This window comes from Buteo buteo, chromosome 24 (genome assembly GCF_964188355.1).
Source record: "Buteo buteo chromosome 24, bButBut1.hap1.1, whole genome shotgun sequence".
Classification (NCBI taxonomy): domain Eukaryota; kingdom Metazoa; phylum Chordata; class Aves; order Accipitriformes; family Accipitridae; genus Buteo; species Buteo buteo.
This window is the reverse complement of record NC_134194.1, coordinates 5979341-6122551: the sequence shown is the minus strand read 5'-3', so window position 1 is coordinate 6122551 and position 143211 is coordinate 5979341. Positions and strand designations below refer to the sequence as shown.

The 143211-nt window shown below is 42.3% G+C and overlaps 3 protein-coding genes across 11 annotated transcripts; 2 read left to right on the top strand and 1 right to left on the bottom strand.

The window, feature by feature from the left end:
* The first annotated feature begins 45218 nt into the window (after nt 1–45218).
* Nucleotides 45219–63869, top strand: GFPT2 (glutamine-fructose-6-phosphate transaminase 2). Of its 2 annotated transcripts, none has more exons than XM_075056444.1 (19): nt 45219–45358; nt 50186–50293; nt 50911–51009; nt 51692–51817; nt 52402–52460; nt 52974–53108; nt 54592–54653; nt 56202–56281; nt 56570–56687; nt 57391–57554; nt 58104–58199; nt 58309–58406; nt 58750–58870; nt 59180–59337; nt 59474–59588; nt 60797–60924; nt 61620–61787; nt 62233–62394; nt 63009–63869. In XM_075056444.1, the coding sequence occupies exons 1-19, from the start codon at nt 45352–45354 to the stop codon at nt 63051–63053; spliced, it is 2049 nt and encodes a 682-aa protein (XP_074912545.1). In that variant the 5' UTR covers nt 45219–45351; the 3' UTR covers nt 63054–63869. The 2 variants fall into 2 exon arrangements, with proteins under 2 accessions (XP_074912545.1, XP_074912544.1); XM_075056443.1 differs by lacking the exon at nt 45219–45358 and adding an exon at nt 45939–46246.
* A 1965-nt stretch (nt 63870–65834) lies between these two features.
* MAPK9 (mitogen-activated protein kinase 9) lies at nt 65835–105946 on the top strand. 8 transcript variants are annotated; one of them, XR_012654326.1, is made up of 14 exons: nt 65835–65954; nt 70447–70621; nt 75420–75549; nt 76709–76767; nt 77775–77913; nt 79659–79824; nt 81126–81197; nt 85409–85591; nt 86518–86642; nt 87174–87237; nt 88860–88931; nt 89713–89919; nt 90973–91040; nt 105566–105946. XR_012654326.1 is itself a non-coding variant. In XM_075056891.1 (12 exons), the coding sequence occupies exons 2-12, from the start codon at nt 70500–70502 to the stop codon at nt 89853–89855; spliced, it is 1275 nt and encodes a 424-aa protein (XP_074912992.1). In that variant the 5' UTR covers nt 65835–65954; nt 70447–70499; the 3' UTR covers nt 89856–96859. The 8 variants fall into 8 exon arrangements, 5 of the variants coding, with proteins under 5 accessions (XP_074912992.1, XP_074912994.1, XP_074912993.1 ...); XR_012654325.1 differs by lacking the exon at nt 90973–91040; XR_012654324.1 differs by lacking the exon at nt 105566–105946 and having other exon boundaries at nt 90973–96859.
* Nucleotides 98527–101874, bottom strand: LOC142044209 (rho GTPase-activating protein 24-like). Its single transcript, XM_075056410.1, has 2 exons — nt 100871–101874; nt 98527–99665 (listed from the first exon to the last, which is right to left on the bottom strand). Exons 1-2 carry the CDS (start codon nt 101122–101124, stop codon nt 99458–99460), a joined length of 462 nt encoding a protein of 153 aa, XP_074912511.1. The 5' UTR covers nt 101125–101874; the 3' UTR covers nt 98527–99457.
* Nucleotides 105947–143211: the final 37265 nt, after the last annotated feature.

Below are 143211 nucleotides of genomic sequence, written 5' to 3'. Positions count from 1 at the left end.
AAAAAAAAGGGGGGGTTTAGAACACACGTTATTTTCTTCCTTTGCTCATTTTTATTTCACCGTAAATTGATTCTTTCTTCTCTTCATGGCAGATGGAAAGTAAGAGAAGAGCCCTTGAAACATATATGTAAAGCCTGAATTGCCATTAACTTATTCCCCTTTTTGCTTTTTCTCTGAATACCTTTTACCTTTCTACTTTACACCGATGCTGGATTGGCCTTTTTATTCCTTGGTAGTTACTACTCCTGCAGGTTGGCTGAACAGAAACAGTTTCAAATGAAACTGGGGTAAACGTGCTTATAGAAATGATCACTTCCAAACCACGAAGCGGAGATTTGCTTTCGGAGCAAACTGCAACTGGCTTCGGAAGGCCAGGGAAGTTACTGAAGTAATCGCTGCTGCGATCAAACCTTCTGTTGCAGTTGATCAAAATATTATATCTGAGTAATTTATTAATTAAATTTACCCACGCTTTATTTTCATACGTATTCTTGGAAAAGGTAACATCCTTCCCAATTTCTTGTTCATAAATGTTCAGCCCATGATCTCTGCCAGTGCAGCTGAGCGCATCGGCTGTTCGAGATAAATCTGTAACGTGTTCTGCACTGGAGTTGAAGTTTGCTGCTCAGCTTTATCATGTTGTGTGTGAGGGATTAGTTCATTTAACCTTTCCAAAACGGTGTGCTTGATTAATTAACTGTAGAGGTGTTTTGAGGCTGTTGGATAGGAGGCACTGTGGACCACTGGTACCAGTGACATGTTGCAAAAGAAGCAGATGTAAAGACATTGAGATGTGTAACTTTGATGTCCAGGGCCCTTGCAAACACAAAAGCCTCTGCACAGGCTAAGGATAAAGGTGGATTTTTGATGTGTCCAGAAGTTTTTCCATTCTTTGTCTCCTGTGAGATCTTACATGTAACCAAGAGTTCAGGACATATGTGGTTCTGGTTACAACAACTGGAACCAGATCTTTTTTTCTACTTTAATTCCCTGTCTGTCAAGACTTTGGGAGGGTAACAATTCCTGCAAGTCCTTTGGCTGCAGTGAACAGTGAGTACCCAGATTAACTCCGCTGGTCTCCATTTTATTTTACAAATAATTATGGATAATACGTTAACACAAGAAGAGCCCGGACCTTTGCTGCCTCATGTGCCAGGCACACTCTGTTTGCTCACCACAGCAACAGGAAAAGATTAAATACATTCTTTGTATTTGTGAGCTCTGGGCTGTTATTCGTGCCAGCCTTAGGTGATTTATTGCTTCAGATCTGCGTTGCTAGTTTGGAATCGATGACCTTGTGGGGATGTGTGGAAGTGAAGTGACCTGTACAGAACATCGTCTATTTAAACCCGTGTTTATTCGGTGAATCTTTTGCCGTTGTTTGCCACAACGGCTGGCTGTAACAGCGGCAGCCCACCGGTGATGTCCAGTGGGTGACGACAGACCCCAGGAGAGTGCCCAGGACGTGGGTGTGTGGAGCTGCCGTTGCTGCTTTCTCCATCTTGGCACCTCCACGTTCGTCTGTGGATCTGACATTCGCACGAAACTGCTCCGACCTTCCCGTTAACCTCGTCTCCTAATTCTGTCCTCGCTGCTGCTCTTTATTGAACATATTCACAAATTCGACAAAATCTCAAACCCTTTCTCTTTAGCCTGGCTGTTTCCTGCCCCCGAGGCTGTCCCTGCACAGGCTGAAGCTGCTCCTGATGTGCTGGGGTGGGAGTGGGACATCATCGGGAGTGGGACATCATCAGGAGTGGGACATCAGGAGTGGGACATTAGGAGTGGGACATCATCAGGAGTGGGACATCAGGAGTGGGACATTAGGAGTGGGACATCATCAGGAGTGGGACATTATCAGGAGTGGGATATCAGATGTGGGACATTAGGAGTGGGACATCATCAGGAGTGGGACATTATCAGGAGTGGGACATTATCAGGAGTGGGACGACATCAGGAGTGGGACATCATCAGGAGTGGGACATTATCAGGAGTGGGACGACATCAGGAGTGGGACATCATCAGGAGTGGGACATCAGGTGTGGGACATCATCAGGCCTGGGACATCAGGACTGGGACGACATCAGGAGTGGGACATCAGGAGTGGGACATCAGGAGTGGGTCATCAGGCCTCGACACTGCCCAGGCTGTGGCGAGACCGTCTGGTGCCAGACCGTGCCAAGGAGCCTGCTCTTGCAAATAACGGACAGCAGGTGGTAGCACATGTTCATTTCATTACTTTTTTTTTTTTTTTTTTTTTTTTTAAAGAATTAGGCTTTGCAAAGCTTTATCTTATTTTATAAAAAGGGGTAGGGGGTGGGAAAACTGCTTCCAAAGAGCACGAGCACCTGGCTTGCTTCCAAGTTTTTCTGCTTTTCCACAAAAGCTAAAGCTCCTCCCTTCCCCTCTGACATTTCTAGAGACACTTTTCCTCTGTGAGCTCCTTCGCCGTATTACCAAAAGAGCTTGTCTTGGCTTGACTCTGTAATCCCGTGCGGGATCATTTTGCTGCAGAATCATGCAGGTAGTGCTGAGCAAGCAGAGCACCGGGGCTGGGAAAAGCAGCGAGCTCACACGGACCGTGTGTACCTGCACGGGAAAGCCGAATTAAACTGGTTGCATCAGCTAGCAGTGCTGCTGAAAGGAAACAGTCTCTTCTAGCCCAAAATTCTCCGGAGAGGTGTGATGATAGCCAGGGCAGCGTTTCAAACAGACAGGGTCTGGCCACTTGGTTGAGTCTGCCCTCCAGCTGGCAGATAAAATGTACAGAGCCCTCTTCCCTACAAGCTGTACATCCACAGGAGCAATGTAAGCTATTTTGAACAAATATTCCTGTAAGTTTTGTGATAACATGGTGCTTTGTATTGGCTTGGTGAGAATGTCTGTGTGGGACCAGACAAAGATGCAGATGCGGTTTTGAAGCATTCGGCCCAGTTAATCCGTATGTCAATAATACATTCATCCCGTGATTTATTTAGTACAGACACTTTGTTTACTACTTGCTTTGGAAATATTTCAGCTCCAATAAAGGTGCAAACTTGTTTGGTTTTTTTTAATAACTGGACTTTCATAATTAACTTACAAGTTATGACAATCTGCTGTGGCCCAAAAAGCAGAGCTTCAATGAAACGTCTTAAATGAAATTAAGGCGATCTAACCTCAGGTTTCTCATTTGACTGGGTTTAGAATTGCTTTCAGACTGCCCTTAAAAGCGCCCACATCTGGACAACAACATCTGCAGTTTGGCCGCTGGGATAACGACTGAGTTCTTTCCTCATCAGACCTGGGCCAGAGCACAGCTGACGTGTACCAGGAGGCTTAACCCTCCTGCACAGCATGTATTTCCAGGTGTAGCTGGTCATGTAAAAAATATTATACATCTAATCTATTATATTTGTATATATCTATTTATAGTTGTGAGAGCAGAAACGCCAGCATTTTATGCTATAGGAAATGGATGCTGTCACAAGAATATGTGATCCAGCTTGGCTCTGCTTATTTTGAACCCTTTAGGTTTTTTTCAGGATTGAACTATAAGCCTACTGTAATTAAACTGTGTTTGAGGTTTTACGTCTTGATTCTGACAAGCCAGAACTTTTCTTCTGCAGCAGCAGGCTGGGATCCTGTTCCCAACTTAAATGTATAAAAAGTAACAATTCTCCAAGGGACTGGCCAGACTTCTAAATCTTCCAGAAGTTTGTTAGGTGTAGTTTAAATTAGTTCTTGAAACACTGTAGTCACTGTTTTTCAGTGCAAACCTCTCTCAGGCAGGTGCTTATTACAGTATGCGGCAATATTACCCTTTCTTTCATTAAACTTTTACCAGTAAAGCCATTAATTCCTATCTGGATAATCTAGAGGATGAATTATCACTGCAGTCCTCCTGTTTTCCGGAGTTCTAGTTGAGCCAAACACAAACTTTTCCAGAAAAGTGGATATTGTTTTTGTGTCCCAGTCAGCTGGTAAACCACATGGTAAACGTTAATAGCAGGAATGGTTCCTCAATGGGGTTGCATGTTTCTAAGTTATTTTTTGTAAAGTTTACAGAAAAAAAGTTACTAGCTAGTAAACCATCCTGTGAAAGACACATTTTAAGTGGAGGAGAAGGGGAGTTGCTAGTGATGACTTATTTGTTCTTAAGTGAATGTAGAAGTAGCAACTGATACGAAGTTACTGGTCAAACTTAGCCAGATTCTGACGTGTAATTGCAACACGCTACTTCTGAAGGGTGGTGCTTGCAGAAACGTAAGGGCTTCTAAGTAAAATTCCCTTCAGGACAGGATGATAGGAAAGCTCTGGGAACAAGTCCTAACGTAGACTGGGTGTCCTGCCAGTAACCTTCACTGTGGTGACGTGGGAGGAAGGACCCGTTGCAGGGGTGCAGATGGCTCACACTATTACAGATGTCCCTGACAGGCTGGTCAGCTCTTATTTAATTTCAGTACAATGGGGAACATGCTATTAATTGGGAAAGTGGATGTGCCGGGTGGTGCCCAGCTCTGTAAACAGGAGCTAAAACCTGAATCTCCCCTCCGTCTTCTCCTGCTTGGGGCTGATGGCATTGAGGGCTGGACCGGGGTCTACTAAACAAATTCCTTCCCTTGTAAGGTATCTTTTATGGCTTGCAGCAGACAAACCCAAGTTGTGAATAAACACTAGCAATTAGCAGGGACTGGGGCAATCTTTCTGGTTTTGCTTAGTGGTGTAAATGATCTTAACTTTGTTTCTAAGCTCTGTCTTTTTTAAAAAAAAAAAAGAATTGCTCAGAGGCAAGTCACAGAACCTTAGCACTTCAGTCTGAAAGTCCGACTGAGCTCATACATGTTTTTCTCTGATTTGGGAAGCTCTGCCATTCGACCCCCCCCCCCTCCTTGGTGGTGGTTCATATGGTGCAATACTGAAACATGTCCCTTGACTGCCATTTTACATTGTTTTCTAGCCAAAGTGAGAAAGTGTGCATGCCTAGAGACTAAAGGGATGCTTCACTTAATTTTGGCAAAGAACATGGTGCTCCTGTCGTTACTGATGGGTGGGCAGGTTAAAGGCTGTCTCCTTTGCCAGCTTAGCAAAGCCGTACATCAGCTCCGGCTCCTGCGGCTCCGGCTTTTTGCTGGGGATGTCACAGGTTCCGTTCTCTGGCTGTTGGCCAAGGGACCCACTATCTCACATACAGTGTCCTGCTATTAGATATAGATGAGGGCTAAGGAGAACATTAGTAATCAGAGCAACTCCACCCTACATGATGGAGATACAGTACTCTGCTGGGAGATTCCCATGGAAAACTCTAGTAAACCTGATAAGAACCCATCGACTGACCTTTGATGTCTGCAGGTTACAGCTGAAAAACATTTAACCTAAGGAAACAGTAAATCTGATGTGGTCCCAAGTGGATCTGAACAAGGGCAAGCGGAAAATGTATTTAGAGCTTTTACTATAGATTTGTGGAGTTAGTATGGTCCAGCCAGAAGGAAAAGGTTTTCTTTTCTATGAGAGGATTCTCTCGCCAGTTACCCTGCAGAGGCCAGATCCTCTAAGTCTTGTTTTGTTAGAAAAAAAGCTTCTCAGCTGGAGCTTTGCCTGAAGAGATTCAGGTCATGCCTGTATTTTTTATTTTTTTTTCATATTAAATAGCTTTCATTTAAGTGTTTGTGATGCTTAGGTGATGCTTGTGGCGGTCAGAATGGTTCAGGGGATTTTATTCTGTGCATTTTTCTAGTGCACATCCCTGGAGGCTTGTACAGCCCTAAGGAACACACTGGCCCTGCTGCAAACTATATCTCACCACTGCAGAACTGAACGAAGAAAATCATAACACAATGCAGCAGGTGAAGTAACCTTCTGGCTGAACACCATGAAAGAATTGGAAGCGAAGGAGGAGCAGCCCAGGCTGCAGACGTCAAGGGGGAGCGGAGGCGATTAGCATGCAGGAATGCAGAGGGGAGATCTGCTCCAGACCCCGGCAGTAATAAAGTCAAGCTGCAAAAATAACCTTTTTTTTTTTTTTTTTGATGGGAGATTTCAGGAATTCTGTCAGTTATCGCTGAAAACCAGACTGCAGCCTCAATCTTGCTTTCTCCAAGTGTGAGCATGTGTAGGTTCAGATCAAAGGATCTGGTTCATACTTACTTTGTAGCTGCTCATCATGGCCCTACAAAGCATTTCAGTGCTTATGAAATGAATGTGTAATTTCATTGATCTTATTGAAACTGCTGGTGTATTTAAAATTAGGTGTTGGAGTGCTTTGCGTAGTTATAAAGGTCTCTAGGAAAGAAAAAAGTGATTTAGTAGAAACATTCAAGCGCTTCTAAAAAAGAAAGTCCTCCTTCATGCTGGACTGGGCGAATTCAAATGAGACTTATCAGACCTTCTCTTCAGGTCAGATAAAAAAAGCAGATAATGCAGGGCAAAAGAGCATATTTTTAAAAGAAATTACTTCTTTAAGCATTGCTTCCAGTAACTTTGTTAGTGACGCAGTATTACTTGATGCATCATAGGGTGTGTGTTGGGTGTATTACACTATATTATATGGTGTAAAATTATTCTTATTTGGCAGGAGAAATGTTTGACAGTATTTTGAAGGGCCTGTAGCTGTAGTCCATAGAAGACCTCTAGTTCTCGACTGCTGTACTGCTATGCACAGGAAAAGTGACGTTCCATATAACCAAGCTGTAAAAAAAAAAGGCATTTCTGGTTTTAGCTCTAGCTGATTACCAGTATAGGCAGATGTAAAAGACCTGCTTTTATTTGTTTGGGTTTTTTTCTGAAAGAGTAATAATTAAAAGGATCGCGTCATATTTTTTAATGCACTAAAAGATAAAAAAAGTTGTATAAGATACAACCTATTCCTCAGATTTTTAATGCAAGTTCTACCCACTCTGTAGTGTCTGGCCTACGCTGTTGCACATGGAGGTGACTGAACTGATGCAGAAATTTTCCTTCCTACATCACAAGTAACAGCTGAACACACAAATCCTAGCGTTTCCCAGTCAGAACTGATCGGTTGCCTCATATGTAGCTTAGCAATATATAGAAAGTAGATTTGAAAACGTTCCAGGGAACTAAGCAATTGTCATTTTTGCCTGCTTTGTAAGCCAAACCACAGAATTCCTCAGGAGGTTTCTGTATCAGCCCAGATGCTCTAGTCCAGCTACCAGCTGTGGGGTAAAGATATGTGAGCTTCAGTAGGTGTAACTGCACCCAGAAAATAGGAGGGTTGGGTGCTCCCAGGAGTGGTGGAGGTCTAGTTTGAACACAGACCCACACTGAATGCCAGCTCAAAGTCATCACTGGTTTTGCCTTTGCTCATTTAAACCTGTTTCTTCCTTTGAATCGATAGCTGCCCTTATAGTATCATTTCAATTGATTGAAATGGAGATGACTCTGTTTCAGGTGGTCCTTGTGCACTTAACAGTATTAGAAAGGGCACTATAATGTGCTCTGTCTCTTTGGCACCATTCCCTGAGGTAGATATAGTAACTCCAAGGGACTACTCCTCACTTTGAAGCATCTATGAGAAACTATCCTGGACGCTCGTCTCTGGAAGACAGCAGAGAAGCTGAATCAGGGAACAAGCAATTTAAAAAGAAATGGTATAAAGCTATGTCGTGGTTTTGGCTGGGGTAGGTTAATTTTCTTTCTAGTAGCTGGTATAGTGGATATGTTTTGGATTTAGTATAAGAAGAATGTTGATAACACACTGATGTTTTCAGTTGTTGCTAAGTAGTGCTTAGACTAAGGCAAGGATTTTTCAACTTCTCATGCCCAGCCAGCAAGACAGCTGGAGGGGCACAAGAAGTTGGGAGGGGACACAGCCAGGACAGCTGACCCAAACTGGCCAAAGGGGTATTCCATACCATGGGACGTCACGCCCAGTATATAAACTGGGGGGAGTTGGCCTGGGGGGATCACTGCTTGGGAACTGACTGGGCATTGGTGGGTGAGTGGTGAGCAATTGCATTGTGTATCACTTGCTTTGTATATTCCAATCCCTTTATTATTATTGTCATTTTATTATTGTCATTACTATCATTATTAGTTTCTTCCTTTCTGTTCTATTAAACTGTTCTTATCTCAACCCATGAATTTTACCTTTTTCCTTCCGATTGTCTCCCCCATCCCACTGGGTCGGTGGGGGGAGTGAGCAAGCGACTGCATGGTGCTTAGTTGCTGGTTGGGGTTAAACCACGACAAACTATTTGCACTGTTTGCCTTTTAGAAACCAGGTTGCCTGTGCCTTTTGCAAAGCAGCACAGGATAGATGCCTGGCGTGATATTTCATGCAGTGTCCTGAAGATACTGGAGTCTCATTTCCAATAACCATCGCCAGCAGGAACAAGGCTGGCGTACCCTGCGGTTTGGCTCTACTCGCCGTGAGGCACTGCAGAGCTTCCCCACAGAGGACATTACGCTCCTTAAAAAGTTCAGCTCGACTGTGCCAACCACGAAGCAGAGCATTACACAGATCATTTGATTTTCTACAGTTGTTCAGTCACTTGTAAGAAATGGAAGGGAAAAGCAACTCTGTTATCACAGCTGCCTTTGTAGGGAAACAGGGTGACTTTTATGACCCTCTTACAAGCATTTTATTACTTAATAGCAATTCCTAAATTCTTCTTTTGTTTCCATCTCATTCGAAAGTAAGATGATTTGCGGATAAGTACCTACTTTTCAACCAACAGTCTTTCCTTGGGTTCTTAATAAATCTTTGGAGGTGTTTTGATTCACGCACGTGCAAGCCCACCTGCCAGGGCTTTTGTAAAGCAGCACCTCCTTCTTCTGTCGCCGTCCTCTTGTACCTCCTCCTGCCCTGCACCGTGCCAGCTCCGAAAGCGATATGGCCCTTTCCCGTTGACGTGGCAGCTCCTTCCCCTGCCTCTCTCCTGACTTTAGTATCTTGATTCCCTGCCCTACTTCACTCAGAAGACCAGGACTCCTTACCCTCAGATCCCATTTTGATTTTTATTTTTGCTGCAGTGTCACTTAACTGACTAGCTAGTGGTCATCTAGCAAAAAGCCAGAGAAGGAGAGTTAGTGTTCATTTGGGATTAAAACACCCTGCAAACCTTAGATGTTTTAAAAACATTATTATGTTGCATGCTACCCATCCTCCTGGCTCTCATAATTTACAAATTTTCAGCTTTACAGAAGAACACACTCCTTGGCACGGCGGGATCCTTATTTGATCCTAATTGTGACTGCTGGGCCTGAATACGCTGTTTATAAGCAAACTGTACACGTGCACGCAGCGGCAAGCCTAAGGGAGCCCAAGACGAGTGACCAGATTATCTGGCAGCCGTCACCTCCCTGCCCCACGTCGTGCGAGACCCTCGCTTACCCGCAAAGGGGGGGCAGGGGCACGCAGGCACCAAACCTGCTTGTGCACAAAAATTTGAGAGCCGGGAAGCCCCAATTTTGCTGGGTTAAACTCAGGACTAAGCCAAGCAAAACTCTGCAGGGACCCAGCGATGCCACTAGAGGCTGCCAGGCAGCCTGCAAACCCATTTTTAGAGGAGGCAAAGGCTCACCCAGGTCCCTGTGGACACGAGTGGGTGAAGGGTGCTCAAGTGGCCCTGGAGATGTCCCAGGGTGGCCGGATCCTGCACCGACAGCAGCCTGGCTGGGAGCTGTGTGGGGCCGAGCTGCCCCTCAGCGTCGCCCCTGAGGGCCCGTCTTCTCTTTCTGCTGCTTCTTGGGAATCTTGGAGAGCAAAGCCAAGGCATGAAAACTGTCCACATGTTTGTCTTAAAGGCAAATTACTTGGTGGTCTCCTGCAGCCTCTGCCAGAAGGCTACAAGAATAAAGGCTCAGCTATGTTATAGATAGCTTGAAACCTTGTGTGTGAAGGTACTTCTGGGGTAATTAGGGTATTTCTCTACTTTAAGAATCCCGTTGGGATTGATCTTAATGCTCCCTCACGCATAGACCCCTCAGTTGACTGCAGTCATCTTTTTGTGGCAGGTTACTTGGCATAGCTGCAGACAGGGGCTAAAATCCACATGATGCTTTGCATTGTGGTGGTAACCTGCAGTTGAGGCACAGAGAGGTGGGTTCCAACCCTTTTTAACTGAGTGACCCCCTAAAATTTTTCTAGCCCCTTCTACAAATTTTGCATATGCCGATTGCAAAAGAGAATACGTTTACAACTATGTGTCCCAGACCACTTAGCAGTAGTGTATATAACCTTAAAAATTTGTGAGGTGCTGGTTGAACTCCGCTAGAAAACATTAAGCTGTGTGTTGAAAGTCCTCTAAAACCTTCTTGCTCTCCCTCCCAGAAGAATAGACAAGTTATCTCATAGACTTATGCAATTCTTCTTCTGCATGACCACTGAGGGCCCCAATGAGCTCAGCTGGCAATGCCCCCGCCTCAGCCTGCCAGAGGAAGAGCTAATGCTGTGCAAACCCCACTGCATCTCACTGCGGTTCCCCCAGTGGAAATTGCAGCAAGATAAGTCAACTTCATTTCATACCAGCTGGAATTCCTGCAGTGTGTAGTTTTATTCTGATAATATTAACCAGTCATTTTAGATTTTAACGGTTGCTTTCCCAATGGCGTGAGGGTGTAAGAGAGGGGAGTTCCCTCTCACTCACCAACATATACAGGAAGGGAACACAGCACGAGAAGGTCAAGGCTTGCTAAGATCCTGCAGAAAAATAACCTGAATGAGATTTGAAGTTATTTATTAAAACATTTATTATTCTTTTAGTCTTCTTCCATTAAACAAGTCACTTGTCTATAGGATGACCCATTTTGTGTCCCATAGTACTATAGAATTCAGCAGTGCCAGTGCTTACGGAAGATGTGCTAAATGGTGGATGCACAGAAAAGTAAACATCATCTCCTCCAGATCCAGCAACAGCAACAGCCTCTATTCTCTATCAGGCTGGCTGGATTTAAACAGGTGATAAAATGCAGGATTTTTCTCTAGCCTCTGAGGAACCTTCCGTTTTTTATGTTTGTATTTGTATCTGCAGGTGGCATCTGATCCATAAGACAAGTTAATTGAAAACCTACTTTAATCATAAAATGTGGGAAATAGCTGGAGGGTGAAATATCAGGCTGGGATTATGAGACTAAAGCTATGTTTTATAAAGGAAAACCTTGTGCCTGGCAATTGTCCTTGTAATGTTGCAAGAGCCGGAGGCATTGAATTAATTCCCAATACAGCTGAGTTCTAATTATCCAAATAGATCAGGGGACCCAGCAGCAATATATCCCCCACTAAAGCTCGCAAAACCGCTTCAAAGTGGCATGTTGGTGTTCCTTGAGATGCTGTGGTGTGTGCAGCCATCACTGGTGGTACCTCACTCAACATCATCTCATACCTGAATGACATGGTAAGTGACGCTTGATTTTGTTGCTTTTAAATAAAAATGGGACATCCACTTATTTAGATAATGCAAGTAGGAAAATGTAACTCATGCTGAGATAATGGAGAGTGGTGTACAAAAAGAAACCAGAAAATGGAGGTTTCTGCCGAGGAGCTTGCAATCTCTAGCCAAATTTCCATGTATTCTGAAGGAGCTACATTCCCAAAAGGACAAAGCCATGATCTGAGGGTTTATCTATCACTTGCTGATGGTGTCTCAGTTTTCCTTCTTTCACCTCTTGTGCTCCTATGAGTAGAAGTCCAGGGGAGGAGGCAGACCACACGTGTCAGCAGGGTTTCCAGGCTTATTGGTGTTGGATGCACACACAGGTGTCAGAGGAACTAATATTCCTGCCAGCAGGGCAGAGGGAAAATGCAGAGAGGGGTTGCTGGTAGGTAGATGGAAAAGGAAAGGGAAACCACAGGACGGCAGCGCACGGGCAGGTCTGCGCTGGGGTTGCTCATTGACTGCACTTTGGGGCTAAAATCCCAGGGCCTCTGGTATTTAACATGACATTATTGCTAAAATAATCAGCCGGTGACAGACTTGAAAGATTTAATGCAGGTAGAGCCTAGAGACTGGCTCCTATAACCGCATGTATTTTGTTCCATTAGCAGCTTTCTGGTTGGAGAGCAATCATAACGGTCTCCCTTAAAATGCCTTGTCTCCCGGACAGGTTGTCCAAGAAGAGTCACGATCTGGTGGGTCGCTCTGGCATATTCACCGCAAACAGTCGATATCTGAAATTCAGGCAGAGAAATGCTTTCTGCCAGGATGAGCACTGCTTCTGTAGCCAGGCTGCCCATGCAAATCCTTTCATTACTCGGAGAAAGGCTGTGGCAGCAACAGAGGTCTGAAGGCAAGCTGCCCTGCTGATGTTCTCAGTGCAGGACACGTCCAAATCGAGCTTAAGGTTATCATAGGCATTTATTTTAAATTGACAGAACAGGGTGTGGTATTTTGGGCGATGGGTGGAACATGGATTTTTGGGTGTTTTCCTGGTTTATGATTGGAAATACTTAAAAAGCAATTTCTGTTTTGCAGAAGAATAGCTATGTCATCTTCCTGTGAATAACACAGGGTGTTCACATCTCCATGGCAATTGGATGCGATAAAATAAACAGATGTTCTGAGGTTCTTCTACAAGAAAAGTCCTGTAAAGGTTTGAGGTTTAGTGCTCCTAATGCATATACCTCCCTTTGCCTTCACATTTCTCAAAAATAACAAGGTCCGCCATGAGGCACACTACAACTCATGGGAGAAGCAAATACAGATCTGAAGAGAATTATGGCTGGAAAAATTTTCATTAACTTTATTTTAAAAATATTGGAGAAGATTTTAGGAATAAGGCACTTGACTAAACAGGCCTACCCTTTATTTCCATCTGCCCTAATCCTGTCTTCAGCTTTCATTTTGTATCCTAATTCCTTTCCTTTTTCAGAAATGAATAGAGGTATCTCTTAAATTCCTCAGTCTCAATCCCTCGCTCTCTGCAGGCTGCAGTACAGCAGCCCCTCGAGGAAGAATACTTACGCTAAACACCCTCCTGCCCAACACAAGCACGTTACACGGCTTTTTACCAGTCTGTTTTCGTGGACACGCACGCACACACATATACATACCCCCCCACCCCCACCCCCAATTTCAGGAAGCCGTAAGAGACCACAGCAGTCAAATGAATCTGAGCCTTTATTTGAACAAATGTCAGAATTTGTTGACCTTCTTGGCGCAGCTGCAGAGCCCTTCTGCCCGAGCCAGCTCCCGCGAGGCTCCGGGGGACTTTTGGGTCTGGGAAGGTGCTGCAGAGGTTTTGGGTTGCATTTGCTACACGGCTAGCGGCGATAAAGAAGCAGGGGGGAGTGTTGCTGTCTAAGCCAATTTATTTTTGTTGCTATTTCACTGGTGCCTAAAAGCCTGATATGAGAGCGTAGCCGCTTAGTGCTCTGTCCCGCGTACGGCCTCGCACACACGCTGCTTTCCCAAAAGGCTCCGTGCTCCAAACAGATGAAGCAAAGAGTGGAAGGGGAGCGTGGGGCAGCGGGGAACGTTCCCACCGTGCCTGGCAGGTCTCTGCCTGCGCTGGAGCAGCACCAAAGCCTCCCCGCTGCCAGGCCGACATCTCATCCACAGCATTTCTTATCTTTTTCTTGCATTCTTAAATGCAGTTGATGGACTACAGTTGCTGGAACACCCCAGACCTTGTAAGAGGCTCTCTGATGTGCAGTTGAGGATTGAAGGGTAAAGAGAATATTTTTTTGGAGAGCTAGCCCAGCTCCGGTGGTAAGCCTGGGGGAAGAACGGTTTAGAGTCTGTTCTGCACATCCCAGCCAAAGTGACTGCTGACACAAGGGGCATCCCGTAGTTTTGGGAGTCGTCAGATTTGCTCTCACTTCATGTAAATTGTGGAGAAGTGAGAATTTTATCCTCGAAGAACAATAGAAAGAAGTACTGCAAGTACATTCACCACACTTTCCATCTTTTCAGTACCCTTTAATTTCAGATGCATTGTTCCAAGTTGTTTTTGCTGAAATAATTATAAGGTGTTGGAGTTTATCATCTTCCTGGATGACAGCCGTACCTGGAAAAAAGCAATGAATAAAAGCCACGTTAGCAGTTAGCCGTGGGCTGGTTCCCACTGCGAGCCAAGCCCTCTGCTCTGGCGCTCAGCTGTTTGCAGTTGGCAGTCCATTTATTTAAAACCTGTTAAAATACCCAAATTTTTTTTCCCTAGGAATCTGATGAAATTGAATGTAATTAATTTCCGCATTTCTAGCAAGCAGTTAAATGATTTTTGTTGCACATTAGCTAATAAAGCTCTCAAGATGGAAAGCTGTTTTCCTGCCACAATGAAGCAACAATATTTTCCTCTTAAAACACCAGCGTTCATCTGAGGGTCACAAAATATTTTGCAAAGGTGGACGAATGTAATGGTTGGTATGTATACATACAGATAGATAGATATATATATATGTGGGCCATCTGTCATGGGCATTTCTATCACAATTTGTTGTCTCTAACTACCGTCACAGCTGGTTCCGGCTGGGGTGAAAGCTGACCCTCACCAAGGAAATGTGTTAACTTCCAGACCTCTGAATTCTTTAGAGGTGGTTTAAAAAGCTTGAAAACACCCATTCAGTCTCTTTTCCCCTCTACCTCCATAAAAAGAAAAAAGACTGGGAATTTTTTGTTTATGCTTTTTGCTAAAAAAACCCAAGTGAGCAAACAAAACCCCTCGGCTCAAGTCGGCTGGAAAATTTATTAGAGTGAGTTGGGGGGAGCTAATTTTCTTGAACGGTTTCAATTTCATTTCTAAGCTGAAAGAAAATAAATTCTGAAACCTCCATTTTTTTATTAAACATAATGCTGTTTTCTAGCCAACCCTAAGTCGAAAAAAAACCCCAAACAAAACCTGCCATGATCCAACCTTGGGTGCCAAGGAAAATCCTTTCTGACCTGGGTGAGAGACCAGTGTGCTCCAGGCAAGCGCAGGAGAGCAGGGAAAGGTCGGGGCAGAAGTTCTGGAGAGATTTTTTTCCTCTCCAGGAAAACTCGATGGGAGGTCCATCAGCCCTGGATCTCTTCCCTTTATCCAACCAATATTTCAGGCTCGCAGTCCCCGGCCAAGCGCCTTCGGCAAGCCCTTCGGTCCCTGTCCTCTATGTCAAGGGACCGGTTCCCCCTTGGTTGTCTGAGCAGTTAATGGCCAAGGCTCTTCACCCGGGCTTGGGAGAGTTTTCTTCTCCTGCGTCTACCCTCGTGCTCCTCACCGCTCTCTCCTCTCCCCTCGCACTGGCCGAGCCTGGCTTGGCCTCTCTTTTTTTTCAAACTTCTGAGATGCTCCTTCTGCTCCAGCGGATGAGAACTGTGACCACACACACTGAGAAACGGTCTGCCCCGGCTCCTTCCCGCGGAGGCAGATTTGCCGGGGAAGGGGGCAGTGAATAGAATCTTTCAGTCTGGAGCCAGAAAGCATCGGTCTCATTTGCTGTGTGACGTTTCAAAGGGAAAGTCGCATGATTCTGCCTGATGTCAAATGACAAAGCGTAGCCCTCTGATAGAAAATTGTTTCCAGTTGCTTTCCAGCAAGTGAAACGAATCCGTCCCAAACCAGCCCGTATTACCCATGTTCACCCATCCGTGAGCAGACGAAGCTGCAGAATGGAGCGTTCAACGCTGAGCGATTTCTAGAGTGAGAAGATAAGGGGATGTATCGTATTTAATTACGAAAGCAGCAGAGTCAGTTCAGAGATTTAGACTTATGAGCAGCTGTGAGGGTGGAAAGAAAACAGACCTCTTTCAAAATATACTTTAAGATCCTTTGCCAAACATCTATTCTTATTCACCTTTCAACGAACACTAGTCTTTTTAATTAAAAAGGGAGCAAATTCCATTATTGTGAACTGCTGACTGTCAGTAGGAGAAGAAACATCTGTCCTGTGTTAGCTAAACTTTGAGAAGGATTTTATTTCCCCAAAATGCCTCCTTTTTATAGGCTTTAGCTTTATTAATACTATAAATGCAACAAATTGTATCAATTTAAATATCCACCACATTTTATTCAAAATGAGCAGTACACCTGGCTTTTAATAACCATGGATGTAAGCCACGGAAGAGAAATCTTTATGATATGCAGTGAAATTTTTATGAAATGCAGTGCAGTCACTGGAAGTTTTGCCATTAACTTTGCTGGAGTCAGCTTTTCCCTTCTGTTCACTTCCAACTCTCATTTCTTTCTCCAAACACGGGGACACTATCTGTCCCCCGCTGCCACCTGGACCCAAACCAGGCTGGCCAGGCCATCCCTTCCTTTCCATCCACAGGTTTATCACCTTTCCCAAACCTGCGCCGCCACCACCCGCTTTCCTCCCTGTTGCTTTGCTGAAGGCAAATGCAACCCAACGCAGTCTCCAGGCCACCTGCCTGGGATGCAGCCGGATTAAATGCCGGCAGGTCTCAGGTCTGAGGCTACATCTGCACCCTGCAGAGATCAGCATTGCCATTTCGGTGTCTAAGCAACATAAATTAGGCTGCCTGGAGCTTGGCAGTAACACAGCCACTGATTTACTGAGGTGGGCAGGAGGACCTCAAGCCGTACCGCAGCATCAGCCGGTGCAGGATCCGTTCGCCCATCCCTCGGCAGAATCATGGCCCCCACCTCTCCTTCCCTCCATCCCTCCCTCCCATCCTTCTCTCCTGCAGCCAACTGGTTCCAGTACAAGAGCTGACACACCCCAAGCTGCCTGGACTATCTATGGTGGATGCTGCATGGTATAAGCTTGACAGATATTAATTATCCTTCTTGGACTTACTCACAGCTTCCAGCAATGCTGGTTTTATCAAACTGCAGTAGCTAAAAAGAGCTCTTTTCCCTCTTCAAGAACTCAGCAATCACTACCTTCCAGGGCATGTCCTAAAATGGAGAAAAAGACATGCACCGTCCCTAAGAAAACAGGGGTTATAAATATTGACCAGGTTGGAAAACAAGTGGTTCTTTTGTGTTTGATCCCCATTCTTCAGTGCTGGGTACAGCAACAGAAAATGACCCAAATGACTCCCATCATCAGTAAAGATGCTCGTTACCCAGAGCCTAGGAGAGGCTTCAGACTTTCTGGATAGCAGCTCATGTTGCTACATATGCACAAAATGCCTGGCTTGGACATTTTATTTAGCTTGGTTTGTTTTCCAGTTTCCACTTCAGGCCTTGGAACTGGCCTGTTTTTCACACCTGAGGCTCACAAAAGGTCTGTAGATCGGTGCTAAACACGAGGGAAGGGGGCAGGAGATGGCTGGTAGGGAAAGCGATGCCTCCAGAGTCCAAAGGGTAATTATTTATGTACCCAAAAAGTCACTGGCTGGACCAGTAATTGGAACAACAGACCAGAGCACTGAGAGCTGTTTCATGTTGAGGGAATGGGACTCCTCCAACAAGACTTGTGCTCACGGGTGGAAGTTCTAAAGTAAATGGAGCCACTGCTCTGCCTCTTGTCCCAGGGCCCTGACCCAGAGCCCGCTGCAGCCAACGGGAGTCTTTCCATCAACTTAAACACACTTGGGATGGAATCTGAGGTACAGAAACACTAGATCTTGTGCACAGAAAAAATAATTAGAAAAATTCTGTTGGCTGCAGTTGTTACCATTTTGCATGTTTGTGGATTTGTCTGGCCGGACACATGGTTAGAAGAAAGAATTAGGACTACACACATATCCCCCTAGAGAATTAGCTTCCCTTATTCCCATCTGACCAAACCACCAACCCCAACAAACATCTTGACACCAGACTCTTTTCTAAGATGTTTGCTAATCAGCAATGGAAATGAGACTAAAAGGGCCAGATTCCATTGCTAAACTGGTGAGGGTGGACTGTGCATAAATCAGGGTCAAAAATCTGTTTGAAGAACTCTAGATAAATCCATCTCGCCCACAAAAATCTTTTGGCTGGAGATACACTTAGCTAGCTGGGGCTTAAGGAGGCTGGGATCCTCACTCCAGTTTGGCCATGGGCCCACTGGGTGATCTGGGCAAGTCACCTTTGTTCTCTGTGGCTCATTGGAGGCACTTGAATTACACTGCAGTTATGTTTCTGGTAGTCCAGATGCTTCCCAGCCATTGGGTTTTTTTCCTTCACACTCCTGGGCACTCTATAGAGAAATCTTGCATAACAGAACTCTGGAGGCACAGTCAAGTCAGAAGTAAATCCTGATGTCGGAGTGTCTCCAAGCCTTTCCTACAAATCTGATACTTCTGCTGACAGATCTTTTGCTCATGCCCAGTTTTACGCCCACTTAACCTGCTTTTATACATCTATTGGGAGAAATGGTTTCTTGCTGAAAAAAAAAAAGTTCATATATGATGAAATAATGACGGTGCTGGTGAAGCAGCCCTTAGTCAGAGACCTGAGCTGTGGGAGTTCATTACTCATAGTGAGTACAACCTTACTTTTGTCGGTACACTTCCTTGCTCAGGGTCAAGCTGAACAACTACACAGCCAGCGTATCTTCACTGCGATTAATGGAGGTTCACCTGTTTGTGCTAGACTTGGGTTTGCCCCAGTATTTACGTGTCTGGTCCAGTTGCCTTTTTTTTTCACTTGGGCTTTGGCAAATGACAGTCAGGAGAAATATTAATCTGAAATGTGTGTACTAAACCTTTGATCGTCTTGAGCCAATGAGAAGCTGTGATTAATTTTAATCCTTTAAATGTTCAAATGCAAATCCAGAAATCTAAATTAATATATTTTGCTGGCATCACTAAAGGATTGTGAAACAGGAAATTAAGAGTACAATAACTTAAACAAAAGCTTATGGAGAAATAATGGCAGTGGAATGGGTAATGACTCAGAGTGAAGGCTGGGCTGCTCAGAGAAGCCTGTAAGAGCCGGGTACCAGTTCATCGGGATTTGGGGACCTATTGCCCCTTAAGTTTCTGCAAAATCCCAGCCTAAAGCAGTTGCTAACATTTTATTGCAAGTTTATATCTTCATAGTAAAAATTCTTAATAAAATTAGCTTTCCTCTGACCTTGTGCTGAGCCCCAGCTAGAGCCTTTGCCTGTGGGTATTCCTGGAGCCTATTGTCTGCAGCGGAGGCTCTGATTTGTGTTGCACAGGAGGAGTGGAGACGGTCTCTGTCATCATGCCAGAGAGGTGCTACGGTTTAATTGCTTCTTGTTACTGATACTGGGCAGCAGCCTTACAAAATGCAAGACGTAAAATGTATCTGGGGTTTTGATCCTGTAAATTTTGGTTATGCGTTGTCAATTGATCTCTAGTGTCATTCATCATATTAAAAAGTGACATAAGGATTATTTATACATGACGGTTACCCTACTAAATTACTTACAAAGATTTAATAGGTGATAGATGTTTCCATGAGGAACAGGTGTCATGACTGAGTACAGTCATATGAGCAATAAATAACAAGTCATAAAAGACTAACTCTGTAACAACAGATTAATCATCATTAGCCCTCTCTGGAGTATTTATAATTGGAATCAGAGCATTAATTTTCTGCCTACAACCATCAACAGGTTAACCAGCCACTTTTATCACTGAGTGACACCTCTGGAGGCTTGATCCTGATCCTGTTTGCAATCCCGTGGGGCTAGAAATGACGTTGCTCCAAACTCTGTGAACTGGTGCTCCTGGTGCAATGTGCTGGGCTCCTTCGTGGCTGCCACAGGCAGGGGACATCATTCCTCTAATGCACTCATAAAAATACCCCAAATATTTACTAGCCTGTGCGCTAGTCAGGTCCAGGGGGAATGAGTTTGGGAGTTCGTAATGTCTCTCTTTCTCATGCTGCTGGTCTTTGCCGTCTGTAGTAGTCTGGGATTATGTCTGAGCCTGCGGAGCTGAGGAATTGTGTGTGTGTGTGTGTGTGTGTGTGTGTCAGCCACTGCCGGAAATTCAGCATCTGGAATCGATTGTGCCACAGTCATCCTGAGCTGAGCTGGAAGCCAAAAAGAGCTTCAGACTGCATGGGTGCATTTTTTTCCTCCATGCCTGTGGGATTTTTAAAGCACAGAGCAAATTCAAAAAAATCCAAATCCCAACATCTCTAATCCTCATGAGTTGACTTCACATTCTTTGGTTTTAAGGGTCAAATTGTGACCGTTGTGCAGGAGCCAGGGAAATCTCCCTCCTCCTGCCCTTTCAAACAGCACCCACCATTCCCAGGCACACTGCGCCCACAAAAAGCTGGCATGGGAGAGTGCTGGCCCTACCTCCACACTGCCAGGGAAGGATGTGCAGTTGCATTTCGCCTCTTTGCACCACTCACAGAGGGGTGAAAGGACCACAAAGGAGGCTGAAAACAGCCCCTCCAGAATCCTGCATCCATCTCCATGATAGGCATCTTCCCTGCACTGTCTGCCTTCTCGTCCCCCTGGGTGAGTACTCACCAGAAAGAAAGATGGAGAGCAGAGGGAGGAAGAAGGTAGAAAGGGTGGATGGTGGGCTGCCGTTGTGCAGACCCTCGTGAAGCAGCCATGGGACTGCTCTAGGTTACCCTGGGGACCGTGCCAGCCCTCCGTTGCCTCCGGAGTGCCGGCAGCACAGGAGGATTTTTACCCCTTTGGTATTGCTGAGCTCAGTTTTGCTCTGTTTTAGAGACAAGTTTCTCTCTGAGGTTTTTACAGGCTGCAACAGGATGCTTTTGGGCTGCAGGAGGCAGGAGCCAGAGGGTGGATTCAGTGGCCATGCCTGGAGGCCGGGGCATACAACAGGGCACTGGGAGAGGAGCTGGAGCATCACCCCGCGACGGCTCAGTCTGTGATACCTGTAGGGCTAAAGAACAGCTGGCACCTTTGTGGCACATGCTTCAAGGGTTTACAGCGGCATAAATCTGGGAAGAAATAATTCACCCTATGGCACAGTCCCCTCCTGTGTAATGCCACAATATGTGGTGCGGTTAGTTGGGGTTTTTGTCTGTTAGCGGCTATTCTAGAACCGCACAGCTCAGATGGTGAGAAAGCCCCCGACTGCCAGCCTGAACTGGTCTGTGGTCAGTTAACCTCATCTGTTCCCCTGCCAAAATTGCTCTTAACTAGTCATCTCTCACATGCATTATCTTTCCAAGTCTTTAAAGAAAGCAATTGGTGTCCATTCTCACTTGTGTAGAGTGAAGATGTCATTGCTCAAGACCTGTCTTGAGGAACTCCCCATGTGACGTGAGCAGTCAGTAGTTCCTTTTTCTGCTGCTGATTTGGTATTTCCCTTTTCAATGCAAAATTGGTGTTCTCTCTTTAGCTGGGGAAATTACTTAATCAACAGTTCCTTATTAATATCCATTTCCTCCAATTTATTTGATTTTCCTTGTGATACCTAACCAAAGGCTTTACTGAAGTCTTGGTAGCTGAGACCTACCACATTCCTATCACATATCAAGGGAAGATTCTGTTAGTGTAACTGGTGTTACCTTTGATGACTTGCAATATGGGTTTATCCTGTTTTTCTACATCTGAATATGGAATGAGACTTCAGGCACACTCAGGTGCTATAATGGTTATTCCATGTATGAAATGCAGTGATTAAAGTTAAAGGAGAGATTTGAAAGAGAAATACATGGTCATCATCCAGAAGATAGATAAAACATCAGGAAATTAGGTTTGGAGCACAATGAAAATGCTTTGGGTTGCTAAATTTGAGAAAATCCTCCGTTCTGTTGGATTTGGGACAAGCAAAAAAAAAAAAAAAAAAAAAAAATCTGTGTTTCTCCATTCAAGTTTCTTTTTGATATGTGACACTTGGAAGACTTTGGGCCTTGGGTAAATGAAACTGGAGATCTAGTGAAGGAGACCCTCCCCTAAAATCCATTATTTCTGCCTTTCTCATACTTTCTGGTCACTTTTCTTTCCCCTCTCTCATGAGCTGCCAAGCTGGGGGGGTTGGTACCAGCTGGTGAAGAGCAAGGAAGACTTCTGCAATGAAAACCATGAATGCTCTTATTTCAAAACACTAAAATAAGCAGCAGCAGGCTCTGCCCATGTATGATGAGCCTTTGGGGGTGGGAGGGACTTGATCTGCCCATCCCTGATCAGACCTGCCTTGTGCCAAAGAGATGGGAGAGATTCAGACCCAAGCCCCCAGGAATCACGTTGGGTTTAATGAGGGTCTTCAAGAGCTCAGCACAGTTTTGCCAACGTGGATATCTGAGCTCATAGTGGGTCAAATAGTATAAATTACATGGGAATGTCTTCTGTCTCTCTTGCGTGCTGCTTTCCGTGACAGTGACTTTGGACATCCTCTAAAGCAAGTCACCTGGAGCAGTGTGCTGGCCCCACGCAGGGTGACTCGCAGAGGAAACCCAAACGGCTCTTTCTCTGTCGGTACAAACCACGGTTTGCTCACGTGTGCTCTTGTGTACTGCTCTTATGTACCACCTCATATGACTGATGAACCGCAGGAGCTGCCCAGGCATCGGGCTTGAATGTCACTCTTTTTCAGAGATGTGGGGGAAGGCAGTTCCGAGGTGAGGTCTGAATCTGGCTGGTTGTCCTGTGGCTTTGCTCTATGAGTATAGCCAAACCCCTGTTTTATGGGTAGAACTGTGTTGCAGTTTATCAGGATAGATTAGCTAAGACTGAACATTCTAAGTGTCATAAGGAATTGAATAGCCTGTTACAATTCTTTGCTTTATTGCCTTAAAAAAGCACAAGTTGTAGGAGTAAAATGCCCCCCATCCCCAGCCCCCAAAACTGACTTAGTGATTCAAATATTCCTGAGCTATCAGCTCCCTTGATCCTGCCACAGAATTTCTGCCTAACTCCAGCCAGCAAGTGATTGCTGAGGGCTGTTTAAACCGAGAAAACAAATAAACCTTGGTGCATTCTGAAGGGATGCAGATTTTCACTGCGTGTGAGTCTTGACAACGTACATTATGTCTACATTCAGCAACAAATCTGTTATCTCCTGGCCTCAAAAACATGCCACAGATGCAAGTTACAGAAAACCAGCTGCTACAAAAAGGGGATGTGTAAGTAGTTACCATCAAAAAAAAATCCACAAACCTAAACAAATGTGAACTACTATAGTGTCTCGCTGCTTACCACAACAGAGAGAGCAAATCTGGTTCAGGAAGGAAATGATGCAAAGCACCGATCCCCAAATCAGGAACATCTCAGCAAGACCTACCACAGCAACAAAAGAATCAAAAATTACAGGGAAAAAAGGAGAGGGCAGACAGCATTACCTGGGCTGCACAATGAGATCTAGAATTCCTCACTGTTATGATGAAAACATTTACTGATTAAACCACTTCCACCCCGACGCTGTCGGTAGTGGCACTGCAGTGTGGTACTTCCAGCATCACAACTGTGAGCCTGTGCTTACTGCAGGCTGATTGCACCGTACAATGGGAGGTCTCCTAGATATGGTCTTCAGTGCACTACCCCAATTACTAAAATCCAGATTTCTAATCATATAACTATATGGTTTAGGAGAAGGAGCTAGATCTAGAATTTAAAAGTCCATGGCTTTTAATTTGGCCACGGGGAACATTGCTTGCTGCATATTCGGGCAGGGGTTATTATGTTACATGAACTGCCATGTGAATATGTGACTAGAAATGAAGTGGGTCCTCGAGCTCACAGAAATTGGCCATCTCTCAATTACAGGATTACTCTTTGAGAGGCTTGAGTGGATGTGGTCAGCTGTTGGCCATGAAGTCATGTCAATGGAAAACAAATGCCAGTGAATGAGCTCTTTGACACCGTACCTGGTAAATGATAGCTCTTCAAAGTGGGATAAGAACTGGACTATACAGAAATTCATTATGCAGCATTATACAACAGACGATGTATTCTGAGCCTTGGGTCTTAAAATCTCAAAATGTAGCCAGCTATTTGTACAAGATCTTGGCTTTTATATTTTCCTTAATTACTTCAACCCTTGCCTCTTGATAATTTCTGCTATGAGCTACTACAGCTCCATTCCTGGTGTGACAGTAGAGTCTCAGACTGTCTATGTTTGGATATTGGAGTCTCAGGGTTGGAACTATTCACTAATGATGATTTTGGCTGCTGCAGCGGCATATTGGGCTCTAACATCTTGACCTCTTCCAATTTAGAAATCGGAGGGCATTTGCCTCCCAGCCATCTAATGGTTATGTGCAGAGGAGCTTTCTGCCCAAGTCTTTGCGGGCACATGAAGTTTACAAATATGTGAAAAAGAAAATGCCGTATAGCATTTTCTCCTGCCTAAGTATCTACCACATTATAACTCTGTAATTGCTGAGCTCTTTGCAATATGAAAAGAAGAGCTTATGAAAATGCAGAGGAAAAGCTCCCCAATTCCCCAAAGAACCAAAAATGGGAACAACATATTCTGAAAGTTCATCCTCAGCAGCCAAACCCTGATCCAACACAGATGTAGTTGAATATTGTAGATGGAGAAGATTATCATTTTATATATTTTTTCTCTTGCTTTATCATTCTCTACATTTTTATGGGCTAGCCACATCTTGCTTCATGCATGAATGTAAATACGTATGTAAATGAATACTATTGTGCAAAGTCTTTTTCTGATACCAATAATGGGATGTTTTCATCCCAGGGTTAGATGTACAGCATACTAAACTGCATGCTTTTGACTTTGAGTATTATACTATTTCCTGATAATAAAAGTATGCAACCCCAGTTTATTGCTCTCCGTTTAACAAAGGAAATCAATGTTTATTTTGTATGTCTGAAAAGTACAAACTCAATTAAAGGAATGACCGATGAAATACTGACTCAGGAGCTTGTACACAGACTTAATCACACATGTGGGAGAAACCCCCCAGGAAGATTGATTATGCTGCCCATCGAGAATGATGCCAAAATCTATTAGTTTCAACAGGAACAAGAACTGGCCAAATCTCCAAGTGCTCAGCCGGCCTCTCCAGGCTAAAGGTTGGCAAGAAACTTCCAGCATCTGCTGCAGGATCCTGTCTTCTGCTGTATATACAGAATTACTCCTTCCACAATAGCCCACATCTACAAAGACCCCCTGCTGCAAAGGGCAGCCAGCTGGACCCGGGTACCCAGTGGTGCATAGCTTGGATCCCTCAAAGAATTCATCCATTCTTTTGGTATTAATTTTACTGTACTTGAGCAATACACAGGAGTGGGCAAAGGTCACAATGGAAAATGGCCAGTCTTGCCTTGTAATGCTGAAAGGTGATGGCAATTTGCAGAGCGTTGGTTACGTATTTCCCATTCACTAATACGGCAAGTTTCAAAAATCCCGAATATCAGTTATTTAAAATATCACTGACAAATTTTAACAGGCCTCACTCTAGCAGTTCTATGTCTGATTTTTAACACATGAAAAATAGAAATCTTTTTACTGGGACAGACTGCATATTCAACATCATCATTGGTAAAGCTGAAGTCAAAGACACAATTTTTCAGTCGTGCCATTTTCAGTGTGATTTAGACACAGCCACTTTCAGATGAAAAAGAATTGCATAGGACAAAAAAAACGCACTGAGCATTATAACCCATGAGGGTGGTATGTTCCACTCCCCTACTACTGATGACTTGCGTAATTTGATGGTCAAACCAATTGAAACTACACAACATACTCTGTTTTTCAATTTCATAGACAGTGATGTAACTCCAAAACAAGCAATGATTAATGAAATAGCATTCGTCCCACCCAATGCAAGAAATGTCACAGTGCTCCAAGCTTTGCTATTAGACTGAAAATGTGTCTTTAGAAGAGCTTCTGCAGTGGTGTTTCTGTCAGAGACAGGGCAGCTGGTATTCTCTGCCCCAGAAAATTTCACATAACGTGGTACGGGTGGTCTAGGTACATCTGGAGAATGATTCAGGTGGTTACAATTGGGTAAATAGTTCCTTGCTCAATATCCTAAGTCATTATATATGCTAGTTCTTGTGTTTTCTTTAAAAACCAACAGAATTGGATTATCTCATGCAAAGCCACAGCTGAAGAGGAAGTATCAGAAGAAAAAATACATTAATTCGGGAATGTCTCTTTTTCTGGAAAGGTGACTCTGTCATGTCTCATGCATCAAAGACTACCTCATGCCTGACCGCTGAGGGAGAGGTGCGTGAACCCTGGACCGGGAATTCCCATGGAAACCTCAAAAATTCAGATAGACTTGTTCACTGCTCAGCTTCATCATCTCTCATCTTCATTAAAGTAAAGATATCATATAAGCCAGGATATCACTCAGTAAAGCTTCGTCTGAATTAACTCATACTGAAGGAGTGGGAGATGAAAAAGAAAAGGAGAAAGCTGAAGAAAGGCACAAGCAAATACACAAGCAAAGTTGCTCTGTGAAACTTGTCCGCTTCCAGGGTCACAGAAATCAACAGCGGATATTTTAGATAACCTCTTGTGGCTGTAAGTTGACATGTCAAAGAGCAGCTCTGTCCTACAGCCCTTCACTTTTTCTCCCGTTAAGAGGGTAACAGGAGATCTTTCTGTCATCCAGTAAAATTTCTCTTCTACTATGCTGGTAGAACACTAGTAATTCGATATATATCAGCCTCTGAAACTGATATATATTGAGGGGCTGTGGAGGTAGAAATCCCTCCAACCTCTGATACTGTTTTGGGGATTTATTAGGACACTTCCATGGGGCAAAAGACAGTTCTGAAATGCTCATAGCAGCCCACAGCCCCTGGGGTCTGCAGCAAGCAGTCTCCTTTGGATGGCTGCTGTTGTACCAACCACAGGTGGGAATTGGGGTGAACAGGGCTGACATGCATGAGATCGATCTCCCTGTTGGTGTCACGGCTTTTTTTGCAGGTAATATAACTACAAGAATGGTTTGCTGAGGAGGCAGTTGAGCTCTAATCCCTCATGGCAGAGCAAATGTGACATGAATGAAGCTGGCAAAAAGCTTTGCAAAAGCACAGTCACTCGGCATGTTACTGAGATGAATATTTTTGTCACCAAAAAGTGGCAATTATTTCTTCACCCGTGGGATCTCTGTCTTCTCCTCCTCCAGGCAATAGAGTAACGTTTACATTCTGGTATTCCTCCAGAGTGCCTTATAGTGACATGACAGAAACAATAGAGATATCTCGGATTTGATTAACCCTCATGTACTGAAGGCATGCAAAAATAAAGCCCAAGGAAAGCTGAAACTGAAAAGAAATTTCTTCAACATCTTCATCTTTCTTGAAGCAGTTTATCATTTTCACTCAGCTGGCCTGGCATGGGGCAGCACCGAGGTGGTGAGCTGGCAAGCAGAAGCGTTCCTTGGTAGGATTACCACCAAAGTAACCAAACCGAATAAATATGCCTGAACTGCAGGCAATAAACTGAGCACACCAAAGACCCAAACTGAATCTTGAGGTCCATTCTCAATAAATCCTTATTATATCACATTGCTGCACTACAGACACAGGATGAGGCTCCACTCACCCTCCATCATCACATCTTTAACACAACTACACATATATAAGTCTAAAAGCTTTTGTCCCCCAATAGGTTGAATCAATCCTTTCCTTAACAGAGGTTGATTTTCCTAGTTGTTCTCCTGCCTGCATAATGAAAAATACTGTAGTAAGAAGAAAATGCTGCAGCAGCTCCTGCTTATAATGAAAACCACATTGTGGCAGAACCCTGAGGACTGGCTGGGGGAGGTGGAGGCAAGGGGGCTCCCTGGCTCTGCTCACAAGTATGATTCAATAAGTCATTTCCAGGGTAAACATATAAATCTGTCCTTCTTGAACAGAATCCAAACATTCAGAAGTATCCCTCTTGCTTTATTCAAAACGTCTCTGCTGCTACTGAGGAAATAAAAGGAGTGGATAAAAACAAACACCCTTTGGTGGAAGTCGAAAAAGAAAAACATTCAGTGTAAATGTTCTGATGGCCACTGTGTAACTTTGCTCAGAGGCTAAAGTTCTGGCTGCTGCTTATGTTCCTGATAAGTACCCTACCTGACTAGTGGCATCACGCATGCACTGATGTTGTTGTTCGGAGTGTTAGGATTAGATGTTAGGATGGATGCCCCGGAGAAAAGAAAAAACATATGGGAAAGAAGAAAAAAATCAACAATTCTTCCCCTGCAGCAAATATGGTTTAGCTAATGTGCAAGTTTGGATTTGTACAGAAAGCAGAACCTACTATTGCTTCCTGTTTTCATCAGTGTGCCCTGCTGCGAAAGTTTAAGACTGGCTCAGTCGAATGGTGAAGATCAAGAAGAAAATTATTTTTATGAGGGTCAAAACTGCTGTGTAATCTGCAGTGTCAGATTAAAAAAACAATTCTGATAGATTTTGCATTGCAAATGAAGGCTATTGAGCTGTCATAATGCAAGCTCTCCCCCTGCTCAGAATCTAGCTCTGTGTATAATGTCATTGAAGAAGTCATTATCTGCTACAATTAGTGTCTGGTATGGCTCACCCTGCTGTAAACCTCGTGTCTGTATGAGAGGCTTTTCAGACCTAGTGCTGTTGCCTGCTATCTTGTTTTAAAAGTTGATCCTCATTGTTATCTTAAAGACCTTTTTCTGCAAAGGCAGTGATGATCTTAGAAAGTTGGAGTTACAATGAAACACCAGATGTTACAGGGGTGTTTTCCTCTGGACAGTGATTCAAACTAAGCATTTAAAAATGGTGATACTTGAAATCACCTCTGTAGCTATGTTCAAGGATCCATTTCTGCTGCAGAATCCTAAAACTTCCCATCATTCCCTACTGAGATGATACAAACACTTTTAAGTCTTCTACTATTGGTCTTCATTGGGAACACCAAGAACGAAACACAGTGTTTAGCTTTAGCTCTTTCCCAAATTGTGCTATTCAATGCTTTTCCTCGCAGGCCCTTCCTTTAAATACAAGGTTCATCCTATGCTGCTAGTTTAGCCCAGCTACACTAACAGTTTGTCTCTTTAAACAGCTTTATGACCTGGTAAAAGGAGCACTCAGAAGATGAGCCAGGTTGCTCGAATTATGGTTGTAGATAGCACAAAGTCAGTCCAGTCATGGCCAGTAGAAGTCAGGAAGATGCCACGAGACAGTTCATCCTCTCTGTAATCAGCTGGATTTTGCCCTGAGGATCTACAGGCAATTCAGCCACACAACTACAGGTAATCTTCCAGAAAACACACATAGAAGACTGCATATTTCTGTGGTTCTTTTAAAACTTTTTGGTAGCTGCATTCTTACCTTTCCATCTGGTCAATCCTACTCATCAGTTCAAATCTGCCAAATTTAATGTAAATCAGTTAGCTAGAAGATGGTTTGGACTTTCTGTAGGTCATCTTTTCCCTACCCCTTGCTTGGCTGACTCCACTCTTGAGCTTATATTTATTGCAGAAGATTATGAGATGCAATTCCCAGTGGTACAAGACCTGACGCTACAACTTCAACAGGTCATCTCTGTCTTGAATACAACCTCTTCCTGCATTAGCTCAGCCGTATGTGTCACCAAGACGTACATGATCGCATCACTTGACTGTGTTTCCACGCACAAGGGGAGAGGCAGACAGCGGAGTGAGTAGTTGGGAAGGAATTAATTTTTTTCTGTCAGTCCTTTCACTAGAGAGAACATTTAGAGACATTATTGGCATAGTCATGTGAAGTGTTTTCCAGACTATATTTCATCAAAAGACTTCAAAAGGAGTTTAGGGACATAAATTTAATACTTAGATGATTTTCTGAGGAATAGATTAATCCAACCTTGCTTTAGAGCTGAAGTAACTCCTAGCAAGAGTAGAATACTCTTCCGAACACATTTTGTACAGACGGATCCTCACTATCTGAACTCATCTGGCAGGGACCAGAAAGTTGAATCTGTTCTCCTGCATCGAGAAGGGATAACACAGAGCACCCACACAAGGAAGAGCTGGAGGCACACTGGGGGCACTGCAGGAGGGCATGAGGGTGAGATGGGTTTGGCTGGTAGGGGACGGATTACGGTACATACAGGCAGGCATCGGGGAGAGGGTTCACAGCTATTCTGGAAGGGGGAACTGCCTCTTCCTTGTGTCAGATACACACACAAGGTCAGACAGATGTATTGGGCATCTGCTTGATCGTCTGCACATCTTTCATATCAGGTCATTCGTGGGTAGCTTTGATGTTTCAGTGGGGTTTATTTCCCAGTTTCCCAAGGAAATCCTTCCCTCCTTAACTGCTCTCTTCCCATGCGTAATTTGAAAGCATGGCTACTGAGGGCTGAGAGTGCTGCCAAATCACTTTTAGAGGTTCAGGACTTAAATTCCCAAGTTGTGTAGGCACAAGGCATTATGATCCCAAGCAAAGTGGTACCGAGGAATTTTAATGATCTGGATTTAAATGACTTACCCACATTTATATAAAAAAATCAGTGGTGGAGCATGATATTGAAATAGGATCTGCTAAAGCCCGTTTAACCCCTGAACCATCTTCCCCTGGTCTAACTGGTGCTTTAGTGCTAATGGAAAATGCCACAAGCTTAGTTCTAGGGTTCACCTTGAAGACTCCCTAAGCAGAAAGCAGACTTGATAGGTATTTCATGTCCCTTAAGGGGTACATTCTGCTTTTATAGCACTTTCTAAAGGTCAGGAAATCAGCGGCTCAGAGCTTGTTCTGAACAATTTGCAGACTGGGAGATTCAGCATCTTGGCTAGTGGGATTGTTCTTCAAAGGAAAGTCGGGGCGGGGGGGGGGGGGTTATACTGTAAAATTAGGCTCCTAGTCTACATCCATGGATACTTATTGTCTTTTATTGCAAATTGCTGTTTTATTTCCTGCAAGAGTGACTGCTGAAACACTGCATCCAGCTGCTAACAGCTGGGGTGCTGGGGAATATAATGCATGTGCTAAACCATTTTCTTGGAAGATTTTAGAAATCTAAGTGCAGTCTGAGGAAGGAATTAATTTTCACTGAAGATACCTTCCTTTTGTTAGCTTCCTCTCCCAACTGCGTTCTTCTGATGTCTCACTTTGTGGAAGGAAACAGAAAGGGTTGTTGCAAACAGTGAGGATACTGCTTTACCACAAAATATCTGGCAAAACATTCTGCGGGTTTAGTTTCATCTTGAGCAGTACAGGATCAAAAGACCACCTTCTTTCTTTTCCTGAATCAAAATATGGAAAGCAGAGGAACCTAACTATTTCCATACACATGAGGCTAGAGCTGAATGAACACAATAAAATCTTATCAAACAGAAATGATTAATTCACTTGGTTGCTATTAGCACAAGAAAGACCATTAATTGGCTGAGTACTGGAATGGCTGAACATTGATTTCTGGAAAAGTTTATATCTCCTCAAAGAGGTACAAACAATATATCATCAGAAAATTCACATAGGGAAAAAGGATATTCTAATTCACTGTTTCTGTATTCTAACACTTTGAAATTTATTCCATAGAATCCATTTGCCCCAAATATTGTACTGCAAATAGTGGAAATTAACATTTTCAGAAACTCATAGGCTGAACTTTGCCTTATAGTATTATTACTCAAACAATTATGTCCATATAAAACACAACCAACTGGCAAGCAACATATCAACAGAAAAGGGAAACTATAACTGATATTGGCAGATAGTTTATTTTTTATCTTACTGTCCTACCGACACCATTAAAGCTTGGTTAGCTTAGGATGGCTACTTTGTTTTTGAAAGAATCTCCATCTGTGTAACATGTTTTGTTAAATCTAAGCCAAATTTGGTAGAAAGGAATTGTATTTTTGCATGCCAGAAAAGGATGTATTTCCTGTTAATTTTGCAGACATGCCTTTTAATTTTCTGCCCAGTGAACTGAGCTCAGATCCGTTAAAAGACAGTTATTACTGAAACCTCCTCTAAGTTGTCATTAAAAGCTATTTATTAGAGGTGACCCTTTAATAAAAGGGGAACAAGAACTGGATGTAGCTTACTCAGGGAATACTTCTTAGTTCTTTCTGTTGCCAAGAAGGAAAGATTTTTACTGCATTTTGGTACTGTTTCACTAGCAATGCATATCACAGGACAGTAAGAACAGGTAAAGAGGAGAATAGTACTGGAATTGCTCCTTTATTTTTGTTGGCTGCAACAAAAGCATTCAATCTCCTCTTGGATATGTTTTCTCAAGTGCCGAGTAACACACCAATAAGTAAGAATTGCAAGGTAACATGGGTTAGAGTCTTCAGAAGCTAAATTTGTAAAGGGCAGGTCCTGCATGCCTAGATCATCTGGGAGAGTTCTTGTATGGAGAAGTGAAATACTTCATCACCTTTTAACTGTGAGCTGAGAGATGAGCTTGTGGTTGGGACAGAGACACTACAGAGGCTCCATCCTCAGCATCACGCACTGCCTCTGGCTTTCTTTGGGACCTTTAGCAAGTCCTTTACCCTACGAGCAGGAATAAGAATATTTATTTATGACTTTATTTCCTCTGCAGATGCTTTGCCCTGTTAAAACCCAATACAAATGTTGAATTGTGGGTGCTGTGAATAATCCATCCCACATACATCTCTGCTCATTAAAAGCCACGTGCACAGATCTGAGATCACAGCCTATGCAAGACAGCCCTTGTCCCAACCTACAAAGTGTACACACTGCCCCCAGCATTATACTTCTGTGCTTTGAAACTTCTGGCAATAAGAACTTGCTTTCTTAGGAATTTTCCTAGCAGCTGATTGCCTATCTAAGGAAAACAGACAGATAGGAGTGTAAGCAGACACAGAGGTACCGGATGCAAATTATCAGAGGGAAGGGACTCCCGGAGGCCAGCAGTTAGACTTGGGTAAACTTAAGTGACCACCTGGCCCAGAGCTGATAAGAAGCAATAAAACCCAAGAAACCACCAGTCTGAACAAAAAAGGAAGAAATAGGCTCCAGCTTCTTTCTCACCTATTTTAACTCAAGGGATGATACACAAGATAACCCTGGGGGCCAGGTCCTGCTAGCTGCAAGGCAAAATCAGGTAGTTGGTGCTGGCGTACATCATATGCCACTGCTTGTCTTGAACATTTCCATGAGAGCTGCTCAAGTTGGAGCCAGTTTACAGAAGAGTGGTTTTTGGAAGAGCCTGACGGATGCAACATTCACAAATGTAACTCATGTTTCCAAAAGCTCACATCTCATCCTAACTCCTTAAGCCATCTCTATGGAAAATGGAACTAAGGTTCCTAAAGCCACTCTGTATTTGGGATTTTTCCTTGAAGACCTTATAGTCTCCATCTGTGAATTAACTCAGCTGCTCTCAGCTGGTGTAGATCAGGTAAATTACTCTGTCATGGGGCTGAATTTCTCTAACTTGTGAGTGACCCTTGGCTGTATTTAAGGGCTGTAGTCTTTACCCCTTCTCCTGTACCTCCCAGTTGTATCTGACTGGTTATGCCTATGAAGGAGAAGTGGTGTTGTTGTTCATTTAGATCCATCAGCTTAAAGGATAAGGCGGAAGCTTAAGTTGGTTCAGTATTAGCAGCTAAATGGGGACATACCAAGTCCAAGGCAATGAATAAGCTGTGGCTTACTTCATTAACAGAGTAGGGAGAGGAGGACTAGGATTGGGTTTTCAATTTTGTTAGTCTGTTAAATAACTGAAATAGTATTTATGCCTGTTCATGGAAATTTATAGGAGCTCTGTCCTTAGGAGGAAAGATGTGCTCTGTTCTGAGTTGTGCTTTTTCCCAGTGTATCTGGAAAAATATATATTCGGACAGGCTGTAACAATTGCAGCACAAGCTATTTATGCGTTGCTGGGTATTCTGACTTGAAATATTTGACAGGCTCTATGTTAAATATGTGGGTTTAGTTTCTAAATGTCTATCTCAAAGCCTTCCTTTCCCCTGTGCCTTATTAAAAGAAAGGCTGTAAGAAAGGAAGTGAGGAAACTTGAAAGTTAAAAACATTCTAGGGGTTTGCCCAGAGAACAGAGGAGCTTGTAGGAAGCCTTCCATAGTACCAGCTCTCCTTGCCCTCTTATTAGTGGATTGAAATTGCTATATTAATTCTATTGATTAATTAGTTTGTGTTTCTTTAAAAATTAAACACCTTTAGGACTTTTTAAGGAAGAATTTGCACCTAGAGATAGAGCTCTCAAAGATACCAGAATTAGACTTAGCTAAAACTTTATTTGTCTCACAATATTTGCCTCCACAGTTCATGAGGATGTGTTTGCTGGGCTGAAGGTAAGAAGCAGTCACTTCAGCTGTATGTGTCCGAAGAAAGTTTACTTAGAAATCACCTTCCAGAGGCAAAAGATAAAACCCTTGCTCTATTCAAGAAGACCATCAGGCTGCCTGGTGTGATTTGTGGTGGGAAGATGTGTATTACCGAGAGCAGACTGGCAGAGGCTGGCTCAGGCTACTGCCTTTGCTGTCGTGTCTCAGTGCCCTTGCCTTGAAACAACACCCAAATTGTGACCAGGAACCCCCTGCTGCTGGAGTTGGTGCCTGCAGGTAAGGCATAGAAAGGTGGTCCTGATCCTCTTGAAGTCACTGAAGATCCTATACTAATTTTCAAAAGAGAAAAGGGTTTAGTGCTAATGCTTTCATCAGGTTCTTTGCATCAAATGGGTGCAACGGGGGTGACGGTCGCTGTTCTTGCAGAAGGTGGTCCATGGTGGCAGCAGCACATTCAGGTTGCAAACCAAGCTATTGCCCTTACACTGCACACAGTCATTAGCAGACTTGTAGATGGATGTTCCTGATAGCCTCAGAGCTGGACAAAAGAATTTGGCCGGTTGTTTGCAATGTTAATGCAATGATTTGGTTTGAGGGACACCATAAGCTCAATGGACCCTCTTCTCGTTTACATGCATACTGTCTCCTTGAGAGCTGTTGGGCTGCCCAGGTACAACAGGAGAAACTGAGCTATTTAACATCATTAATATACAGCATCCCAATTCCTGCCTCCCAGGTCAAAAGATAAAAGCCCTGGTAGTGTGCTTTGTCATCCACTGGCTCTTTATCATAAGATTTTGCAAAAACGATGAAGACGGGCCATCTGTGTAACCTGTCTGCCCAATGTGATCAGGATAATATTGCTCGTTTTTGCAAAGGTAAAGGTGGCGATAAAGCCTTGCATTGAACCTAGTGAGTTTCTCTAATGTACTCTAATAAACCAGCAAATTTAGGGGTGTAGAAACACAAGTAACTGTATAATATTATTTTTGCCCTTCATACAGCTGTGCTCAGTTGTTGACAACATGACTTGGGAGAAAGCAGATGGTTTTGCAGTCCAGAAGTCTGGAATTCATTAGTGGAAATTTTCAGACGTGGGTTGGTTGGTTTTTTTTTTGTGTGGTTTTTTTTTTTATTTTTTTATTTTTTTTTTATTCCTTGGCTTAGCTACAAGAAGTCAAAGCAAACAGAGCTGAAAATTCATAGTGAGGGGTGTGAAAGAGTTTCTTTGCTCTCTTTCACCAAAGAAGTGACTGGACAGAAAAATCAAACACTTATGAATTTCTTTTTCCTGGTTTGCTTTATCTGTGACAGCAAACCTTTACTGAGAAGAGGAGCTCTTAAGAGCTTCTCTGGAATTCAGGTTTATTTGGAGAACACTAACATGATACTTGCTACTAAAGACTGCAGTTGTGCTAATCTCATAAAGGAAAGGGGAGGAGACAGGAGAAGTGATGTTAATTTATTCGCTGAAGAGTTCAAACTGTAGTTTTTCTTACAAGGATCTTTTTGTCTTACACAGGAACCCTGCACAGAAATAAAAACTGCATGGTGAATGTTAACCTGTGACATCCTGACTCGGATGGGAGCAAAGTTCTTTGATAATGAGGTGCCGTGTCTTGGAAAGGTGGAGTTTTCTGCTTGCACTTTTTATTGGACGAGTTTGTTTTCTAGGTACTTAGTGAGAACAGACTGCAGCATTTCATTAATGTGACTGCCTGGAAGAAGCTGGAGGTGCAATTATTTTGAGGGGAGTGAAAAACTCTTTGCATGAGTAAAAGTACAGGAGTGCTGCAGCCTTCCTGAGCTGGGCACCAGCCCTGCTGCCAGCCTGCTGCCCTGGCACAGAGCTCTTAGCCAGATTCTGCTTTGAGCTCTCCCTTCTCAGAGTCTCATATCTCTTTCTTCCACTTTGGAGGGTTTTCATCCATTCCCACCATCTAGATTTGTTGCTCCAGGCTTCCCCAATCCGGGGGTGGGGTGGGCAATGGCATTGTCCCAGCTCCTGGCAACTCATTTCTAGAGTGTTTTCCTTGAGGTCCTGTGTCCCAAGCCTGCCCCAGGAGCCACCCTTCCCTACCATGTTACTTCCCAGTGTCCTTTAGACAACAAATACTTCCTATCTTGTTCCACTCCTCTGATGCTAAGCCACGGGAGAGGCTGGGCTCTGGTCCAGGGCCAACAGCTTTCTGACAAGCACAAGCAACACAATAACGAATAATAAGGCTTTGGAGAACTGCCTTTTCAATAAGTAAAGGAGAGGTGGAGAAAGAAAACACGCATGTGAAACCTCTCCTGCTAAAATCTTTCAGCACACACTGTGGATCTGCTGTAAAGGATATTTCAACATGAGCTTCTGGAAGCCGAATTGCTCGTGAATGCCAAGGTGGTTTACATGCACCTACAGTCTGGGAAATCCTTTAAGCCTTATGTAAAACAGACTCACAAAACTACTTTGCCTGGGACTTTAAAAGTCTTAGGTAAACTTCTTTGCGATTGGGAGACTTGGTTGTTTAAAAAAAAAATAAAAAATATCCTCTGTTTCTTCTTCTTCTTAGTCCTCTTGGATTTCCAAGCTGGGTTAGGTGTTACCCTCCCATGCAGACATGGTGGGAGCAGATTCAATGTGTCATAGCAGCCTTGAAGCAGATGTCACATCATAAGAAAGCTTTGCCCACATCTGGACAGGACGATGACTCCTGCCAGTTGGAGCTAAGAACTAGCTAACCCTTCGGCAGCCCTCATCTCTAATCTATAATGTAGAGAAGGTGCTGTGGCTTGTTATTTCTCTTAACATCTGTGCTCCTTGCTCTGAGGCAGCTAGTACACAATGTGACTAAGAGAAAACAAAACTGGATTATTTTTTTTCTGTAAACTGGAATGTGTAATTATCGCAGATGATAATCCTCCATTTCTTGGAAAAGGCAAAGACTCTTAGCTGGGATTTCCTTAGCATGACCCAGTTCAAAAAGCAAATGACACTTCATAGAAATCACTGCAAAGCTAAAGTAGCAAATGTCTGGTCCTTAGTGCCAAGGGTGCTGGTGCTTGCTTGTGAACCGACACTTCGGTTCCCAGCATGGAAATGCATGTTCCAACTCCAGTGGCAGATGCAAGACAGACTAAAGCTGCTGCTTCTGCCTTCTTTTAGTGCTGCTTGTTGTAAATGAACTCAGAAGATAAATGATATAAAATAGAATGGTTCATTATTTGAAAATTTCTCATGAACTTATGATGGGTTTTAGCACATACAAGTTAAAACTGCATTCATTTAGGTTGCTTAGAAGTAATTTCAATTTTTCATGCCAGGTGGATTTATAAATGCACATACTCCTGTTAAGTGTTGGCTGTTTCATGCCTTTAATTCAACACCTAACTGTGTTTGAGTTCATTTAAAATGTAATCAAACTGTATTACAACAACATATGAGGCCAACCTCTGAACCTGAATTGACTATTGCATTCAGATGCTCTCTTAGGCTATGGCAGTGCCACGTGTGTAGCTGTACAAGCACCAGTTTAAACATTGCTAGAGTTAGAAAACTTTAGCACTACTTCCCTCAAAAACATGGGCAGAACCTTTGTAGCTCATAAAACCAGAAGAGACTTGTGATCGTCCCATCTGCCTGCTGCAGAACCCGGTGGTAACTGCCGTTACGTAGAGTTGATGTCCCGCAGCACAGTTGTTTATGGGGGGTGGAGGAGAGTCTGGTGCATGCAGCTGTACAAATAAGGGATTTAGCTGTTTTGGTTTCAAGTTTGCCAGCCAGTTTTGGTCAACTGAATTGAAAACTGCCTGCCTTTGCTGTCAAAATGTACAGCATAGAAAAAAGGCTTCAGATCTGACTTGAAATTAAATGTTGTGAGTGAGGGAGAATATTTTTTAAGAGTAAACCCACTTCATTTTAAGATGTAACTAAAATACAGAAAACAGAAATATCCTCTTTGTTTTTTGGCAACTTTCTCCTCCCCCCACACCCTCAAATTCTTCCCTAAATTTTGTCCAGGTTATAGTGACTTAGTATTTTTTTTTCTCTTTAAATTGCAGAGGAGGTAGGAAGCATTTAAGAAACATATGCTCAGTTTCAGCACACAATTCAAAGCAGCACGGTTGAAAGTGGAAACGCTACTTTTACAATCAAAGAAGGTGCCTCGGAAAAAAAATCTTCCAGGGATAAAAGACCATCATCTGGTCTCCCACTTGCTTAGATACAATGATGGGGTAAGTTGAGGACAATGTTTTGCTTCAAAACTGAATTTCCTGCTTTCAGTTAACCTACAGTTCACCTCATCTGGTGTGTTTACACTAAAATAATCATAGCCCAATGACAACTTTGGTTGCCAAAGGCAACTTTACAGTGCAACAGCATAAACATCCCCATGGGGATGCCATCCTATCATGCATTTCATGGGATACCCTAAACATTAGGTTCTAAATCTGTTCAGTAATTGGAGCTATTAGGAGTAAATAGAGCCCATCTGAGTGAGTGAACCCCAAAGGGCATTTTTAATTTTACTGTAACACAAAAATCCTATGCTTAATAGGAGGGAAAACTATACTGAGAAAGAAAAAAAAAAAAGGCAGAAAATACAAGGAATTTTTACTGGCAGTAAAACAGTGCAATTCATAGCTTGGTCATAACAGTTGTTTAACTGTGTAGTTTGCAGAAGTTGTCAGGGGATAGATTTACAGCTGGACATGAGCCTGACTGAGGGGTGGTAGCGGCAGAGGTGGGTTGGTGTGGGACATGCACTGTAGGTGACGCAGTGGGGGATCTGCCATGTTGCTGCACAACTTTTCCTCCCTTTCATGCTAACTTGAGGTTAACATCCTGCACACTTGTGATAGGTTGTACAGCATTTTGTTTCTGTTAATTTATCAGCTTCTACTTAGCAGTCTCTATCACCCTGTCCTATAGCAATACTATGTATGTAGTGAACAAATTGATGCCCTGCATCATTTCTTCTTAGGTGTCTCCTAATCCCTAGTACAGAGGAACTGCACAAGAACTGAACTGGTTTTGCATATGGCTGGTGGTAGAAAAGTTATCCTGAAATCCCCTATGTGCAATGTCTTTATTTCTACCAATACAAATGTGCCCAAACCTGATTTTCACAACTGCTAGATTATGGCAGATCTAATAACCCCAAACTCTAGAAACAGAGATACAAAGGAGTCATTAACTGGCAGTGAAAGAAAATGAAAGCTTCTATATAAGCACAGTTTATGCCATTTTTCCTTGAATAAGCTGCCAAAAGAACAAGATCATAAGCTGTTACAAAAACAACTTAAAGAAGCTGTAGCTGTGATTTGTGTCAAGCATTCAAAAAGAAAAATATAGAAACTGTAAGCAAGAGCAGGTATCAGTGCAATAGCTGTGACTCCAGGACTGAAAATAACCCTGCTGTGAGATGACTTCCCTTCAATCATTTATCAGTTGCTAAACAATAGCATTGCCTATCTATCGTAACTGTTAACGTATTTATTAAAGCTGGGGAATCTCTGGTCACCTGTTTAGTGGTGTTCAGGCATAAGGTACTTTACTTTCAGCCTCTTTTAAAATAAATAGTAACACTGCAGCTGCAATGTTAAATACACCAGTCCTAAAAATTACTGGTGTATCTTCAATCTGGCTCCCCCCATTTATTTATTTTAATCACAAATGGGAGAAAAAGGGGAAAAGAGGTAGTGTTTAAGTTCCCAGTACGTAATCTTTTGATGCCTGTCTTGATTGTAGAAGGAAGCAATAGGGACAGCAAATTTGAACATGTGAGGTACAGCCAGATGCATCTTGTTATATGGGCTGCTTTTAGAAATTTGCATTTGTTTTCTTTTAGTCTAGAACTGCTGATAACTGGAGCTCTATGGAAGCAACTCGTACTCCCAGCACCTTGCTTCCCTCTAGCTCCTTCCAGTTGCTGCCGTACAGCTCCTTGCTGGGCAGTGGTGGCAGAACCAACGTTGGGGGGTGAGATGGTGGAGAAAATTGTACTGTTATTTAGCATCCCCTTGCCTTGCTTTGTGGAGAGTACAGGTATATGTTCTGCAAAACAGCAGGTTTTGATTTGCAAAATCAGAAGCTTCTTGCCAGAGAACTGTCTAAAGGGCAAAGCGGAGGGCAGCCAGCAGCAAAACTATTTTCTAGCTTCAGAGGTGTTCCTTTCAAAGGCCAGTTTAAATCCTTGAAGTATTAAAGCTGTGAAAACAAATGAAGAGAAGAATGGAATGAAATTGTTCTTACCAAAATAGCAAGCCAGGTTCATATGCTTAAAATTAACCAGAGCAATGCAGAAGTTGCACTTCACCCAGCTCTCTGGTGTTGAATGAGCCAGTGTAGCTTGGCAAGTGCTGAACTACTGCACTTGGAGGGTGGTTGCTGCCAGGAGGGCTCTACGGGAACTGGGGAAGGAGTGTAAGGCTTTCCTTTAGTGGAAAAGAAAGGTGATGCTGTGGCCGGTCCTGTGGTGTGATGTAGCTGTATGAGCCATATGCAATAGCTGTGGTACCTGTTTGATTCTACAATCAGCTCCTTGTTCAAACACTTTCAGCAAAGCCATAATTTGGTGTATACTGGAAAGAACTGATTTTTTTAAATGCTTTTTTTATCTTTGGAATTTAAGCTTTTTGACTTACATGGGCATACTTTCCCCAGCTATTTTAAGTAGCTAGCTTTACTCCCTCCAACCCCATGCAATCTGTGAGAATCCTGTATTTATAAAAAATACTGTGTGGATGGTGGAGATCCCCAGAAATGGGGCAGGGGAGGGCAGGTATACAGATATCTGTATTCCTTTGTCAGCATTTCTTACTCTTGACCTGAAGGACCACACAACAGGCTGAGAAAATTAATCCAGCACCAAAAGCTAGCTTGCTTGAAAAATCTACGCACTTTTGCAAACATTTCTTTTTCTCCCTGCCACTTCCCATTAACTTATTTGCAGCTCCTGTTATAAAGAATTTACATCAAAAACTCAGGAAACCACTTAATGCTGTTTAAAACAGAATGCTTTAGATGAATTATTACTAAATGCGCCTTTCTGTTTTTAAAGTATTTCACATCTAGTTAATTAGCCAGGTTGGTTTTACAATACACGTGCTCATCACGACAATTGGGCTGAAAAGCTATCATTGAATTAAATCATGGTCACTTAATTCTCAATCATAGGTATGATGTTGATTCACATTTACATGTAACTCCTCCTAACATGCATAATTTTTAGCATTTCAAAGGCAGCTGTCTGACAGTGACGAATGATGATTAACTCTCCCCTGTTCTCAAATGAAAAGCTGTTAATTACTATTATGTACTTTTAAACTGAAAATACCAACTAACTCCTTAGTCCTAGACAGATCCTAGGTGAACAGCTAGTTGACACCTCCACTGAGACAACCATCAATATAACAAACAAGTTTTCCTCTCCTTTGAACTTCTCAGCAGAAGAAAGGTGTTGCTGTCTTCACTTCAAAGGCACTTGCTGATTATCTTCAAAACTCACTGTGGAGCTGAGATGGATGCAGAGGGTGGCCAGCCTTTCCTACGTAGCTGTGTCCTGTCCTGAAGCACACAGGCGCTACGCCATGCAAAGCCTGATCTCCTTCAAATGCCAGCAAGGTCAGCTCCTTACATTTGTTTTTTCTGTTGGTGAAATTCAGCTTCACTGGAGTGACTCCTGGTTAACAGCAGTCACCATTATCAGACTGGGAAGAAATCGGAGAGAAATCAAGCTGGCAGCCTGAATATTCTTGAGAGCCTTGCTAGGGAATAACTCTGTCCCATTTAGTTAAAATTAAAGTGATGGTGATGGGAGTGCTCAGCTTTTCTCAATGTTTTAAATATTGTTATTGGGAGTAATACATGAAAATTGCAGAAGCGCAGGAGTCTAGTTGAGGAGGATGATGATCTGTAATGTACAATGGCTGCTTTTGGTCTCCCAATTTTCACATTTGAAGCAAGAAAAACTCTTCAAGGGAATCCTTCCCAGTGTTCCTTTTTTTCCAGCTTGTTATTTCTTTCTTTTATATATATATAACTAAAGTAATGAACTGTCATGAACTTGTGCTGTGTATTCTAGTATGAATCTGGCAACAGGCTATTAGTTCTCAGAAAATGCAGTAGCCACTCAACCAGAAGTCCAAAAAGGGTAACTTAAAAGGAGTTTTATAACCCAGCTATAATCATAGAAGTGCTGGAGTTGGAAGGGACCTCCATTTGGTCACCCATCATCCTTCGCACCATACACAGATCACTCACTTTAGTGATGCCTCACAGGAGAGGGTCTACTCCAGCAGTATCACCAGTGAAAGGGCCACACACCAGCCTTTGCAGCCTGTTCTATTGCATAACTGCCCCTCCTAATTTTTTCCTGATATTTATCACAGTTCTTCCTTTTTTTGCAGTTCACACCCACTACTACTTTTTTCCTGCCCCTGTTTACTAATGAGAGAAGTTTGATCCTTTTACTCCCTGGGACAACTGAATTTACTGAAACTCCTCAGCAGGAAATTCAGTCCCCTTTGGTGTCTAGGATGGAACATAACAAGGTATTTAGATATGTATCTGAATCTCTTGAACATGCAAATGCAGTTTGAAATATCTGTCCTTAAAATGCTGCTGGCTGCTTTTCAGGGCAGATCATAAGTGCTGTAAGAACTAGTACCTGCATTAGGCTCAGAGAGAGCCTAAGTATAAATTCCTCTTCTTTCCAACCACATCCTGAATGATTTTCATTGCTCCTTGCCTTTGCCTAATGGTGCCCCAGGCGACTTCCTTGTTACCTGACACTAAAACAGTGATACAGTAGGCTCCATACTGTACCCTACTATTTCCTACTTCTATTTTTTATGACTTGTGCAAAGACAGAAAAAAGACAGATACGGCTGGGCAAAAATTCCTGATCCTTAGAGTGTCACTTCAGATTAGTGTTCAGACTTTCGTGGGAAGTTGCATCAATTTACCTCCTTGTTCCTTCTCAGATGCCTGTCTCTTATAGCATGAAAATGGCAACCTTCAATTTACAAACTCTTTGTGAAAACTGCTATCTGTTCTGTGGTTTGGTTTTTTTGTTTTTTTTAATGGTCTCCTGAGAAGAGCACTTCTCCAGAGTACAGCAGAATTGCTATATCCTTATTGTGTTGAATATGGTAGATGATACTTGAATGTATTTTGGCTTTTAGACTTTAACGAGTTTTAAGATGAGACGGGATGTTTGATCATCTCATCTGAGTGCTGTAAAATCTGTCCCTTCAAGCCAAACAAACCCACTAGTAAATACAATTAGTGTATTCTCTAATACACTTCCACAAAGTCATGAAAAAGCCAAATGTCGTCAGACAGATGAGTCTGGGAAGTGTTGACTGATAAGGTATCAAAGTGACACATTGACCACTAATTAATGTAGTTCATACTTGCAGTCAAGTCTCATTTTCCTTTACTTTTCTCCCTGGGAATGTCACATGGAAACATGAAATGTCTTGCATGAGTGAAATTTTGGGCTCTGCCTTGTGATCTTTGGCAATTAGTATTGCAGTGATGTTAACAAAAAAAAAAAAGTGCTGCTTTCCTACTGTCTGCACCACTCATTAGTTAAAATGCACGTTGCACAGGGAGCAAAAAAAGGTTTATCTTTATTGTATATAATCTAATATAAATAGCAATGCTACTTAACATGCATAGCTGAGATTAGGAACCTCTCCCTTTGCTTGGGCTGGACTGGGGGAAACAAGATCAGAGATTGCTTCATAGGAGGAGCAAAGTTACCTAAACAGACAAGACAAACTGGAACCGAGTGTCAAAATGACTTGCCTGATGTCACACAGCAGGTCAGTGACAGAGCTGGGACTGCAACGGTGACAAACCATGGGTGTTTGGTCTTACTCTGGGGGAAAGGAGGAAGGAAAACAAAGCTGTTTTTATGGAGCGTGGTGTGCATAGCTGTTTCACACAGGCAGTAAAAACTACACTTAACTTATTCCTTCTTGTAAACTAATTTAAAGCAGAATGTCTAACACTGTTTTCTTTAATGACTTGAAAATATTTTAAATCTAGGTTTTCGCCTTAAAATTGAGACATAGTTTCCCTTTCTTAAAGTGGCACAAAAATTCACAAAAAAAAAAGGTTTTTTTGTGGTTGAAATGTAGACGTTCCCATCTTTATCCTTCATTCAACCTCTCTGTCAAGAGAAAAAGTAACAAAGTTTGAAGGAACCACTACTTTCTGTAGAAAATGACCTACAAAAAGAAGCGCAAGAGAAAATGAGCTCTTAAGTTCTGGCTTAAATAAGACACCTTGTGCTTGAGTTTCAGTAACTCTATGTATGAGATAACTAGGATGATCGCTATGAAATATTGTGGTGCTTTTTAAAGAGGAAGAAGAAACTATAAGCAGGCTGAATCATCGTGAAACTTCATGTATTTTTTAAAAAAATCCTGTTTGTTCAAAATAGCGGCTTGAGCTACTTCTGTGAATGCCTGCACGCTGCAAGGCACTCGCTTTAGAAGTCACCATTCCCTTCGCTTGGAGGAGGCTCCCCGAGATAGGAGATGGCGAGTTTCTTTAGAAGAAGATGAAGCTCGAGCCTGCTGCACGGGTCACATCTGCAGGACTGAACTTGCGCTGAGGTGTGCCCCGCAGATGACGTTGGCCACGCCGGAGCCCGCCGCCTTCCTCATCCTCACGGTGTCTGCCCCCAGAAGAGCACCCAGCCCAGGGCGAAGAGGCCGGAGGAGGCTCCTGGAGAGCCGCTCTGCAGTTTCTCTCTTGCCAGGTAAACAGAAGAGACCACACAGGCTGACCAGGAGTTTCGTCTGCTACTGCGGGGAAAGGCTCTCCCTCAGGCGGAGGCCGACGGCCCTCGCCTTTGGCCCTCGTTCAGCGGAGCACGAACGCAGGTGCTCCGGGTCCCGCCTTGTGCGGATGAAGTCGGCTGCTGAGCCTGTGTTTCTAAACGCTTCTGGCCGAAAAAGGCTGAAAAAAACGGGGGACGCCTTCCCCTACCAAGCTCGGAGAGGGGGCTGCCCTTCCCCTCCACCTCAGGCCCGGCCACGTTGCCCTGACAGGACGGACCGCTTCCCGGCTGCGGAGCCCGGCACAACCCCACCGCTCGGCGGCCCCTGTGGAAAGGGGTCGAGCCGGCCAGGCCTGCGCGGCCGCCGGGCCATGACTGGGCCGGGGGGCAGCGCCGCGGACCACCCCCCGCTCCCCGCCTCCGGGCCGCCTCCCTCGGCGGGGCTCTGCCCCCGCCGTGGAGCCGCTCTGGGCCCCGGGCGGAGCGGCCCCAGCGCCCGCTCCCCGGCCAATGAGCAGGGAGGCAGGGGCCGAGCCGGCCGCGCTATAAGAGCCGGGGCGGCCGGGGAGGCGGCAGTCCCTCAGCGAGGCCGTCGGGCGGGAGCCGCGCTTCCTCTCAGCGGGAAGGACCGTGTGGTGACACCATGTGCGGTGAGTGACGGGGCCGCGGCTGCCGCCCCTCGCCCGGCCGTCGGGGCCCGCCGCAGCCCTTCGTTTAGCGGGCGGGAGGGAGCTGGGGCGGGGGTCGCTGGTTAGGAGCTGCGGGTCCCGGGGCTGCGGACCCCCGCCGGCGCTGTCCCCCCCGCGGCGGGTTCCTTCGGGACCGGCCCCGCCGCATCCATTTTGTGGCGTTGGGAAGGGAGAGTGACCGGCTCTTGCGGTGACGGCAGGTAAAGGTAAAGCTCCTCCGCCCGCCCCCATCTCCCAAGGAAAGGAGATTGCCTTTCTCTTCCCCACAGCTTCGTCTCTCTGTCCCCTCCGCTTCCCCCGGTCTTGTGATCGGGAAACGTCCCGTTCCCGCAGCCGGGCTGTCTTGGCTGCCTCGTTAACCTTCGCTCCTCCTGGTCCAGCTGCCCCAGCGCATCGCTGCTGGGGCTGATGCACAGGCCGCTGGATGCGCTTGGCTCCGTCTTTGCTCTTCCAGGACTAGGGGTTAGTTGTGACTCAGTTCCCGACTGCGGCGATAGGAAGAGTTTGTGGGTTTCAAACAAAGGCTGTGAGGGAGCTTAATTCGTAGCTGATGTGAGTTTATTCACCTACCTTTATGTAATAAAGACGAGATGGTGAAGATAATACTTAACATCATGCATACAATTGCTTAGGTATGGTTTGGATCAGATTAAAATCCAACTGCGGGTCCAGAGGCTGCTAATGGAATGTGTTTTAGTTGCGGAGGAAGTTTTAGTGAAACGTTACCTACCCCTTTACTGAAACCTCCTCACAGGTCTGGAAGGATACTTTTGTTGGCAGTAGAAAAATTTGCGCTTGTACTTCTTCGCCATCGTGAACAAAACCTCTTTTGTGAGACGCAGACTGAAAGTGAGTTGAGTTACTGCTCCCAAAAATGTACTTTCTGTGCTAGATATCTTTTCCCTGCCTCCACATCCTCTTTAACTCTAACCTCAGAAAGAGCAAGGAGTCCAGTAAGCCTCTTTCACTTGAATGGAAACACGAGGTGATATTGTTTCAGCTCCTACGTGACCCTCGGGTCGCTATCAATGAGACAAACTTGGTGACTTCTAAACAAAAGCCCTTCAGGTGAAAGACTTGGCTCAGTGCCTAAGCAAACCAAAGATATTGGTGGCAAGCACTAAGCAGTGAGACATGTAATGGTAATATCAAAAATTTAGCATATCTGGGCTGCATATTGATTGGGAAATGAGGGTGTTAACAGTGTTAAATGAGTTTGGTAAAACGTCTAGCTTGGGGTGGAGTGACTGAGTCAGTATGAAATGGCAAAGGAGCAGCAGTTCATGAAGTGCGGTGAGAGTAGTGCTAGTTGTCTTCCCATCAACATTTGGAGACTCTATACGTGACATTTGCTATCATGAAAGATGCCCCATATCTTCCTTGCTATGCTGATCTGCTGTAGGAAGTGCAGGAGTTCTTGAGGTTACAACCAACAATTTCTGAATTACTTTTTTGTTTGTTTGTTTTTATTTTTGCATATCTTTCCAGGTTTAAGTGTCGAAAATATGTCCTGTTGTGTTTTCTCTGACTTCAGGTAGCACATGAAGATTTTAACGCATTGTTTTCTGTTTTGAAAATACATAGGTCATTAAATACTGCCATAAACATGCTCTTTAGGAAACAAAGTTGAGATGTTATCACACTCGCATGCGAGAAGACTATAGCAAAAGTAGGCAGGTTTAAAAACCAGGTAAGATGCTCTTAAACTGATGATCTACCTATTTTAAATGAAATTATTTTCATCAGGATATGAAATTGAGACTTTCTCAAAGCTAAGTTTCTGGCATCAACAATATGCTTACCACAGTAGAGGCAAATCAGTTTTGTTCAAACTTCAAGTATAGGCTGCCCCCTTCTTGATTTTGGTGGAGTCTTGCAATTACAAGAGTTCTTGTGGATTTTTCCCACAAAAAAATCCTCAATGTACTTTTCCTTTTCTTGATGCTCTGCTTGCAATCCTGAAAGGGAAAGGAGAAACTCTAAAGTCTTGATATGCACATAAAGGGAGAGCCTTGCTTTCAGTGTTTGCACCTGATTAAAGCTGGCTTTAGTAATGTTTTAACAGCCTTCTGAGTATCTGATTCTAAAGGTAAGCCACACACGATTGACCTAGTTCATGCTTCTATGCAAACTCTGTAATTATGGAAAGTTATAAACTACATTTAGCGTTTGGATCAAGAGAGCAATGCCCTAGAAAAACACTTCTTAAATGCCTTCATTGGATTCTATGTATGTATGACTTAGGAAAGTATTTCATTGCTAATGTTATGCTGACAAATAAACATTACCTTACTTGGTACATATCACTACAGTATTGCATTAGCTTAGCGAGTACTTGAGTTCTCATTGGGGAGGAGAGATGCAAGCTCTGGAAATGGCATCTGATGGCTTGGGGAGGCCGTTATAAAGTAACTTGCGAGCATCACAAAACTCTCTTATCACAGTATGATTCAACTAAGATTCAGTCATATTGGTTTGCTTCCAGAAGGAATTAAGCTACAAGAAGTCTTTATTGAGAGTTGTTTCTACATGAGTTGAGCAATGTGCTCTAAATCTAGCCAAAAAGATGACTGAGTAGGGAAGAAAATATGCAAGTGGGTAAATCATGAAACAGAAAAGTACTAGAGAAACGGTGCTAAGAGTAAGATTCATTTCCTTTAACTGAAAGTGTTTATAATATATTCCTTGAGAAGTCAGGCTGCAGCTTTTGCTTTCATTGTAAATGGCCTCTGGTGACTTCTGTGTCTTCTAATTCACGTGTGTGGAAGCACAGCTACAGTTCCCTGGAAACAAGGATCTTTTTAACAATTGCAGCACAGTGGTAGCATTGTAAGGACTGTCCCGAAGGAAGGTTCTTCCTGGAGCTCTGTGTAGTCAAAGATGCCACATGGAACATGCAAGGCTGATGCGTTTCAAATACATTGTGAAATCTGGCCTAGAAAGTAGAGCTGGATCTGAAAAGAGGTGTGTAGCAATGTTTTGGAATGGTGTTGAGAAATTTGTATTGAAGAAATTGAAGAATACTGCTCTTGAGGTTCGTGGTTAGTGCCAGAGGATGGTAAATATCTGTCTGGAAGAATGATCAACAAGCTCTCAATCTAAAGTGACTGTATATAACTGGAGACATTATTTTTCAAAGAGTCCGCAAAGAAAGTATTTAGCTGTTCAAATTCCCAAATACCTCTTCAAATGCAACTATTGTCTTAATATCTCCATTAATGTTGGATGCTTTACAAATAATTAGGCTGGGCTCCTCATAAATCTCACTTCTGTAGAAGAGGAGCATTTTCCGCCCTTTAATCCTTCCAAAATAAATTGAGAGACCAATGTAATAGTCTCTTAGTCTCTCTGTCAGATCAACAGCATTAATGGCTTAAATCCAGTGGGGTAACCAAATTCACAACGATATTTATAAGGGAGATTTATTGGTGTATTATTGTAATAGCTTCTTCACTACAGCCATTTACAGTTCAAAAGCCTTAATTGAAGGGGAAGAGGGTGTTAAATTTCAAACAAAGGCTTTCTCTATTTAAAACACTTGCTTGGTCTGAACTGCTTATCTGTTGAGCTCAGAGTCTGGTTTTTTTGCTAACTGTAGTCTCTAGTCCTGACTTGTTGCTTGGAGAAACTGTTGAAACAGTGAAATTAGGTGTTTCTGTTTTATTGGGATACAGATCTGCAAGAGTTGATAAAAGGGCCTAATCTATCCTTATAAATGTAGAAGTACCAGGAAGAGCAGTAGGCAGAGAAAAGGAATGGTTGTGTTTTCCTTTGCAGGTGACCTTTTTATTACACCTTCTCTAAAGGTAAAACAACATCCCCCAAACTCCTTCTAATGAAAAAATGCTTGTGTACTTTTGCCTTCCAAAAAAAAAAAAAAAAAAAAAAAAAATTGTGTGGGGGTGGAGGTGTGGGGGAACCAACCCCGAAACTAAAAAAATCACTTCTTGGTTGATGACCGGTCTATTCAAGAGAAGAGGGATCAGACTTGAAGACTCTTCCAAGCTCTGTTTGCCGAGTAGGCAAGGAGTGAGTTCACATCTTTCCTTATAATGACTCTTAAGAGTTGACCTGAGTAACACAGGGCAAGCAAACGATCTTATGTCTCTGTTGAGTTGGGTTTGGCAGGCAGCATTGTGTTGAGGCAGTGCAAAGGGTGAATGCTTGTTTTTTGGGTGACCCTGATTTTGTATCTTCTGTTTCTTTCCTTTGTTGTCCTATCCTTTTGACTGCTGCCCTTTCTTTATGTTTTCTTCTCTTGTCTTTTCCTGCTGAAGTGACTGTTGTATGCAGGATTAAGCTGGAGCCTTTCAGAAATAGATGTCATGCCTAGTACCTACCTGTGGGTATTTAAGGCCATGACTTTGATTACAAAAGTCTCCTTGTGTTAGTACTGGTGAATATATTCCTTCTTTGAATGTCTGGATATGAAATAGATCACAATGTTCCCATTTTCAGCTGTGGTTTTCATGAAAAGTAGATATTTTTTAAGCTCTCTCAACTGTTTAACTGTTTAACTCTTGGTGGGTAACATGAGGAGAGCGAAACTGGCCAGGAAAGTGTATGTGTTGTGTGGTGAAAATGAGGGCCCTGAGTCCTTTATTGTATTTGAACTCTTTCCATTTCAAAACCCAGTAGGAAGAATTGTACTAAATGGGAAGTTGGGTCCCCCTAGGACCTCTCTGTGATACTAGTTTTAAAGGATTTTAAACTGAGTCTGAAGGGATGCAAACTCTATAAAAAAAACTTTGCTCCTTTTTTCCCCCTTCCCCTTTTCTCTTTAAACAGGAATTTTTGCTTATCTAAACTACAGAGTGCCTCGGACTCGGAAGGAAATATTTGAAACCCTGATAAAAGGATTACAGAGACTGGAATACAGAGGATATGACTCTGCAGGTATGTAAACTAACTCAACAAATGAATTTTAGCGACCAATAGCTACTTATGTGACTTTTGGGGTACTTTCAACTTCTGTGTGTTGGATTTTTCTTTTTTTATCCTGCGGATTAAAAGATCAGAACTAATCACCTTGATTCATGGAGTTTCTTCAGCTTTCCTGAGGACTTTAAATTGGGTATTTATTTCTGTAATCAGATGGTGATTGAGGTTTAGTACACATAACCAAAGCAAACAGGGTGTGAGGAAGAAGACATCCATACAGACTCATGTAGTTTGTGCCTCAGCCTTTTTTGTGCATGTGAGTCTGAGTGAAAGGACGAGGAATATTAAACTTGTCTTTAAATTTGAGTTGGCTAATTTCATCGAGCAAAATATATTGTTCTGTCTTCAAGCAAAATTTGAGATGGCTCTTGTATATTTTCATCTATGCAGTGGATATAGACTTCATCTAGTTTGTTTTGAACACACACAGGTCTAGCAACAGACTTCAAGTATATCCCTTTGAAGGATAATTTAAAAATAATTTTTTCACTTGTCTGTATTTTCTCAGCCTTTTTTTCATCCAGTGTATTTCATGCTTTAAATAACACCTATGACTGTGTCCTATACTGTAGGAGTGGCAATTGATGGAAATAATGATGAAGATAAAGAAAGGTTCATCAAACTAGTTAAGAAAAGAGGAAAAGTAAAGGCCCTGGAAGAAGAGTTGTACAGTAAGTGTCTTAAAAATCACCCCTTTACTTTGGCCTCCCAGTCAGATTATCATCTGCATCTCAGCAGAAAGTCAGACCATGAAATTACAGTTACAGTTTTGTACCAGAAATAACTGCATTGTGTAATCCAGTGCCAGTTAAATTGTCCCCCAAATCTTCACTTGAAGAGCAAGCTGATCTTTAGGTATAGTACTGTGAAATTATCAGTCTACTCTCCCCTCTTTTGATTGTTTCTTTGTTCAAGACCTGGGCCCCGTTGGTGCTTTACTTAAATGAGTTCTGTGCTTGGTAGCTGAAACATCGAAACATGGATTCTGACAGAATTTATGACCATTTAAGCAGCTGGCCGTCATCACAATCTGCTCTATGCAGTGCTTCCATCTGTGAAGAACTGAAGTTGTGTTTTAATACGTTTACATTATGATTTGTAGTAATGTGGTCTGTTAGCCTAACTGTTAGTATTGGCTGAAAATGCTCATCTTGGCAAACAAAGTTTTAATCACAGTAGCTTGAACTATCTGAAGTGTAATATCAAGAAAGCAAATGGTTTAAAAGCAAGCCAGAAGATAACTTTTAGATTTTTGCCTCTAGGGATTCTCTTAGTGTTTTAAGAGTTGTGTGTGTGAGAGAGAGAGAGAGACTCAACTTTAAATATTCAGTAAACTGAATTTCTTGTGTATAGAACAAGATGACCTGGATTCAAAAGCAGATTTTGAAACACATTTTGGAATTGCTCATACTCGCTGGGCGACCCATGGAGTACCAAGTGCAATAAACAGTCACCCTCAGAGATCAGATAAAAGGAATGGTATGTAATCTCTGCAGCACTCTGGATCTGTATGAATTTGAAATGGTTCAATCCACATAGTACATATGTTCTCTGTTCTTACTAGTGTTATGGCATCTATTTTGTACGCTAGGGCTAAGCTGTTGCCATTCTATCTAGTTTAGACACTTTCACAATAAAAGAGCTTCTTCTGAGGCAAAAATAACACTGTGAAAGATTAATCAGATCTGTTCTCTGAAAATTGATGCACGTTAGTCAAAGTAAAACATTCTTGTTTTAAAAGGTAAGGCTCTGAAAATGTAAATGCATCAATATCGTCTGGGCTGGAAAAGGGAGATTTTGTATCATTTTTCACTTGAGGTGGCTTGGTGCTATTCTACTGGGTGTAGTTTAAAACTGTCTTAATGATTTGGAACAACTTTTGTATGCCGTCAGAATTTGTAAGCTTCTCCTTTCTGTTGTCCATCTTGTGATAAACTAGGTCTGAAAGCTATAGCAGGTAGTTTGTAGTGTACTTCTAAGATTTTTTCCCTCTAATTTTGTGTTCTGAGTTAAATATCTTAATTTTTCATTACTCATGAATATATATATATTTTTCTTTTTAGAGTTCGTTGTTATCCATAATGGAATCATCACAAATTATAAGGACCTGAGAAAATTTCTGGTGAGTCTGTGGCGACTTGATTCTAAAACTAGAAAGTAAATGCTCCGCTAACTACTGTCAGATCTTTCATTACTTTGTTGGAATCTGAATTCAAGTTTCTTGATATCATCTATAAAATAGTAGTTTGAAGCAGTCTGGCTAATAAAGATACTTGGGAGCTGGTGAAGTGCAATATGTTCTTGTAATCCTAAATGCAAAGTACTTACAAGTAGAGTAGCAATTTGTGCTCAAATTCTTTGAGAGCATGTATGGAGTGGGCTCGCTCCTCTTTCGTATTGCTTGACAGATGCTAAGCAAGTCTTACTACATGTCTTGTTAAAGTATTTCTGAAAGAGTAGCTGTGACAGGATAAGTCTTTATATTTTGTCTATAGTGATATATATCCACTAGTGCAGTGTAGTGCTCCAAGCAGTGTCTTACTGTGCAGTTTCTGGTGGGAGGCAGCTGAGAGGCTTTTCAGTGTTTCTTGTCTGAGGATGAAAACACTTTTTACTCTTCTATATGATATTTCAGGAGAGCAAAGGCTATGAATTTGAATCTGAAACAGATACAGAAACGATCCCCAAATTGATTAAATACATGTATGACAACAGAGAGAGTGAGGACACCAGTTTTTCAGCCTTGGTAGAAAGAGTTATTCAACAGTTGGTAAGTGGGAAGTTCTTTTTTTCCTGTACTACCGCATAAGCTATTTGTGGGGTTCCTTAGTATTCTGCATTGCTGCATTTATGCATTTAGATCTTCTGCAGGATTCCTTAGAAGGTGCTGCAAATAATGCTTTTTGGCCTCTAAACAATGCTTAATGGACCAAGAAATGAGATTAAAATTTTGGAAACTTCAAAGGCTTTTCAATGGTAAATCTTTAAATTGCACTAGCAGTGGGTTTGATGGTGTGTTTTTTTTTTTTTTTTTAATAATAAGCAAGAGATTATCGCAGCTTTTTAATGAAGCAGCTTAATTAAAAGAAATTAATAGGAGCCTCTGGGGGTTGAAATCTTTCATAAAGGGCAGTGTGTTCTTAAAGGCTATTCTGATCATGTTAAAACACTGCTGTGATTCAAGTTTTTCTAATAATATGCCTTGGCTCCCATATTTGGAAATAGATCTAACAAGCTGTACCGATTCGTGGTGTAGCTGGTTTCCAGACTGTGAGGTGGAAATCTACTGTTACTTAGTACGTGAACGCTTAAAAACTTCGATAGACGCATTGCAAACTTGGAGAAAGCTTGCTTTGTTTCCTGCCCCAGTCTCCAGGCAGATGTTTTCCCTCCCCTTCCTGCAGTTTCTTACACTCTTTTCACCTCCCCTTTCTCCTCTCTAAAGCAGCTCTGTAGGATTCCCCTAGAGCAGGGCTGGAATACACACGAAGTAAAGACCTGTATGGGTCAAAAGGGAATAGTGGTGCAGCCACCTGGTTGAGGGGAAGGGTGACTTCACCTGACCGCAGAACAAGAGCGGAGTAGTCTGACTGGAGTCCCTTGGAGAGGAGTGAATGTTACCACCTCTCTTCTGTTTGCGAGGTTGGGGGGCTTTCACTCCTGCTTTTGGAATACTCCTCAAGTTTGCAAGCTGTGTTAATTCTATAGAGGGGTTGATTGTGTGTTCCTGGTTTTGTTCTTGCATTGCAGATTTTGGGGTTTTTTTGGTGGAGTGTTGGGTTTTTTTTAAAAAAACACAACACATTAGTGAGAGTTTGCTGCTTAAACTGGAAGTAGTAACTCCAAAACTGTAGCTGAAAATGCACAATAAAATGCAGCTACATGCACATTCTCATTAAAAGTCTTACTAAAAGTAAACATCTAACAGTCTTCATGTTGATAACAAGTAACATCCTGGAGATTCTCTTAACCCTTGCATTAGAAGATAGTGGTTTTATTTATAAAGAGAGGCTAAGTGCTCACTTCCTGATCTTTCAGCTGTTGCACTGTTACGTGCATGTTAGCTTGTTCTGTTCTGTGACCAATTCCTTTAAAGGTGCAGTCTGCCCTCCAGGAAGAGATTCCTGATAGTAGTAAAGAGCTTTCCTTTACAGCCCCCTCAGGAAAAGGGGCCCCAGTTTAATGAGATGCAACTAATTGAGATAAGTTGTTTAGGATTTTTTTTTCCTCTCTTGTGTTTGCATTGTTTCCAGGAAGGTGCTTTTGCATTGGTTTTCAAGAGCATCCATTACCCAGGTGAAGCTGTTGCTACCAGGTTAGTAAAAGTCCATTTTATGCATAATTCATGCTTTTTTAGGTTTAAAAAAAATGCTAACATCTCTTAAAAAAAAATACTACAATACTGATGTTTAAAGTGCTTAATTAACCAAAACTCTGAATGTAGACAGCTGCACTAAGTGCAGTAAAGCTCTGCTGAGCATCTCTTCAACTGTCTATTAAGTATAACTGAATTTGAGCTGTACTGACTGCCGGTCACAGAATTTCCAGAGGCTTGTGTTGATTTTCTGTCATCTTTAACTTTATTTTGTTTAATAAATCAGCTGTGACTACTCACCTTTTGTGGATGCAAAGATGGCAGTGAAAAGTTATCAGATGATGTTTTCTTGCTTCATGCACATACACTTTGAGTTGGAGATTGTCCAAATGACACACTCAGAAGAATGTACTACTGACAAACACATTCCCATAGTCCTTTTATCTGTTACAGTGTGTCAATAAAGAAGCTTGGTGTATCTTCTGTTTCTAAAGTTGTATTAAGAGTGTGCTAACATTTCTCCTATATCTAAAAGGGGAGGGAAAGGGTGTGGTTCAATTTTACTTCATATTGAATGAAGACTAAGGTAAGTATGTTCAGGTTGGCTAAAATGCCATCATACTAATAGGCTATACAAATAGTGTTCTATAGCTGTCATAGCATTTACAGATTTTTTTCTGTGTAAATTCTGCTTTTATTTATGACTTGGAAAACAACTTTAAGGAAATGTAAAGATATTAAAGTAGCAAGTGAAGAAGCAATGGCAAAAAAGACTGTTTTATACTACAACCAAAAAGCCCATTGCTTCTGTGGTCTAAAATGGGACTATATTAAAATTGTGAAAAAGCCAGCTGTACCATCACTCTAACTGGAGAACATCTTCTGAAATGAACTATTCTATATGTAGTTCAGGTTTGGGTTTTTGGGAGTGAGGGGATTAAGAGAAGCTAAACTTGTAATCTGAGGTGTTGGGTGTGTGTGAATTGCTCTTTTATTCCTGTGAGGTATACATAATTTTTTAATAAGCTCTTCAGTGTGGCATCTGACCCATATAATTAAAAAATGATCTTAATATTCTACAGTTTCAGAGGTGCAGTAGTGATGGTTGACATTTCTGAATTTAAAAGGCTAAAAGGTGGAACAGTATTTCCATAGTGAAGAACACTGGAGCTTATTGCTGGCTCACTTCAGAGGCAGAGTAAGCTTTGCTTAAAAATGGTATTCAAATTGGTGCCTGTGCTAAGCTGTTTTGTGATTACTGGAAGGAAAACAACTAGTTCATATACGTTTTCCTCTACCTGGGTGTAGTTCATGGGGAAAGAATCACCAAGGCATACAGCACTTATTCATATAATAATATTTGGCGAATCTTACAGAAACAACCAAGTTTATATAAATCCTGCCATGTAATGGCTTTAGGATCAGGGTTGAGGAGAATCTTCCTATTTAGGAAGCTAGATGGGATATTGCCTTTAAGCTTCACAGATGTCCTTTGACTTCTTTGTATGCACCTTTCTCTTCATAAACTTGCGTGTTTTCCCTTTGTAGGAGAGGGAGTCCTTTGCTCATTGGGGTTAGAAGCAAGTACAAGCTCTCCACTGAACAGATTCCTGTTTTATATAGAACGTGTAAGTTGATAAATCCAATTAGATTATTTTTAAGAACTAAAATTGTTGTTACTTTAGGATTAGAAATTAGGTTAATTGGTCTTTGTACTATAAAACTACCAGCTGATGCCCCAAATAGCTTTTTAGCTGAGGATATTATATTTTTATACTACTGAATGCGTAGTTCATGTAAAAGTCCCATCCCCCCAAAACACTTGTGTAACTGTGATACCTTGAAACTGTAGAGTCTGTAATCCCTAACTTGAACAGATCTGGTTTTGCATTTAAAGTGTCTCATTTCTTTAATAGGCAACATTGAGAATGTGAAGAACATATGCAATTCACGAATGAAAAGACTGGACAGCTCTACCTGCCTTCATGCTGTTGGGGATAAGGCAGTAGAATTCTTCTTTGCTTCAGACGCAAGGTAGTAAGAGTACTTAAACATCAAAATCCTGTTTTTGTTTAGAAGTGAGGTAGTTCTGGAAATCATGCTGTCTTGCTGCTGTACAATTGTTTTCTGATAGAATAGCTTCTAATCCAGGTAACTTCATAAAGCCCCCAGGCTAAGGCAGTTGAAAAATGTGAAGGCTCGACATCAGCATTTGAACTACAAACAAGTGCAATATCTGCCAATTGCTAACCTCTATATAAAATACATCCGGTGTAGGAAGGTAAGTTGGGTACAAATAGGCACTATCAGCTGAGCATTTTGGCAGACTATAGGTTAGTCTGGGTTTTGGCATTTTAATCCAGCTATCAGAGGAGGAAATAGTGGTGTGGTTCCAAACTTAGCAGGAACCTGGGCATCAGGTATGCATTTATCTCAGAAACAAGGTTGTGACCTTAGGAGTCCATCAGGGACACAGGGAGGCAAGATCAGATCAGCAGCAACTTGCTGATGAGAGATGCCATGGTTCCCCAGCCTTCTGCTCCGGGTTCCTGTGAGAGTGCAGGAGGAGCAGCAGATGGAGCCATTTCCTTTAAGATGGCTCTGTCTGTAGTTATGTCCAAAAGGAGGATAGAAGAGGGGCTGGAAGTGCTGTGTGACATATTTATTTGCTTTGAGGAGTGCTGCTACCAACTCTTACTGACATGTCAGGTTTGTCTTGCTTCTGTTTTTTCTGTAGTGCTATCATTGAGCACACCAACAGAGTAATTTTCTTAGAAGACGATGACATTGCAGCGGTAACTGACGGGAAGCTTTCAATTCACCGTCTCAAGCGTTCAGCTAGTGACGATCCTTCCCGGGCCATCCAAACCTTGCAGATGGAATTGCAGCAAATCATGAAGGGTAGGTTGAAACATCTGTAAACAACTGTCATCAAAGATGGATAGTTACTGACTGTTTGTGTAGTAGATAAGGCAGAAAACTGCTAATTTGTTGTGAAAATGACCTGGTTTTTGGCTGTTTGTACTGGAAGCTGATAATTCCAGGCTTTACGACCAAGGAAGATGTGTGGTATGGGACTCTATCCATTTTTAGCCTTGAAAAAGTCCTAGATACTTCTGTTCATCTCAATATTTAATGAAAGTGTAACTAATGTTACCATGTTGTTGTAGTTGTTGGCAAACTTTGACTGTAAACTAAGAACTGAAGTGGAATACAGATGTTTCCTTAAAAAGGAATTCAGTTACTTTGTCGGTGTTGGGAAATGAAACCAACCAAATAGAGCAAACTACCAATCCCTCCTTTCTTCTCGCCTATTCCTCAGTTTTTGTTTAAGCTAACACAGTCAAATTATCTTGCTAACCCAGGTTGTCTTAAAAGTCATCTCTTGGTAACTGTAATATACTTCAAATAACAAACCTAAGCGTTACCATGTAATGTTTTTCTAAACAGGTAACTTCAGTGCATTCATGCAAAAGGAAATTTTTGAACAACCAGAATCAGTTGTCAATACCATGAGAGGCAGGGTGAATTTCGAGAGCAGCACAGGTAACTCAGAACAGACGTTCAAGCTGCACTAAGCCTGTAAATTTTGAACGTATTAACTGGAAAATAAAATACACCATTGATGTATGCTTTTTTGTTTGTTTGTTTACAGTTCTGCTGGGGGGGCTGAAGGACCATTTGAAAGAAATCAGAAGATGCCGAAGACTGATCATTATTGGCTGTGGGACCAGTTACCATGCTGCAGTAGCTGTATGTTCAGCCTTAGCTGAAATGCATATATAACTCCTAGTTGCTGGTTTTTAGACAACAGCTCTTCATTTGCTTTTTCTTCTATATCTCAAACTTCACCTTTCACTGAGGGGTCTTGCCCTTTTATTTAGTTTTCTTTTGTGTCACATTCTTTATTAATGCTTCATTGCTCTTACCTACCATGCTAGAAATTAACTTTTTTCACCTTGGTTCTTAAAGCCCTGGTGAGCCGTAACTATCAATTTTTGTAATAAGAATCCATTTAGATTATCTCTGACTCTTAAGATGTGAAGGCTTTTATGGGTGGCAATATTAACAAATATTGTGTGCTGCTTGAATACAGACTCGACAAGTATTGGAAGAATTAACTGAATTACCAGTGATGGTGGAACTTGCTAGTGACTTTCTGGATAGAAACACACCTGTATTCAGAGATGATGTGTGCTTTTTTATAAGTCAGTCAGGTGAGCTGCACTTGCTGTTTGTCTTCAGTTGAGTCAAAAGTAGAAAAAATTTTGAAAAGCTAATGATTTATTACTTTCTGTACCTTGCAAGAGGATGATGGCTAACGGGCCAGATTTGTCTTGAATGACAGCTTCTTTCAGACTTGATTCAAATATATATATGAGCGAGTGCTGAAAGATTGTTTTCAGTTGCATTTTGCATTCTGTGTGGATGCAGTTATTTAGAACACACTTGTGTAGAATTTTATGCTTTTCAGGAATCATTGCTATCTTCTGTCAACCTGAAGTCAAGATGTAAATGTTTTCCAGGTGAAACTGCAGACACTCTTATGGCCTTGAGGTATTGTAAAGAACGTCGTGCTCTAACAGTTGGCATCACAAACACAGTTGGAAGCTCCATATCCAGGGAGACTGACTGTGGTGTACATATCAATGCAGGACCTGAGATAGGTGTGGCAAGCACAAAGGTAATTGCTGTTCAGTATTTGACTTTCATACTTCAGCCCTGTGGAATCCAATTAAAATTTTGATTGTAGCATTTCAAACTGAGATCGTATTAACTCTCTGTAGCCTTAGCTGCTAAATGTTTTGTTTTGTTTGCAGGCTTATACCAGCCAATTTGTGTCTCTTGTAATGTTTGGCCTAATGATGTCCGAAGACAGAATTTCCTTGCAGAAAAGGAGACAGGAAATCATTAGTGGACTAAAATCATTGCCAGGTATATTGATATTTTGGGTTTGAGGAGGAATAGGGGATGTTGTTTAATGGGCAATATAAAATACCACTCAGAGATGTTTCTTTCTCATTTAAGTTTCACTCTCCCTCTCCTCCTGAAAGGTAGACAATAATATAAGAAAGATGGACTATTAGTTTCTGCACTAACTGCCAATTTTACAAGTGCCCTTCCAAGAAACTTCGCAGGAAGATCAGGATTTTCATGGGTTGGGTTTTCTAATTACAATAAGGTAGTTTCGTACGAGAAATACTATTTGATCTCCCAAATTTTTAAAGCTTTTGACTTTAAATCAGGATAGATAAAAGGAAACTAATTCAAGGTGACTTCTCGTGGTTTAACCCCAGCCAGCAACTAAGCACCACGCAGCTGCTCACTCACCTCCCTCACAGTGGGATGGAGGAGAGAATCAGAAGGGTAAAAGTGAGAAAACTTGCGGGCTGAGATAAAGACAGTTTAATAGGTAAAGCAAAAGCCGCACACGCAAGCAAAGCAAAACAAGGAATTCATTCACCACTTCCCATTGGCAGGCAGGTGTTCAGCCATCTCCAGGAAAGTCGGGCTCCATCACACGTAATGGTGACTTGGAAAGACAAACGCCATCACTCCAAATGTCCCCCCCTTCCTCCTTCTTCCCCCAGCTTTCTATGCTGAGCATGACGTCATATGGCCTGGAATATCCCTTGGATCAGTTGGGGTCAGCTGTCCCGGCTGTGTCCCCTCCCAACTTCTCGTGCCCCGCCAGTCTGCTTGCTGGTGTGGTGGGGTGAGAAGCAGAAAAGGCCTTGACTGTGTGTAAGCACTGCTAGGCAGTAACAAAAACATCTTGGCATTATCAACACTGTTTTCAGCACAAATCCAAAACACAGCCCCATACTAGCTACTGTGAAGAAAATTAGCTCTATCCCAGCCAAAACCAGCAGAGTAGTGTTTAAAATGGATGTTCACAATTTCCTTTAGAATTACATATGGGATGTATGAGCACTGCTTAAACCAATAGTTGCTTTAGATTTGTTACTATAAATAAGGCTAGAGAAAATACCCTTAAACTGTAGTCAATGGATGAATCAGTTAATGGTTGAATTATATTAAGTGTATTTGTTCTAATAGATCATTAGAACATCCTACTACAAGCAAACTATTTTTTCCAATTAAAAAAGTTTTTAATATGTGCTTTTTGTGTGCCCCAATAGAGATGATTAAAGAAGTCTTGTCCTTGGATGAGAAGATACATGATTTGGCTCTTGAACTGTACAAACAAAGATCACTGCTGGTTATGGGGCGGGGGTATAATTATGCCACTTGTCTGGAAGGAGCTCTGGTAGGAATCTCTCAGTATTGTTGTATGTTATTTAAAATGAGCTTTTGTGGCTTCTGCAACATAGTTTATTTCTAATATTTCATTGCAACTTAATTCTGCTGCAGTATAACTGCTCTCTTTAACTAAAAGCATTTAGTCCTGTTGGATCGAACACATACATAAGATGATCCTGGACACCATATCAGTTTCTTGTACATAATAAATGCAGTGTTTTATGAGTCTAAAAAAATGCCCAAACAAACAATTTAAAATGCTGACCCATTTGAAAATAACATGAGAAAAACACAACATGGTGATGTTCAGATGAGATGCTCATGCAGGAAACTCAAATGATGTTATGAATGTTCTGGTGGAATGGACGCATATCCATCTTTCACAGAAGTTTGAAATGTTAAAGGTGGACTGCATTAGCCACGGTTGTACTGGGTGTTTGGTTCTTAAAGTTCCTGTTGATTACTCCATTTCTTTATCTGCAAATGCATATGCATGGGCAAGCCGTCCTTCTACCAGCAGCCTGCTAGAAATCCCAGCAGACAAGCCTGTCTGTTTTCAGTATTAACTGATCTTTGAAAATACCAACTTGATACCATATGTCTGTATTTAAGTGGCAGATATGCAGCCTTGGTATTCTGCTTCTTGTGGCTTTTATTTCTCATCTGATTTACTAGTAACTTGATGGTATTTGCTTTTTTTAGAAAATAAAAGAAATCACCTATATGCACTCTGAAGGTATCCTGGCTGGTGAGCTGAAACACGGTCCATTAGCCCTAATAGATAAACAAATGCCTGTTATCATGGTGATAATGAAGGATCCTTGTTTCACCAAGTGCCAGAATGCTCTGCAACAGGTCACTGCTCGACAGGTAATTTGTTTGACTAATACAATGTCATAGGTAAAGAGATTGTGCATGTTGAATTGCTGCTGACTGTGCCTCAGAAGAAGGATGTATTGGTGATTTCCCCCCCCCCGCCCCCCCCCGCTAATTATTAAGTTTTCAATAAGATGCTATATCTGCATTGTAGGCTGTCATTACAGGTTAACACCAGTAGTGAAAACTGATTGCATGTGGGTCGGTGGTTTGGGTTTTTTGTTTGTTTTGAAGCAAATGGAATAATGTTAAAACTCTACAGGGTGAAAATATTCAAGTCTCACAAAACAGTGAATGACAAAAGTCATTATGCAACACTGGCATTGTCTTTGTTAGCTACCTGAGCATCTTCAAACATACTACAGGCATGCTGTAAACCAATATTTCAAAGTAGTTCTAAGTCAGCTCTTCACTTAACACTGCAAAATTTTATTTTCAGGGTCGTCCAATCATTCTGTGTTCTAAAGAAGACACAGAAAGCTCAAAATTTGCCTACAAAACCATTGAGCTGCCCCATACAGTTGACTGCCTTCAAGGAATCTTGAGTGTTATTCCTCTCCAGTTGCTTTCATTCCACCTAGCTGTTCTCAGAGGATACGATGTAAGTGCTTTCTATATTTAGCACTCCAGTTACTGCAGTTTTGAACTTCCTCCTACCAGTGTAAAGCGAGAGACCCAGTTATATGGCCTATCTAACAAAGAACTGTGACAATAGTTAGTGGAACTTACAGTGACTGTGGTAGTGGAGGTGGCATTTCAGTGCCAGTTCTTCAACTGTGTATTTTTTTAATCTGTATTGTTCTAAAAAAATTATGAAGATCATTTGCTTAGTTTGATTAGTTAAGAGTGCAGATAAGATTTAGTTCTCTGAAAAAGTCCTAAAATGTGACATTGCACTTTAACCTAAAGTAGTTCAATGCTTTGTGCTGCTTAGTTTGTTGACACTGTCTAGGTGTGTCAGTTTGATAATGATGATTGCTTTGGAAAGGTACCCTGTGCAAAACAAATATGTATTTGTTAGGAGGGTTTTGGGAGCAAGGATGAATTCAACAGTGAGTCATTTTCTGCAGACCTATAGTCTCTTGTGTGTGTTCATGTGTCTAGAATAAAGCAGAACTCACTAGGAAGTCTAAAAAAAGCACGCTAAATGAACTGTCAAATGCAGAATGTCAGTATTACTCTGTCATATACTGAAAGGCTGTCTCTTCATTCTAGGTGGACTTTCCAAGAAATTTGGCCAAATCTGTTACTGTAGAATAACAGCCAAGAACAGATGATGTTTTTGTCACCAGACCTCTGAGTTATACTTGTAGAAATGTGTTGTTCTGAATTGATAGGTACACATTTTGCGAAACAGAACTACAGTACTAACTGGAAAGTGTCAGAAGGGTTTATCTTGCAGCTTTAAAAGCTTTTGACGTGCCTTGTACCCAAGTGCTTTTGCTCACAGCAAATACTCTTCTAAGTCCTGAAATTGCCAAAGAAGATAAAAATTGTTTACACATGGTATACTGAATGAACTTTTCTACTGTGCAATATATATATACAGCTCTCTTCAGAGTAACTGTGAACAATTTTTTTTAGCCTACACTACTTAACTAGTTTTAAAGATATAGTATTTATAACTACAATTGTATAGCTTTTTTTTAAGTTATTTTTTAGTACGTTGCTTATCTGTAGCATTGGTAATGCTCAGAATGTAAATACTGAGCATGTCGACACTTGTGTACAGTTGTTAGGGCTTTTTTTTCCTACTTCAGCCTCAAACTGGAAATTTGTTGTCCCTCTTCCTCCCCAGCTTCCCCTCCCCCCTTTGCACCTATGTTTTGTATTTAACCAGTCATTTGCAAAGCTCTTTTGTGGCTGTAAATTCCCATCTGTGTTTTAAATTTCTGCTTCTTTCAACTAATTATTTGAAAAGCTAGAGCAACATTTGTTTTGTATGCCACCCCAGCTCTTATTTGCGTAAGATGTACAGTACAACAAAATAAGGGAACTGGATGTCTTTCAAGTGATATTTCTGTTTGAAAAGTGTACAATGAAATTACAATGCAATTAAAAGATTATATAATTCTTCTTGTTTTGTGGTTTGCTTGTTTTTTTTTGTGGTGTGGTTTTTTGTTTGTTTTTTTTTTTTAACTTGATGACTTCTCAGGTCTGAACAGAGGTAAACCACGGCAGTACTCTGATACAAGTAGGAGAGACAGTGTTCTCCCTGAGTCTTGCCTAAATCCTGGTATCGCAGTTCTTTCCTCTGTTTCTTAGGTTAGTTCTTTTGTGTCACACAGGTCTCCCAGGTAGGCACACCTTAGTTTTCCTTATCCAGCAGCTGTGTTTCAAAATAATGTGTCAGGTTTGGATAGCTTGCTCTGTATCACCATCTTTCTGAAGCACATGAGTACAGGAGAATTTAATTTGCTGAGTGTTTGTCAATGTTTTGCCAGACACGTACTGATACAGCAGTGTAAACTCTGATTGTAGCTCCTACTGTAGTTCACACCAGCTATTGATTAAACCTTTGTATTTTACCTTCTGCTGAGGTAGATGAATGTGGGAAGAAATTTCCTGTAGGTGAAAATAGAAGCTGTGTCTGTATTTTTACATATGCTGTTTTATGGTCATAAAGTTGACTCCTTGGCCAGGAAAGCACTGCCATAAACTTGCATTTACTACAGATACTGAATATATATTAAAAAAAACCAACACCCTATACCAGCAAATAAGATAATACTAAGTATGTCTTCAAGCTAGGACTAAATCCCTATTTTATTAACATATATATTTGCAAAAGCACACTTTGCTAGTTGTGAAGTAACTAGCAGTAGGAAGCGTCTATAAACCTCAAATAAGGTAGGTACACACATGCAGTTCTCTGTTCATTTGTTATTTTGGAATGGTCAGAAATCATAATATTTAATTTCTACATTTTATTAACTAAATCCTTGACTAGTAAAGTTTTCTTTATGATATTCCTCTGCAGGCTTGCTTCTAACTGGAGATGTTTGAATGCTTATGTAGTTTAATAGCTTGAAAGTGTTACACTAGTTCGTTGTAATAGGAGCCGCTTACTGGAAACTGCTCTAGTACTTCTTACAACCGCATAAAAGAACCCAAATCATAACAAAAAGCATAGTGATAATTTGACCTAGATGCCACGAGTATGTAACTCAGTATCCTACATGTTTTGGTAAGTGATGCAAAGGACCCTTTTACTGTCTGTCTAGAATGACTATCCTCTTCATATTAAAAAGTGGAGCTATTAAAGGAAACTGATGTAATCTAGTCTGTATGATACATTAAATGGATTTATTAAAAAAAAAATTAGTGTGTTTTTCTAAAATCATCTATGACAATAGAAATCACGGAAGAGAAAGCTCCTAGGAGAGGTGGAAAATTACAGAGTTATTAGTCAGCGCCTGCTTTAAAAAACAAGCAGTCCTGCCATCCAGGCAGGTACAGAAGGCTTCTGATTTTTGAGTGGGGTCGTGAAGAGCTGGGCTACCCAGGGAGGGAGTAAATCCCTTCCTTCCGACCCCTCCGCCTGGGAAAGCCGCGTCCCAGTGCTCGGGGCCATCGCAGAGCCGACGGGTCAGGGCTGGCAGCTGCATGGCCCTGCACTCTGCCGTCATCCCCAAGCACGGACGTGAGGTGAGGTGAGGCGACCGCGGCGCTCTGAGGGCTTCCCGTACGCGGGAGGCGTTCACCTCACGGAGCACTTCTCCCCGCCTGCTGGAGCGGGGCGGCTGTGAGGACGGCTGCCCCAGCGACTCATGACGAGGCACCTCTGATGAGGTGACATCATAAATGTGCTGGCGGGTTGACGTGCGATGATGACATCACGCCAGGGGGCGGGGTCAGCGCCCAGATTGGCCTGACCGACCCTATCTCCACTGCAGTCCTCCACCGCCCTCCCTTATATAGCGGCCAGTAGGTTCCGCCTCCGGAGCTCGATTGGTTGAGCTTCGCCGGCAGAAGGGCTACGATTGGGCTTCAGCGGCTGTCCGTCAGCGGGCTCAGGCCTGGCGCGGCCTGTGTGGGGCGCCGGGAGGCCATTGTGGCTGGGGCAGCTCTGCGCGCCGGAGGGAGGAGGCGGCGGCGGCCGTGGCCCGCGAGCGCCGCGCCCCGTCCCGTCCCGCCGAAGCCCGACCGAGGGAGGAGACGGTGAGGGAGGCCGCCCTGAGGGGGCCTTGCGGGCGCCGGAGCCGGACGAACTCCCGGCCGCGGGGCCGGCCCTGCGGCCACCGAAGTCCCCGGTGTGTCCCGCGGGCCGCGCCCGCCGAGGCGCGGGCAGAGCCCGGGGTTCCCCGCCTGCCGCCGCCCCGGGCTCGGCCGAGCGGGAGGGAAGCCGGGGGGGTGGAAGAGCGAGGCGGCAAGGCCGGGGGCCTCTTCCTCCTCCGCGCCTCTGCTGCGGGGCTGCCCTGGCCGAGCCCCCCGCCCTTCCCGGTGCCGCAGTGCCGCCACCGGCCCCGGCCCGCTGCGCTGCGGAGGGCGCTGCCCTCTCCTCCGCCGTTCCCCCTCTTGAGTCGTGTCCGGCCCCGGGGGATGGGGGGGGAGGAATCACCCCCGGGGGCCGGGCCGGCGCTCGGCGTCCCCTGGAGCCCCCCGCCCCGGTCCTGAGAGGGTCGGAGGGAGCGCGGCCCAACCGAGGGAAAGGCCCGTCCTGCGCGGCCCCCTCCGCGCAATGAGAGCGAACCCCGGCTTTCTCTGGAGCCGAAGCGATTCCTCCAGCAGAAGTTTTAGAAGAGATGCAAGAAGCGCCTTTGCTGGGTTACGTGGCTGTTACGTAATTTTACAACAGCGTAATTGGTTACAGCAGATGCACGTTTAAACTTTTTCCCTCTTTTCCGCCAACTTGCCCTAGCAGGGGCGCTGAGATAACATCCAGTGTTTGTCTGCAGTGTGTGTTTAACAGCTGGGTGATACTGTAAAAGCTTTGGTCAGCAATAGCTTGGGTTGCTTAAAAAAGTCGACTTTTCAAAGAGCTAAACAGGTGCAGAGTACCTCAAAACTCTGCTGTAACCGATTGACATCACTCAGCTACTGCTTTGCTACACTTACCTTTCGAAACAGACTGTTCAAGGCTTGTAAGTAGAGGGCTAGAAGGTAACTCACTGTGATTTTGTAGTTGGACTCATACTTGTTGATATATATTGCTGCAAAGATTTTAAAAAAACAAACAACAAAGCAACACTATTGAATAATAGTCCTTAAAAGGGCACACCTGTTATTTGAAGTGCATTTGCAAGGGTGAATAAGAGAAGGAGGGGAGATCTTCTGCAGAGAATTTCTATATCTTTTCATAAATATATTTATATGCTAATTGTCTTCATTCCATCTGCAGTAGAATTTTAGCTTGAGGCTTAAAAATCAAGCTAAGTTTCCTGATGTTCTTATGCTTTATTGTCAGTAATAACTCTGTAACCAAAACAACCCTGGGAATGTGTTCACAACTGCTACAACCTGTTTATTTCAGAAGCTTTTGACTTGAAGATATCCAGAGGACAGATCTGGTTAATAATAAGTTGCCATTTTAATAAATGCCTTTTAGGGAAGTGACTGTCTAATACAGGATGTATGCTATAGTGCAGTTGCTTTCAGCTTCTAAAAATTTTGTAGTGGAATTCCGTATAACATAACGCATAAGCCTACTGATGGTAGGTTTAGTGTGTTTGTTATTTTTTTAGTTACCTTTCATGAACAACAGGTTGAAAACCACTCCTGTAAGTTTCCTGCATGTGATGTGCTCAGTCAGCATTGTGATTCTTAAATTTTCCCAATTGTACAGGCGAGTTGTATTAAAAAAAAAACCAAACAGCACTCAATCTGTATGCATCTTGTGCATGCTCTAAAATAGAAAAACGCCTTGAAACACTGTGATTCAGTAATATGCTGTCATAAATAAGTAGAAGTATGTTTGCTGACCATCCTGTGACTTTTACAGTTGCTGCTGGTCATGTTTGGTGCAGCTGCAGCTAGGAAGCCATAAATGAAAACTTATATTTCAGAAATGTAAATAATGCCTGCTTCCAAAAAATTCTTATGTAGGAGAAATGTGGAGTATGTTAGCTGGAGCGATGAATGAAATTATTTCAGGTAGGAGAGTAACAGCTCAGGATTAAGAAATTTACTTGCAAGACACATTTTCCCTTGACCAATGGGATATCTGGGGTGTTTGGGTTTTTTTGAGGGATCTTGCCCCCCAGATAGATTGTCTGTCTGAAGTCGTGTGAACAGTGACAATCCCTAGGCACCTAATTTTACATTAATGCATATGTCTGAAATAATGTATGACCTGATGCATCCAAGCAGCTTGCAGCCCAAGTAAAAACTAGGGCTCAGCTCATGGAGAGGCCGGGTACTTAGCATGGTGAATTGTAAAGGATGTCAGAATACATAAAATTTGTGTGTTGTGATGCCTAATTCCCTCTTTGGGTCTTATCTAAAGAGCTTATCCTGATCTCTAAATGATTTTTAAACGATGGCTTTGTGCAGACAAGGTTCCTTAATGGGAGGATTTCTCTGGGTCAGGGTCACTTCCTTTTCCCCTACTTCTTTATCTTTGTTATAGAAAAGTGTTTTAACCCATGAAGAGGTACAGCAGAGTTCTTGTGTAACTAACAGGTCTTTAACTTGATACCCAGCTTATGCAAAATGTATACTATTTTGGTTTTGTTCTGTAAGTCCATTTCAGAGATAGGATCTTGACCTTCCAGCCATACCTTTCTTCCGATGTATGAAGATTCACTGAAAATACCATGGCTGCTCTCAGGGACTGTTAATCAAAAAATTTGGTACCTCAGAGTCCATAGCTTTGGAGTAATAAAAAGGGTTGTAAAGAAGAGTGGGGGTTTTCCTGGGGTGTAGTAGGAAAGGTTGAGAGCGCCTCTAAAGGCAGCACTTTGGTCTCACGATAGTGGAACTGCATCTGACTGCCCCTAACAATATTGTATAGGAGATGTAATTCTCTTCCTCCCCCCACTACTGCTGTGGCAGAGGCAGAAAGTTGGTAGCTCACATTTTCCCTTTGCTGATCCTTTCTCCTGTGCTTTTTTTCCTTGAGCTTCTAAGAGGAAATACCAAGTAAAGTTACTGTCTAAATTGCTGCCAGAGATGACCAGTTTGAGTATCTGCTTCTTAAAATGCTGCTTAGATTTTGAGTAACTAGAAGGTAAAAGGGACTCTAGAGGTTTCTTGAGAATCCCTTAAGACTAACCATTACCAGGTCAGATCAAATCCTAATAAAGACTGGGTTTATAGGTCTTCTGCCTGCTTTACTTGCAGATTTCTTGGAGTCCATCTGCTGGCTTAATCCATGGAAAAGATGCTCCTCCCTTGTACGTGCACCCAGGAAGAGAGAGGTCTGCGTTCTAATTCTTGAAGCAACCAAAAGCCATTTGTGTGGCTGCATGCCCTTCTAGGATGGGCTTCTGGGTTGCTCTTGAGGCTTTTCTGTTTTGCATTGGCTCACAAATATTCTGTAGGCCAGCAAAGAGAGAGAGACTAGTTGCTCTTTCTTCAGCTAAAACAGACATTGTACAGACCAGTGGTTAGGACAGGAGCTCCAGGGGAAGGTGATCTGCTTTCATTTCCTGTTTCAAGGAACACTTGACTGTGCAATTTGCTCTCGGCTGTAATGATGCTATCTGTCATAGTGAATGTAAAATTAAAAATGGGAGAATGTTAGAGACCTCTTCAGTAGTTACTGAGGTAATTTTCTTGCAGCGTTTGGAAGAGGGGTTGAGGCCCAGGAAAACTGGAGGTCTGTACTCTCGTTACTGTAGCACTTCAGAGCTAAAGAGACTTAGTCCATTTCCTTGCTCTTCAATGTAATTACCTACCTCTAATTCATTCTTGACAGATGGATATAACTTATTCTCTATTATGGCATGAAAGTCTCCTTCAAACTGTAGCACAAGACTAATTCTTTAGGACTATAAATACACTAACTGATAGCATAGGATGATATGGTGTGTTTAAAATGGGAGGGAGAATGGGTTGTGATAGGTATGGATCAGGGAAGGGTTGCCTGGCAGAGGTGAGGAGGCAGAGCTCTGCTTGAAATTTCCTGCTGAACTAGGTTGAAAGGGATGTTGGAGAAACTGCAGCAGCCATGGGGTTTTGGGGCCGGTTGTTTTGTTTCAAAGCTGTTTTGCAGTTGTAATCAAGTCTTGTATTAAAACCTGTTTCCTTCTATGTCCGTGAACTCCATGGGTTTCTGCTATTGCTTTTACCTATGTTATCAGTGTTTGAAAGACATAATTTATGATTTTTTTAATTTTTTTTTTAATACAGAAATTAATACAGTCCTAGCACATAGTAGTAATTCTAAGCTGGGGAGTAGCCTTCAAGGAGTAGAGAGTTATTGGATTTGGGTCATTTTGTTTGTTTTTTACAGTTGTTTACTTAGCTGCTTTTTGGTTTAGGGATTGGAATAGAAACATGCATTTACTTAAAGCTGTGAAGGCTATAATTATTTGCTGTCTGCCAGTATTTTTCATTAACAGTGGTAATAAAATGAAGTTGAAAGAATGCTTATTTAATGGTGTGCTATTGAACAATCCATATGTATTAAAATATGTATAATATGTTTTCCATCTTGTCTGCCTGAAATTAGTGAGAGATTGAACATCTGTTTTCTTTCTTTTTCTTTAAGATCTTGAAAACTTTACTGGGTCCTTGAGAGAGAAAACTACATGACACTACACCATGAGTGACAGTAAATGTGATAGTCAGTTTTACAGTGTTCAAGTTGCAGATTCAACATTCACTGTACTAAAACGTTACCAGCAATTGAAGCCCATAGGATCAGGGGCACAGGGCATTGTTTGGTGAGTAATAAATATTTAAATATAAAAAGCTACAAATATAAAACAAAATTTGTATGTATTCATGATAGAGGTGCCAGAATGTAAAATACTGATGATAATTTCTGTCTTTTGCTACAGGGTTATGGACTAAATAAGTTCTAAAACACCCGCTTGCTATAGTTCGCGTGCAAACCTTTTTTGTTGTTTTTTTAAGTGGAAAATTAATATTTGCATAACTGCATAAATTAAAATGGTCCACAAATTTCCTTCTTAACCACTTTATTTCTGTTTCTAGTTCTCACATTCCCCATGTAGTTATGATATTGCAGTGTAAGGTATGACAATGCGATGGTGAGCGATTCTGGGTTTTACTCGTTTCTTCATCATGGCCCCCTTTCTTCCCCCCCTTTTATTCCCGATCACTCCTGTCCATTTCTAGGAGCCATCAATGCAGTGCCTTGCCATTAACTGGCAGGATGAGGCAAATCAGTGTCATTGTCACTCCATGGATTAACCAGAAAGGGATGCTGTGTGAGGGGTTGGGCTGGCCGGCTCTTCCTTGGTGTGTCACCTCAGCTATGTGTCCAGCCTCCACTGGCCCAGGACGTGGGAGTCGTTAGTCTGATCCTGAACCTTAGTCTCTTGTATGGCACCACACCTCTGGGCCAGCTAAAGGTAAACACTTTCAAATGTTTCTTAGACTGCAGCAATCCATTCTACACGACTTAGTGCCAGCCCATATTTTGTTGGGCAAAACTTGCTTGGTAATAGCAGAAATGTTTATTGATGCATCTTTTAATTCCATACACAGGGGAGCAAACAGATATGCTCAGGAGCTCTCTAACATTAGGCTTAATCACAAGGCATAGTGGGCTGTTCATGCTTTAAATCCAGTCTGCAGTTTCTCTTCATCTATAAATTCTGCAGAGTAAGTGTGATGACTTGTGTATTGTGAGCAACTCCTTATACAGCACCTGCCCCTGTCTTTTTGTCCTTTTCATAACCATAGTAAGTTATATATGTAGGAAGAGAGTGTATTTTTGTGAGAACATGCCTTTATTCTTAAATTATTTAGATAGCCCTATTGCCCTGCTTATAGGTGAAAAATAAGCAAAATGAGAACACCATATTTCATTCTTCTTTAGTGGGTTGAGCGGTGAGTGGATAGGCATACTAGATCTTGGTTATTAGTGTTTGGTTAAGTTGTAGTATAGTGCTAACATTTTCCGGGTATAAATATTCTTGAAGTTATGCTTGTTCTAGATGGCATGCAGAAATTTAGCATGGTTTTAAGTGTTCCTCCTTTCATTAGAAGTAGTGCATTTCTAAACTATATGACTTAAACTAGGTGTCTGCTTCAAAATGAAGTTAGGGTAGTATTAAGGTCAACGTTTTGGGAGGAAGAAGGAATGATCTGATTTATTCACTTGTTTTGAGAATACCTGATTTATGGAACAACAGAGTGAAATGTTGCATAAATTTTCATCCACACGTGAAATACCTGAAAACTATGTCCAAGTTGAAGAAGGTGCAAAATCTTAATTTCTCCTAAAATTCCTTGTAGTACACAAAGGAAAGATACAAAATACTAGGATATAAAATGTAGAAAACTCAGTGTAAGATGAGTGCTATCCTGTCATGTTTGGCTGGAAAAATTGTCAAGTCATTAGTGTGGCACACAGATGTGATGCTTTTTTTTTTAATCATCCAGTGTTTAACATAAAATTTAGGAAAAGTATTTCTGGAGTTTTGTGGGGGGATTTTATTTTTTGGTGAGAAATTTTTAATACTGTGTGTCGTTTCAGCTAGGAGAGGTCTGAATTCTGCTATTTTTTTCTCAAAATAGTAATGGGAAACTCCATTGGTATTGCTTCTGCTTATTTTTTTCTTTGATATTAAAATGTAGGAAAATAAGTGGTTTTAAAAATACATACTTAGGAAAACCGATAAATGAAAGCTCTAGGAAGATGAAAAAGTAACTTAGTTGTTACGTAGAGGGTATTTCTAGCTCACTGCAAACAGGCTAGGAGAGAAATTGGATATATACTTTTATACATGACTACACATGACAGCACTTGTTTGTTCATAAGTATTAATACATCTGAAGTCTTATAATCTATTTAGCACTGAATAATCACTTATTCTTTTGAAATAATTTTGTCTTCGACTTCCTGACATGTTTTTCCTTTATTGTCCTTGATTTCTTAAATTTTCTAGTGAATCTGACTTTTCTATCCCAGCAAATTCTTTGTTTTTCAGTGCAGCAAAAGCATGATCTTATAAATAGCACAGCTTTGACTGTATTGATAACTGTACTTACAGTTGCAGTTGAAGAAACAGTTGGGATAAGTTTGTTAGTATTTGCAAACTCCTGTTTAGACAGTAGGGGAAGAGTTAGGGAAGTGGAACTGGCTGAGCGAGAGTCCACAGGAGTAGTGTATTGAAGTTCAAAGCAAAAGTCATTTGCCTGCGGAAATGAAGTGTGATTTCCTACTACAATTTAGATCATAATGTTTTGTTAATTTCATCATATATGTGACATCACTACTCTTAATATTAAATGTTTGCAAAAGATGCAAAACTGTCACAAGTGCAGTGAAGACTCTCACAACTCGCTATGATCAAATTGGAATCGCTGTTACACAGCGGGATGGACATTGAGATTCTTCCATGATATCAAACACTGAAACAATTTGTAGACATTCTGTTAGTAGCCAAGGTAGTAATTGGGTAGACTCTGGCAAATCCACTTTTTAAAAATCTGTGCCTGAAACAGTTGCCATGATGAAAAGGTCTCTTTTGAATTCAAATGAGCAGGGCTGGGAAAAGAAATTTAACACTATTTATATCCATGATTTTTTTTTTCATTTATGTAAAATTACGTGATACTTAGAAGTGTGGTCTTGGTGGTAATAGAGGTTATCTTCTGCCCCCCTAATTAAATAAATTAAATAAATTAAATTAAATAAATGCATACTCACATAATTTTTTTACCTTTTTTTTTTTCTTCTACCAGTCTGTTTTTAATTCTTCCCCTTGAATTGTGTAGGTAGCAGCCAGACTTTTTTTTTTTTCTTTGGAGGGGGGGAGCTCCAATGTCAGTTACTGCCATGTAGATGAGCAAAATAAGATGTTCAGGTGGAGTTCTTCATATGTGCTCAGACTGAGGCTTGACATATCAGGTATATGTGAGATCACAAAGGGACACTTCCCCTAAAATTGCTCCTTTGTCCGCTGCTGACCTGCGATTGACTTGGAACAGCTAGTTCTTGCGGACCCTGTTGGTTATTGATTTTTATACTAATTCCCAGGTGTAGTTAAAGTCATTAACATATGCAAAACTTTTAAATTTACATATAGCATCTTCTAGGTGAAGTTAATACTGAAACATCAGTGGTTTCATATTTGGGAGGAAAATAATTTCTCCGGTTGTCAATGGCCAGTTGCCTTCCTCCCATTTTGTGTTTTGTTTTATACAGACATAAAGGCTTTAAATCTGAGAGTGATCGTATCATTGAATAATGACTTACATATTTCACAGAACTAAGCTGAAATAAATGCTAGCAAGCCTTTAGTGCAAGTGGCACAATCATTCAAATTTGGGACGTGTAATTTGGGACATGCCTCCAAGAAAACATCTCATGGGTGAGCCCTGCTTCGTGGTGGTATTGCTTTTTCCAGTAGGGAAAGCAGTGAATTGATGCTGGTAAACCTCATACAATTTGAGTATTGCTGTTACCACAGGAGAGCTGTGCTTTTTGTAAGAGTACTATAATGTGTCCTTTCGAGTCTGGTATTGTACATATCTTGATGAGGTAGGGAAGATGCTCACAAAGAGCTTAAATATGCTTGGAAAATACATGTGAATGAAAATTCTTTCCTATCCTATGAAAGTAACATTCAATGGAAATAGAGTAATGTGGGAATCCTTATTTAAAACTGGAACTATTTAAAAATTGGAGCTCTTGAGTAGTTTGTGGTATGAATTCACATATATTTTGCCAAATAGTCTGTGTGTTAATAACGAAGAATATTTCCACTTTAGTCTTGTTTTGCAGGTACAGATAATTTAGCTTTAGATTCTTACAGCTATTGAAGCAAGTTTACACCTTGACCTCAGACTGCAGAGGGAAGAAGCACAACTGAAAAACAAGATAAAATTAATGGCCATGTTCACTTCTAAACTCTTGTATTGCTCCCCGCAATCTGAGTTTTTCATGTTTCTCAATTCTATGGGTTTTTTTATTTTTTTTCCCCCAAACCAGATGATGAATGTAATTTTCTGCTAGGCACTACAATTGTTTATAATTGCAAACTATCCATATACAGGAGAGTATTGATGCCTGCAGAATGGATCATGGAGACATGGTTGTGACTCTGCTTTAGCAAAGAGAAATTTCTATTGCAATTACTAAATGACTGTCAGTCAGCAACAGTGTCCAAAAAAAATACTGCAAATATACAGATTAGGCAACTGAAATGCTTCTTGATATCAAATAAGCTTAAAATATTTTTAGATCTTGCAATTTTGAATGTGAGTCTTGAGTCAGCAGATTTGGTCTTAAGACAGAAAGGAGAGCAAGAAGACTTCTGATGAGTGTCAGTGGCTTCTGTTTAACCTCTTTGTATTTATTAAAGGATGTGTAGATTTTAAAGGTTTGTTTTCTAAATGAAAATTGGATGAAGTTGGTATATAACAGCTTAGTGGATATGCTTTGTCTCAAATCTTGATTTCTTTCCTCTCTCCTGTCTCCCTGTTGCCCCCTCCTCTCCCTCAAACAGACTTCAACTTAAGTTGTTTGTCTTTGAAAACTTCTAGTGCTGCGTTTGATACAGTCCTTGGAATAAATGTTGCTGTAAAGAAGCTGAGTCGTCCTTTTCAGAATCAAACCCACGCAAAAAGGGCTTACAGAGAGCTTGTTCTTTTAAAATGCGTCAATCACAAAAATGTAAGTTTGGCTTTATATTTCTCTCCCTCATTATTGTAAGTTGTCAAAAAAGCTCAGGATTTGCTCTCTTACTTGCTATTAGTAACCAAAGTAGTGGGAAAAATAGTGAGAGAAAGACTGGAAAGAATTGCTGTGGGTAATGCAGTTCTCCACAATGTATGGTTAAGTTATTGGGTGAGCTGTTTGCAGTATGAAATGCCAAGGGGAGGTGGCTTTTGATGTGTTGTTGGTATAGGTTTATCATCAGTGTCAGCTTTATAGATCTGGCCTTGCTGTATTGCGTTTGTCCTTCTAAGTTGTACTGCAGCAAAGCCTGTTTGGCAGTGGGTTTGTTTGTGAGTTTGGCTCTTGTAACTGCACTGTAGTTAAAACTTCTGAGCTTAGGCAAGTGTTTAACTGGTGGGGTTTGCAGGGTGCAGCACTGTCTAAATTTATGGGTAAACAGAAGTGAAATACTACGGACAATACACATATATTTTAAAGTCTTTGAACCTTCTAAAATAACAAGCCTTACAAGTACAAGAATATAAGATTTGTGTGACTGTTATGTTCTGATACTAACATGAACTAGAAACTTTACTGATCATTGAAGTTGTGTGCTCAAGTCTCAAGCTTCCTGGAGACAATTAGCCATTTAGGATTGATTTTTAAATAAGTTTTTGGTGAAGTCCAGAAGTAGCAGAATAAAAGCAAGGTGGTTATTAAGGATGGCAGTAAAGTAATTTTAGCAGTTCTTCTAGAAATAGTACACCATAATCTAAGTTTAGTGGGATGGCAGGGGCACCTCTGTGTACGTGTTGTTGGACAGTCTTGGTTAAAATTCCTTGCAAGATGTGTGATTTAAAATAAGATATTATTATTTATGGGGGGAAAAAAGGATACATTTCAGGCACTGGGAGGGAGATAGAAGGTGCCATATACCTTTAAAAAGAAAAAAGTGGTTTTGTTCTGTCTTAGTTCCTTTGGCATACATGCTGCAGTTTTGAACTATTTCTGCATTGGCAGTTTTTCAGCGCATGTGAATTAAGGGAAGCCAAATAACATTCAAATTGTATATAGTAACAGCGTGCATTTGATTTTGAATAGTAACTTCTGCAATAGTGGATTTTTGTGTGAATTAAAGCAGAAGTTTCTTCTAACGTTTATTTTTATTTTATAGATAATTAGTTTATTAAATGTATTTACACCACAGAAGTCACTAGAAGAATTTCAGGATGTGTAAGTACTAGATTTTTGTTTTAATTTTCCTGAAAAATACCAGCCTAAGCCCTGGAGCTGTATTTCCAGTGTCCTACAGACTTCACGCTTTGAAAGCAGAGGGTAGCTAAAGGCTGAATTTGGCCTTTAATTAGTCTTTATTTCTAGATTTCTTTAAGAAAGACCAAGAAAGTTGTTTCAGTACATGCATAAGTGGAAGTGGAGAAATAAAAAAAGGTTATATACCTTTTCTTCATCTGTTTGCCATACTTTGCTGATTGCATACGCATCTGGTTTGTGTGCATTGTCCTTTAGCTAAACGGGTCACGTCAGGATAATAACTTGGTCTGAATAACCTGATACCATTTTTTTTGGTCATACCAGTCACATCAGCGCAACAGTATTTTTGGCCTCAGTTAAGGACTGAGTATATTTCTTTTTTTATGCAAGCTATGGCAGTAGGTCTAGAAAGGATTCATGGTGATTTAATTGGTGGGGTATTCATAGGTTCCAGTAAATATGCTGTTGTGGTTTGTGAATGGGCTTCTAGGGTAAATGGGGGAGTGTGTGTGTCTGAAGGGGGTAAGCAGATGATATTTTAACTTGAAAATGAATAATTCCTTAGTTCTTACTGTGCTTTTGTTAATTTTTGTATTTTTTTTAAATTAAAATTAAGTGATAAGAAACATAATTTTTTTGATACATTGCAACGTCTGCAATTTCTGTATCAACTTCAGTCAGTCTTATTTTTTCATGCTGCATAAACTCAGAATTATTCTTCTGTATTACTGTTTATAAAACTAGTGGAATTCTAATCTCTTGTGACAGACTGTTGAACACTTGATAGTAAGACTTTGAATAGATAGTTTTGACACTGGTCATGTATGATTTTTTTTTTAATCATAAGCTTTTTGACATTTATGTTAGCAAAGTAGTTGACTTTTAATAAACATCTCTCATGCTAAGCTTAAACCTGATGTGAAAAGTAAGACTTGAGTTTTCTTAATGCTTTTTTTCTTATGCTTTAGATATTTGGTTATGGAGCTGATGGATGCAAACTTGTGCCAGGTTATTCATATGGAATTGGATCATGAAAGAATGTCTTATCTTCTTTACCAAATGCTATGTGGTATCAAACATCTCCACTCAGCTGGTATCATCCACAGAGTAGGTAGTATTAGACCATTAACGATTCTCTTTGTGAACGCAGATGTTCTTAGGAAACAGGGGGGAAGGCAACAGGTTGTTATTTCATTCATAAGAATATTATCAAACCTGAAGATTGTTTCTAGTTCAAAGATAAATACTGTATTGTAAATAGATCTTAAATCAGGTTAGCTCTCTGGATTTAACTAACGCCGAACTGATTAAAAGATAAAACATGAGTATCTGTGGAACTTTCAAATTACTAAAGAATGAGTCTTTAAAATCTAATATTTACCTCTTAAATATCTCTATCCTTGGAGATATTCAGAAGCCATCTGGACATGGTCCTGGGCAACTGGCAGTAGGTGGCCCTGCTTGAGCAGGGGGGTTGAATCAGATGACCTCCAGAGGCCCCTTCTGACCTCAACCATTCTATGATTTGGAAAAGTAAAGTTTGTAAATGATCAGTATTTCAAAATCCCGTGCAGGCTTCATATATCTCTCTGCTTCTGTTGTTCTGCTGTTCTTTTTTTTTTTTTTTAATTATTATTGGTTTTTTTTATTTCATTACCAGTCTGTTTGACAGTTCTGCTTGTTTTCTCTTCCTTTCCTTTTCTTCCCCTACTTCCTGGACACACTTGCCTTTTAAATTTCTTTCTTTTTTGCCTGGTGGCTGAAAACTATCCAGTTCTACTTGAATGTGCTTTTTTTTGTTATGTTCAATCCATAAACATAATTGAGAAGCTATATAAATTACAACAGATCTACTTCCTTACTTTGCTGAAAAAAACCTACCATGAAAATCCTGTGGTATTAGCCAGGAAGTTATATATCATTAGCTTAAATCTGTATCCCGATAGTCTTGGTACTGGGCTTTCCTCAAATTACGGAGTGAGGGACTGAAGCAGGGAGGGCTGGAACTCCAGCTGAACTCCACCTGAGGTGTTGACTCTGATTTGGAGGTAAAGGGGAGAAACAGTATTTGCTGAGAAATTTGAGCTCATAGGTGCTAACGGAGTAATCAGCAGAACTGATACTGGTTGAACAAGACAAAAAGCAATGACAGGAACCACGCTATGAATAGCTAAACAGAGGTGTGAGGCTTATTTGAATGGAAAAGCTGAAGTGGTGAGCATTAGTAGGTGGGGTTAGTTTGGGACCAAAACAAAATGACCTTTCTGGAATGGAAACTCTTGATTAGATTGAGAAAAACTTTGTGTTTTCACTACCTCCTAATTTTGTGAAATTTGCTAATCACTGTATCGCAGGTGGCTTATCTGTCATAAACAAATACACTTATTAATGCTTTTTGTGTTGAGATACTCCTTTTCCTACAGATACTTGACTAATTCATGATCTCTTTAGGATCTGTGTCCTAATAATAACAGTATTTAGAACGCAGTCTCCTTTACCATGCAACTATTAATACCCAAAATAGGTCCACTTAATGTGTCAAAGGAAACAGATATATGTACACATTGTGCATATATACAGACCATTATGTAACTGACTATACATACCGTCAGTGCACAAATGGGTAAAATAAGACTCTGCAGACAACTTTGATTCTGGTTTTCCCTGAATATTTTCGAGTACTTAGTCGTGCAGAATTTAACTTGTCTCTAGTCTGTAAATAAGCAGATACATCAGAGCAGGAATATGCAGTTGTTAATGAAGTGAATTGGTGGCATATATTGACTGTGGAGGGGTTTGTGTGTATTATTCTGTATGTTGATCCTTCCTTAACTGAAGTAATTTCTTGTTAGGATTTGAAACCCAGCAACATAGTAGTAAAATCAGATTGTACGCTCAAAATCCTTGATTTTGGACTGGCAAGAACAGCCTGTACTAACTTTATGATGACTCCATATGTAGTAACACGGTATTACAGAGCGCCAGAGGTTATCCTTGGAATGGGATATAAAGAGAATGGTAAGTTGCTGGAGTAACACTTTAAATCTTTTGTCAAAAGCGTATCTGTCTCAGAACATAACAGCTTTAAAAGGGGGAGGGAAGGCTGGTTTCCCCCTGCCATGTCTGTTGTTAAAGTATGTTAATCATGGTATTGGAAATGACAAAAATTACGCTGTAATAATTTTGGAGAATATAATAGTTTCTGCTCTGTGTGCCTATCTCCATTTAACATATACTGTTCCCTCTCCCCTGCTATTGTTATATCTTTTCATATGTTGTCCTGTTGTCTTGTTGCCATTTTTTTTATTCTACAAAAAACTGTTGAGATGCTTATGCTGGATGATATTAAAAAAAACCAAAACAAACCAACCATCAATATATAAACAATAAACCCTTTTATCAATGTGATTTTATTCTGAAGCATCTTCTTTTGACAGTCTGTCCCCTTTTGCATCTCTGATTATTAAAATATGTTTCAGATCCCTATCATAAACCATGCCTTATACTCTCTTACAATCTGCATAGCACTCAAAGAGGCTGGGTGTTATATTATTAAAAACAACACAGTTATATTATATTGAATGTTGAGCCAACAAAATTGCTGGCAAGGAAATTGTCCTTGACTTGCATTATTGGGGGTTTTACCTGCTGATTTTTACTAGCTGTGGAGTAATACGCTGCCTCCTCTGGACTCCTACACTTTTTGCTTTATCACAGGGGCTTGGGGATACCATGCTTTCTGTATACATGTAACTTTGGCTGTGTAAAACAAGGGACTTGCAGGACCTTGCTAGGCCACTGGTAATGAAAAAAAAACTTTCATTAATGTGCAAGTCAGCTTGTCATACAGCAAGTGTTGATGTGGATTAGAGCTTTAGTAGAGGCTGTTCTGGATGGGACAAAAAAGAAATTATCTGCAGGACTGTAGGAATACAGCGTGAGCTTACAAATAAATAATTGTGGTATTTAAAAAAACCTCTTTAATCTTTTGTCCTTGTTGCACCTAACATATGATAGTGGATATCTGGTCTGTTGGGTGCATTATGGCAGAAATGGTCCTCCATAAAGTCCTGTTCCCAGGAAGAGATTGTATCCTTCTTCACGGTTGTTTCAGAAATGTAAACACTGATTATATTTTACAAAATGCTAATGGCAGAATTTAGCAATAGTCAGTTGGTGTTGATATGATTGAAAATTCACGTTAGCAGTTTGGTTTTCCACATTGTTGTGTTTTATTATAGATGCTAGATGTTTTTGTTTGTTTTCCTCACTTTTGTTCATGATACTTCATAATTTTACCATTTCATTTTTACTTTCAGTTGATATCTGGTCAGTTGGGTGCATCATGGGAGAATTGGTGAAAGGTTGTGTGATATTCCAAGGCACTGATCGTATCCTTCCCTAGTCATCCTTGAATCCTATTCCACTTCCAACAGAAACACAATTATTTTGATCTGTATAAGTATAAAAGCATAAACAATATTATCAATAATATGTTTTAATAGATCTACTGTATGATTTGAAGTTAGTGTCATTAACCAAATTGTTGAGCTTTAGATTTTATTTTCATAGTAGACTATATTTAATGTAATTTGTACTGGTTGAATCCATAGAATTTATATTAAGAGCTTCAGCTTTTGTGGCTTAAAAAAAGATACTGTTAGGCTTAAAAAATAAATAGTAGTAAGTATATTTTCTTACTCTTGTTCTTTGTAGATAAGTGTTACAAGCAAAAGCCTACAAAGTTACTTTTTACTATGCATGGATTTTGCTTACTATTTGTTTGAACAGTAGACTCATTTTTTTATTGTACAATTTTTTGAGTTTCAATCAGATTTTTTTTCTTACTAGCGCTTGCTGGGCAACAGTGTCCTAATTGCAAGCACACTGCATGAGAAATCTTTTTTTATTACTATTATTTAATATAAAAAGAAAAACTTTTTCTTTTTGGAGTTTGTTTCATTCTATGAAAATTTTATTTTGGGCTTACTTTTTCTGTAAGATTGTTATTCCTCCATTTCTCTCGTCAATATTTTTGACCCAGGTTTGTTTTCATAAAATTCTGCTTTCTTGTATGATAGTAATTGTAAGAAATTTTACTGTATTAAAAACAAACAAAAACCTCATATATATGTTTTCATGCCTTAAGAGATTGGAAATCTCAATAATACATCACTGGATCACAAACAAGTCTTTACACTGTATTAAGTCAACAGAAGTGATCATTTAATAAAGTAAATTTTCTTTGAAGATTTTGATGTATTTCAAAATATTTTCCTAGAAACAAAATTTAAAACATTTGACTCATTACCAAGTTCCAATTATAAAAATTGGAGGAAAACCAGTTTCATCCTTTATAAATAATATCTTACAAAGTAGTAGTGTTGTAGGACTAGACATTCAAAATTGATCAGTAAATAAATAGAATCCAGATGATGTAATTAAACCATGATTGCCAGTTATGGCTATAGGTTATAAGCTATAGCTACTAGTGGTCCAAAATTTTGAAGAAAGTATATTTTTGATCTTCAGCAAGGAAAAGTTGAGTCCACTGCTAAAAATATCAAGTACATGTTCACAGATACCTAGGTATCTTATAGAGGAGGACTTTCAATTTTAATGCTAAATTTCATGACACTAATCTTCAGCAGTTGATCATGCATTATTTAGTAGTACAAATGATTAATTGTTAAAGAAGTCTTTTTGTTTTCCACCTTTCTTCCTTTCTATACTTATTGTTTTGCCTTTTGAAGCCTTCAGACCAACCTAACACAATTCTTCATGTATGTTATATGTCTTTCACCTGCATGTTAGCATGGGCTATTTTGATTTATTCATGAATAAATGAAGGAAATTTTGTCCATACTTGTTGAATATGCAAGTTATCATTTGTGGTTCTCTGGAGATCACTGAAGCTCCACCAGTCTATGTTCCAAGGAGTTTCCTCCCCCAGTATCTTAGTGAAGTGCATAGCTGTACTTACAGGATTTTTTACTTCTTGTAAGACTTTCATTTCTCTTTAACGTGAAATACTGGTAATTGTTCGTGGTGTTGAAACTTTTCTTGAGTGATAACTTCTTCAGTCAGATTGTCACTTTTATTTACTTTCAGCTGCAGGATTGTTTTGACAGTGTGGTTTACGGTGATGGTGGTGTGCACAGCCATGAAGCTTTCCTTTTGTTTGAACTGTGTTTTGGGTTGGTTTGTTTGTTTTTTTAATGTAAATTTTAAAATGTCTTAGTATTTGAGGATTTAAAGCAGGGAACCAAGTTCAGCATGTTGTCTAATGATGTGCCCTTGGCTATCTTCAGGAAAACCTACTCTTAGAGTCAATAGTTTGTATTTTCCCATACGGTCATGGGGATCACCGGGATACTTGCAGCCGTGCTCTGGGTGGAATGAAATGCTCTGCATTGCCAGGGCAATGGATACACCGAACCTGCTCCTGGCTGGTGCTGCAGAAGCCCGAGTTACTGGCAGTTGCTGTTGCACTGGAAATGAGAAATGTAGAAAAAGCAGGCAACGTAGGTACCCAAGATGAAATCATGGAAAGCCTAACAGCACCAGAGTGTATTTAATGCTGTTTCTGCCCAGGTGGTGAAGGAAACTAATTGCCTGACTGATGTAAACAGTGTAAGGGGGTATTCATGCTTTCTTGGGAAAAATCATGCTTTGTGATTGTAATAAGGACTCTGTTTTCAACTTCTCTTTCTCCAGAGTCCTAAAAAGTAGGAAGTGGGTAGATATACTTGGCATGGGCTAAACCTCTGGTTACTTTTGACCCCGAGGTCACTAGAACAGGAAGGGTAGTTTTGTCTGCAGGTTGCAAGGTTATTCGCATAGCATGCTCTGTGTGCTTTACATTGAAATTAAGGTTTTTTCCCATTTAGGTTTTTGATAAGAGGCTTAGCTTATTTCAAGTCCAACCCTATATTGGGGAATTTTTAATTTTTTTAAATTTTTCAGTATCTGTAAAGCACTTGGAAGCAATCCAACTGAGACATGGGTTTTTTCCATTTTTTTTATTACTGAAGTGGGATAGGCCATTAAGTTTTTCTGCCTTCCCCCCCAGTGCTCTGAGGGCACAATAGACTGGTATCTAATTTGATTAGCTGACTAACCAGACTGCTGTTACTCAAAGAAAAAGCACCTTCTTGAATCTAGATTGGTGGAGATCTCGCAGAAATCAGTTTTCCAGCTAGGAACAAAATTTCCTGATGTATGTTAAAATTTTTCTTTGTACGTGCTTTGTTTTAGCATGAGAGTTAACAATACTGACTTTTAATTTTGATTTTAATATAATTTTTCCGTTGGACTGTATTCAATAAGCAAATATTTTCAATCTTTGTATCAGAAGTCTAAAGTCTTAGCATGAAGCAGTGACTATACATATATTTCTAGTTGTATTCTTGGCACACTAACTTAAATAAAAGCACCTCAGTGTTTTTTAAATACATCTTAATTCGAAGCGCAGCATACTTTTGTTACAAAATCTGTCTATGAGAATGGATACGAAAGTGCTAGATTATGAATTTAGCTATGAATGTTTGCAAGGTCGATGGTTAGACTCTGCTGGAATTGCACAGTCTTTTTATCAGGAAAAACTGTAAAGTGTAAATCTGAGTAAACTTAAATATCAGAAATACTAATGCAGTGTCTTCTCAGTGTGATAAGAGCTTTGTTATCCTGACTGGGCTCATTCAGAGCGGACTCTGGTATCCCTCTGATAACAAGTGTCACCATGTCTAGGGGAAATGCTTTCCCTTGAAAGAGGGAGAAGGGTCAGTCCAGAAGAAACATGAGGCAGAATTTCAACTTGTGGCTTGTAAATACAATTCCTATAAAATATTTAAATTCTGAATTTCAGAACAGAGTAGTCTTTGAGTATTACCACAGCTGATACACAAAAGACCCTGCTAAAAACTTATAGGAATCTGGATTCATTGTTCAGAACTCCTTTGAACCTTTTCTGAAGTTGAAAATTAGAAAAAAAAACCCCAACCAACCAAACAAAAAAACCAAACCAAAAAAAACCAACAAAGCCCCACCCACCATCCAACCAGCCCCTCCCAAAAAACCCTATAACCCAAAGCCTAATTTCTTTAGGAGACAGGCACAAAATTCCTTACTTTGAATGGGATGTATTTGTGCTTTAGGTTTTTTCATGTATTTTTCCCTACCTTCAAGTATCTTAAATGTTTACGGTATTATGTTGTATTTCAGAGGATTCAACAGCAGCCTTTCTTTTCTGTCCTTGTAGGTTTTTTGCTATGGATACAATTGCCAAATAAAGCTTCCTTTGGGCTCTGAAATAGTATTGCTTTCAATACTAGCCAATAGATAATAATTAATAAAAGATACTTAAGCATAATGCATTGTGCAGCACTTCTAGCCTGTCCTTAAGATTACAAAATCTGAATCTTATTTTTATGTCAATCTAGCTTTTTGCATGACAGCTCAGAATACTGTTGATGCTAGAATAAAGTTCATATTTGTGTCCTTTGTTCAAGTTTTCATTAACTTTTCAGATTTCTGTAAGTGATATTTTTGTATAGTGCAGACTTCAAATTCTTCAGCTGATTTTCCTAAAGATATGGTGCAGATATTGATCAATGGAATAAAGTTATTGAACAATTAGGAACACCATCAGCAGACTTCATGAAGAAACTACAGCCTACAGTGAGGAATTATGTAGAAAACAGGCCAAAATATCCTGGTATTAAATTTGAGGAGCTCTTCCCAGACTGGATATTTCCATCAGAATCTGATCGTGACAAGTTAAAAAGTAAGGGGATTTTTTTTAAGATGTTAATTTAAAATGTCTGCAATACATTTAATTAAAAAAACCCCTAATATAAAATGTTTATTGCAATAGGTGTCAACATTAGAGGCTGCATACCTTCTGTTTCTTTCATTTGACATGTCCTGAAATCTTAATAGTAGTCATTAAACACAGAACTACTTCCCTGTCCATAGTATTCTGTTTAATTCTCTTAATTCTAATCCATTGGATAATGTCTTTTGTTTAAATGTTCTCTGAAAGTAATACTTGTTATGGAGGTTATTTGTCCTTATCTTTTTCTAGTTGATGTGTGCATATAATTCATTTTGGCTATATTTTGACTTAAGATAATTACTCATATAAGGTGGTGTTTTTTTCATTTTTATATTCTCTAGATGGCCAAATAATTTTTTTACATGAAATAACTTGTTATAGCCTATATATTTTTACAGTGATCTTTCAGACAAAAAAGAAATGTCAGTGAAATGCCATTGCAACAATGGGTAGCCAGTTATCGTGCAGTAACACCTTTAAAAGAAAAACTAATTTGATGTTACAGAAATGAGATCATTACTGTACCAAGATGTATTTTTAAAAGCTTATTAAAAATGTTTAGTGTGTTTTATGTTCAGTAGTTAGTGCCAAATAAACTGTGACCCATGTAAACAGCAGAACTATTCAAAACTGAGGTTGGTTAGTGTCAGCTGCAGGGTTTATTTTGGATAATAACAAAAAAACATTTACATTAAAGGGGTGGGACCTCATTAAAAAAAAAAGTAGCTGTATAGGAAAGCTTGGATTTGTGGGCCTGTTTTTGCAGTGAAGTCTGTTACAGTGTATGTCCTATGTTCCCAGTATTCGTTTTCTATGTCAGGCATTAAACTCTACAGGTCTTTTACATGTATGTTCTTTTCATTTTTGCTTTCTAGCCAGCCAAGCTAGAGATTTATTATCAAAAATGCTTGTAGTAGATCCAGACAAGAGAATTTCTGTAGATGAAGCCTTACGTCATCCTTATATTACTGTCTGGTATGATCCAGCTGAAGCAGAAGCTGTAAGTTTGCATTTAAAATAAATCTTAAGACATCAGTTTAATAACTTTAAAGAATACTTTTAGCGAAGAGCATGCTTTGAACTTATTCTTCAGGTAGCAAAAGTCACACGTAAAGCCTTCTGATCAACATTAGGGGCAGAGTCACCTGAAGAGCAGCTGCTGGAGTGGAGTTGATGTAATTTTGAAAGTGGTTGTTGGTGGTTGCTTTTACTTTACAGGAAGAGTTGCCTATGTGGTGGTAAATGAGGGCTTTTTGAAAAGGGGACTTTCTCTAAGGCACCATAAAGCCTTACAATGAGTTCAATTTTAGTTGATGCTTTTAAACAGCCTTTCAGTGGGAGGCAAGACTTAAAAGCAAATTCTGGAGTTGTAAAATGAATGTCTTTTATGTCTTTGAGGTATAGGGAATACACTGCCAAAGATGAAGGTAACAAAATGCTAAAAAAGTTGTCATTTTTAGGTTTTCTTAGTTATGATTGGTTGTGCTAACTCGATGTAGTAGATATACTATAGACTTTCTTTTCTTTGTAGCCTCCACCTCAAATCTATGATGCACAACTGGAAGAAAGAGAACATGCAATTGAAGAATGGAAAGGTAAAAAGTGAGCAAGACAAATGACATTTATTGTAATAACATTAATGTGTGGCTTGCAGTACATGTGTGCTGGATTGTGTAACTGACTGGAACCCACTATTCCAGTCATGCAGTACTGCCTGCGGCAATAGGAAAAGAAATCAATAATGGAAAAATGTTCTATTTGGAGTGAATATCTATATATACACATGTATGTATGTACATATACATACATGTAACATTCTGAAGTCTATTCAACAAAATGCTGCAGTTTTCATTTTTTTTCCTGAGTATTTTGTTGTTGTTAAGTGTTTGTAATCTCTGGGTTTTTTCATGATAGAAGATTGTCTAAAAGAGAAACACGTGCCTCTTCGCAGTGTGCATTAAGCCATATCTCTTGACAATATTTACAATTAATTTGTTCTAGAGTTCTTAAATAGCAGAAAAGTTTTTGGTGGGTTTTTTTTCTGTCATGATTGCTTATTTATTGACCAAATAGGTTAAACTGTTGACTTAAAGAATAAACAGAATTGTGGTATGGAAATCAATTACACCTCATAGTTCTAGTCAAAAACATTAAGTGGTGAGGCAGTTCAGATTTTACACATCTAGTATTAGAGGACCAAGGTTGATAGACATCTTTTGCTTAGTACTTTGAAAGTCACTTGTTTTGTAGAATAGCTTTATAAATTTCAGGTATTCATTCTGGTTTATATATTATTTTCTTTAGGGCATGCCTGTACAGGTACACTTCAAATTATTTTGGATTAATGCAAGGTGGAAAATTAAAATGGATCAGTTAAATCTAATTGAATCCATTTGTAAATGTTGTTGCTCAGAATTAGACATCTTAATCTATTTAAGTATTGTTACTCTTAATTACATTAAGACTAAACTACTTTGAGTTAACTTGAAAGTGTAACTTAAAGTGTACCTGATGCTCTGCAGCAGTAATAATCCTTTTGCTCTAGAAGGGGCTGAAGTAAGCCATCTTGCATGAACCATACTACAGACATATCAAACAGAATAATGGATGCTCCTTTAAAGTTACAGCTCTAATTTTTTTTTGTAGTTGTTCATGAGCCTCTATCCTAAATTGTCCTTGATTAATAAATGAGGGCTTTCATGCAATATATTAATTGTTTAACCTGCTTCAGAATTTCCAGACTTTCCTCAATGTATCTATGGAGATTGCTCTTTAAAGACATTTGTGTATGGTTTTGTTATCAAAGTAAAATTTCCAAAGGGGTTATCCATATGGTTTTTAAAAACCAAATTTTTTTTTCTTTTTACAGTTAATATTAGTGCATAGTAGGTATACATAAATTTTGGGGGTGAGATGGCTGTTATTTTTGAATGGGCAGCTAGTCTATTTATAAAATATGTTGATTTTGGTACATGCTTGGTGTTCTTCTGCGATGCATAAAGAAAATTCATAGAATTCTCTAATCATTGCTGTAGGCCCTTTTTTTTAAAAAAAAAAAAAAAAAAGGAAAATAAATACCTATACTGTTGTAGTTCTAGACTGACCCTTAGCCATGTCATTGTACCTTTACACATATGTATATTGTATACAAATCCTCTGTGATCTTACAATGTTTTTTCTGTCTTATCTCTCATTCCTTCCACCCTTCTCTCATAAGAATTAATATACAAAGAAGTAATGGATTGGGAAGAAAGGAGCAAGAATGGTGTGGTAAAAGATCAGCCCTCAGGTTAGTCATTGTTTCAGTAGTTCTGTAACTATGCTACGTAGTGCTGATCTGTTGCACTGGTAAATGAAGAAATCCTGCTTAATAATCCAGGTAGGCGAAAGTTCTTTTATTCAAGGCTCTTGATTCTGATCTGCCTTTGGAGATCAATGTGCAATAGTTTTTCATTGTTATGAAGTAAGCTGTAGAAAAACTTAAGAAGTCTTGTGTGTCCAACACCCTGAGCTGCCTTCTCCCCAAAGGGCTCAGTCATCAAATGAAATAATTGATACCATGGTACATCACCTGCTGCATAGATACCTTTTATGCTGAATGCTTACTCTGTGGCTTTACATGAATGAGTCCCTTTCATGCAGGGTTAAACATTGTTAGGTCTTATTTAAAGCAGTTAATAGTGCAAAGTATTTATGCCCATGATTGAATCCTTGATGTTTGCTGCTGTTCTCTTGGTTCAGTCCTTGGACTATTGTACTGTCTTTTATTAACTGTATCTATTAGATTTCTTGATACTCAGGTCACTATTCACACCATACATTGCGTGCCCCCCCCCCCGACCCCCCCCCCGCCGCAAGAGGGATTAAAATAAAAATCTCCTCTCTTAATGTTCACATTAGGTTTTGAGTGCTAGGGAACTTAGTGCTTGCTTTTCTACTGTTTTATTAATGTCTTTATTTTCTAAGGATTTCTGTGGGGAGAGTGATGCTCACAGCCTATAAGTGTGGTTATTTGTACCTGCAATATTGTCTTGCCTCAGATTTTATTATGTTTGGTTTACTTAGCACAGATGCAGCAGTGAATAGCAACACGAGTCCTTCCCAGTCATCATCTATCAATGACATTTCATCCATGTCAACAGAGCAAACATTGGCCTCAGATACAGACAGCAGCCTCGATGCCTTGACAGGACCCCTTGAAGGATGTCGATGATCAGCCAGGATTGCAGACTTGATTTTGGAAAAGAACTCTTGCTTCCATTGGGCCTGAATTGCTTGTAAGTTAATGGAACCAAGTAGAAAAACTCCATGTTCTGCATGTTGTGCTAAAGTAATGCCTGTTTTTTTTACTCAGTTGTTATGAAATTGCCTGCTTAATGTTGTAGAATGAAAGCAAATCAATGTCTAAAGAAAAAAACCTTAGACACTATTATAGGCTTTTGTTTGTTTCAGCCTATTTCAGGTGAGCAGTTATAATAGACTTCTAGCCAATAACTCCTCCTAAGTGGGTTCATGAATCTTCAGTTCCAACTGGCAGGCTTCTGTGACACAATGGTTGTTTACATTTTAGTACAGTATTGCTCGTTAGTAGGTTTTTTGAATGTATAGTCTCTGTGAAGTTTGTTTTAATGTGTGACTGTGGCGGTTTGCTTTATTTAATGACTGGAGTGTTGTATGTAAGTGTGAACTCACACATTGAACGGTCTCAGTACTATGTTTAAAGGGCAGTTATTCTTCCACATAGCACTTTTTTTTTTTATTGAGCCCTTTCTGTCTTCACTTTCCAACAATTCTGTATCTTCTTGTAGAAGAGATAAACATGAAGTTTAAAGAAAACAGCCATTACTTTGTATTTCACCTATGAGTATGTGTCTCTAACTTCTTCATTTTTTTAAATGTGGATGGAAGATACAGTGGCTTAATTAAATCTTAAGGAAGGATGAGTGACTTATCTGTGAAGCAATGCCTGTTTATAAGGGGAGAGAGTGCTAAAATGGTCTGTATTTTCTAGCTTGTGATACTGGTCCTTTAACAAAAACAAACAGAAAAGGAAATTATATCTGTGATGCTCTTCATTCACTGCAAACTGATAAAAGGACAGATGAATTGGAGAGACTTGCAGCCTCAAAAAGAGCTGCATAAAGGTTTTCCTTTTTTTATGGGTCCATTTTTTCTAGCGAGTAATTAAAGAAATAAAAATACAGTAGTTTTGAATCACTTGTAAATTAAGTATTTAGTTAACAGAGCTTAGCTCTATTCTCGCCTTAGGAAAACCTATCCATTTGTATTGGGGGAGGAAAACATATTTAATACATGTTTTCTAAATACAGTGTCAGAGAAGAGGAGGAGGTTATTTGCTGTTTCAATACAGGCTTATCAATACAGTTTTCAGAATCAGGTAACACAAACATTGCCTGTTACATTGCGCAATATGTTGAATGGAAAATGCGTTTGCAGTAGAGTAGGGCTTAAATTGCTTTTACTACTTGCTTGTGAATTTGTGCACACTCACTTTGGAGTGCACAGGTGTGAAGTTTTGCTAAAGGATCTTGTGTGTGCATGCGTGTGAGATTAAACTATATAACTATAAGAGTAATAGAGATGTACAAGATGAGGTAAAACACCACTTTCTTAAAGGCACTATATTTAGCTGTTGATCCAGATACTCTTGACTTGAATATATAAATAGAACTTATAAAATATACTGGCCCAGCCAGCCACTGCATTACTGACATATTTCTCTTGTAAAAGAAAATTGTCTGTTGTTTCTGACCCTACGATTTGAAAAGCACCAATTTCTCTTTGTGCAAATGTTGTTTTTATATGAAAATTATACCCCTTCTTAATAGTTCAATTTGCTGTAGCAAAAAATATTAAGGTTTTACTGTCCCAGAAGGTTAAAAAAATTTAAAAATTAACAAAATAGTTAATATGATTTTAATTTCAGAATTGTCATCTGGAATCTTGGATTTTTAAAATTCTGTTAAATTGAATTGCAGGATATTGGGACTTGGGTTATTTCTTGTTGTTTGGTTTTAAACCTACAGATACCTTAGTTTATCCTTGGATACTGATGTTATATGTGAAATACTTTTAGTGCATTTTTGTCACTGGAAAAAACATTTTAAAATACCTGTTAACCATATAGCAGAACAGTACAGGTTGCTGTTCTTCGGCATTTTTTTAATCCTTGTTATTTGTGTAAGTTAAAATTACTGAAGACACCTATTCAAAATGAACATTAGTGATTCACTATGGAAGTAATATACTGGAATTAATTTTTCATTATTTTTATCTTTTTCAATGGAAGTTGCACTGTGCTATGTTCATTTTAACAGTTACTGCTTTAGAAGACAACGCAACAAAGATGGGGGGGGTTCCATGTGTTTTGGGTATTTGCAGAGTTGAATTTCTTCTACTGGACTTGGGCTGCTCAGAGCAACATGGAGTTGGACCAGATGACCTCCAGGTCTCTTCCAACCTAAATTATTCTGTAATTCAAATTGTCTTTAATGTTTTTAGCACAATGCCCTATCTCCATGATTTGAATTAGTATCTGACCTTTTCCTAGTACATACTGTTAGCTTGAATATGTATTCTTGGAACAAAAAAACCCCTGAAATTAACTGTGTTTATTTGTAAATCTTGTAGGAAAAGCTGTCTCATACCTTATTTTTTTTAATGTTGTCTTGCTATGGCATACTTTGAAGCTTCAAAATTTTACAGAAATGTTACTGCCTTCGGAGCATGCTTGAAATGCCTGTGAATATTGTGAATTTTGATTCCAGTATAATTCAAAACCAAATTGCTAATAACCTGAATGAACATTGATCTCAAGAAGGCACATAGGCAGATTATATTCAGAAAAACACGTGCAGAATAGATGCATGCTAAAGTTCCCATGCTGTTTCAGTGTGCACATACAGACTATAAATGTACTGCATGCAGATTATATACATACAGTTGTATTCCTGACTGCAGATTAAGTTCAGTGCCATGTTTGTGAAATGGTCGTCAATGCTGTGAGAACCTCATCACTGATGGAAAACAAAATGCACATGTAACTTGATAGGGGTTTAAAAGTTTAGAGAGTTTTGTGTGCAATATAATCACTTTTATTCCTAATACTAAAATCATGTATGTAAAGCGATGCAATTGACCATTTTTTTGCACTTTGGCATTTATAAATATTTATATGTATTTAAAGATTAAGAATATGTGAGAGTGTGTATACATATATATATTGAGAAACCTGCTCAGTTTTGTAAACATGAATGTTACTTTTCTTTGAGAGACTTTGTATAGTGTTAACACTACTGCAGTATACATAAACAATTTATGAAATATGACTAAAAATAAGTGGTGGTCAACATAGATACAATCTGTAATCTTAACTGCTCACCTGAAAAAAAAGAGGGATCTATGGCTATCAATCAGATTATTTACCAGAAACATTATGTTAAATATACGAACACTGAGTAGCTGAATGGCATTGCAGAAATGGAGTATGTTTCAAACAGTTCATTTCATCTGTGCTCATATCATTTTTCCTCAAAAAAAAAACCCAAACAAAAAACCAACCACCCTTAGAAAGAGAAGCTTGGCGGTTTTTGAAATTCTGGATAAGCAGCCTGTAAGTGTGCTTTGGGGAAATACTGTGATATGACAAGTCTAGGTTTTTTATTGAAAAAGACAAGAAATGAATGTCAAAATTAAGGCTTTGTCTGCATGGATCATACAAAATAAACTAGTCTAATGACTGGAAACTAGTGTTTGCAAACAGCCTTTGAAGTTTTGTAATGTTTTGGGTAAGGGTTTGCATTTCTTTGTCACAATAATGAAAATTAAACTCAGCCTTAACTAGAAATTAACTAGTTGGTTGGTAAGTTTCAAAAACTGTTAGGAACCAGAGGGCTCTTGATGTTTTCTTTGTCTATTTTAAATCCTAACAGAGCATACGTGTTTATTCAAAATTAATTTAAAAAAAAAAAAGTGATTCCATATGTTTAATTTTTTTTTCCAAAAGGAAGGATCTTAAATGCTAAATTGGTTTCCTTTTTAGATCTGACTGTATTTGGCTTATAATTTTAATTTTCTGAATGAAGTAGGATCTAGACATTCAAAATACAGCTTACACACCGTGTCTCCAAGAACTGAGTGAATGACCCTTCTTTTGGCAGAAGTGCAGTCTTCTGGTTTGGTGTGTGCTGGAAGTTCAGATGTTAAAGTGCAGACAAATCTTTACTGAACATAATGCCGTTTTGGAGTACGGGTTCAGTCTTGCAGCAATACAGTTTGTGTGGAGTGTTTCATTTGAATTGTGACACTTGAAATGGAAGTACTTTAAGCGTGGTGGGGGGTAAATGCTGAACAGCCTTTGTCTGTATATTCTACTTATGTCATATGGATTCTATCAGGGCTTGATGCTAAACTTAGTGATACCATATACTGGGAACCAAATTCTTTCCTGGGTTGTGTATTGTGTAATTCCTGCTCAAAACTGGTTTTGATCCAGGGACACCTGCACCCAGATGCAGAATTTGGACTTGAGTTCCTATAGATGAATCTAGCGATTTCTTTGCTTTTCCAGAGTGTCTTTGATTATTTTTTTAACATGTTGAAATATGACAGAAAAAGTGTATTCTGGCTCATTATTTTACATGTATTTTAGATTGTCTATTACAGGAGTGGTAGTGATGTTCTAAAAGCTTATTACACAACTTAATCAAATCAGTTTTATTTTTTGCCCGCTCTGCATGCTAAAAAAGTCTGGAGCTAAACTAATGTTTTAAGTAAACCATCTTTTCTCATATTAGTGTTGGAGGAAAGTGGAGAGATAACCATCGTTTCTGTTTGTGTTCTATAAAATGACTATTTTTGTAGCTAAAATTTTAGTTGTTGGATTTCAATCCCACAGTGTTGCTTTGTGGATATAAATTTACCCGGGTCCGCTATTTCAAACAGTATGTGTATAACAAGTCCAGTATAAAACTAAACCAATAAAATGCACTCTTCTGCAATTTGTTACTGAAAATATTGCAAATTATTTTGGTCCAAGAATTCAAAACAAAATAGAGAAGATACATTTAACTAAGTTTTTATTCCTTGATGCTGCTGCTTATTTTTTGAAAAGGTGCTTGCAGTTTTGCACAAAAGAAATCAACTTTAATTGCTGGGTTTGAAGCACTTTAGGATTCTTCTAAATACAACCAGTATATGGTGTAAAAAGGAATGACATAAAATGTTTAATATGTTTAAATTTTGGTTGCAATCTTTGCTATTCTGATAGATTTGATCAGCCTTTTCCTTTAAATACAAACCTGTTTTCAGAGATTTTAAATTAGAATTTAACACTTAGTAAGAGATCATTTGAGAAACATCTTATACTCAAATGCCTGTAGGGTGACTTGAATAGCAATGTGACTACCTAGCCATCTATTATATCAAGATCCAGCGATGTTTGTTCCTATAGCAAGGTCAGCTAGCTATGAGCACTAGGATTCTTTTTCTTAAACAAAAACTTTTTATTAAGTTTTGGCTATGCATCATAAGGTAGTTGTATATGCTGTGGCAAGGCCAGAACATCTGCTTATTGGGAGTCCTCCGCAATAGATGCTCTATGAATACCACAGGAAGACAGTGTCCCTGCTCTAAAATACTAGTCTGAAACCCTGATACTTTCTAGGGTGTACTTAAGCAAGTACACATGTATTTGTTTCCCAGGCTAGGTCTGTAGTTCAGCACACCATAGTTTCTTAGGATAACAAAAGCAGAGGAGAAAGTAATAGGGTAAGAACAACATTTTATGTTCACTACCTGCAACAGTAGTCATTTTTGTTACTGATAACAAAGCTAATTTAATACCCGTAAGCATATGCTATTGTATTGTCTTCTAATGGGGAAAAACTTTTTTGAGAAACCAAGTGTGTCACTAGCTTTTCTATGAATTCAGATGCTTAAATTGGTGCTAATTTTTTAAAAGAAAATGTAACAGATGGTTAGCAGTGTATTTGTCTGTTTTTGATACCTATATTTTCTTAAATGGTGGCAAGCCAAACTTTATAAAATTACTAATGTGCATTTTCAGCTTCATCAGATTCCCAGATTTTCCTGAAGTTAAAATGTTTAAACTTTCATGGTAGTTACAGCTTCTTTGGAGCTATTGCTTTCAGGTGTCTTATACACTAGTAAAATGAACACAGTTAGGAAAGATAGCAATACATAACTATCCCTTTCTTTAAATTACATGACATGTTGGGTTCCCCAGGTGGTTTTAGCAGTTTAGTGTAATCAAGTTACCTAATTAAGAGAAACCACAGATAACCTGTGTGCAGTTAACTCAGTACAGTGAAGCCTTACCAGGTCATTAAGGTAATTTATAAAGATTATACAAATTTTCTTCTATTTTAAAGAGGGAATAACAAATAGAAATAACTAACTGTTTACGTACAAATTCAAATGTTAATTCCAGAGAATATATTCTATAGCGTACTCCTGAACACATGCTATTAAGGAGTATAATAGGCTCCTTGAGTGATTTGTTATGAAATCCAGTTTTATCTAATGACTCAAAATAAACCCCCTCCAAAAATTAGTTCTTTGAGAGTTTCTTTAGAAATGCCTTTAGGTTTTAACTCCCTTCAGAATGCTTTATATGTCTTGTTTTGGCCCTCTTTCCCACCTTCTGTTTACCAAACGTCACAAAAAGTAGCATCAAGCCCTATCACTTGTTACAGTGTTCTGATTTTATGGCCTTAATATTAGTTATAGTATGGTATATAATTTCAGAAGGAAGATGTGCTTTGAAGTCTAATTATACAGATATATGTGGCCTATTCTGCCTATGAAATTAGGCTTTGATTGTCATATCTCATTTTTGATGCTTGTGCAATAGGAACATGTTCCTTTCAATGCAGTGGCTATTTTGTCTGATGCTGGACTTTGTTTTCGGGATGACTAGAAAGTTTTCTGGGTTTTGTTGTTTTGGGTTTGTTTTTGTTTTGTTTGTTTTTGTGGACAGTAGTCATGCTTCTTTGTTTTTTGGATTGATTTTCTTTAAGGAAACTAGAATTTCATAAGGAAAACTGTCAATTTTTTCTGAAGTTCTAGTTAAAGCCTTGTTCTGAAGCTTTGGGGGTTTTTCCCCTCCAAAAACCTTATCGTAAAACAGTACTAAAGCCACTGTAAAATTACAAATAAATATGTATACTTAAGAGATTTGAGCAGTTTGTCTTATTTACTGTAGCAATGTTTTCTTTTTCTTGATTCTTCCTGTGTTGAAGTAGAATGTTTTATGTAACCAAAATGATGTATGCTCTTAGTTATCTTAAAACAAAAAGTTTCAGTTATCACTTCAGCTTCCAGTTAACCAAAAAAGTAAGTGTTGGTATGAAAAATGAATGAAGAACAGCTTTAAGAGATTGGTTGGAGCTGCTTTCTCCTGCTCAGCTGGAACATTTGGGACATTAACAGCACTTGGTTTTACTGCCAAGTGTATTTTGGTTTTTTGTTTTTTGTTTTTTTTAAATTGCAGAGGCTTGCCTGGTAATACTGACAGATCTGTATTTCCATCCATGTGCTTAAACAGTATCATAATTAGATTGTCAGACTTACTTGCAAGTTTCAGATAAGCTACTGGCTATATACGTGTGTGTATATATATGTACATACATAAAAGGACTTTGGAAGAATTTTCTCTTCACCTTGTACCCAAACAGTGTTGTTTCATTTTGTTCTTACTGAACAAGACAGAGGTACAGCTAGCTTGAAAAAATAGTTCCATTGTACTTATTTTGAGGAAGAGGTAAGTATTCTTGCAAAGAGAGTGATGAGGTTTCCAGGCACTTTGCAAAGCTGTCTGCTCTAACTCTGGGAAGATGAAATAAAACTTAACTGCTACTTTATCTAGTTGCTTTTCATGGAGGTTTTCTAATATTAGATGAAGGATTGACATAGCTGCCTTTCTAGATATATGGCTAGGGCTCTCAGCCACACTTTGGCACTGTAAAAGCTTCACCAATGACAGTCTGAAATAATTTTTACAGCAACATTGCTATTTCTTGTGTGGAGAACTTTTGAAGTTCTATCCCTTCTCTACAGGGCATTGCAACAGAGTATCTGGATAAAGCAGGGGTGCCCAGCAGATCCCAAAGCTTCCCTGTATTTGATGATAGAATGTTTTTCAGGTTGCCTCTTCAGCTACAGAGAAAGATCAAATTCATTAAATAGAGAACAAAAAAAACCAATGAAGTGGGATGATGATGTGCGTGCAGTACCTTCCTTGCCTTACGCCATACCTTTTCTTTATATCTCCTGCAAGTTCTTGAAGTTGGCAGGATAGTTCTAGGTAGGTAAGGAGGGAGGGGAACTGATTAAACAAGACCCAAATAACTTTTGAGGAAAGTGGGACTTCAGAAGTTGTTTTTTTCATAGTAATGAGGTCTCAGAAGATGGGGGGAGGGGTGTGTGCATGGAATTAAAATTAAAAAAACTGCTCAGTTCACAATTACTTGGTATGAAGGTAAGGTGGCAAAGAAACAAGTTACGGTTCAACGATGCGCTTGTGGAGACCAGGCAATGTATGGAAGGGGTTGGCCAGCGTGCACTTGTGAATAAAAGGGCCTGCAGCATTGCCCTGGGCATGGAATAGGGCAGGTTTGCTTCACTCCATGAGCCTTGTGGGATAAGACTCTGGGTTTTTTGATTCACTCGTATTTGATCTTAAAAGAAGCTGCTTGCTTGTCTCTGGGGAAGAAGAAAAACTTCTGTGCAGTTTCTGCTTACACATCGTAAGCTGTTTTAGTGAGATACTGAGTTATCAAGTAGATGGGCACTCTTACATTTAGTCTGGCTGAAGAGCAAATAATGAAACACATGTTTTTCTCATATAAAGTATAATTTTAAATTCAGTACAGGTTTAAGAATACAGATGCCATTGTTCATGTTAAAATTCTTCTGCAGTGGGTTAAAAGAACAGGTTATTTTCTTGATATTTAACTGTATATGTCATTAATGCTGGTATCAAAACAGTTAACACATTTCTCATGTGGACAGAAGTAGCTCTGATGAGATGTGGGTGAGGGAGTCTACCAGTGACTGTCTTAAGAATGTGTTCATATGGGAGTCCTGTACGGAGGCTAATTATAATCCAGAGGAGCAAATGGCTTTGGAAGAGACCTCTTCCTTCTCCATGAATGCATATCCCTTCAGTAAGAGGACAGGAACTGCACAACGGCTCTGGATCCCAGGCACAGGGCTATGTGAGAGTGCTGGTGGGAACTATAGGGAGGTGCAAGTGTGTTGTCTCATTTTTTTCTCTGTATATGTCTTTACCTGAAACAGCTGACTTTGGGATGCAGGTATGAGCTCAGCACTCTAAAGACCATGCAATAATAGCTATGTGACTTCTGGGGTGGCTGGTAAAACACACTCCAGCAAGCATGGCATCCCTTCAGTAAAAACACTTGGTCACTTAAGCATTTAGTGCATCAGTACAAGACTCAAGGGTAGCCAAAAAACACCAGGGTGCTTCCCCAGCACGCTATATAGGCTGGCTTGGGAGTTTGGTAGTGCAATGTGTCTGAAAGATTTTTCCAGTGGTAAGAGAAAGCATCCCTGGCATAGCAGGGTGGTGCAGAGCTCCTGGAGTTCAGGGATCCCAAAGTGTTTGTAGCAACCGCTCACTTTTGTAATTGACAGCCTAGTTTTTACTGTTGGGTTTCGTATTTTACCTCTGAAATGGGAGTATGTGCTGAAATCGGGATGTGGCCTTTCTCTCTCCTACAGTTTAGCTCAATTTGAAACTGAACAAGCTGTTTATTTCCATCTGTTAATTTCCCTGAAGGTTTCAAAAAACTCTTCCATTTCTTTTTGGAGCATTTCATTTCTTCTCTCTGCATCTTCCTTTGCTCTCTCTGCATTTCGCATTTTCATCTCCACGAGATTGTACCGCTTACGCTGCTGTCCCAGTTTTGAATGCATACCCTTAATCTCTGACTGCAGCTCTCTGTTCCGCTGCTCCAGGCTGTTGGAAGGACAGGCATTGTAAATTACAGGATTATTTTTTTTTCCCCTTTCTTAATGACGCTATAGGCTTTTTAAAAGCTTTTAACATACGTTCCCATAAATACAAGTATTGTCATCCCCAATACTTTTCCAATTTATGGTGTTACATATTAAAATAAAAGCTGCAATTTTTAGTTATCCCAATTTGCAATAAATATAAATAACCATATAGCCAAAGGAGTCAGCTTTGGGGTTGGGTTTTTTTTTTGTAGTGGAATACAACAGTAGTCTAACAACAAATGGCAATGCAACTTATTTTAGGAAACACTGAGGATTCTGCTTAGATTGCAGTTCCCTTGAACTGCAAAAGAAAACATAAGCAGAATACAGCAAAGAGATTTAGGGGGAAAAAAAGCTACAAACCTAGGAATAGCTTCTTTTACTAAGAAGAAATTGATGAATACTTCAAGAAATTAAATGGATCTTCTTTTTCTTTATGCAGTGTTCAAGGCAAAGTGTAATTCAACATTACCCACTTGCCATCTGTTGCAATGATGCATGTTGAGGTATTTTATGATTTAATCAAGTAGTTAATTTGCACAATATACCTGTAACTTATAACTAATGAACAATATTATATTTAAAATGTTCATTCCTTTTAACTACACAATAGAAAAACAGTACTATTTGGAAAACAGAGCCTGGAAATGTTTTTGGTGGTTTTTTTTTTCTTGATAACAAGCTATGGCTAAATCTCTATTAAATTTCTAATCTGAGAAATTGGGAAAATACTTATGAACACTTTCATCTGAGTTGTTAAAATTCATGACTTGCAATTTGTAAAGAATAATGACTTACTGCTAACGCTGCCGAGAAGCCTGCACGTTTTTCCCTAGAGAAAAGCTTAATATTGGATTAAGGCAAAAAAAGAAAAATACACAATAGACCAGAGGCTTTTCAAGAGCTCTGCGCAACCCTGCAAAAAATCTTAGAGATGCTCTGGAGTTTCTCAAGGACCCACATGAAAACGAATTCGAATAACTCTGAATAATTGCTAACCTAATCCTGTAATGCTGGATCCTGGGTGACATTCACAGTGGTATGTGGAGGCACTGACTGCAGCAGCATCCATAGACCTTACTCACAGATACGGGTCCTGCAGCAGTTGTATACAGCAGGAAGAGATGCCTTCCCTGAAGCCTCATAGTTTTCAAAATCCGTTACCTTGCAATTTTAGATTCGTACTCGGCCTTCTGTCTGGACATCAGCATCTTCAGATTTGCCAGGTGGTGCTGCGGGGAGGTTGGGTTTGCTGGCAAGTCGCCGGAGGAAGCAAAGCTGTCGCTGTTGTCCACTGGGACGTGTCCGGTGGTTTCCTGATCCCGCAAAACATGACTTACAGCTGTGTTGGTTTCTTGGGAGTCTTCTGGGTGGGCAAGTCTTGTCAAATATCTTGAAGGAGGATTTTCCTCAAACATGGTTTAGCAGCGGGAGCCTGCTGAGCGTGCCTCGCCAGCACCACCCGTGCCCTCCGGGCGTTGCTGAAGACTCAGTGCCTTTTCTGTTTAGAGGAGACCTTGTTTTCGCGTCTGTCTCGCTCTGCCTTGTCACAGGCTGTGAGAATTTTCTTCCTCCCCACAGCTGTTTGAAGCTTTTCAAATACTTGGAAATAGTCCATTTTGTTGGAGCCTGGATCTTATTTCAGGCTCCAGCTTTGCTTTTTGTACACAGCGGGTTGAGGTCTTGAGCTGCTGCGCCTGTCTGTTGCCCGCTCGCCTTTATCGTCATGGTTGGCTTATTCTCATCTCCAGGAACAACTACTGCTTTCCTACCCTCGGTCTCTTTGGTGTAGCTTGTCTGACATCTGTAGGTGGCCCGTTTGACAGCTGTGCACCCTTGACTAGTTTAATTCCTGGGCTGGGAAGGTGAATTCTGCAGCACTAGCCCTATCCCGGGGCTGCACAGAGGGACCAGGGTGCCCGCTTTGCTTGTGCTCCCTGTTGCAGGCATTAGAAAAGAAATGTGTTATATCTGTTTTGGCTGCACTATATCTAGTCGGTCAGGCGTGAGGAAAATTGCATGCATGTAGAATGGCTGGCTGTGCCACCTCATCTCTGGTGTATTTGCTGTGTCTCCTTCGGAGAGAGCAAATCGTCCTGGTGCAAGGGAGGGAGGCTGGTTCCTCTGGTCACGATGTCTCAAGGACAAGAAGCCGGAGGTTAAGGAAAAATAGGCCACTTGTCAGTTACAATTCAATTCCTCTTGGAAAAACTATCTGATGTGAGTAAATATGGAGTGTTTATTTTAGCTGCCTGTTCTCACAAGAGAATCGAGCACAGTACAGAAATAACTTGATGATAAAAATGAAGAGCAAAATATGCATGCAGTTTAAATGCATATCTCAAAAATAATGGAGGTGGTTTAAAATAATCTGGAAAGTTGTTTCTTTTCCCTGCCCCCCACCTGTTCAGTCTCTTGGTATAAGAAGTGAAAATGAGCTGGTGTAAGTGAGGTTGGATTTCTGTAAGTGTTTTACTGGTCTCCTCTGTGAAAACCACTCCTGGTTTTCACTCTGCACACCTGACAAGGCTGTGATGTGTTCCTTGTTCAAGTCGGGGCTGGGAGGTTATTGAGACGCTTTCCCACTTTAACCTGCGCTCCCTTCAGTAGGCAGAGTCCTTAGAAATGAGCAGGCAAGTAGGTGAATATTTCAGGAATCTAAAGAAGGCCTGGGGTGAGGATTATATAACAAAAAGCACATGAGACTTTAGCCTTCTGAGGGTGAGATGCTGCACTGGAGGAAGGTGGGGAGAAATCCACTCATTTGATTGCACAGAAGTCAAATAATAAACTGATGTAAACCCCACCATCAGCACCCCTTTCTCCCCCCACAACACTGCAGTTGCTGCTAACCTAAACTTTTCCTCCAGAAAAAAAGATATTCCTGGAGTATTAATGCTAGTGCTTTACATGAGTTCTGTGTCTATTAATAGTCTAACAGATGGCTGTAGTTTCTGATGAATCGGATTCGGTTTCATTGATTAATCTGTTTTCTCTCCACCCCTAAGGAGAGAGGCAGCAGCTGGTGCCGACCTGCAGCTGCCATTGCACAACCGGGAGCGTCTCTGACCCCGATTCCTGCAGGCACCTCTGCTCGAAATGATTTGGGCATTGCTGCCCGTTGGGAGGCTGGTAGGGAGCAAGTCTGTCACCTCTGCTAAGTCAGGATGGAGAAGCGGGACAGCCGAGGGGTCTCCGTTTGAGAGCGGACGGACTGGGAGGAGTCTGACCTTCGCGATCCCCTTTGGGGTTACAGTGCTGTAACAACCCCACGTGGGTGAAATTAAGCAGGATGTAGGAAATTTGGAGAGCTGTGCTTAAGGCGTGTCACCTCTGGGCATGGTCACCAAGCCAATGTATTACTGGAACTGGTCTGAGTGGCTCATGTGGGAGGCCCTTTGGAGGCAGGTTTTCAGGACATGGGGCAGGGAACAAGCAGCCCTTAGTCCCGTGCCTCTAACGCCAGAGCTGTGTGTTGGCACTGAGACAGCAACCAGTTCTTTCTCTTGACGCCTGACCGCTCACAGAAAGTGTAAAACCACCACTCAGATGTGGAGCCAACTGTGTGATAAGGTGACTGGGCAGAACCACGTGAAGATGTAGTATGTCGTGCTCTGCTTCGCCTTCCTTACATGGCTTAGCACTGACTTGGGCACTTTGTTAGCTCATACTCCTCTGGGAGAGCTCTCTTTATTTCTGGATTTTGCAAATTACTCACCTTGACGTTATCTTGGAGCTGATGTGCAAAGAGAAAACGATGATAGATGGAAGGAGTCCCCTTCCCAGCTGCCCCTCACACACGCTCACTTCTAGTGCTGGTGTGGCTTCAGAGCAACGTGAAGCACGTCAGCGCTGATGCTGTAATGAACAGGGCGGCCAAGAAGGATGCGGCTTCTCCGTTTTCTCCTGCAGGTCAGTGCTGGCAGTGGGACTTTATAGCAGGAAATGCAGGAAGAAGAATACACCCTGGGTTAGAAGCTGACAGCTCCTCCATGACAAGTTATTAATGCGTGAGCTGGGCTGGCAGCGTCCGAGGGGAAAGAGGAAGAGTGAATAAAAAAATTGCACTGAAGGTTGCTGCACGGGGGCCAGCTTCAAGGGTGGGATGAAGGTGAGGGAGCAATGCAGAGCATCCCGCCACAGAAAACAGTTCATTCAGGCAGGAGACTGTCTTCTGTGTGTCCTGCAGTTGGGTTACGTACCCAGGGTACAGAAGGGTTTGTGCGTCTCGGGTGGCTTTCTGTGGTGTATGCCAGTACTGACCACTGATTTCTCAGAAATCATATTGCTGAGATTCTTAGACAGTCCCATAACGCCTTTTTTATAGGGTGGCTGCCGAGCTCCAGGATAGGAACTTGGAGTCCATCAGAGCAGCATTAACAGGGTATGACGGCTGGAATCTCATCTACTCTGTGCTTCTTCCTCTCCTAATTAGAACCTTGATCAGGCACAGCGTCATACAGTGTTGATTCCCCCCCCCCCCCATCCCTCTGGATTTACATTTATTCATATGCCATGTTCTCCTTTCACCTTCCCCATGACTTCTCAGGGAAGATTGCTTGTATTAGTTTCCTGACAATTTAAAGGTCAGCGGTGAAGAGAGCTGTGTATTTGTTTGCCCCGAGGCAGAGGAAGAGCTCTGTTCCAGACTCTCAGCTTGCAGGGAGCTGGGATGTTTTGAAAAATTGTTTCTTATTTTGGACCGACTTGGGATGGAGTTTGTGCTTCTCTGCGATGACCTCTCCCTGGAGCACAGAGATACTGCCATGTGTGGTTAAAATTTAACATGCTTGAAATAGTTCCTCCAGGCGAGCTGTGGGATTCAGCCTCCCTCAGTTCTGGTCCTGTGCCAGCTGCCTGTTTCCCTGCATCGCCTCCGAGCTCTAGAAGGGAGACCAGAGTACGCTCGCTTCGCCTTTTGTAGGGTATCATTTGCACTGCAGACAGATGAGATGCAACTGTTCCAAGAAGGATGTCAAATTGCCCGGGGATGTGCGCGTCTGAGGTTACTGCCTAGATAAAAGCTCGTAATTTCCTTCACACAAGAGCTGATGATAATTGGACTCTGGTTTTGTAAGCCGGGTTTATCAGCACTTTCTTCTCTTCATCCTGGTGGTAGAGACGAGCTCAGTTAACAGCAAGGGAGAAACCAGAGTCAGCTGCGTGCAGCTTGCGGGGCATCTCCTTATGCCAGCCTCAACTGTTTCGGTGTGTTAAAATGGCTCTGTGTAGTGCGTGTGGGCAGCCAAAATGCACTACCAGGTGCCTACCGGAACAGTTGGACGAGGTAACACCTAAAAATGAGCACTGTGCTCCTGAGTCACCCCGCTCTTGATGAGCTCCTGCAGTTGGGCTGGAGAAGGTGTCCTGATGTGGGGAATCACCGTTGGGAGGCTGCTGCCCTCTTCAGTGGGATGCAGTCAGAGCTGTGGCTGTGATGGGTCTGAAGTTTAATAATTTCAGACATTCTCTGGGAAAATATTTTAATTCTGTTTGCTAACAATGATACACTCTCCCTGAAGTGTCTCTGCTAAACTTGATATATTTTATAGTTACTTTGGAGTGTGGTTAGACCCATACATTTGTATCAGTTGTTTGCTTGCACACATTTATTCAGACAGAACTTCCACACCTTCTTTGTGTTGTAATGAAAGAAACAGTTCTCATGGACTGACCTTTTACAGAATGATATGTCTTGAGCTATGTTTGGAAACCAGAACCTGATAAAAATGCATGAACTGATTTTTGTATTAAATGAAACTACCTGTAGTCAACATGTTTTGCATCTAAAATTTACTTCAGTGCTGTCTTGGTTTGCCATTAATGAATTGAAAGGTTTGTTCTTGCTGTTTTTTCCAGCCTGAAGTTCCATGATGTTAGAATGGTGAATCCCAGTCTCATCTCTAATTTTATTTTTAATTCATCTGCAAGAAGAAAACAAGTTTCCTGTGCTTTTTTTTCAAATCCCATTTGGTCTTTTTAACTCTGAATGAACTATTTACTGCACTGACTATGTGGAATAAATGGAAACAAAGAACATGTTTTCTCTGCACCTGCAGAAGGAGGCCCAGGACAAATTATTCTTGGCTGGGACAGACTCAGGTTCCAGGTGCTTGCTGACTTCAGGAGCTTGAGTGCTTTAAACTTTTGGCAGCAGTCCTGTATTGTTTGATAGCAGTCTTTTTTGCAAAGAGAAATAGAAACAAAATAATAAAAAGCAAACATTCATAACTTGCTTTTGACAGTTAATTGATTTTTTGATCTTTATTTGCCTTTTTAGGACACTTTTTCTTACACAAAGGTGTTGCCACATCCCAGTACAGAAGGAAGAGGTGCACACGGTTCGGTGCCATAAGAACCTGAGCGTTTCAAGCTTTGGGGCTTGTCAGGAATATTGTATGTTGCCCCATCTGCGTAACCTAATGTTTTTGTGCATAGCTACAGAGGTCTGCAGCTAGATAGCATCACAGAAAAAAAAAAAGGGCACTTGCCTTTGGGCAGCTGGAAGCTGCTTGAAAAATAGAGCTGGAGTTTCTTTACTGTGACCCCAGCAAAGAGCTGGGAGCATTTTTTTAGGGTTCTTGGGTTTTTTTGGTGGTGTGGGGTTTTTTTTTTCCATCAGGGCTGCAGCTGACTGCGGTATCACCCTCTTCGCCACCAGAGCCAGGTTATGTCCCTGCAAACAGCCGCTGCTCAGCTGTAACGCTCTGGGGCTGGAGCTGGCTGGGGGCTTTGGAGTCCTTCCCAATGGGAGACGCTGTCTAATGGAAGGGGCTGTTGCTGCCAGAGTGCAGGAATGAGTGGGAAGGGAAAAATGACTTTTTTTTTTTTTTTCTTTCCAGAGCAGAAGGGTAGTATTCAGCTGCTTACCCACTAGATGTCATGGTTGGGTCTGGATTTGCACTGCTGTGGCCAGCGCTGCCTTAGCCCAAATGCCTGGCGAAGAAAAATCGCACAATTTTGTCAAGCTCGCTGGCAGCTTGTGACCAACATCTTAAAAAAAGCAAGCCATAAATTAATTTTCATCACTTAAACGAGGACAAAAAGGTTGGTGAGGGGGAATATTTAAAAAACAGAGGTTCCTGGCAGGAGAGGGCACTGTGTACTTTGCTATATCCAAGGGAACGTGCATTTAGGATGAGTTTATTTTAGGTGGGAGGTTGTGTAGCAGCAGAGCGGCCACCCTATTCCCCCTGCAGTGCAATACAGGCCCCATGCCATAGGAAAAAGCTCCTGAGGAAAGAGCTTGTGAGCCCGGAGCTGCTCCCTGCTCCTCTTCTCCCACCATGCTGGTTTTTAATTAAAACCTGTTTTGTACATTATGCTAGGTTAAAGTGGGTAGAGGGGCTGTTGATGGAAAGGGCTGGGGTGAAGGCAGAGTGAGCGTGGGGAGGGTTGAACAGGGGCTGCAGCATGGGCAGCGTCTGCATTGCTCTTCAACAAAAGCATCCTCACTAAATATATGCAAATAGCTTTAATCTAAGCTGATTTTCTCCCTCCCCAGCTGTATTTTGTGTCTTACGCTTTGTTTACCTGTTTGCTTAACTGTAGGGTTTCCACCTGGGGGGGGAAATGGTGTTTCATTTGAAACGTGTGTTCAAATTAACTCTCTCATCCTTGGTTTTCTTCTGTACAATAACTCATGTCATGTTATAAGGGGGAAAAACTGCTTGAAAGGAACCCTCCCAAACTGCCTTTCTCATGGACTTTATTTTTAATTGGAGGCAGTTTTGATGCAATTCCCTACTTAATTTTTATTTTAGCTCTGCAGATCTGCAAGGAAGGATTTCAAGTTTGTTCAGTGCTAAAGGCGAGCTGGCTTGCTTGTGCTTTCAAAATGACCCTCGACCACTCACAGGGAAAGGCCTGTTTAGTTCAGCATTTGTATTGCTGGTTAATGTTAATGGGAGCTGCTGATTTTTCAGGCTGTCATTCAGTTTTAAGGATATTTTTTTTTTTTCCTTTCAGGATCTTCCCAAGGCATGTTTCCATGTGGGACTTTTGTCTTTGCATAAGGACAAGGCTTTGACTTTAAAATAGCAAAAAAACATTGAGTGTTCCTGCAGTCCCTCTGGAAACGATCATTTTAACAAATGCCTGCTGTTCTGCTTAAAGCAAGCTGTCGTGTTTAGCTGCATTTTGGATGGTGTCTATAAACACAGCAGCTGTCTGCATGCAAACGGGACTTTCCAGCAGTGCATAATATGAAAAGAATCTTATTACAAGTTATAAAAAAAAGAAAAAAAAAAAAAGAAGCAAGAAAGGCTCAAAGAGCTCGGATGATGCCAGCTTCCTATCAGCTCCAACAATAGTCTAGACATCTCAGAGAGTCATCAGATTAATGTGATGTACGTTTGGCGTTTACAGCTCCGAGGTTCTTAAAGAAAGCAGGGAAAAGTGAGCTTTCCTCCAGGGCTCAGTACAACCCTGAAGGGCTCCTTCTTTCCTCTGTCCCACTTCTTAACTTATTTCTTTCCCTTCTCTCATATCTTGGTTTGGGTGTCACGGGTCACCTCTTTAATGAATCACAACTTAAAGCATGTGACGATGACCTTCATTTAATGTCATTAACCTCACTGACACCTTTGCTCAGGAACCCCATAGCTTTTTGCAAACTCCCCTTGGGCAAGGATACGGTTGCTTCATTTTGGCCGAGCATCTGGCCCATCCAGAAGGAGAAAATATCAGGAATTTCCCGAGAAAATCTGTAGGTTTTGACTTTCCAGCTGAACTGTCCGGAGGTGTCTGGGTTGGAGGAGCACCAGGGCTCACGGTTGTCCTGCCTCCCCACCAGCGCCAAGACCAGTCCTTTCTTACAGGGCTCTGGTTTTATTTAGCCACATTCAAACAAAATTTATTTGGTTCTTCTGGGTTTTTTCTTCTTCTGATTTGTGTTGATGCCATTGGGTTGGGGAGCGTGTTGGGCTCGTACCCACCTTCATGGTTTGCATGTTATAGGGGGAAAAAGCAGCAAGAAAATGGTGAGGCTTGTGGAAAGTAGCACTTCTTTGCTAGCATTTTTGGAGTATACAGCACAAAATTCACCAGTCCAAGTAAAGATACTGAAGAAAGAGGGAAGAAAGGAGATACATCACTTTGCCTAGATAAAATAATTTGTTAAGCAAGCCAGTAGCATTAAACTCAGTGGAAGGAATAAATCCATGTTCTTATTCAAACTGATTAGAAAAATGCATATTAAAAATGAAGCAAGAGATAGCTTTAGGGGGTTTAAAATTATGACCATAAAAAGCCCCAACAACTTATTGATTTGGAGCTACATGATTGAAAGTTGTTCCTGTCTAATCGCTGCCCTGTGAAAATGATTTTGCTTTTCCCTGCACCCACTGCCGGGGGCTGTGTGCTCCATCGTGGAGAGTTTAAATTGCCCTTCAGCTCGGGGTCCTGCCTGCAGGGTCGGGGATGCTGAAGGTGGGACAGTCCCCTCCGCTCCCCTCGTCCTCCCCATCCATGGAGGCTTCTCATGGCTGGAAGGGAGCACAAGGGACAGACCCCCCCCAGGGTGCCTGGTTCAGCCCACGCTTGGGCAGAGTTTTGGGGAGAATAAAGCGAAAGGGTGCGTGAGCCCCTCGGATGCTCCTGGGGAGGAGGGTCACCCAGTGGGGTCACCCTGGCTCAGCATGGGGGAATTGAGAGGGAAAGCGGCCGTGTTAAATCACTTTTTCCTAAATGTCACTTGAAGAGAGTGGTCGTAATGTTGAGTCATTACCAGCCATTTGCATGTACAATAACAACAGGGAAAAAGATAAAAAATCAATACGGGAATCAATAGAGAGCTCCCCGCTCTAGGTCTTTTGCCCGGAGCTTATCATTAGTAGACACTCAAGGAGTGGAGTACTATTAATTAGAGGAAATGTTTGCAGTCCAGGGGAAATGACTGGCAGCTGGAAAATCCTCAGATTTTTTTTAATAGATTTTTTGGAGGTGGGTTTGTTTTCCCTTTCTCTTCTGGACTCCTCTGTGTCCCAAGTGAAGCATCTCCTTCCCACCTGTTCTGAAGGAAGAGAGAAGTTTCTCACCCAGGATTTTGGGAAAGGATGAATTTCCAAAATGTGTGAGCAAAAGCCGGGGACAGCCTTGCTCGAGTTTAACCCCTCCCTTAAATCTTTGGGCAGTAAATCTCTGATCCCTCCTCTCTTGTACCCATGCCACCCAGCAGTCCTCACAGCCTGAAATAGCACATAAATGAGAAACATATTTTGTTGTTTTTACAAACAGCAGCTGCCGGGTTTCTAGGAGAGGGGGCTCTCGGCAGGCAGAGCATCCTCTGAACTCAGCCCTGGCCTGAGCAGGACCAGGACCGGGTGCATAGGTTGAGCATCGCCCTTCACTTCTTTTATCCAGGTTGGGCGGTTTGCATTGAACCTCCACAAAAAAGCCTCGCTGACCCCTCAGCTGCCCCCGGGGCCATGGCATCCCTCAGTGCCAGGCTCATGGCACTCTCGAGGGCGAGTATTGATGCTGTGGCTTTTGGCTGCTCATCCCTGACCGCTGGGAAATGGCCCTGTGCCGAAATTCAGTTTCGGAGCTCCCAGCCCACCCACCTGCAAACATCAGTTATATATCAGGGTGGGGGGAGACTACACAAATAATTCCAAAAAGAAAATACTTTTGTTTATTTTTGTGGTAGTTCCGTGAGCTAAAAGGAAGACAAAATGCAGTGAAATGTTTTTAGGGATAGCTGTGTCCTACGGCTTTGCCGGCATTGCAGCCGTGCCGGGGCTGTGCCGCGGTGCTCCCGGCAGCATCGCGCCCGCGGGGGGGCTGCGCATGGCATCGAGTCGGGGAGCACACACTGGATCTCAGGCACGGGGTCAGGACCCAAAGCAACATTTTTTTTAGCATTTTGGGGGAGTTATAATAAATTTACGAAGCGGGAGAGTGTACATGATCCTGCCTGGACTAGCTGGGCTGCGAACCTGGCTCTTGGCAGTACATTTGCTTTATTGTCTGCGGTTGTGTATTTACTTTAATTAATAAACATACGCTGAAACCACATTTGAGCTGCTCTTTCTCCTTTGCATCATGGTTTAGCTGATCCCAGGCAGCCGCTATTAGGTGGCTTTGTATTTTGGGTTTTTTTTTTCTTACTCACTATTACTACCGTGAAATCATTTACAGGCCCCAGGGAGGATGGGGGGAAAAAAAAATCTCTTTAAAAACAGCAATTATTCTTAGTAAAATATTCTAAATAATTCATTGCTTATTGGCTGCAGTGTGCTATTAAATGCCTTTTAGCTACTACTTGTATAAACTCTTAAAGCCCTGGTTCAAAGCCAAGCTCAGGTTAATGATACAGCGATTTCTGTGGGAAGCTCAGTGCTGTCGATAAAGCAGCTCCTGCAAACGAGCCCCACGGAGCCGGACACGGTCCTGGTGGGGGGTGTGGGACCGTGGGGTGCCCACGCTGGGACCTGGCGATGCTCCCAGCACCCATCCAGCAGCTCTCCTGCAGACGCAGCACCGTGGCTCGTGGGCAGGGCGTGCGTAGGAGGGCTGAGGCTCTCCCCCATGCCTTGGGGCAGGTAAATCATGTTCAGCCCCATCACGGGACTTAGCCCTGAAGGCTTCGGGCAGTAGCTTTACCCCTGCTTGTATTGGCACTGCTTTTCTGTTTGTGGGGTTAGATCTTAAATGCGTCACGGTTCGTTGGGCTGAGGGGTTTTAAATATGTGCTGTTGCTTCTCCAGGTCATGGAGAGGCGTGTGTGGGCACATACCAGTGTCACTGTGCTTGGTTTTAACCATTTTCTCAGGATTTCTGCACTTTGAAAGTCTTCTTATTCTTGCCCACGTTCTGGAGAAGCTGGGTGGAAAATATACTGTACTGGTATAACGCTCTCCCAACAGTAACCCTCAGGATTTAAGAATGGTGACAACTGCCTTTAACGCATGGAAGAAAGGGCAATAAATGAGAATACAGCAGTGGCTCTATTAACTGGCTTCTCCAGCAGCCTGGTTTCTGTGCATGCACACTGGAGATAAATGAGCGCGCTCAGCAGGCTGGGATCAGTGCAGCGCCAAGTATTCCCCATCTTTGTAGTGTGAAGGTGTTTTTTCTTTCTTTATCATATGCCTGCTCACCTCCATCATGTATTTGTTTCTATTTGTTTTAATCCCAATTGTTTCCTTTTGCCTCATGCACTTCAGCCCCTAAATCTGATCCAGATGAGTCCTTGCTTGACCATTTTGGTGTTGGGGAATGGCTGGGTGAGAGGGCTGAACTGGGCATAGCATTAGACCCAAGGCATCTACCTCCAGCTCATCTCTTTGAGCATCACTTTCTGGTGCAGCTATAATGAAAAGGCTGAAAGATCCTGAAGCACAAAAATTTAAATTTAAATCTTCTAGTCACTTCTGCCTATTAGCAGGTATTAGCATCTCTTTGCAGAGAAGATCCTAAATATCTGGCTAAAAAGTAAGAGCGGTGACATGGCTGAACAGACGTCATGTACATCAGATCTCAAGGCTGTTTTCATCAGCGATTCAAGCAGAGCTCATGCAGTCTGTAGGACAGGGTGTGTTTCCAGGTGAAATGGCTGGCAGAACCAATTAAAGGTTTTTCAGTTTAATTCGCATTTATAAGATGAACATTGTGGAGTTTCAGCAGTCACTGGGCTGTTTATTTTGTTATTTCAAGTGTAAAATAGGTCAAGTCATGACTTAAACCACAGAACTGTTTGCAGAGGTGATTGAGCTTAGTTTCCAAGAAACAGTATTTTGTTACTAGACCTGAAAAATATCCATCTCAGCTGCTGGCCCTCGTCCAGAAGCAGCTCAGCCCATGGTGCTGGGGTCTCATCCTTGAGGCTCAGTTAAAGACATGGGATTTGCAGGATCCAGCTCAGGGTGCTGTTCAGAAACCGGCGGACATGACGTAAGGTCTGTTCCTCCTGAAGGTCTCCAAGTATTTCGCAAACGGTGACCTTCGCTATATCTCTTGGAGGTAGGTAAATAGTAATATACTAATTTTACAGATGACTAAACAGCGTAGAGTGTTTAAATGACTTGGCCAAGGTCAGAACAGACAGCGGTGGGGCTGGGAGGAGAGCCCCATCCTGCTAAAACCCGTCGCTTCCCCTAATAGCTCCGAGCAGCCCCTGCCTTTAGCAGAGCTTGATGGCATGGTGTTGAATTTAAATGGATCTCAATTTCATATACAGCAAACGCCAGATATAAACTGGGGTTTTCAGAACAAATCTTTTATCTGGGCATTTTTTAAGGACTGTTTCGTTTAAAATTGCACTCGGCAGAAATCAGGCTCTTAGAAATTGGAAAATAAGCTGCCTCCTGAATGACAGCTACGAGGGAACAGGCGAGTTAGGGGATTAATTTGTTTGATTAAATCTTTAAAGAGTTTACTCTGAGAGTGCAGACAGGCCTGCAGATTATAGCACGGGCGCAGTGGTGGGCAAAGGAGTTATTTAGATAGAGCCCACGCTCTATCTTTCATTTTTCTCCATCCATAATTACTAATAAATAAAATAAAAGCAAAACCACAACCGAAGCTGTGGAATTAATTACCATGCTATTTTTGCTCCTCCAGGATAATAAAATAGTGCAAATGACTGATGGCAAGCGAAGTGCCTCCTGCAGCCACCAGCACCCTGACATCGGAGCTCCAGGGAGAAATCCGGCGGTGTAAATCACCGTGCCGGGAGCGATCAGCTCCACGGCTTGCGCTCCGAGGAGAAACTGCACTTTATCTGGAAGGAACTCCAGCATTTGGGCAACATAAATTGTGCCTGGATCAGGCTTTTATCAGGTTATTTAAAGATGCGCAGCTCATATTTCTATAACACTGCTGAAATAAGGACCCAAGGCAGCCACATATCAAACTTGCTGGCCAGAAGTTAAAGTCTGACCCCAAGTTGAAAACACAAGTGTTGATGGTGGCCGTGGTATTTACAAGTACTTTCTAAAGCTGCTGTGGATCGTAGGATCATAGAATGGTTTGGGTTGGAAGCGGCTTTTAAAGGTCATCTAGTCCAACCCCCCTGCAATGAGCAGGGACATCGTCAACTTGATCAGGTTGCCTAAAGGGCCATCCAGCCCGACTGTGAACAATTCCAAGGATGGGGCACCCACAACTTCTCTAGGCAGCCTGTTCCAGCTGGACATATATTTCAGGGTTTCCGTGGTAGTAAGTTATTGCCTGGGGGGAAGAGGCATAGCAGAGCCAAAGCCTGGTTCCACATTGCCAGCTGAAGAGGAAGCCACTTAAACAAATCTGAACCCATTTTCAAAAGTCACCAAGAGTCTTGCTATGTACAAACCATTGAACGTTGCCAGGTATTATGCTGAAAACATCCCAGCCATTGACCCAGACACTACTGGGCCTGTCAGATTTTCCCCGCTGTGTGTCGCTGCTGGAGGAGATCCCCCAAAATAGCCTTTTTTTAATTGATCTTTGGGCAAACCTGCACCAGAGTTGAGGATCTATAGCCTACCTGACCCAAGCACAACTGGCTTGGCTGAGGGTGTAGTGAGAAGGTGGCACATCTCTCAAATTGGGGCATTGACTGCACTTGTGGCCACAGCGTTATGGCCCAATTCATAATGCTGGGTAATTTCTTCAATTTCTGTGGGTCACTAGTGGAGCGAAGTGTCTCTTGATGCCTTGAGCTTGGTCTTCTCCATCATCAGTAGAGATCAGCCCATTTGCTCGCTGGTGGCAGGAATATGTGGTGGGTCTGTCCTGCCCCCCCACCAGGAGATGACGAATTACCACCCATCGCCCCTGCGGGGATGCCAGGAGCCTCATCCTCCCCAAAAAGGGCTCCTTTAGTGTCAGGACTTCAAAACACGACAGCAACAGCAAACCCCAAATGGGAAAGAACCAAATTAGCTTCAGACAAATGGGCCACATTTGGCAACAGGGGATTTAGATTCGTGGCCCCTGGCCACCCCCCTGGTTCTGGGGGATGAGGTGGGCATGGGAATGCAGGAAACTTTCCTGGTGCAGCAGGGTTTGTGCACTGTGTGTGCCTTGGGGCTGGATGGGAGATGGCGAAGAGGCTCCGGTCAGCGCCACAGCCCAGGAGGACTTTTGGTAAAATAACTTTTACCTTCCCAAACATTAAAGCAATAGCCAAAAGCACACATTCAAGATAGAAACAGGTTGGAGACACTGAAGTTTTTGATCACGTTAACAAGCTCTGCTTTCGTTAGGGCTAAGAGACTGAAACAGCCCCATTTGCCTCCGTGTTTCTGCTGAGCCTCCGGTGCAGCCCCACTCGTAGGCAGCTGCCCACACAGCTTCTGAGAAGTGGCTTCCCTTTGCTGGCCATTTGTTGCTGCCATCTGATAACATAAGCACATATATTTAAATCAATAGTAATTAATTTGGGTTTTTTTTCTTCATTTTTTTTTTTCCTGTGATATGCGATGCAACGGGAGCACGGCAACACAGGTTTTTACTTTATTTAATGACTCTGAATGCAAGAGTTCCCTGCCAACGCATGGGCTGTCCCAGAGGAGCAGCTGAAGGAGCTGCTTATCAACAGAGTTTCCTCCCCAGGAATATGAGGCTGCCTTTTCATAAAGCCAATATTAACGATAGGGTAAGGTGCTGCTAATCAGGGACAACTCCCCTGGACCAACCTTTCCTGGGACACATTAGGGAAAGCTGCACTGCTGGGGCCGGATCCTCCCCGCACCCTTGGGCTGGGTGGTGCCTTCAGCTGCATTAATCACTTCAGGGCCAATAATCCTCCAAAACCTTCAACCCAATTTGCCGTTAGTTGCCCAGAAGGAGGGACGAGCTCGTTACCGAGTTTGGCCCTCCACTTAATGGCCCTGGGGCAGGTGGGTATAAATGAGGAGCAGCCCCCAGAATCGGGGGTACCCAGTGTGGTTGAGGTTAGAGGCAGGTTGACTCCATGTTGTATGATTATACTAAAGATTTTTGTCTTTATTACAAGTTTTGAAGGACAGAAGTGGCTGCAAAGTTGTACCCTTAAGCTAACCAAGGGAGATACCAGGTGAGAAGCATTTCTTAAAACCTAAGTTTTTTAATGTAAGAAACTGCAGGAGAGCTTAGTGTGTTTAAATACCTCACCGAGCACTTGGAAATCTGGTGCCAGGCTTGTAAATGGATGGTGCATGGGGGGAGCTCCTGCCTTGTGTGAATGATGGCCCAGGTGGGGGGGCAGGATGGTCCCCCTGGGTCGGTGGCCACATGGGCAAGTGTTCCGAGTGGGGCTGTGTAGACCCAGCTGTGTGCGACCTCAGGATATGTCTCTTAACCCAGCTGTAAGGACCAGTGTTCCCAGCTGCTCCTTGTCCCTGCCCCAGTGTCCCCACAGAGCAACAGCTATCCCTGATGGGCACCTCATCGTCCTGTGCCTTTGAGAGCTGTTGGAGAGGTTACCTGTGGGTGGTTTGCTCCGCAAAAAGGCCACCAGTGACTGCTCTGATGGGACTGGCATCAAGGATGGGGAAGGTGCTGGCTGCTGGTGCTATCATAAGCACCTCCTGCAAGCTGGGAACCCTCCCTGAAATTGAGTATCTTTAAAACACCATGGAGCTGAGGGGTTGGGTTTTCTGGAAGCATTTGGCATGGGAAAGGGTGGAAATGGCCAAATGACACTTCATGTCAGAGGAAGAGTAAGAGGCTTCCAGAAGCCTTGGAAGGACTTTGTTGCAGGTAATAACTCAGGGTCCCCCACTCTGGCCTGAGGTTCATCAGTCCCTGCAGCTTCGTTCCCTTTTGTCTCTGGTTTATGAGATGGGCTTTGGCCAGTGTCCCTCTGGGAGCCCTGACCACACAGATGTGTGTGCCAACCTGCTGGGCTGGACTCACTTGGTTTGAGGATGCTGTCTTGGTGGAATTGATGGTTCCCAGTGATGCTGAAGCATCACTGTGCTGCGGACAGGGTGGCTAATGAATGCAAACATCACTCTCGCTTTTTATTTGCAATTAATGCTGGTTTTGCTCCTTGAACTCTTGTTTTCTTCAATGCATGCAGGCCTGTTCTGAACCATTAACCTGATGGCCAGTGAACAGTAGCCTTTATTTTGTTGTCTCCAAAGCAATAAATGTCTTTTTGTGGAAAGACCAGGTTATAAAAATCCTACAAGCTTACTGTGGTGAGGCACCAAAAAGCCCAGGTCCCTCTCTTGAGCACATCACACTGTTACCCACACAGGTACCAGGGGAAAACAAGACCCCCAATTACTAAAGCCGTAATTCAAGGGCAGCTGAACCACACGCATCTATAATACGTCGGATGAGCAGTGATGCGAACCACGGAGGAGGAGGGCTGCGGCAGCGGTGGGTGCCTCAGCAGGAGGGCACGGGGCAGCGTCTCGTCCTCCCTGGGATGATCCTTTTGCCTTTCTTAGGCTGGGTTTGCGCCTAAACTTTGATCTATAAAGGCACTGTGTGTTTGTGATGACTTAAAGCTGTTAAGAACGCCTACCTCGCTGGCATCCTGCCACTGCGGCTGCTGGTTTTACCACTGTGCAGCTCCCTTGGGCCGGATCCATTCCCAGCTTTGCTGTATTTGGGCTAACTGAAGACAGCAGGGCTTTGCTGGCTTGTGTCAAGGCAAGGGTCTGACCTACTGATTTTGGTTTGCTCTAGGGTAGGATGTAGCTGGGTCGGTGCTTATGAGCAAGTATGCAAAGAAAGTGGGAGTGATTACCTGGGGGTATCGCATGGTTTGGTTGACAAATGATGTGTTCACCGTAAAATGGCAGATTTTCAACACGAGCATTGTCCTGTACCTTTTCCTATATCTGATGATGCACAAGCTTTTTAGTTTGGTCAGCAGTGGAGAACAGGAGCTGCGTACCCAACATGTATAAATTTATACAGCTTTGTAAATTGAAAACAAGTGTGTTTCCCACTATCCTTGTCAAAATGATGGTGCTGGGACAAATCCAGAGGAGCTCTCCTGAAGCTGTGGCAGAGGCTCCAAATTCACATGGTGGTGCTGAGAACAGGATGATCGTGCCGAATTTTTGTGGCAAGTCTTTGCAGAGTAAAGAGTTCCTGTAAAGCAAATGGCCCTGAGCTGTAATTCAATTGCATTTCTGTTTTTCTTTTTATTATTATTCCAGAAACAGTTTGGATTCCCGTGATATTCTGCTGTTAAATGCATGTGTAGCAAACAGTCTGGCGAGAGCCAGCTTATGGTGTAGAAAGAAACATCCTTGGGGGACTGAATGCCTCAGGGATGAGATTTAAACTTTGTTTCCCCATACAAGTCTTCCAAACTGAAGGAAGGGTTGAGGCAGTGAAGCAGCAGGTAACATCCCTGCTCCCACTGAGAGCATCGCTGCTGTCCCATAGCTTAGGCTGTAAGGAGAATTTGTGGGATTTCTGGGCAGCACGACCCAAAACCATACAAGATGCAGCACGGGGGTGGAAAACAGCCTTATATACCTCCCTGGACACCACAAAGCCACCCGTGCTCTCTGGTGGCTGTGCCACCAGGGCCACCCTGAGCTGTTCCCAGGAGGGGTCTGGGGAAGGGCTGGGAGGAATATCCTTCCTCCCCATGCTGGCAAGGGGCCTGGATCCAGTCAAGTGCCCTGGATGGCTGCAGATCCATATGGTGTGTTTAGGATGCCACCTCTGCTGTCATCCTGCCCCTGCATTGCAAGGAAACCCATCCTAATGGCAGAGAAATTCCTCATCTCATTAACTCTTGCGTCTCGCCTATAATAGACCTCAAACAGCCTAAGCGTTATTCACCCCTGGCAAAGAACAGTCGCAGAAACATCCCCATTAATGAGAACAAATTTCAGGAAATTCAGATATTCTTCCTGAGGATAGAGCGCGGGGTGGTTGCAAGCTGGAGCTGAGGAAAAATGAGGCATGTTCGGCTCTGCAGGGGCTCGGTGTGTGCAGGGGCCTCCAGAGACTGGTTTTCTGTTTGGATGGAGAGAGGAGGGCATTTGCATTGCCAGGGATGAAATAGGGAAACTGAGGCACAAGGCATCATCATCACTACCCTAAATGGACATAGGCCCATCTGGTGTGTTTAAGGTGTTGCAGATGATGAAAAGGGGCTTTCTGGGGCTCATATCTTTACAGCGTAAGAGGGGGTGATGGAAAAGATGACATGTTTTCATTTCATGCTGTAGAAGCCTTAAGCAACAGCAGTGGATGTAATGTTGGGCTGGTTTCAGGGCTTTGTAAGGTGCTGGCAGCTCGTGAGCCAGGGTTTGGGCAGCCTGCGCTGCTGGGGCTCTCCCAGTTCTGACGCCTGACTGGGCAATGTGGGGCTCAGCCTTCCCAAAGCTCCCCACCGCCCCTGGCTGTTTGGGGCTCTCTGGTTTACCTCTTTGGCCTACCTTCTGCTGTTCAGCCCAGAGCTTTTCGAAGGGAGAAGTCCAAGTGTCCATGAAATTTGAAAGCAAAAACTTGCCAGCAGCTTGCAATAAAAAATATGCAATCTCTTGTTATGAAAATCTACAGGAAAATGCTTGATTTGCATGTAGCACCTTTTCATTGTATTTTAAAGGGATTTGGAAGAGAAGATTAGTATCACTGCCCCCATTTTACAGCTAGAAAAGCTGAGGCACAGAAAGGAAAGAGATTTCTTCAAGCTTGCTTGGCAGCAGAGGCAGGGAGAGCCGTTGCCTCTCCTAAAAGTCAGGGCAGAGCGTACCTAGCATAGCACCTCCTTGTTATTGTTAAGATAATAATAGGTCCTCTAATCTGAGGACCTTATTCCACAGGCTGCCGTTTGGGGGCAAGGAGGAGGGGAGGAGGAGCCAATTTAAATCTTAGAGCTTTGGTATTTCTTTTTTAGTTCTGCTGTAAAGACAGAACCACTTGAGGAGCAGAAGGAACCTACAATATTTTGTCCTTGTTTGCCATTTTAAGTATAACCCCCCTCTGCTTTTCTTGTTATTGCAGCATAAGTATTTAGCAAAGCATTAATCTTGCTTGTCAGTAATAACATGCAAATTAAACACCTGCTCTAGGAATCTGTAGTGCTTTGTTCCATTAGATGGTATTGACATGTCAGATATTTGGACTTTAATTCAGAAAAATGGTGCCATTTTCATTTATCTCTCCTAATGAAGAATGAAGGTGTGCACTGATACAGAGCTGCCCACAGCAATGCAGCTAAAAGTGAAAAACAATACTTAATATAGCCACTAAATTACATGTGACATCTCATTTAAAGATAAACAGCCTGAAGGCATATGTCCAAGTGGCATTGATGAAATTTTTAAATGTTCCTTTGAATTCTCATTTAACCAGCAATTTGATAGCGAAGGTGCTGTGCTGGCTGGGAGATGTAAAGTGTTGCTGGCTTAAATGTGAACCGAAAGCAGAAGTAGGAAAAAGCTACGAGTCCTGAGGGACACAGATATGGATTGACCCAGACATTCCCCTCCAGTCCCATGGGAAACCAGGAGCTGTGTCCAGTGGATGGTGGCCGTGGGGTGGGTGGATGGGGCTTTTCTGCTGTGGGATGTCCAAGCTCGCTTGTCCACGTTTGCAGAGCTGGGCTCTTGAAAGCAACACTGGTACCAAATGGTGGGCATGGCATGGGTTTGTGCACCGTGAACCATGTCCTATGGTCTTGTGAGCTGCAGGTTGGATGCTGCTGAGCCCCCACTGCTTCATATCTGACCCCATCTGCCCGTCTTGCTCTTCAGCTTCCCGTTGTTTTCTACTTTCTGGAAAAGCTCAGATCCGCATGGAGAAATACTCCTTTGCAATTTAGGCTACAAACCCAACCTTATCTCTGGAGGTGGGTTTCCTGCTCTGTGTGGGAGCACAAGGGATGGTCACTGGGAGCTCGCTCCCAGCCTGAAGGGATGACCAGTTACACCTGCCTTTGCTGACAGTCACCCATTCAGTCTGTGCTTAAGAATCTCCTGGCTGGACACCTCACAATCTTCTAATCTAATCCAGTGCTTTGCTGTCCTTGGCTGTAGGAAGACCTTCTCCCCCAACATCCATTCTGTATCCTCTTTGCTCTGGTTCAAGCTCATTTCTTCCCAACTGATCCATCACAAGCACGGAAATCGGGTCCCATCTTCCATCTTAGTAGGGAAGCCCTCTATGAATTTGAAGCTCATCACGTTCCTCTCTTGCTCTTTTTCCAGCTAAAGAGTCTCAGTTCATTCAGCCTTTTTCCACTGTTTTCCTCTGGACCTGTCGTGGCTGGCTTTGCTGTGTGATGCCCAGCTAGATGCAGTAATTAAGCTGAGGCTCTTCCAGTGCAAAACAGAGAAGGAAGATCCCCCCCCCCTTTTTTTTTTTTCAGGTTACATTCCTGTTCGTGCACTAGAAAGCACTGACTTTCAGCAGGGCTTCGTCCCGTGATTTTGCTTGTGTGGGCAATCTGGGCCATCAAGAAGCAACTAATTCCTTGTTTGTGTGTACAGCTGGGGCTTTTTGGTACCTTGCACAGCCTGTTCCTAGAGGCAAGCCCTAGGGCAAAGCATCTTGTGATAGAAATAAAGAATTCCAGAGGGAAGGCAAAAAGGGCCATATTCTCCTATCAATACTTGCCCATCTCTTGAAGTCACTGCTTGAACTGGTGTCTCTGTGATGTTTTTCCATTGCTGTTCTTGGATGATAGTCTTTGATTTACTTTCAACTAATTTATTTTGAAGAGTGTTCCAGAGATGAGGTCTGATTTATTTTTGTCCAGCTCTCCTAAATTTGCACCAGAGATATTTTTATTTGTTTGCTTGCTTGTTTTCCTCCAGAATGTAGCTGGCAGCAGCAGGAACAAGCTCAAGCAGAGGGTGCTTTTGTGGCCAGACACCGAACACAAAATGACCAGGATGCAGAGCTTCAAAAACATTCAGCAGCATGAAAAAACCATGCCACAGAGGCAAACAGCAGGCATTATTAGACCATTGCCCTCCAAATCTTTGATTAGTCACATTTAATGGGATTTCTTCTCATGTTCTTGAGCTGCACAGCTATGCTAGCATTTGACCAATCTTCTTCATGGTCACCTATTACCAGCTCCAGCCAACCCCCATACATTCACTAAATATTTCTTCGCTTCTCCTTGATAAATGTCAGGCTCAATCTATAATGCTGCTCTCAGAATTTCCTGGTATGGGGTCACTTGGCATTCAGCACTTGGAAAGATCACATACTTCTACTTGTTCAGTCTTGATTTTGATCAAGAGAAGAGTTGATGTCATTTCAGCATTCCTAAAGCTCCCCCTCCCTTTTGGCTTTTTTTTAGAGTATAAAGCAGTTCGACACAACAGGCTGTGCTTTGTTGATTCTTATTTTTGCATCTTGCAATGTGACAATATCCATAATAAACACAGGCTGGGATTGCTTGTGGAGAATCTACATTTATTTTGAACAGATCCCTTTCCTGTTCCTCCAAAGATGTTTGAAATTTGCCTTATTAAAAATAATAGAAATCAATGCATTTCCCCCCTCATAAAATATTAAAAGCAGTTTGATGGGTTTTATTGTTTAATAAATAGTTTGCGCTCCCAAGGCTCTTTCCAGCAGAGAATATGAGTACTTCACAATCCTTTCCGGTGTCTGGCCATGCAACTTGCCTCTAGCAAAGCGAGTTCTTAATTCGCGTAGTACCTCTAGACGATGTGCAATTGTCAACCCAAACCCCAGCGCTTTCTAATCGCGGTTGGCACGAGCTTCCCCCTGCTGTCTTTCAAGCCGCAGGGAAGTCAGACATTTTCATACCCGCTAAATCTCTGGGTATTTTAGGATGGAGACAGCAGCCTGTTAAAAGCTGGTCCTATTCCACCAGCTAAGCAGGAATTGGGTATTTCTAAGACTAGCCTCACTTACATACACTGAAGTATCTGGATATGTTATGGCCTTTAATTTACTTACCTCCCCCCGCCCAGACCATGAAAAATAGGGCTTTTCCGTATTGTCTAGCTGGGGATTGAGGTCTGGAGAGGGGAGGGGGCAGCCTGCAGAGCCCCCGAGGCAGAGCCACGAAGTGGCGGAGGTCTGATAGCGTCGTGGACTCATCCCTGCTCTGGTTTCTCGGTCGCGTTTCCCTGAGCTGTGCAGCCCCGTGACAAGTGACATTTAGCAAATCATGTCAAGCTGTGGATTTGTTGATACGATTCTCTTGGCCTGATGGGGAGGAAAAAAAAAGCTTCTTAATTAGCAAGAACTAGCAAGAAAAATTATTTCAGAGCTCTCTTCAGCAGCAAATACTCATGAAAGCTGTGCAGGGGAGTCGAGGCTCTGCTGAGTTTCCTCCACCCCTACGTTTCTGCAATTGCACAGAAGTTGTTGCTGTGGTTCACGGATGATGACTTACAATATTTGGGTGGCTTCACGTCCTTTCCCCCAGCACAGTGCCGGTTATTTGGAAATGCTGAGGAGCAGCAGCCCACAGAGCATGCGAGGGCAGCTCCTGCCAGCCCCAGCCTGCCGATGGACCTCTGTGTGGCCCCACCACTCGTATCCACACCCCTCAAGAAAACGTAGATTTCATAATAGGATGCCTAAAATTCACTATTACGTGGTCACAGTTTATGGGGCCCTTTTATTTCTGATATATTTTCTGGTATATTTTCTGATTTGCACAACTCCCCTGGATGGCACATCAGAGCTCTCTTGGCCCACGAATCGTGGCATCCTTTAGTTGGGTCTTTATGGGAGATAGCTGCTGGGGAAGGCGGGGGTAAGTTGTGATCTCCGCTCACCGTGAGAGAGGAGTGGGGTGTTCGAGAGGCTCTGTTATAACGAGATGTGAGTGAAAATGGCAGCAGGGAATAGATTCTTAATTTAAATAATGAGCGCCCCTTGTTGCCTGACAGATGGTCATTTTCTGAGAAATGCAAAGTCTCTTTGGAGGGGTCACATTGCTTGTATTTACATGGAATAATGAGGGAGAGGCACTGGTCCCAACACATGCTGTGTTTTTCACATTTTTCCAGGGGTATTCCCAGCTGTCTCTGAAAAGAGCAGATTTGATCCTTTGCAAACTTTGTGTGAATCTGACCATGCGTTATTGCACGAAGAAATCAAACAGCAATGGGAGTGTCTCTGATATTCAGGCGGCTATTATAATGCCCTTTAAGCATCTTTAGTTGCTAGAAAGGAAGCTTGATACTGATGCCAGAAAACATCTTGGGCCTGAATATGCCTTTACTTGTGCAGGGCTGGCTGCAATCCAATATCCAGTTATCTGCACACCAGTGGCGTCTCCAGGATTTAACACGTGGGAAGGCAGATGGATGGCAAAGAATTTGCTAAGGGGTAGGGCACCTTCCTACGCACTTCCCCACTTGCTGCATCCACTTTTAATGGAAGAACTGAAGATCAGGTGCCCAATACTCTGTTTTAACCATTATTTATTCCACCAGTGCTGATGATGGACAGCAGGAGTTATAGAGCAGGAAGGGGGTTTTGGTACAACGGGAACTCCTTGCTGTTTCATGCAATTTTAACTGGGATGGTGGCAGCCCTGTTGGACATCGTGTCTGCTCTGACAGAGGTGTCTCAGTTGTCTTCCCGCTTCTCTGAATTGTGCTTGTGCTTGCTGTCTTCATCATACAGAGCGTAAAGCAAAGTGACATGTCCTAAGCCAATGACCAGGAGACAAAGATCTGGTTGCTTATGGCTCATGCTCCCACGGTGCCTAAGATCTGTGGGGCTTCTTGGCCAAGATCTCTTAGGCACAGCTGCAGGGTGTTTTGTCTACACAAAAACATTCAAAAAAGTACAAATTGAATGAACTGTTGAAGGAGTTGTTCAACCATCCTTGAACGCCCGTGGAGGAACTCTTATTGACAATTGGTGGCCTTAGCATGGCTTCTCTTGCTGTACATAAATCACCATTTAGGCTAAAGTTTTAGCTCAAGTAGTCCCTTACAGTCCCATTAAGCTTTTCCTGAAATGGGAAGGAAAACAAACCCTGGTCTTGAACCGAAGAACTCTAATAATGACACAGTCTGTAGTTATGTGTTGTCTTTCTGCCTTTTCCTGTGTGTGGGTCCCTCATTCTGTCCCATTTCTCCCAGTGCAAAGGAAGCATGAAGACTTTCTGTTGGGGAACGTGTAGTGATGACGAAGTCCCAGACGAGGGAGAATTGAGCTTGCAGATACCAAAACAACCCTCTTCTAAGCTCCCTTCAGCAGCGTAGGGATAGGTTTTGCTCTCACCTTTTAAAAAAGGCTAAAAAAAGCCCCCCTCCCAACCTCCCAATTCTGAAAGCCTAGAATGGGGCAAACAAGTTTGAAAATACCAAAGGCAGCGACTTTCTTTGTTGCTTGGCAGCTGAGAGATGCTCCCATAAAATTCAGCAGTTTCATACATCCTCGCCATGTGGTCTTTAATCTCTGGGTAGCAATGTGTTTGGAAGAAGCCAAGTCAATCAACACCCATTTTTCACAGTGAATCAACTACTAGTGTCAAATTCTGGTCTGCATCTTGTGCCAGAAAAAGGCTTGTTGTCACCTAAATGGGGAGTGTGCCATGTCAGGCTGCAAAATCATTTGTTTCCTGGGCATGGTCTTAAATTATATATTCCCTGTCAAGTCTGGGAGATTGAAACCAAAGTGGTATTGTGGTAGGGCTTTTCTCCCCTTTTGGTTAATTCCTCTCCAAAGGTGGTTTCCTGCTGTTTTTCATATACCTTGTGTTCAGACTGACACAGAAACAGGAGATTTGGGCAACACGGTGTCCCTGTCAAGGTTTTTGCTCATCCACTTCTGTTGGCCAATGCTACTTGCGAAGAGTTCTGTGCATCTGGGAGGGAGTTCCCAGGGACCTCAAATTAGTGGACAGGTTACAAACTGTTGGCCTGATCTTCTGCATGGTTTCCTGGCAGCATATGGAGCAGTTAGCTTTGCTCTGGCGTACATAACCTGTTACAGCTTAAAATATTTTCTTTAAAAAAATTGGGGTTTAGCTGGTTGGCCTGTAGTGAACCAAACAGGTGATGTTTACCAGTGACATCCCCATGGATGAGACTTATTTGCAGGGGTGGGAAGAAAAGGAGAGAGACTGGAGCAGCAAAGCAGTTGACGGCATGTAGCATTGACAAGGAGTGAAACCTATAACCGAAAACAAAGCAAAAGTCATTTTTTAAAGGTTAGTATTCCAAATTTAGCTCCACAGCTGCTAAAAGAAGATGAGGGATGTTTTCTAGTAGGTGACCCAATTGGTCTGCGATGTCACAGGCAGTGAAAAATGTGTGCAAAGCCAAAAAAAAAGTTCATGCTCTTCTGCACTCCATCATCCATGCAGGCTGTATTTGGGCTCAGGGATGACACGTGTGTGTATGCTGGTGGTGGCAATCAGGAATGATAGAGGAGCTGCTGACAACTACGGATGATCCACTGGTGTGCAATGGGATGCTCCCAAAGAACCTGCCCTGCTCCGTTGTGCTGTGCGCAACAATCTGCTGATTGCAGATAATGAAATGCCATGTACTTTCATTACACTTCCAAATATAAAGGAAACCTTCATTTATCTATGCCTGGAGAATCAGAGAGAAAATCAGCATCAAAGAGAACCTCCTACTGAAAGCATTTGATGTTATAAAGGATAAAGAGTATCTGGCAGGAGCCTTAAAGGGAGAAAATCTGACAGGCGTTCAACCGCTACTAGCAGTCCAGCCTTGTAGCCTCCAGTTTAAATGCTCTAAGAGTACGATGATAATGCACTGGGGCATTCAGAGCATAAATTGATGTTTTGTCTTTAGCTTTTTTTGGTTGCACTAAGAATCTGCCCTGCAGCTCCCAGATTAATTAAATGCTGACAGTCTACTAGAATAGGAGCAGAGGATCTCTCCTGCCCTTTATATGTGTTGCACAGGCTGGAGTACATAGTGCCCCTAGGAAACGAGCTTGTTCCATTAGGCAAAATCAATAAGGCAGAAATCTCTGTGAAATTCTTCTATTAAATTACAAATAGACTAAAACCCTATACCTGGTGACAGTGATCATTGCTTTTGTGTCCTGGACAGATGCTTGTGGGAGCACTTTGGTCAAATAGGCACGTGCACTTCTGCAAACATTGGCTTCACTTCACTGCTGTTTCCTACAGTGGCTAACTTTTCATTCCTTGGGCTATAAGAACAAAATTTTATTTTGCCTCTGTGCCTATTCTGAGAAGTCAGCTGCTTTCTGGAGTATTTAGAGTAACTCTGGTAAACCCATTCATGCAAACATTTGCCACAGAAGGTAATTTTCCTGCTGATAAATTTGCGCTCTCTCCCCATGTAAGATATCCTAAGTTTCTAAGTTTCCTTGGTTGGAGCATAGGCTTTTTCTCATCACACAAGTTTTATCTCAGTTCCAAGCTTGAAGCCTTCTGCCATGGTGGGGCAGGGATGTGTGAACAGCTCAAACGCTTCCACAGCAAGTGACACCAGTGCCCAAGCACTGCCTGAGATGAAACATCAAATATGCCATCCATTTACTGTCCCTGAGCAGCCCAAAGTGACACACAGCCTGCGATCAACTTTTTTGTCATAAATCTTTTGATATCAGAGCATTAATCTTTCCAAGCAGATCTTGGGCTGCTTCTCAGCTGGGGCAAAAATCATAGAATCATCATAGAATCACAGAATGATTTGGGTTGGAAGGGACCTTAAAGATCATCTAGTTCCAACTCCCCTGCCACGGGCAGGGACACCTTCCACCAGACCAGGTTGCTCCAAGCCCCATCCAACCTGGCCTTGAACACTGCCAGGGATGGGGCAGCCACAGCCTCTCTGGGCAACCTGTCCCAGTGCCTCACCACCCTCACAGGGAAGAACTTCTTCCTTCCATCTAATCTAAATCTACCTTCTTTCAGTTTAAAGCCATTACCCCTTGTCCCATCACTACACGCCCTTGTACAAAGTCTATCTCCATCTTTCCTGTAGGTCCCCTTTAGGTACTGGCAGGCTGCTCTAAGGTCTCCTCGGAGCCTTCTCTTCTCCAGGCTGAACAACCTCAACCCTCTCAGCCTGAATTCATAGGAGAGGTGCTCCAGCCCTCTGATCATCTTCCTGGCCCTCCTCTGGACTCGGTCCATCAGGCCCATGTCTTTCTTGTACTGAGGACTCCAGAGCTGGACGCAGTCCTGCAGGTGGGGTCTCACGAGAACAGAGTAGAGGGGGAGAATCGCCTCCCTCGACCCGCTGGTCACGCTGCTTTTGTTGCAGCCCAGAATGCAAAAAATCAACAGCTTCAACTTATTTCACAGGGAACCATGTCTTTAGGCAAAAGTTTGGGCCCCAACAGCTTTTGATGGGCTCTCGGAGACCTGCTGTGCCTTTCACCTTCTCTTACATATCCTGGCTCTAGCAGGTGTATCATGCTGATGAGCTGTTAAAGCAGCAGATGCCACAAAGGTTTATTTTCTTAAGAGACACAACATGGGAAAAATTTGCAAGGAAATCATGATCCTTATTAGTGTCTTTTTCACAGGAGATTACAGTCTCCTGCTGTCTCTGTATTGCACCGAAAGACCCAATCCTGAAAAAAATTTCTTTGATATACTTATATGAATGTTGGGGTTTTTTATATCTGGTGGATGGGGCAGGGAACAGCAGAATTAAGCTGCAGCAAGCATGGCACGTATTGGGCATTGGAAGAAGTGTGGCCAGGGGCTGGATTACTTGGAGGATACGGATGGGACAGTCTCCATCTCAAGAAACTCTTAAGAACAGCCTGGATAAGGCTTGTCAGAAATGTTTTCCCTGACTGACAGCCCAAGGAAAGGGTTGGGTTACTTCTGGTCCTTCCCAGGGTTGTTTGCCATCCATGCTGAAGGTCCTGTCTTATGCCAGGGTGCTGTGTACCGAACTACTTGTTTCTCGGAGGTTTCCAGAACTAAGGTCCTCCTTAGAGTTCCTGGAAAAAAATGGCTTTTGGGGAACATATTTTGTTATGAGGGTCAGAGATTAACACCCTTCCCAGCATCCATAGCAACCTGCCTTAAAAATCTCTGCTTGGAAATCTTTTAATCTTCCTTGGATGCTTTTTGAACATTTTCCAGGAATGTTCTGCTCTTTCCCATTCAAAACTACTAAATATACACTCTGTTTGGACTGCAGACCCCAGTCTATTTTTACATTTATTTCCAGCATATTTTAATTTTTCTACCCTGGATAGAACAATTTGGTCTGTTCTTAAACCCAAGACCTTGCTGCCCCCCTCTCCTGCCGTTGCCTGATTTCAGCATTTCTTTACAAGGACTTTATTATTCTGGGGTACTTCTGTGTGGACGAGAACTGTGCTAGCTTCTGTCTGCTTGGAGACAGACTTAAAAACCGGAAAAAAGTGGGCAGGAAAAGAAAACAGTTGTCCCTATACAAAGGAGTAATAAAGCACCTCTGCCATCTCTATCCTGTTTGTAAATGGTTAACTGAGTTTTGGGGCAGAAAATACTGTAACAGAGCAGTGAATTCCCACTTGTGGAGCATTTCTCATTCCTCTGGGTTGAAATGGCCAATGGTTTCCATGTGGAAGGTAGAAAACAAGTGACTGCTTGCTTCCTTGTCCTCCCGTGTGCTAATATTTAGCAGGGCTTTATTTATTTGGTTAGGTGCAAGGAATATGGACTCATTGTTTACATTGCATGAATGGGAATGGCAAGAAATAGATTTTTGTTGTTGCTACTCTGGCCTCTGGAGTGTTTCTTTCTGAATCTGGTGAAGATTTGGGGGGGGGAGTGCGGGGAGAAAAAAAAGGTGTGAAGCAGAAATTGAGAAAATATTCCCAGGCATCTGGGTAGTGAAGGACTATTCCATTTGAGCTGTGACTTGATTAAGCTTATACATCACCACTTGACCTTCATATGGAAATTCACCCTTTAAATAATGTTTCTAAGTCTCCAGGGTCAAATTGAGGATTCTGTGATGCAAAACGTTACTAATGAAATTACTGTGTCCTGAGCTGACAACTTCTTGCTGGGCAGCAAGGCTGAGCCCAGAGCAGTGATGGGATGTCCCAGCCCTGCTTGGGATGTACCTCCAGCCTTTGGGAAGGGGGTTTAAACCCAGAAATGATGGGGTTTTAAGTGTGGGTTGAAGCACTGCAAAGCTTACGTCCCATGGGGACAGCCACGATCCTGCCCCGTCGCTCCTGCTAACTAGCACCCACCACAGCAGCTGGTTTGCCTCTACTTAGTTATTTTTCCTCTACCCGTGGGCTGTGCCCTTTCATAGTGACAGAGATAAACTCAGCTCTCCCAACAATACTGGTGCTTTAGAAATGAGGGAAAAGAAACCCAAGCCCCGAGTCTATTACTATAGAAACAAAATACTTAATCCACCAGCGTTGGATGGTGCTGCAGAAATGTTGACCAGCATTTCCAGCATGAAGGCAGGTGAAAGGGTTAAAGATGAAGCTGGTGCTTGTTCCTCCATGGCATTATCTATATGATTGCTTTTCATATCTTGTTTATTGTGGTTAGCAGAGCAGCTATAATATAGAGTGCTAGATGCAATAAATCTTGTTGCGAACAGCATACTTTTCATCAGCGCTCAAGGAATTGCAAGGTAAGCAAAGGCAATCTATAGATTTAATTATATAGAAAGTCTAACCTGTGTAGATCTTAAAGGAAATTATAACCATGATGATTACATTATGTTCAGTTTTATTTGTGTTACGTATATTATCCTATTTTGGTTGTTATGAGGACACAGACAACAGCACTGCTAGCATGGTGTCTTCTGTGGTTTCGTATCAGTACCAAACAGCCAAAGATGCTGGTAATTTAAGGGCTGAGGGTTTTTTCCCTTTCTGACAGCTATGCCTATAAATTTACACTCCTGCATTTTAAAATCATCTCTGATGCTAATTGTAGCCCAAGAAATCCCATTGGGTAAAGGAAACCATTTCCGATTTTATTTATTTACTGAAAGACAGGCCAGTGACCACAAAGCCAAACTCTGTGCATCAAAGTGACAGGTCCAAATTGCTCTAATCCCCACGCTGCCACACTCGCCAGCTTGGTCCAAGGCACTGGGCTGGCCACAACGTGCCCCCCACCGGAGGGACACACTGGATGTCCCCCTGCCCTGGGCAGGAGTGGGGAGGTCACTTATCCTGTCAGTGAAAACCACCCACGTGAGTCCTGGGTGTTTGGGATTATAACAATTTTAGCAACTTTCATTTTTTCCTGACTTGTAAAATCCCTAGCTTGGGCTGTGCTGATGTGTGGGCTTGGGTAGATCGGCGGACCTGTGGTATGGGGCCAAGGGGGGACAGAATGGGTGGCTTTAGGGCTTTTTTTCCTTTATCTTTCTCTCCCCTCTGCCACCTTAAACTTCATGCCAGCTGTTTGCAACAGCTGTGTGCTCTCCAAAAGCCCCACGTGTTGGCTTGTTGCACTTGTCCCTTGGTGGAGTGTGAGCACCAACGTGCTGCGGGGCTTTCCTCCCCCAACAGAAAGCCCATGGAAACTGCAGTGGTGCAAGGAGCAATGTGGGAGGCTTTTGCTGAGGCTGGTGTCCTTGGGAGATGCAAATTCAATGAACTTGAGGCTCTGACCAAACTTCTGGGGGTTGAGCTGCTTTGCTTTGGGCAGCAAGGTCTGGTTCACTGATGGTTTCCCAAGCTGAGGTCTGAGCAGGGTTGCTGGCCCCAGATTTTGTTGCCCAAGAGGGATAGGAATAGGTCTATTAGAAGTGAAGAGGTGGGATCATTGTTGCCAATTAGTGATGAGATGAAGCTGGGTTAAAACGCTCAGCTCTGTATCTGCGGCTGCTGTGCAAACACCACGACATGGTGTGTGGTTGGGAGAACCTGTTCTGGTCTTCCCAGCTCAGGAGAAAGGCTGGGGGGAGCTCCTCGGTGGTAAGTGAATTTTCCAGATGTGTCACCGAAGTGTTTCACTTGGACACAGTGATTGATGCTGTTGGGCGCACTCCTACGCGCCATGAGTCAGGAGGAGGTTGCCCAACGTGCCCTCAGGGGAACGTGTTGCTCAAACAGGTTGGTCCAGGAAGAAGCACCAAAAAGCCGCAGGTGGGAAGGGGCAGAGCACGAGATGGATCCGCCTCAAATTCTCCACACCTTTCTCATCTGCAGCCCTGAGATGGGCTGAGGGGTGTTTGCACCCGTTTCACTGGCTCGCCAGTCACCCGAGTCTTGTGTTGTGAAAACAGGGTTTACAGCCCTGTGGATAAAACAACCCAGAATGGCTGCTAGCTTATTTCATTAAGTTGGGCTGGAAGTTGTGATTCAGGAGCTACTTCACTGCTGGTGGCACGGGGAGCCTCGGGGATGGCACCAGGCAAAAGCAGAAGGGTCACCACACCACCAAAACTCACGGGTTTTAGTTCTGGTCCTGGCTTTCCCCCATGGCACTGCCCAAAGTCCCCAGGCTCTGCAAACCGCTAAGTTTGTCCAGTGCTTCAGTTCGCCACCCTTTGTCGAAGACAGGGATTTCCTACTTCATGCTGAGGCTGGAAAGACAGACGTAATTGTAAGGTGCTCTGCTTAAATGGGAAGAGCAGTGTAAATACTAGATCGAACCTGAAAAGTGCATTTTCTTCCATCTCACTAGCATAAAGTAAACCACAGCTGACTAGAGAACATAGTTTAAAATCACTAACAGCTAGGCATCCACAATAAAATAAGACATGTCTTTAATTAGCACAAAAGCACTTATTTCTATCCATAAGCAACAAATGCTGAGGTTTCACTCCCGCCTCGGTGGCAGCAGCCTCGCTCTCCTCGAGACCCCCTCGCCAAATCCCCCCAGGTCTGGGGACAGCAGTAGCTTGGATCTTACACAATTAAGATGCTGTACAGGGCGAATTAAAAATAAAAGAAATTTCTGATACTGTGCCTGGGATAAAACTGTGAATAATTATTTCAAGCTCTGTGTGCTGAGGTGATAGGAGGGGGGAGTGTGGCTCGGTCCCCGGGGTGGCAGGAGCAGCGGGGAGGTCACTGCCTGGACCACAGCGTGAGCAAGGGAACGCCTTGGGGGGAATTTCTGCAGCCCAGCTCTCTACTTCCCTTGCTGTGCTTTAAGTTCAGGGATTTATATTTTTTTAAACATATTAATATACATTTGAGTAGCAGCATGATCCCAGAAAGGAGCTGTGTTCATGCACAAGGTAGGAGCTGAGATGTATAATTTGTTTGTGTGGGCTGGGGAAATCCTGGCCCGTGTCGTTTTTAATGAGAGGTTCTTAAAAGCTGGTTTTTGTGCTGATGGCAAACCTGTGATACGAGCTGGTGCCAGCAGCTGTGCACACAATGACTTGTATGCTTTTTAATTCAACGCAGGCATGCAATCACGAAGAAAAGCCTTCTTTCCCAAAACTCTCCCAGGACCCCTCCGTGCCCATCTCGTAAACCTCCGTGACTCCCTTTGTACCCCTCCTGCTCTGGTGGGAAAAGCAAAGCATCTGCGGTGACCTTCTACCTGTCCTAGTTTTTGGCTGAGAAGGAAAAGCTCTCCTCTGCGGCTGTGATACAGATCTCGGTAGTTTCTCCTGCGCAGGATCGATAGCGCGGGTAAGTTGGGCACTGAGCTATACCCTGATGCTTGCACAAACCTACACTTTTCACAAGTCTCCAGAGAAATTCCCAGTCCTGATTCACCTGGACCATATTTGGGCTGGTGCTGAGCTCCCCTAATCTCACTGTTATCTTTCCATGGGCTTCTCCAGGGGCTGAGCTTCCCATCCTGGTTCAGGATTAAGCCCCCAGGGACTGGCACTGTCCCTACTCCCTCTCTGAGCAGGTGTTGGGTTGGTGACAAATGGGCACAATCATGGCACGTGTCTAGATTTTAGCACGCAGAGCTGGTTTGTAAATGGAGCGTTTTGTTAATGCAGAAGGAAATGGATAGATATTAATTGCTCTCTGGCAGTTTGTCATTCTTCACGTAGGTTATTGATGAAATAACGGTAACCTGAGGGAAAACAGCAGAAGAGAAACAGAGGCTGGGAACAACTTGAAGTCAGAGGAAAATCCCATATCAGCTGGAAGTAGACAGAGGCTGCATTTTAACTGAAATTTTTCTGGTAGATTTGCCAATATCCAAATGTTTCAGGAATTCTTCTTGGCCTCACCAAGCTGCTAGTAGAAAAATTTCTTCTGAAAGTCAAAACATTATTTAAACACTTCCAAAATGAGCCATTTTCTCTCACTTTATATTCCTTTCATTATGAAACCTGCAAATTTCAGGGGAAAAAACAAACCAAACCATCAAACCTCATACAGCCCCAAACTAAGAGCAGAGCGATATAATTTTAGCCTAAACAGAGAGGAGCGTTATGTTTGATTCCTGAAAGTTTTGCAACTTCTTTTCTGCCTTTTTTCTTTCAGCACACGTGCTTTCTTTTGGGGGATTGCAAATGAACTATAGTAATAATAATCATGCGGTTATTTTCCCTGCTGGGCACAAACTCCTCTGTTGCAGTGGCAATAGTGGGTTTATTGATGTTGGACCCAGCAGACCCTCGAGTGTGGACAGAGCTTAGATGAAAAATGATAGCACTTTGGTGTGTACTGAATCCAGCCAAACATCGTTATGATCATCTTGGGCCAGCGCTGGGGAAGGGAGTCTTAATTACCTGGGTAAGTGTTCATTTATTAACTCCTGCAATTTAGGAGGGGGAATAACCACTAAAGAGGCAATGCTCCTTCTATAGCAGTGGCCTCTGTGTGCTATTTGCAGTTCAGAGACGAGCAACGAGCAGGTACATGTACTCAATGAAATGTATTAAATTTCCTATAAACAGCAGAAGGAACCAAATCATTCGTGTTGGATTCTTTTGCCCTTTACGGACAGAGAGTTATGGCTTCTTTAAAGATGCAGATATACAACAGCCTTTGGTCTGGGAAAAGTCCAGGGGAGAACAGAGTGTATTTGAATTGCTTTTGCTGTGAATTTATAGAAAGCTTTGACCTTAAAGGGAATAGTATAGCTTTGCTCTGTCTGTTTGCACTTTGCATTGCTCAGTGATGTTGCCTAGCTCTCAGCACGCTATTTCATTTATACATGCATTTCTAATAATCCTCTCTCTGTGCTTCAGTCTCTTCTCCATTTTTCTTCTTTTTTCCCCCAGTCTCTGCATTCCTGGCAGCTGCAGTAGGTTGGGCTGTCCAAGAGCTGATAGACAAAACAACTGCGTGTTCTCACCATCTTTAAACACAGGGAAGATAGAGGCTTTTTTTAGAGAAAAGGCTTTGCTGCTCTGCTCTAAGTAGCATTTGAGTTTCACATCCCAAAAATTAGATTCCATCCTTCTCCCTGAGAGCAAGGCTGGGAAAAGCTTTCTCTAAATAGACCCAACAGCAAACAGAAATTGAAATATATCACTCTTTTCACTGCTTCCTTTCTCCTCACCTCTGATGTAAATAGTAATTTGGCCAACACCTGGTGCCAGCCACCTATATCACATATGTGATTAACAGTTCTCGCACCCGCTGGACCCGTTAGCCTTATTTTCTGCCTGCAGCTCCAGGAGCGACGGCTGCATCGCTGCACCCCTGGTATACCTGTGTCCCTGGGCAGGGGGAAACTCGGACTCCCCAAAACCCAGACTATTGAGGGATGAATAGGTTACACGGGGCTGGTTTTACAGGGCCCCTTGGAGGTATCAGCTTCCCTAAAGCTACCAAAATGCTTGCTAGCATCTGTCGTATGCTCTCATCTAAAGATTCAGCCTGACGCTTGCTTTATCCTTTGTAAAAAGCAAATTTGGTGCTGCCAGACTTGGGCAGAGGAAGCCCACAGGCGTGGGATCCTTCCCTGACCTCCCATCACAGACCTCGGTGAGGCAGGTACAGGCAATTGGGCAGACGTAGGTGAGATCTGATGCACATTGTTGCTTAATGAAGTGTGATTAAGTGATGACCATCGCAGCACAGCTGCTGCTCCCTGGCTGGACCCCCCATAACCAGCCGAAGCCGGGGCTGCTGGAAGGAGTGTGACCCACGGGCGAAGGGCTGCTCAGGCACGGGAGAGATGTTTTCCCACCATGTCCCTGCCTCCCTCCTGCCTTGGTGTGGGGGCAAGAGGTTTTCCACGTAATCTGTCCCTACAGGAAGAAGAAACGACTGATTTCAGTGTCTGTATTCAAGATTAATGCACTTAAGCAGAGATGCTCTTAGTAGCCAGTGTTTGGTGCCCTGTGGCTGCCCAGCTCAGGTGTTAATGTCACCTGTGGGTGATGTTTGTCCCCCTTACCATTGTCCTTCCCAGGTGGGGGGAGTTGCTTGCCTGCCTCCTATTCGTGTCTCCTGCCTGCAAACAGGCTTTATGCTGCTGTGGGCCCTGGTGAGAGCCGCTAGTGTGCATGGAGGTCTTTGGATAAGCAATGCTAAGTACAAAAAATTGTTTATTATGGCCAGGATTTTGTACAGGTCTAAGACATGGGGTTTTTTGTAGGCTATGAGGAAATGTTGAACAACCTGGGGGAAAAAATGGTTTTTATTATGTTCTAGTGTGGGGAAACTATTTTTCAGGTGGTTCTTGGGAAGAGTCGCTTGGTGCTTGTTGCATGGGATCATTAGAGCAAGCTGGGCTTCTGGCTTGGGGTGATGGCAGGGGGCTTTTCAAATAGGGACAAGGAAACACTGAAGTGCCCACACAAGTGATGTCTTCTCCTCCTGGGGTGCCCTGAGCCTTCCCCTGCATCAGTTTTTATGCCCCAAAGCAGCTGGGGTTGAGGATCTGCCCTAGTGTCTCTGCAAACCCTTTGGAAAAGCAATTCAGACTGATCTCTCCCAACACTTGGAGTGGGACCACGGGTCCCGTGGATGTCACTGTTGTGGGTGAGAGGCACGGCACAGCCTCAGGAAGGGACCATACCCACAGCCCCTGAGCAGCTTCGTCTGCCGCTGGCATGTTCGTGACTTCAAAGGCAGGAACTGAGAGGTTTCTCAGAGCCTCGGCTTTGTTATTCATCTTCTCCGATGCTCATAAATTATCAACAAACAACCTCAGCTATCAAGTCGGTGAGGAGGACTGGGTAATTATGTTTGTGGTTCAAAATGAGGGTTGTCAATTTTAATTAGGGAAAGCTGAGGGCACAGGGAATTTTTAATGTTACTACCTGAACTCTCGAGTGCTGCACAGAAAATAATTGTAAATGAAAAATTAATCAGGGCTTGGTAGGGAGTGCAGGGGGTACTCCTTTTCCTCCTATTTTATTATTTTGCTCTCTTTGAAGCAAATTTGAATCTAGTGATACAATTGCTAACAGGTTTGCTTTTAATTACAATAAGAAAAAGGTATAAGCATGTACCAAATGGGCTGGGTGATTTCAAGGGGAATCAGATTTTTAAAGCCCAAGAATCATTAATATTTAAAGGCATTTCTCAGGTATGAATTTCAGAAGCAAGTCCACTACCTGGACGCTGCTGCTCTCTGGGGTCTGGTATCATCAGCAAAGCAATCCTGACCTGTTGCCTGTCCTGCCGCTGCCTATAGCCATGCCCCTGCCTGCGGGTTTTCCCTTGTCCTGGTGCAGGCAGGACGGGCAGGATTGGGGCTTTGCACCCTTCCTAGGCAGGGCTCAGCAGCCTGCGTGGAGGAAGCTTAAAAAAGGCAAAGTGAACTGAATTGTGAGTCTCCCCTGGTTTGTAATGGGAGTGAGGTGCTTTGTGCTCCTAAATCTACATCCCTCCGCAGCCAGGGTGACACCAGAGCTTGTCCCCAGGGACGATGGAGGGGGCAGGGGGTGCTGGGCTGTCGCCACATGGCAAAGGGCTTCTCCCCTGCACAGAGGTAACCACTGGGGAGCATCGGTCCCATCGTACCTGTTCCCCCTAAAATCAAGGGAGCTTCTCCTTCAATGTCACCGGCAGCCAGAGGGGCTGTCTGTGTGATTGCAGTATCTGAACAGCAGGCAAATATCAGCCCATCATGGGGAGCGTGGGTTAAGTTTTAATCAGCAGGCCAGTATCTTCTCCTAATTTATTTTCCTTCATTTAGACAGGATTTGCTGGGTTGCATGTGATCTTGTGAATATTTATAATGAGATTTTTTTTTTTTCTTGCTGCTTCTGTGATTAACCAATTTGGTACTTCCCAAGGACATGCACAGTGAAGGTTAAACTGAAAAGGCCCAATCCTTTCCTTGCACTATCCTTTGAGCATTAGCAGAATTGTCAGGTGTGATTTTTGGCCTCTGCACATTCACTAGGAAGGGTTTTCCTCAGCCAGACAACACTGCCTCACCGCAAGTGTGCTTGGTACTAGCACAGCTGGATCCAAAATATTCTCAAGGTGGCAGAAAGATGTTTTAGTGGGCTGAGATCAGGCCCGAAGGGAGTCAACTGCAGCAAATGAGCTCCCATTTGCTAATGTAGTTTTATAATGATCAAGCTGCAAACAAGTAGTTGGCAATTGTAGTTGTTAAGTCATAAAGAATAATGAAAGAAATGCAATTATTTTTAATACTACTGTGCTGGTTTTGGCTGGGGTAGAGTTAATTTTCTTCATAGTAGCTGGTATGGGGCTGTGTTTTGGATTTGTGCTGAAAACAGTGTTGATAACACAGGGATGTTTTCGTTACTGCTGAGCAGGGCTTACACAGAGTCAAGACCTTTTCTGCTTCTCACCCCACCAGCGAGCAGGCTGGGGGGGCACAAGGAGCTGGAAGGGAACACAGCCGGGACACCTGACCCCAACTGACCCAAGGGATATTCCAGACCATACGATGTCATGCTCAGCATAGAAAGCTGGGGAAAGAAGAAGGAAAGGGGGGGACGTTCAGAGTTAGGGCGTTTGTCTTCCCAAGTCACCGTTACATGTGATGGAGCCCGGCTTTCCTGGAGATGGCTGAACGCCTGCGTGCCCATGGGAAGCGGTGAATTAATGCCTTATTTTGCTTGGCTTGTGCACACGACTTTTGCTTTACCTATTAAGCTGTCTTTATCTCAGCCCACAAGTTTTCTCACTTTTACCCTTCCGATTCTCTCCTCCATCCCACCAGGGGGGAGTGAGTGAGTGGCTGTGTGGTGTTTAGTTGCTGGCTGGGGTTAAACCACAACAGCTACGTACTTCCATTATGGCAAGAATGTGCTAAATCTCTGATTGCAAATACTTTGGGTCACTTGTCTGATGCTGGTAGGGAAGATGAGATCGTTTACAGCAGACTATGTGTCACTGGCTGGGTTCACAGCCTTGCTGACAGTCTGGTAATGCAAAACCAGCCTGGATCAGCTGGCAAAAGAAAGTTTCTTGGTTGCTTCTTAGTGCCATGGCATCTTAAGTAGTCCTAAGTCAACGAGTAAATGAAAGGACTGACTCTGATCTCAGTTACACTACTAAAAAGTGAGCATAATTTTACTTCCATCAGCAGACTTGGGATCTGACCCCTTTTGCAGACTGCCACGGATTCAGGTGGACCCCAAAAGGCCCCTAAACCTCCATGCAGTGGGGTGAGCAGATTCCAGCCTTTCCTGTTCGTGCAGGTGCAAACTGGAGGCAAATGCTGAGGGTTACACACACCTCTGCCCTGCCTCCAGCCCTGCATTCACCTGTGAAAATCCCTGCTTTAATCCCAGTAAATCCAAAGGAGTTGCCTCTGTTGCACCCCTTGCAAAATCTCATTGTGAGAGTTTTCAGGTGCCTGCCACATGGATGGGTAAGGTCAGAAATTAAGGGAGGAAATGAGAGGAGCTTGTGTTCCCAAACCCTCCGGTGCTCGGGTACCTCTGGGACACTTATGGTTGCAGAGCTCCCTTGGATGCTCAGTCCATGATCCTGAAAAGTTGGAAAGCGTCTGTGGTCTAGAAGCACAACTCGGAGGGGTTTTTTGCCAGACGAGGTGACCCAAACCTCACTGATTTATCCTCCCCAGTCGAGCTCCGGAGACAGCTGCCTTGCTGCCTTTTACAAATTTTGGCTTCTCTTGCTGCAGTTACTGATTTGCCACCAGGCTTGAGGAATAGGGATATTCATACCAAGGAAAGCTATGGCCAGGCTGAATAGCTGCTGTGCACCTTGTTCATTGACCACCATACCCAGTGCCAGCTCTTTAACTGTTTGACACTTGAGCATTTGGGGGAAAAACGTGCACATGTAGAGTACGCACCTGGGAGCCTCCGTGTTCACGGTTGTTTCTGCAAATTGCAGCTGATTGCGCTTCAAGCTTTGCTGTGATTTGGGGACAGGAGGTCAAAGTCTGGCAAAAAAAAACATTTGGCTCTGAGATTTTGAGACAGAAGAATCTTGGGGATGTGATTAACACGTGGTTACTTGGCTCCTATTTATTATCCTAGCTCAATACAATCAAGGCAGTTCCTTGTATCAGAAGATCTGGCCCGTTTACGGGTTTATTCTGTTGTGAACAGACAAGCTGTGGGATGCTGTCCTGTAAATTGTTTGGTGCCCTCAATTATTTCTCTCCAGGAGCCTTCTTTGTTCAGCCTGCTTCCCAGGCGAGTGCCTGGCATCATCTGGAGGGCAAAAAGTGCTGTCGTTCATCTGCACTGCGGCGGAGAGCTTGTAAACTGTCTGGCTGCAAATGGGATAGAGGGTGGTAATTAAAATGTGCTCTCAGAATGTAGAAGGAGGTTGCAGACAAGTATTTATCAGCTCCTTGGTCTTCAACAGGATGGTAAAACACCAGAGCATATTTAAAACAGCAGCTTAATTAAATGGTGTTACAGTTTTAACCTTGCCTAGGAAAATTGTTGGCTTATTTCCTCTAAACCATGCATTCAGAAAGGGAAGGACAAGAGCACGCATCATCAAAAACTTGAGTTGCTGGCCAAAAATACCCCAAAATGCAGTCAGGTGATAGAGCATTTGACTGGGCTTTAGGAGAATAAGCCTGGTTCTGCTGCTGGCTGCTTCTCTAAGTCCCCCCTGTTTTCTGTGTCCCCTTCGCTCTGTCCGTGAAGAGAAAAAAAGAGATGAAGGCTGGTTTGCAAAGAGCAGAGTTGCAGGAGGCAGCTGATATTGCCCTCCTGTTCCGCCGATCCTTGCTCACGTGGGCAGCACTGCCTGCACCTAGAGGCTATGGAATGAGTTTGTGTAAAACAGGGATTATAGGGGTATAAATGGCAAATGAGCACGGCTGAGCCTGCAGTAAGACAGGGAGCAGGGGGACACAGTGGTTTCCAGTCACTGGTCTAAGCTGGTGCCAGCCTGTCCTTTCCCCACAGCCGTGCCAGGCACAACCCAAACCGTGTTAAATCACAGGGCAATCCCCTGCTTTCTTCAGGCCTTGAGACCAAGGTGACAGAGGGTATAATAAGGTCTCATCAGCTGGATTTTAAAAATGCTAATGAACCACGAATTGAACCTGGCTTGTTTCTGTATGCCCAGAAATGCTTGTGTTTCTCTGAGGGCTGTTCAATGGGCTGCTCTGCAGAGCATCACCTGTGAGTGGGGAGCTCTCAAACCAAGCGAAGGGTCTGACCTCAGCTCCCGCAGACTGATGCGGTTTATTATTGGAGTTTCACACAAGTGTGGCAGTGGGCTTCCTGCTCTGGAGCAGCCTGTATGTGCAAGGAGACCGTGCCAAGTCACAAGCGATGTCCGGCTGCAAGCAGCCTGGCAGGCACCAGCTAAGCACACCTCGGTGCAGTCCTTCGAGGGCTTTTGGCCCTTGTTAGGACGCTGTTCCCAAAGACGAGTGTAAAGGACCGCAAGCGCCTTCCTCCCTGTCTGTTTGCATTTGTGGGATCTGACCTACTTCTTATTTGTAACACAAAAGCCTCCCTTGTTTTCTGACTTGCAGCGAGCTACTGCAGGAGTGCTCAGTGCCTGGGAGCAATCGTCAGCTCCAGGAGAGAGTTGGGGCATCTTGCACCACGAGATTCACCTTCAAAAAGCTGCCCCCAGGGAAGGCAGGCAGTTTGGGGGGAAGCTGATGCCAGCTACACATGTGGCAACCGGGACATGTCCCCAGCCCTGCTGCTCCGACCTCTCCCTCCTCGCACCCGAGCTCCGAGCTATTCCTCCTGCAGTCAGGGCTGCCAGGGCTTGGGGGTTAGTGCCTTTCCACTCCCCAAACCCAAATGTGCAAACCCTCAGCAAGAAATTCTGCAAAATCATACTTTGTGCGGCCACGGCCTGTTTCTGAAAGGACAGGGGTGATGAAACCGCTACAGGGCAGGGGACCTCTCCTCAGTCCCTGAGCAGCATCACTTGATGTGGCAATATTGTAATTAAAGAAAGCAAGGGGTGAAATGGAAGCGCAGAAGCCGCTCCTCCTGCGGGCTGTAGCCCAGGCTGACTGTGCCTTGACACAGGACAACAGCACGCTGCTCCTCTTGGTTTGCAGCACCCATGGCTGTACACGTCTGTGTGCCAATAACCGCAGCAGTCCCCAGGGGGAGATCAGTCTTTTTTTTTTTTGAGGACATACAGGAATGAAGCCATTTCTACACTACGAACTGTGATGGGCTCGGCTGGGCTGCTGTGAGGAGCCCCAATGCGTTTTGCAGAGACCTTTTGCTTTCCCTGCTACCCATCCACTGGCAATCCCAGGCTGCCATCCCCCCGGGGAGAGAAACAGCCATTAAGAGCCAGGGAAAAGGCACACAGGATCCACTGAGGATTTTGGAAGGACTGAGCTTGAACAGTGAGGAAACATTAATATATGCTCTTTCCCCTCGTAAATATTTCTTCATAAGATAGCTGCAGCTATCTGGGATGCTCCTACACAACAGCAAGTCATAAATGATGGCTTTCTTCAAGCAGAGTAGACTGGAAGCTCAGTTAAATACATCAAATTAACTGTCAAAATAATCTTCCAGGACTTGATGAGCCCAAAGATTAAACGGCATGTTATTTCTTCTCTGTGCTTTTTTTATCTTAGCAAAAGGGATTTACAGTAGATTCCAAAATCTATATTTTAAATGAATTGCAAATAGTTTCTTGTAGACTTGGCCCATATGAAAAGGATTATTACCCAAAACAACCCCTCTGTCAGGGGGAATGTAGGTTAAAGAGAAATGGGAATGTAAATAAATGTAAAGGCTTTACAGTGAATTCTGCAGGGGGCATGTTTGTTTTCTCTTTTCATTCTCCAAGCCTGGCTTCCTATGCAATTAAAGGGTCTAGCTCTTCATTGCAAAACATACGCTCATTTCTTTTTTGTGTCATCAGTAAATATTTGGGCTGAAACTGTTTAAACATAAGCTTTCAATAATCTTTGTTTTGCTTTTTCCTGTTCCCTGGCTGAGTCTTGGTTTGAATTTCCATAGACTAAAAATACATGATTTTGTTTGAAGAGCTTAGATGATCTTGTCCATTTTGCTGTTTATCTATTACCAGGAAAGTCTAATCCTTCTTTGATTGATGTTCAGCATCATGTAGTTAAACAGTGATACGGGATACGTAGCAGGGAGTTATTATTCTTAACCATGCTCTTCAGGTACCTTAGCACATCCACCACATATTAAATTGTATTGCCCTAACAAAACCCGCTGCCTGAGGGTGGGAGCAAAAATGTTAACAAATAGATGCAAAAAGGTGATAAAGGACAGAAATGGCAGAGGATATTAGGAGGCATAGGGCAAAGAGAGAGATTGGTAGCAGTCAAGCCTGATTTTCAAGATAACAGCATGACTCTGAGGCACTATTCCCCCCACATTGTTCATGTTTGAACACTGACAGGGAAG

Excerpts from the sequence above, each read along its gene's own strand:
- GFPT2 (XM_075056443.1), top strand. The coding sequence starts at position 46,084 with ATGTGTTTTAGTTGCGGAGGAAGTTTTAGTGAAACGTTACCTACCCCT. Across the intron at positions 51,010-51,691 it reads CCTGGAAGAAGAGTTGTACA|AACAAGATGACCTGGATTCA; the intron begins GTAAGTGTCTTA and ends TCTTGTGTATAG. Across the intron at positions 52,461-52,973 it reads AGGACCTGAGAAAATTTCTG|GAGAGCAAAGGCTATGAATT; the intron begins GTGAGTCTGTGG and ends ATGATATTTCAG.
- MAPK9 (XM_075056891.1), top strand. The coding sequence starts at position 70,500 with ATGAGTGACAGTAAATGTGATAGTCAGTTTTACAGTGTTCAAGTTGCA. Across the intron at positions 75,550-76,708 it reads AATGCGTCAATCACAAAAAT|ATAATTAGTTTATTAAATGT; the intron begins GTAAGTTTGGCT and ends TTTATTTTATAG. Across the intron at positions 79,825-81,125 it reads AATGGGATATAAAGAGAATG|TTGATATCTGGTCAGTTGGG; the intron begins GTAAGTTGCTGG and ends TTTTACTTTCAG.
- LOC142044209 (XM_075056410.1), bottom strand. The coding sequence starts at position 101,124 with ATGTTTGAGGAAAATCCTCCTTCAAGATATTTGACAAGACTTGCCCAC. Across the intron at positions 99,666-100,870 it reads TACGAATCTAAAATTGCAAG|CCTGGAGCAGCGGAACAGAG; the intron begins GTAACGGATTTT and ends TCCTTCCAACAG.